Here is a 144,179-nt window from a genome sequence, read left to right as displayed (position 1 = left end):
TTTGGGAAAAGCTGGCTTGGAACCACAAAACAATGCCCAAACAGCAGCTAGCACGCTATATATAGCACGCTAGCTGTTCCGATCATGTCTCAAACTTCGTCGTCCAAAAGGAACCAGCTTCGTAAACTAATGCGCTTGATACGCCAGCAAGGTTAACACAAAAATGAAACCTAATGCACTGTGCGGCTATGCCTGCGCAGTCATCCCATTGAGCTGAAACAAAACTGACTCCCCCTCCTTGCGAACTGCGTGCCCCTTAGTCAAAAAGTGGCCCTTTCCAAAGAAAGCAGCAAGTATGCACCTTAATTCGTGCGTCCACAAAATCAAGCCACCTGCATTTCCATGGTTAAATCGCATGATCAACGTCTCGCACGCACGTAGAACCACGGGACTAGGCTAGGTACATCTCGCTTGGAATTTCCTAGGGTTAGCACCAAAACGTGGTCTGGCAACAGGGGCATGTTTTGGTGGCTTTTTAGTCGCTCCCCTCCGGCACAACCTAAATATAATCATTTCTTGCAAGACGTGAAGTTTTCGTCAAAATACTTGGTGAAGCATCCTTGTCAAGCCACGCTGCCAATGATGGCCCACAGCGTATACCCAAGTAACCATGGATATCCGCCGGCTGTCCGCTATAAATCCGAATGTCGAAAAATTCGGATATCCAGAGCGGACATAACACGGACATTGACGGGACGTACTAGGAAGGTCCACGTCCAGTGTGGCTGTTATGTGGATGTCCGAACAGGATTTCTACAGGACAGCCAGTTGTGAACGTCCAGTGGCTATCCATCAAAGGGCCCCAAAGCACCCAAATATGTTGAAATTAGTTGCGGTGTAGCAGTTGTCCCGGATGAAAATCTCACGCGAACTTCCAGCTGAAAAGAGACATTCCAGCTGGATTTTGAGCCGGAATTTGCTCTTCCAGTTGGAAAATTTCCATTGCCAGCTGTAAATAGCTGGAAATGGCAGTTTTCGGCTGGAAACAGTCTCCACCTTAGGTGGTTTTCCAGCTTTTCGAGCGGGAAGCGAAATCCAGCTGAGGCAGTTTTCTAGCTGGAAGTAGTTGTGGTAGTTGCTGCTGCTGGAAAGAAGAGGAAATAGGTTTTTCGAGCTGGAAATAGAACCCAGCTAAATTTACAACTTCTGGGGTTTCACTTGCTAAAACCGACATGATTATGAGACACACCTTAGTGGAGGGCTCCCGAAATTTCGAATACATGGGATTCCTTAACGCGCACTGACATCGCATAATACGCGGACCTCTAGCATTGCGCCTTCATCGAAATGTGACCGTCGCTGCCAGGATTGAACCCACGTCCTTCGGGTCAGGAGCCGAACACTGTAACCACCGTACCACTGCGGCTGCCCCATCAATTTTTTTCACTCAAGCTTTTGGGAAAACACCATGGAAACATATACAAAACGAGCACTTTTCAGCTTAATTAAAGTGGTTGGCTCCAGTGGGAGCGTTCACCTTGCACTTTGAAACCTTTGATGTTCTGCCGTTCTGCTGCAACATGTCATTTTTAATAGCCTTACTTATGTTTAGAAGGCTGAATTGTGCAGCAGCGCAGACATTTTGTCAACAAAACTGGCCAGGATTTCTTAAGCTTCGTTGTAGAGCGGCAAAGGGCAAAGAAACGTACGACGACATACAGCGCTATGTGTCGTCGTACGTTTCTTTCTTATGTCCATGTCTTTCGCCGCGCTACAACCGCAAACTGCCAACAAGTCACGTAGCCACCCCTTCTTGACAGTATTGTTCACCTCTTTTGTGGGAGAGCACAACAATCTAATACGTTTCTTATAATTTCGGCAATAATACGTTTGCAGAACACTAGTCAGCACAAAAAACACGACACTTCGATTGAGGCATTTAGTTTTGTGACCATCCGGCAGGTTAGTCATCGTGCAACGATATCACCTCTGCGTTTACGCTTCCAGACTGCGTGCGCGCTTGCTATACAAGGCGTTACCATATATAGCCACTTTATCAACGTTGTTACTTCACGCTTGCTCCACTCGATCATGAGTAGCCGCCCTAACATTTACGACACGGCCAGTGCGTCCATCTTTGTAGCCGCCATGTTTGTTGTTGCTGTTCATTGCATTTTTCACTCAGCGTTAGTTACGCACATATCATGCGTGAGCTCGTGTGCACTGCGACCTACATAAGCATAATTTAGTTAAACTTTTAATGTCTTAGAGTAATGCTGCAGTCATTTATAGGCGAAAGAGCAAATCTAAAGCATGATATAATTCGAAAACCGACGACCGCAGTTTCGTACAGCACACGTGATGCGTGTGTCATGGCTGTTGTGTTGGCCCGAGAGGTGCGCGTTTTTGTGTAGTGAATGAAGAATTGATTGTAGAGAAGGTTTTGTGTAGAAATCGCGTTAACCCAGTTGTATTTTGCGACAGTTCTACGTGTGGAAGGTATTACGTCTTAAGACTGTCAAGCGCTCCCTGTTGGTTTTCTGTTCTACGGGTCGTGGTGATTCTCCCGCTCTTCCCCATCCGCTTGTTCCACTTGAAGGTAACTATAAACTTTTCCCCTCATGTTTTAGCTGCAATTCTAAGCGTGCGTGCACGCATTCGTGCTGATACCGAAGGGTTTGCCTGTCAGCACGTGACAATGACTTGCTTGTTGTATGCCGTGTTTCTACGCGTGAAGTACGCAGTACGTGCGTTCCGTGTTGCCGGAGTCCCACTGGAAATGTTTGTGCCCTTGCTCATTGTTAGAGGAGTCGGTGTGGCATGCTGCACGCTAAAAGGCACAAGTGGCAATGACAAAGGACCCGTACTTAACTAGTACCTTGCGTACACGTTTTTTATCTTTTCGTGCTGTTTAACTAGCAGCTTGTTGTAGAGTTGTGCATCCAAATTTGTGCTCGTTCCATGTGTCCGCTCCGTATGTCCGTACCGATCGGCCATCTCGACCCATATTTTTTGTGTATGTGTGCGCTGTTTTCAGTTTCGTGACTGAAATCTGTACGACGTAATCGTGACATCAGCGCGTTCTTCTAGCTACTACAAATGCATGTTCGCAAATATGTCGTTGCCTCGATCCGCATGTCATTCAATGATCGGAAAACGGCCACCTCGTAGACAGGCAGTCAGAGCGCGCTGAGATTTAATTAACCGAACCTACAACCTTCGGGTAACACGTCCGCTGCTCTATCGATTGAGCTATAACGGTTGTCACTTTCCCATACGCTTTATTGGGTAGTTACGTGTGTGTAATCCTGGGAAGGCTGTAGTTTCGGCCCCTACCAGCGGCAAGTTGATTTTCCATCCACTGTAATTCCTTTCCATCTCTGTCATAATTATACTATACTACAGTTAAAACGTGCAAATAATGTCACCTGTATATTCCTTAGCTTCATTGTCCGTGGATTTCATTTAGGTTGTGTGAAATATCATCCTTGAATTGCTTGACAGGTATAGCGCATTCTCCTTAATGCTAACTGTGAAATCTGAAGGCCTTGCAAAGAGCAGAAACGAAGTGCAACAATGAACGCTGCTTTTTGTTTCAAATGGCACTGTAAACACAAACTTCCTGAAATGCTGCGGATTACTTCTGACGTGATGCAAATTTTTCTTATGCTGGGCTTTAAAAAGCAAAGAAAATAAAGAATTCCCAATAATCGACCTTTATTTATGTACACAATTTTGTGGAAGCTAGTGACAATGAATATATATAAATCCAATTGCTCGACTATGTAATGAATCGCCGATCATCTACCTTCGCTTATGTGCACGATTTGGTGGAAACCAGTCACACTGAATATACAGACCCGCTTGCTCAACTATCATTGGTGTTATAAAGGGGCTTGTTTCTGAGCTAGGTCGGTTCATTACTGTAGAAAAATTGGTATGGCGCAAAGAGGACGGGGATGAAGTCAAGACACGAACTGCCAAACAGGGGCACCAACTTCCAACTCTTTTTTAACAGAAACCACGCCGATTTATATAGGATGCCAAACAAGGTAATCTCATTACATAAATAGAAACATGGAGGAACTAACAACTCATCATGAGCCACTGAAAGAGTCGAGACGTGCGCCGGAAACTGCATTGACCTCAGCTGTAAAATCATGGCAGCACATATATGAACAAACACGTCCCTCACAGGATCAATCCGAGTATGAAGCAAAAGGGGCAGCGCACAACCTAAACTTGACATATCTACAGGCTACATCTTTTAAAAATATATATCTGATTGATCCTGTGAGGGATGTGTTTGTTCATATGTGCTGGCATGATTTTACAGCTCAGGTCAATGCAGTTCCCGGCGCATGTCTCGACTCTTTCAGTGGCTCATGATGAGTTGTTAGTTCCTCCATGTTTCTATTTATGTAATGAGATTACCTTGTTTGGCATCCTATATAAATCGGCGTGGTTTCTGTTAAAAAAGAGTTGGAAGTTGCCGCCCGTGTCATTTCGTCCCCATCCTCTTTGCGGCATACCAATTTTTGTCAAGTGGTGGTATAAAATCACCAGTGGACATAAAATTGCTTGACAAGAATGTTTCTAGGGGTAAATTGTGGGAGGCTATTTCTGACAGGCGACAGGTACACATGATGGTGAATGAAGCTGAAGTTAAAGAAAAGCTACACCTTAACACATTATAACAAACAAGATTTTTCATTTGATGGTTTAAACCAAAGTACGTATTAGCTAGAATTATGCTAGAGACTGCTTACTCTACACAATATAGCAAACAAGTGCTAGCTTTTTCATTGGATAGTTTAAACCGAATTACATGTTAGCTAGAATTATGCTGGAGACTCCTTACGAGTTACAGTTAAAAACTAACTTCACCGTGCAACGTACACTTAACCTATTGGCTGCTCAGTACTCTTTTATCTCGCCTGGCACTCACATCCATGCTCGTTTTTTAAAATTTTATTAAAGGCACGATGTTAATTTCTATATAACTAAAAATACCTACAGTTATAAAAACTAAATGGCTGCCATGACCAGGTGTGTCCCCCCGTCTGATTTTTCTGCATTTACGCCACTGTGGAGTTTATTAAATTGATTGCTTTTCCGTTTACTGCATGTAAATGTTCCTTTCAGATCTTGAAGCACAAGAAGACTGGTAGAAGAGGACATTCAGGGTGTGTTCTTGTAACAACTACTGCAGACGGCATTGCAATAAATTCCTTCAAGATTCAGCATCGCTATGATTTCAGTTTGTGCAGTTTACCGAACCAGTTTGCCCTGTGGCTGTACAAGGCTAGCCACCAAAAAAGCTGGCCAGCATCCATTCCATACCACATATATGAAGTTTAGAACTTTAATGTTTTATTTACAGCAAACATATGGTTCTTGTGAAAGACGTTCAAGCATCTATTGCGAGTGTGCACAAGACATCAAGCACCTTCGAACACACACACACACACATTCATTCGACATCCGTCTCAGGCAGCCGACACTGACGTTTAAAGGACCATCGGGGGATATATTATACATATAGATGATGTGTTATACATATATACGCATATATATACATCCCCTGATGGTCCTTTCAATGTCCATGTTGGCTGTCCGAGACGGATGTCGAGCGAACGTACAAATTTGTTACCTTTGTACATCCGATGTGTGTCCATCGGACGTACACTGTACGTCCGCGGATATCTGATGGATGTCCGGAATATCCGAAATGGACGTCCCGTCGTATGCCTACCGGATATCCGTGGTTACTTGGGTATGTTTAAACTCCGTGAGGTGTTTTGAAGCCACGTAGGTAAGTGAAGACTTATTCTCTTACTTTTTCTGTTGAAATTCGCGCTGCCTCGCTTGTGCTTACAACCCGTCGGTGTCTTTTTGTAGTGCATGAAATATAACATTGTACGCGGGGAGTCGCGTGAGCTGGCGTGAACTCAACATGAGGGCCTTTTTAATATATAGGTAATACTTTAAATAATGGCGCTTTATATTTGGTCGCTGCAAAAGAGCTGTTATTAATCGCGTGAGCGAGCATTCACTTTATTCGGGGCTGCGTTCGCTCCACGGCTATTGTGAACTACGACCAAGCAGAAGCCGCGTCTCGGAGTCAATGCTTTCCGCAGTAGCCGCATTCCGATGAAGCATTAAAACGTTATTGACCTATGGAATTTATTTATAGACCGCAGCTGGTCAAATTAGATTCTCAGTCCCGCTCCGTACGTCGTCTTCGTGACCCGGGTGACCCGTTCGACCGCATTGTTGATAAATTCTTTAAGGTTGCGAAGAGCATGTGTGTGCATACTATTCGAGATTCACGTTGCGGGGTGCAACATTGGAGAAAAGCGAACTGCGCGAGGCCAGGCTCTGAGCAGGACTGTTCGATTTGCGTTACAAATTCTCCGAGTGTGGATATCCACCGTAAGACTGCCGAAACCTTGCACTTATGTTTACGTTATTTTGTGGTACCCATTATTTAAAAAAAAGTATGCGGCCCGAGCTTGCATTAGTGCTTTTTTTAATTTTGCTATGCTGGCTGACTTGCTTTCATTCTGTACGTGCTCTTTCTCTTATTTCATGAAATCATTGCAAAAGAGCTTGCTGGAAGATTGGCCCGATTACCTGGCGTGGGTGTACACAAGATTTACTACAGCCCCTGTTCAAGCAGACCTGTTCAAGTTTCATTAATAAAATTACTGGGATCTCTAAAACAAGTTGTTGGCTCTTGTTTTGCTTTTTTTTGTTTTGACACCATATGTCAAGTTAAACAGGCCCTGAAAATTTGGAATAACTGCACCGTTGCCCCTTTCATCATTGCTGGTAATGTTTGAATAAGTTACCATCACAGAGAATCTAGAGGGATCAGGAAGTACATAAAAAAAGGGTAAGCCTCTCTTGTCGCTACTATAGTCAGAGAAATTTATCCATTATTTCAGTGCCAAGGCGAGTAGGGTCTTAGATACGACATAGGAGTCTCCATTCCACCTGGCTAGGTGATTAGAGTAGTACGAAATGTATCGTTCAGTAATATCTGATATCTCTGCAGATCTGCAATTGGAAGTTGTGACAACCGTACCTTCAGCAGGCACAGCAACAGCGTGACTAACATGGACGAAGACGTGAAGGGGACACACGGCACAGCGCTGAATTTCAGCTGGTTTTCTTGAAGAAAATGAGAACATGAAAAGAGCAGCTACAGGGGCTAGTTGGTTGTACATCTTGAGAGTAATCGCGCTTTTTTAACGTACAGGAACTGACTGAATACACCACAAACACAGAGTGCAGAACACAAAAGCCCGACGAACTATAAATTATTGCAACAAGAGCAGCTATAGGGGCTAGTTGGTTGTACATCCTGGGAGTCTTGGGAATACACCACAAACATCTGTGTTTGTGGTGTATTCAGTCAGTTCCTGTACAATAAATAAGCGCGATTATTCCCAAGATGTACAACCAACTAGCCCCTATAGACCAGAACACAGCGAATTCCATGCGCGTCGCCATATTTGCATCGCGCCTCGCGACATCTATCGTACACGCGACGAAACAACATGCGCGGGCTGCCACGCCAGCAGACGCTACACAGAGCAAACGCGAAACTCCCGAAACTCAGCCCGTCGGAGAGCGTGTTTCGCGTCTTTTCTAGCCTGGACATTTTCGCTGATTTTATTGGAACATCAAGAGCATCTTGCTCATGCAACTCTACAATGTATACAGTACGTGCTAAGTGAGCTGCGGAAGCAATCTCGTCAGATACGTACGCTGTGACATTTGTAAAAAAACGTTCTCGCTGTAGTACGTGCTAAGTGAGCTGCGGAAGCAATCTCGTCAGATACGTACGCTGTTACATTTGTAAAAAAACGTTCTCGCTGTAGTACGCGTGAATCGTGATTGCAGTGCAGCTCGCGAAAGAGTGAAGCGATGCCTGGTTGCCCCATATTACAAGTTGTGCACAAAGTTTTGTGAAAGCTCATCATTTCAGCATGTATCGCGTAATAATTAGAGTACGCTTTACGGGTAGTTTCGCGGAACGTAATTTTTCTTTCACGAGCGCTCTTACAATAATGCGTGTTGCTCACAAAAGTGTGCTATCAGAGAGTATAACCTGCATTATTGTTCAACGATCCCTTTTGGAAGCTACCTGCGCGATTTTATTCTTGTAACGATGGTGCTTTACAGGCGAAACTGTGCTACTCTTAGTTAAGCCGGTTAGCTACGCCTGCGACGTAAAGGACACTGGCACGAGTACTGTTTACTTACGTGCCAATATATGTATTATGTGCAGCTGGATGCTTCGTGTCCAAATAAATTTGGGGACATCAAACACTGAAATGAAAGCACGAAATACTGGCCAGCTGTTGAGGAGCACCGTACCATTTATTACCTTTTGAAGACGAGATCTTGAAGGTGTGGATGCCATCAAAAGCACTAAAGCTTAATACTACGTTGAAAGTGGCAAAGCATGCCGATTGCTTGTGCTTGAAAGCACTACCTTGCACTAGATTTTCGTCAAAGGAAACGCTCAAAGGTATGAAGTGCACCCCCACACAAAGCTCGCGCCTGCCTTCAACCCAGCTGCGTGTCACGCAAATTAGGTTCGCAAAATGAAATAGGTGGGCATCACACTGCAGAATACACGCTGTTAGTGTACTTACTCGCGCATTTTCACTCGGCTCCTAGTTTTTTTGCTTGAATCACAGTTATCCACTCGCGGCGAAGCTGAAAACACCGCACCGGCACTATTTCCGTGGCGCGTCGTAATCGTCGCAGAAAACGCTAATATCCTCCTGTTGCGCTGCTTGTTTTGGCACCCAAAGACGACGCAGTAGTGCCCAGACGAGCTCTTATACGCTGAAGCGGCGTGAACGAGTACTTTTTCGGACTTTAAAGCCTCAGAACTGCAGCTTGCCCTGTCTTGGTGCAGCCCGCGCGCGCCTTGGCAGCCCCGGTCAGCCCGGCGTCTGGGTGCGAGAGTATCCGCTCGGCTTGCCAGCAGCCTGGGAGGCCTGGGTGCGAGACAGGCGTGCTCTGGTGTATAGCTCTCTTATTGCAATAATTTCTAGCCAATCGGGCTTTTGTGTTGTGCGCTCTGTGTTTGTACTGTATTCAGTCAGTTCCTGTACGTTAAAAAAGCGCAATTACTCCCAATAAACCAAAAAAACACAAACCGAACACCTTGTGACCATCTCGCAGCAATTCTCCATGTAAAAAGCACCATTTTGTCTTTCCACTTGAACTGCCACTGCTGCAGATAAAAGCAATTCTCATTGCAATAGTAATGGAAATAGTGATTGTTTATTTCTTTTAATCTTGAGAGTCTCTTATGCACATAACTGTTGAAACAATACGTGGTTTCCACAACATATATCACTCATCCCAAACTAACACAGAAAACCAGAGCGGCATACTGTGAAATCTGAAGTGGCATCAAGTGCTGTTACTGAGTTTCTTTTGAGTATGCCTACCTCTTTACAGAACTGACTTTCCTTGTTAAAAGGAAACTTGTTGGGACCCTTTGCCATGTCCACAACATATTGCACTGTTGCCGTGATCACAAGACTCCCAAATGCACTGAGCAGAGTACCCCTTTGGTAAAAGCGAGTACAGCGAACAAAATTCAGAACACTGCAGGGCAAATGAAGTGCACTAAAAGATCAGCATGAGGTTCTGACACTTCCAGCTGGAGCAATGCAGTTTTAAATATGTTGCAAACTATGCAGGAAGGGTCAGTGTGTTGATAAAACACAGCACAATTCAGACAACTCATGCATCGTTCTTCACAACAAGTGTGCAACACTGTGACACTGGCGTAAACAAATAAGTAGGTGAATTCAGCAAGTGACTAGAAAAAATACACGACACTTCGGGTACTTTACTTATTGAAGAATGCACCAGAACATGCAAAAGCTGTCAGTATCACAAGGCCTCACACTCTCGCAGCCGACAAAGCCATTTGTTCCAGCACAACCAAGAGAACCAAAACGGCGTACAGTATGAATTGAAGTGACATACGGTGCAGTTAGCAAACATCTTTCCACTATGCATACGTCTTTTCAGTTCTTGAAAAAAGCTTGTTGGGAGCAGAAGCCATGCCCAGATCATATTTCACTGCTGGCTTGTAGGCCTAGTGGTTACGGTGCTCGGCTGCCGACTCGAAAGATGCGGGTTCCTGGCTGCAGAGGTGGCATTTCGAACGAGGCAAAGCGCTAGAAGCTTATGTACTACGCGATTTCAGTGCATGTTAAAGAACCCCAGCTGGTCTAATCTATCCAGAGCTCTGCGCTACGGCATCTCTCAGCCCGAGTCGCTTTGGCATAATAATTACCACGAACCAACCGACCAATGCTTCTTTGGCAACTTCAGTAGAGAGAACGTAACGCACAACAATACAAAGCAAACGAAATGCACTAAACAGTAAGCATGAGGCTCCGATGCTTCTCGGTTGGAGAAATTCTGTTCTAAATATCTTACAAACTATTCAGGAAGGGTCCGTGCATACAACCCGTGCATAGTTCGTCACAACGAGTGTGCAACACTGTGACAGCAATGAAAATAAATAACTTGGGGTATGCAGCAAGTGACTAGAATAAAAAATTAAAATGCAAATGCCACATTGACTGTTACTATGTGCAAGAAAACGCCACAGTCTTCTGTGATCTCTTAAGTAATAATTCAATTCTTTGCAAAACTCTTACTTTTGTGAGCCTTTGCTAACTGAAATAATACTCCCCAACTCTTCCACGCGTCAAAAGTCAAATGCAAACAGTAGTCAAAACTCAATGAAGCGCTATGTTTATGTGCAGGCACACTCTTGCAGTGTGCCTGCACAAGAATTTCAAGGTCATGAGGTTTCAATGAAATTAACATACAATAGTGGTTATTGAAGCTTAATGAATAAACTCATTTTCAGAATTTAGAACATTTGATTTCCAATTGGTTCAGTTGTGAGTACATAAGCAAAATCGTCTGTTGCTATATAAAATGTCAGATGATTTTTTTCACTTCATTCTCCTTTCTTATCAAGCTCGTAACTGTTTTGGTTTCTGACCCAGTACATTATTCTGATTGTCCATCGACTGTCTGCCCTACATGTAGCATGCCTAGTCCAGCTTCACTTAATTTTGGTTATTTTGAGTAATATGTCATTTACTTGTGTTTGTTCTCGGATCCATGAAGCTGGTATTCTAATAGTATTTGGGGTTTTACATGCCAAAACCATGATGATTATGAGGCACGCCGTAGTTGAAGGCTCTGCGAATTTCAACCACCACATGCATTGACATTGCACAGTACCTGGTCCTCTAGCATTCAGCCTCCATCGAAAAGCGTTGGCCACGGCTGGTTTCAAATCCGCGACGTTCGGTTCAGCAACGGAGCACTATAACCACTCTTCCACCGTGGCGGATGAAGCTGCTATTCTGTCCCTCTACACTGATCATTTTTCTCTCAACCCCCCCAAAATTCTTGTGGCAGAGCACCTGTTGGAAGGCACTTCACACCCACCAAAACATAGAATGGCTCGTTTAGGTATTACAGCAAGGATGCACAATGTGACACAGAAGAAGCATATGCACAAAAGAAAAATTTTGGCTGAGCTCATCTGGCGTCTAAACAAAAATTTTAACTTCAACATTTTACATGCCAAAACTGCTTTATTATGAGGAAACATCGTAGGGGGAGATATTTATTAATTGTGACTGCCTGGGGGTTTCTAACAGACACTGCAATGCAAGTAATGTCCATTTATGCATTTCGCCTTTGCTCCATCATAACTAGGGCTCCGTGTTTTCGGATAAATCTGAAAAAATCCGATAAACACTCTTGGGGGTAATCACGCTTTTTTAAAGTACAGGAACTGACTGAATACACCACTAAGAGAGCATCGAAATAATTGTCAGCTAATCACGCACCTGGCCAATCTAGCAACACATGTATCACGGTGCAAAAGTGCGCCGCTTTTGGAAAAAACCACAATTTTGTCACAGGTTCATGATAAAATGAAATGAGTAATAACGGAATCTTATATGATGACGCAGGCACACACCGACGATTGTATCAGCGCACCATCCAATAATATTTTCTCAAAAGAAATTCATTTTATAAAGACAACCTAACTTTTATCATGCGCATGCCCAGTGAGTTTTTGGATCTTGCCTCAGGTTTTTGCAGTGCCATCCTTTGTGTATATATGTGACGGAAACATCTGGAAATAAAACAGTTGTTAGTCTGCGCTCTGTGTTTGTGGTGTACTAAGTCAGTTTCTGTACGTTAAAAAAAGCACGATTACCCCCAGATGTACAACCAACCTCCCCCAATAGCTGATTTTATTACGATAAACACTCGCTGGTAAAATTACGATAAACACTCGCTGGTCGTTCGGCGTCTAGTTAATTGAGAGTAATTGTTCTAACTAGCCCAGCAATGAGTTCGGCTCAATTACACTGAGATCGTGAATATTTACGGTCGGTGTCAGCCTGTTTTCATTTTTATATTTTGCGTACTTTCCAGCAGTCACTTCGGCTACAAGAACTGATTTGCAGTATCTCTCAAAGGCATATATGAAGCAAGCATCCATTAAAAGCTTTGAAGTTTCGTCTATCAAGGCTTACGACGACAATTCCTACGCTTAATAATGATAGACACGCAACGAAAGCCACATCAGTGCCGATTAGCCGGGTGCCGCCGACGCGTTCAGCAGTTCTAGCGGCACGTTCTAGCGCGCGGCGCCGCGCGCCTTCAGTACCGAGCGACTGCAGCGCGGCCGCTGCGGTCGACGCGGAAGGCATCAGTTGGCGAGGCGCGTTCACGCCACCCGACAGTTCTATCCGCGATGCGCAGCGCCTATAGGGGCGCCACTGAAAGCCGCGTAGCGGTGGCCGTTGGAACCGCTCGCGGGTCGCGTAGCAGACGCCTCATTTGCGCGCGTGCGATTCGCCGGTTGTGCGCGTCCCAGATAGTTACTTTTGCGGCAACAGTGTGCGCAAAGGAGCCGCACTTTATAATAGTGGACATGTGTCCGATGTCACAGCTGTGTGGGACGACAATGTCCCCATACGCGACAAGTGTTTGTCACAGACAATCGACAACAAGCTTCTCCTACGAAGTGGAGCTCATCGCAAGTACACCGCTTTCTTTATAACGTCCCGATCACTAACGCCTGCATGCGTTGACGCGTGAACCAATGTTTTTTCTCGACACAGTAGCTTCGTTTACGTGCCATGTGCTGATATAGTAGATTTTGAGGGAGCGCTGTCGCACCGGCGTATAGATTTCACAGGGTCGGCCATGTGAAGGGTCAGCGTTGGTAAAACTTTGAAACCAGCACGATAAACTTGTGAAAAAATAAACGATGAGCTTGTCATCATCGGTGCAGAAGCACACAGCGAACATTCTGCACCGATGATCGCATTCCAGTGCCATCAATAGGTAGAATGCAGCCGATTTCGTACAGCACACGTGTGATTCCACGGCGCTTTTTTAAAGGAGCCGTCACCTGCCCTACATTCTCTCGCATTGCGCTTCGCGCCATTCGTTTTTCAAGTGAGCCAAGGTATCGCGTCTTATCAGTAATAACAACCTCATGTGAATTGTAGTGTCTACAATGCAGGCGAGGCGACCAAGTGTAAACGTAGTAGCGTTCGCTGAAAACGTAGCGACAAAAAAGAAGAAATAAAAACACGGTAATCGTTCTAACACTGCCGTAAACAAAGCGCGATAGCTTAGCTTCTACGTCGTACAGCCGCAATCCACCACCGCCGTCGCTTTCGCTCATGAAATAGCACCGGAAACCTGTAGATGTGCGTTCCTGGCGATTCTTTGTGTGTGTTTGAGCGGCCGACAACGCAGCAGGTATTTTTCGACATCGCTGAGGCCCGCCAGAATCGTTAAATCACGATGAACAACACATCCATCCGTGCACTCGCGTATAGACGCTCGCGGGAACACTGCTCGCCGGGCCCCGCGAGCGCTTCCGAGCCATGGCGGCAGATGGCGTCGTCGGCGCTTTGCGCATCACTCTCTACTCCCCCGTCTCGCGCGCGCAGTCGCCATCTTTTGGTGGGCAATAATCGCCACTCCAGCAAATTTCTTTTACCTCCTTGGCGTCATCTAAAAAATCAGCCTGCAAACGCTCCTTTCCGTGCACATTAAATTGCATAAATAGCTATTTTATTGTTTCATAAAATTAATAAAAAGAAATATAAAAGAATATCCACACGTTTTTAAATGGGGAAATGCTTCTTCATAATTGCTATGGCAAGTATTGTGAGCGTTGTAGAGCGCTAATTTTGGCACATCTTTAAAGTAATGTGATGGCAACTATCACAACATTCCAAGATGTCAGCGTTCCTGTGGAGTTGTGGCTCTATTTGTGGTTAGCGGTCTCGCGGCCCAGTTTGCTCTAGAATCAGTATATTAACCAAGGAGGTATAAAACTTGCTGGAGTCGAGGCCGCCTATACTTACCAATGGGCCGTAGTGAAGCCGCGCCGCGCGCGCGGCGGCCATCTTGCCATAGGCAAGAAGCGGGAGCTAAAGCGCGCCCGCCGCGCTGATCGCGTCTCTCCGCCGTGGTTTTTAACGGTTATGGCGAGCATTAAGGGAGAAGTTGTCAAGAATAAGAAGCCAAATGGCCGATAAGAACGCAGTCAGTTTTATTCTGATTCTTTTGGCATTTTCCCTGCAAGCATGCACACCGATGAAGGGTCTGTATCATTGGTTTTTAAATATAATCATCTTCGTAAGAGCACACCTCACTTCTCGGTACTCATTTTCCTGTTCATTTCATTCGTCATGTGACGGAGTCTTACGCATATGTGGAGTTTGGCCACTTTGTCCAAAGCTCCACACTAAAGGATATGCTCACCAAGAAGGATATGCTCATCAAGGCTAGAAAGCCATTTATTTTCTCAAGACAAGCTCATAACCCCCCAAAAAAAATAATTTGAGGTTTGCATGGACGTGCTTCAAATATGGGCATTCAGCTTGCAGTCGACACTATTTCAATAGATATTATAGCATTTCGATACTATTTTGTTGGATCGGCTCTCTCTTATCCTGTCAATGAATCAATTAAAAACGCCCAATTAAGTGCCAACCTAAGTCGTAAGTTTAAGCCAACGAGCATATATACACGCAGTCTGTCATCATGCATTCCAGCCCAAAATCCACATGTCTACCCACTTAGTCGCCCACAGTCCCAACATGTTTGCTCATTTGTCATCAACAATCAAAGTACAGCGGAGTTTTTGTGCTGCATTAATTGGGCTATCTTTTTCGAGACAGTGACTCATCTATGAAGGCAGCATTTCTTTTGATGGAATTCTCTGCTACAGTGCTCGATTAAACTTCGAATGTACATACTCATAAGCTGATGGAGAAAAGAAGTGCAGCGTTAACGCAAACGCCCGCAGCTCGGATGGATACGTGCCTTTCTGGTCTTTTCGTGCCCTGTGGAGGGGTTGTATGTTTGTGGAGAGACCGCCGTGAACCCCCCCCCCCCCCCTGCCCTGCTCAGACATGAGCTTTTGATCCTTGATCTCGTTTATTACCGCTTGAGGATCGAACCTAGCTCTCTTTGGTCAGCCTGCAATTTTTCTGCTGCAGAATTTTCATCTTGAACTGTTTATCTCCCCTTAGGAAACATGAAGCGTTTCTTCGTAATGCTGCCGTGTAGGTGATGCAACTGTCACATCTTCAACAACTTTTTTCAATTTGAACACATATAACGGCCGGAGTACTCCGGGGCCTCGGTTAGGTCGCTTTATTTGCAGCTGGAACGAGCATTGCACAGTTTAGACCTACTAGTTTTACTCGCTGCGCTGCATAAAGCAATACAAATAACAAAAGAAAAGGCACGAATGTAAGGAAAAACAGGTCCTCGTGTATTGCCCAAATGACGTTACTTAACCTCGTAGCTGCGAGCTACCCTTTTATTCGCAATGCCCACGAACTATAGGTGGCGCGCCGTGCTTTTCAAGATGGCGCCAGGAGGAGGGTCAACCCGTTTGTTAGCATAGGAACAGATAGGACGTGCGGACGTACGGCCCGTGCCACTTTCACCGGATGAAGTCATGAGCTGCGCTGAAATGGATATGAGACTAAAATACTTTCCCAAACCATGGAAAGTGCTAAGTACTCGCCACCTAATTATTTGCTGCGGTGTGAAAGGTTACATTTCAGCTCCGTAACCATGCATAACGATGCTTCGCCAAATCCTGTGCGTGCTACATAAAACTGCATGATTTCCGATTGACGTATGAGCTGAGCGGCACTCCGAGGTAGTACGTACCGAGCCTGCCTGACGGATTTGCGACAGTAGTAGGCCGCCAGCGAGTAGAGCCATCGCTGCTGCACGGGACCACCCGTTTAACGTGGTGATGGTTTGCAAACATAATACGCCGTCATTACTTGCGCAGTCAGGAACGCGGAGTTACGTCTTCAACGGAACACAAGCATTTAACATCCCATTCAGTAGCGCTTGTGTCATAGCCATGCTGAGACTCTAGCCGTGTGCAATTCACTTCACTCGCATGTTGCAGGTTCGATTAGCACGATCGCAACATGAATATCGAAAAGAATGCACACGTATGCTTTTCGCAACGTCGAAGAAGTTAGCCGAGAGGCGTGGATTGTGGCCGTGAATGCACGTTCCATTGCTCTAACCATTTCGCTTCGCTGGTCGAGCTCGAGCGTGTTGGTGGCATGCGACGCTCCATAATATCCACAATAATTGTGATACATGCAATGCACAAGAGGAACTATGGTTTTATTTTGATCTCGCTCAAGGATATTATACATTAAATACAGGGTGATTCCACGTAAGATCGAACAAACGATGGCTGGTCGACCTCTCAAATTTATTTCAAAATTTTATATATTATTGCCTGATGAGTGGAAAGAAGAGATCCGCAATTTGTTTTGCCGCCAAAAATTTTTTCGAACCACAGGAAATCAATAATGACGAAGAGGTGGAGTGGAGCGCTCATCCGCTCTGCTGTTTTGGCCAACTTTCGTTATGAATTGCACAAATATATTAAAGTTAGGTAGCTGAAATTTATTTACCTAAATATATGCATGTTTTTGCTTCTGCTCAGGTATTTTCAGTTTTTATGTGTAGTGTAGATGTTTTTATAAAAAAACCTCAAAAATGGCCCAATCGGCAAAATTTTCTTTACTTTGAAGGTCTTTATCTCAAAAAAGCCTTGTAGCACAGGTACAAAAATTCCGCATTACGTTTTTCGCATGCGTATCTACCAAACTGCCAAATCTTGTATTTATATAAGTTTTCAGTAAAGAGATATGATCGGGCTAAGTTCAAGAAAACACCGAACAATGAAAACTTCTGACGACAATTAAAAAAAACCCCCACTTTTTAAATTTCTTAAACTTTGTCCACTTATTCTCCTCCACATCAGCTTTCACAATCATTAAAAACATGTTGCATAATGTCGTTGCACTAATAGTTACGGCCCCTCCAATGAGACCCTTAGGCAAGGATGGGCAATTCCGACTTCTTGCCCAGCAAGTGTATAAAATGCAGGCAGGATTGAATTATTGAATTTCTTTTTAATAAAAGGTCAGCAGGTACCTAAAAAGGTGTCGCCGGCACTGAAGACGTTAATTTTGAAATTATTTGGTCACTGCAGCGGCCACGAGCGCGGAGCTACCGAGTAGGCGCGCGCGCACCCGAGATGTTCGTTGTAACACGTACGCGTTGCAGCGCGTCAACGCGTGACTTTTTGACGCGGCGCCGCGCCCTCTCCCTATGGGGAGAGAGGGCGCGCGGCTACACGAAGCTGCGCGCCCTCCCTCTCCATAGGGAGAGGGCGCAGCGCCGCGTCAAAAAGTCACGCGTTGACGCGCTGCAACGCGTACGTGTGTTCGGGCCTTAAGAGACGGCGCAGTGAGAGCTCGTTCTCGCGTCCTCAGACCTATTGAGTTCGAAACAGCAACACCTCTCGGGTGACTTGAACGCACGTGCACTGGAGCTTCGCTATTGGCCTCGAGGAGTTACGGAGTCGCCCTCTATCGGACGCGCCTAGATTGCGTGCTAGGCAGGATACCGCCGGCGCGCTCCCCATAGGTTTTTCTGTCGGCGCTCTACAAAAACACCTCGCGGAGGCCCTCCAGGGCATTTCTGTAAGTACTTTCGAAATGAACTGTGTTCTTTACTGTCAAAATAATCATTTTCGACGAACTAAAAGTACAAGATAGTCTACAGTCGCTGTCTGTTTGCAGAAAACTGAGCACCCGCTTCACGCTGTCTCCGCGTTGGAGACCCCTGAACCGGCTTCTTGCGTGAAAGGTAGTCACTCGCTGAGTGCAAACTATGTGAAATATCTCGTTAGAGTAGACTGCCTGTATAACCAAACGAAGCATAACTGAAAGAAGCCTCAAGCCAGCGATCGCACGGGTTCGCGACGACTGACGGTGCCTCTGCATGTCTGAGCGTCTGCATGTATGTTCGTGCTGATGGTTTCGCTTTTGCTACGAGCGCGTTTTGGCACCGCGCTGTGAACTTTAGGCCGCAAAATATGGGAATTTGTGAGTAAACAGACAACTACTGTTGCGCGGACGCTATCAGAGCAGTTCAAAAACAATTTCCTTACAACTGCGGCTTCGGTGCGCATGGCAACTTTGTGATCTGCCGTCCCGACGATTCAGTGTTTTTTTTTTTCTTTTTCGGTCTAAATTCGGGTACGTTTCAATGTCACTTGACAAGTTGTCTCGCACTGCGTATTGATCGGTCTTCTCAGCGGGCAGATGCCGCTGCTGCTGTTTCTTTATTCAGCGCATTCGTTTCGTTTGGTGCTCATACAAAACGTGAGCAAATGCGACGCCTTTTTTGAATGCTCCTTAATTATCGTTCCGTTCGCATTCGAGTGAACTTGCCGCTCTCTTTCATCAGCGAATTCATAGACCAAAGCTTCAGCACTTCGAGATTGCTGGTGGAAGGAGAACCAGTCCACGAGACCGAGCATGTAGTAGCATGCGACGCCTAGGAAAAGAAAGAAAATGCACTAACGTTTGCCGGACTTGTTCTGCACACGTCGGCTGTGAACTAGGACCCACATGAACTTGAAATAGCGGGGAATAAAATAGAAGGTATTGCAGCAACCAGCAGCCGCAAAACAGGATAGTAATTATTTGGCGTGTACCCCTGCAATTTTGGCAGCACTGTCGTGTCTAACGCCAACAGGGCGGCATCTTTCCCACGTAAATAAATGAGGCTCCGAGAAAATACATGGGGTTGGCCGGTGGGCCGATCATAGGTGGGCCGGTCACGGAGGCAATGCAAAATTTATGTAGCTTATGAAGCAATGCATGCCTAATCAAATGCGAAGGTTGCGCGTCGGTGTCCCGCGTCGGCGGCGTCAACACGAGTGATGCAAAAAATAATCGTCACGTTATGGTGTCACCATATGACGTAATCATGACGTCACAGATCGCCGAAATATGTAGCATCATTATGACGTCACATAATGTGACGTCACATGATGACGTATTCACACGTCATGGTCGCTTTTCATTGCCTCCGTGATCAGTCACGGACGCCGTGCAAAACCGCGTTAGGTGCAGAACGCTTTCGGAGGGGGGCGCGCGAGAATCAGTACATCGACTGACAAGTAGAAGATGGCTTTCGCCTTCTAATAATGTTTAACGAATGCATAAGGGACCCTGTGCGTTTTAATTCAACGTATCTAAACAATGACTTGCGCATCTGCAGCCGATTTTGTGGACGCTGAGCACGGGGCCAACGATCAAGAGGTCGCATTGGAGGGTTCTGCGATGGCATCGCACGTGGTAAAAGGTAGCGCTTTTACCATCATGTGGCAGATAAGCATCATTTGCCGGCGGGAAGCGCGCGCGAGCCATCGTCTCAGTGCGCGCTGTCTGCTACTCACCGAACATCGCAGGCCCGACGCAGTAACAAAAGTCTTTGTCGCGGAAGTGCTTGTTGCACACAAGACTCGTAGCGGTTGGCTACTTGCCGGTTCTTAGCTTTACAACCCATGCTTCACGCTGTTTCTTGTCCCGCGGTTACCAGTGCAGGCTGACACTGGGCTCCTTTGCGTAAGTGCGGCACTGCGGCACCGAGCGGCAGAGCCCCATGTTCGTCGCCTTCGGAGGCAGCCACTCTATTAGAATGGTTTCAATTGAGTAGGAAATGAGAGAAAACTTCCGAATTTGAACACACCGCAGCGCATGTGGGACTTGAAACTCGTTTTCAAAGCACGCGGCAGTGCGCCACAAGCAGCCGACGCGGCCGCTGAGACCACGTGATCCTGCCAAGCACGTCACGCCGACGGTGGCGCCGGCGTTTCCAGTGGTGGGCCTCGAGGCCAATTCTATCCGCCCTCTGTTCGCATCTCAGCTAGGCGCTGATAACACGGCGGAGATGGAAGCAAGATGAAAACTCTATAAGGGAGCTATGAGCGCTCGCTTCACGCACGCTGCTGCCACAGAAACTGCGCTGCGCCAGTTGCGATCAGTGGAAAGCATGAACGTGACGCTCCAGTGGCAAAGCAAAATATGGATTGTCAAAGGAAAGAAAAGCAAAACTATCGGTAACCGGATGCGCTTGTCTATATTAGATGTCGGCAGCAGACGGCGTGAACTGGCACGCGTTCGGTGCGCTGTTCACACTTCATTCGGCGCGGATAGTTCTTGTGCTTTGCTCTTACTCTACTCCTCCTGTGCGTCTCATGACGAGAAAGTATAGCTCTGAATGAGTCTACTGTGAAGACTACCTTTCGAAGCACAAGAAGCTTAAAGGGGTACTGACACAAAATTTCGCGGCCGAGATAGCCTGCTGGATCGATTTCCGTGTACGTGCGTGTACCATCTGCGAAATATCGACAGCGAATAAAGCCTGGAAGGTATTTTATATGAATATTGAAGTTCGCGTGCGCGAGACCCGAGGTGACCCCCCTACTTCCCCTACGTAACCGTTGTAGCCGGTACAACAAGTTGTGATGACGTCGTAGCCGCCATTTTTGTTTTGACGCGCTCGCCGCTGCGCTGTTGGTGTACCTCAAGGAAATCGTCGCCAACAGACGACGATGAGGAGGACGACGACAACGAGGACGATCATGGCGACGTCATCGCGCAGCACGTGCGGCAAGCGTGCGAATGCGAGGAGACGACGCGAACAGCGCGGAAGTGCGTCACACTTCTGTGTGCTGACGTGATCGAGCGCTGCAGCCGCTAGGTGGTGATAGTTGCACCCGGATGCTTGTCGTTTTTGAAACCGAAACTGACACTGGTCGGTAATGAGGAGCCTGTAATTAATTATCTGTCGCGCGCTGCAGCAAACGATGTGCCGTGTTATGACTAACAGGCCCCCAGCAACACATTGCAGCAAAAAAACGCGAGGCCAAAATTTTTGTGTCAGTACCCCTTTAAAGGAGTACTGACACGAATTTTAAAAAATTTCGGATTGTTGCTCTAAATAAAAATACTGGTGTCGAGAAACGTAAAACGACTATTGTGGTGCCTGGGAATGCATCCTATATATTTTAATTAGCGCCACCTTAAAAAGACGCTTTCGGTTTCGATATCGAGGGGGTGGCTTCTGAGTGTCGTTTCATAGCAGTGTGACGTCACGCAGATACAGAAATTCGCGACGTACTAGCGGGAAATCCGTCATCTGCTCGTGATGCAATAGACAACGATGAGTGAATTGTCGTCCAGTGACCCTGACAGTGATTTATACGATTTAGGCTGCATGCAGGACGCAGAACTCGCGAACTCGGAGGAACTGTCTTGACTTGTCGGGATAATGTCCTTGCAGTGTGGCTGGCTTGCAAACGCTCAGCGACGAAAACTTCAAAGTCAAATTAAAATATTTTATACGTGTTCTCCGACTCCAGTGTGTGGACAGCGTGGACACTGCATATCAACGAAGCAAAAAATGTCCCTTTTGCGATGTCTCAAAATCGTGTCAGTACTCCTTTAATTATTGCAAAGAAGCCAAAATTTCGCAGAGTTACCGACCTAGACATAAATGCTTTGAAGGAACGTTTAACGCCCGAAAGATCAGTGACTGTCAGTGAGACGGACTACTTGTGCTACGCGTGCTTTTGCTACCACTGCAATGAAAGATCTTCACGGAACGCACAGTTTAACGATGATATTCTTATGCCCCCTGAAAAAGAAATCGACGCAATTAACCAGATCACTGCGACTACCGGTGCACGTGCGTTCAAGTCACCCGAAAGGTGTTGCTGTGTCGAACTCAATCGATCTGAGGACGCGAGAACGAGCTCTCACTGCGCCGTCTCTTACAACGAGCATCTCGGGTGCGCGCGCGCCTACTCGGTAGCTCCGCGCTCGTGGCCGCTGCAGTGACCAAATAATTTCAAAATTAACGTCTTCAGTGCCGGCGACACCTTTTTAGGTACCTGCTGACCTTTTAATAAAAAGAAATTCAATCCTGCCTGCATTTTATACACTTGCTGGGCAAGAAGTCGGAATTGCCCATCCTTGCCTAAGGGTCTCATTGGAGGGGCCGTAACTATTAGTGCAACGACATTATGCAACATGTTTTTAATGATTGTGAAAGCTGATGTGGAGGAGAATAAGTGGACAAAGTTTAAGAAATTTAAAAAGTGGGGGTTTTTTTTAATTGTCGTCAGAAGTTTTCATTGTTCGGTGTTTTCTTGAACTTAGCCCGATCATATCTCTTTACTGAAAACTTATATAAATACAAGATTTGGCAGTTTGGTAGATACGCATGCGAAAAACGTAATGCGGAATTTTTGTACCTGTGCTACAAGGCTTTTTTGAGATAAAGACCTTCAAAGTAAAGAAAATTTTGCCGATTGGGCCATTTTTGAGGTTTTTTTATAAAAACATCTACACTACACATAAAAACTGAAAATACCTGAGCAGAAGCAAAAACATGCATATATTTAGGTAAATAAATTTCAGCTACCTAACTTTAATATATTTTGTGCAATTCATAACGAAAGTTGGCCAAAACAGCAGAGCGGATGAGCGCTCCACTCCACCTCTTCGTCATTGTTGATTTCCTGTGGTCCGAAAAAATTTTTGGCGGCAAAACAAATTGCGGATCTCTTCTTTCCACTCATCAGGCAATAATATATAAAATTTTGAAATAAATTTGAGAGGTCGACCAGCCATCGTTTGTTCGATCTTACGTGGACTCACCCTACAATCAAAGTGACTTACGAGCGTGAAAGAACATTAACGCACGAGGGGACGTGAAGTGCAACTCGCTCCTCGTGAGTTAGCAGTTGTGGTTCATCGTCGCTGTCACTCTCGGTGCTTTCACAGTCTTAAAAATCCTCGTCGTCAAGATGGTTTCCTTCAACATCACTGCTGAAAGCAATCTGAAGAATTTCTTCCGCCGAACGACTTCGACCACTCCGCGTCACCACGTTTACAATGTTTACAATTAGAGATACATCTGGACGCGAACATTTTGCTCTCAAACCCAACGTTTATAGAACCAGGTAAGTTGCAAAACTCCCCGCGTCAGCCAACCCGTCGCGCGGCGCCAGGGCAGCTTCCGGTTTGGTGGCGCTGGCGGCGCAACAAGCTTCCGCTAGCAGACGAAAACGCCTGTCTGCGTGGCAAGACGCTGGGACAGCTGTTGAGAAAGGGCTCTGTTGTTTACTTGCCGACTGTATATTATCGAGATTTTTCGTTGCGCTGCCGCTGCAACGCCAAACTGAGTAACATTTAGCAGCGGTAAGGCAAGGTCAGTAATGCTAGGGCTTTCCAGACTGCCCAAGATAACTGATGCTGGATAGCATAACATACGAGTCTGTCCATTACCCTATAAGAAATTAACTATATGACGCATTCCCGTAGCGTAATTCTTTAGCTAAAGTGGATGCTTGGGCGTGTTGGTACTTCCTTCTTTTCGTTTTGGACTGTGCAAGTATTGCACGGTGTTAACGAATAAATCTTTGTTGTAAGTCAGCGCTGTTGTTTGTGCATTCCTTTTTCTGGTTGTCCGTCTTTTTTGCGCTGTTTTTTTTTTCCCGATAATTCTTCACTTTATATTTTTTGAAGTGAGGCGTTTTCACTCTGTATCGCGGCTGTCGTTATTCGCAATCATTGAGCGGTAAAATCGCCGCACGCCACACTTTCAGTCCTGCTACGGAAAAAAAAAATCTATTATTTTACGTACGCACGCAATGCAGTGCAACGATTTTTGAGATATGGCATGTATAGTGTGATGCACACAAACGGCACGATTTATTTGCAGTCTCAAGCATTAAACCTTATCACAACAGCTCCAGTTAAGTGTAAAATATTATTTACAGCACGATTTTTAGAATCACTCAAATCAAGGCAAGTTCGGGAATATCGTTGGGACGCATCCTTCCACAAGGCTCCTTTCCGCTGGCGATTTCAGCCTTAATTCTTACCATAGACCATGTGAGTGAAAGTGTTCAGGATGTCTTCGTCGTGAAGGTGCATATCATGCACACATACGTGAGGTGTCGGTCAGTTTCTTATCCTCACGAGGAATGGCGCGATCCCACGCCACTCGCTGGTTCGTTTCATGTTTCACTTTTTGAGCGCCGAAAAGCGACGCGGACACCAAGCGCTGTGTCCGCGTTGCTTTTCGTCTTTGTTCAATTGTGCGCTCAAAAAGTGAAACATGAATTACCAACATGGCCAAGCATACGCTCTTTCGCTGGTCCGGATCACGCGGGGCACAAATAGGGTTATCAACCGTGGCGGACTTCGCGGGACTGTCCCGACTTTTCATACAGAGTCCTGAGCCGTCCCTGTCGGGACAGCTATATGTCCGGGATTTATTCGGGACCATCCAGTTAAAAATTTTTATGTGATGCAACGCACACCCGACAACGCACGTCACGCTCCAGAACACGATGTTCTGACGAATAGCACGCACGAAGCAATGTTGCGGTGGCTGGCGGTGGATTCGAAGGTCTTTAAATACTTTGGCTGAACTTCGGCATGAAGCGCGACAACTTTTACGTGTACACTCTCCAGCAAGAGGAAATGTTGCGAGCAGCACGTAGCCAGCTGAAGTACAACTTCAAGAGGACGAAACAATAAAGAAACAGTGGATTTTTCTGGAATATACCGCAATTGAGAAAACTGACTTCGCTGGCTCCCTATGTTAGTTTACCCCGCCTCCCTTCATTGAAGAGTTAGTGACCCTAGGCACAAAAGAAACGTCGTGGTGTCTCGGATTTCCTGTAACCGCTCGTACAGCCGGGAACACAACATGTCGGCATGGTGAAGACACGCAGCACATCCGAAGCACAATAGGGCGCGGAAAGCGTAAAACTGTTCAAGCAGAAAGCAGCCTCCACTGATACTAACGCGCCGCAACATTCACCGCTGGCTGGAGAGAGTGGAGTGAGTGAATCCTGTTGCGACAGCAGCGCCACATCTGTCGCTGATAGCGGCAGCGCCGCGCAACATCGCTCAGTTTTGCAACTGACCTGGTTCTATAAACGTTGCTCAAACCGGTCAACAAGCAAATCGCTTGCAGTGTGCTGCCACCTATCAACAAACGTACAAAAACAAGCGGCGCAGCGGTGGCTATGAAACCCAACACTACCTGGACGGCGTGGATGGAAAGCGTTCGCTCCACGAAAGGCGTCGAGCAGACGCGTCCTCGAATCAGGCCCCGGAAAGTCTCAAGTTCTAGCGATCGCCGCAGAGGGCGAAAAAATCGACCGCGGCGAGTTCCATCGATATGCGCGCAAAGTGGAGCTACTAAATCCTCTTTTAGCGGTCGGCTATCTTAGTTTGCAATTTCCCTGTTAGGGGCGCTAAACCACCCAAATTTTTAACTTTAAGAAATTGTTTTGCGCAAGCCAATGAATCATTCAAACATGTTATTTTGCTTTGGATAGCTAGAGAGTTACTTATGTTTAGACTTAATATGTATAGCTGCTTTTTAATTGAAGTGTCAACATTTTAAGACTTCAGTGATGACTAACTGGACCAAAATCCAATTTGTATCCATCTTTTCCGTGGCCGTTGGCGTTCAAATTGTTCGGCGGCAACGTAAATGCGGAAGCACCTTTCGCTTCAGTTCGCAGACGCCCTTTTATCTTTACAGCAATAGTAGCTGACTCAGTTTACCGGCGAATTAGGAATGCCGCAGCGATCGAGATCGAGGGGTACGTTTGACGCTTTCATGGAGGTCGATCTGTTGATTCCGCACCGTAAACAGGTAAGCCGGAGCGTCAGTTATGCTCTTGTTCAATGGTCCGTCGTCGTTTCTTTGACATAGTTTTTACATCAACTAATATATTGCTGTAATGACGAATACATAAACCACATATTGTTCAGTGTCAGCTTTGCATTGCCGTGTAACTTGCACACGCGACACGTCTGGTTTGTGATTTCGGTGTACTGTACCTAAAGGGATTGCGCGTGAGGCAATTTGAAGTGGCTATGCGTGCAGCGTTTCTAATAATCGAGCACAAGTTTTTTAAAAGAGATTTTATATCCGCGAGGGGGCGCGAACAGCGGTGATTATTGAACGTAATGGTAATCGCATTAGGTGAAAGAGAACGTTTAAGTGCTTTGGGGTTCTTCATGAATGATTAGATTGTGTTAAACATTTAGATTATTATCAGCAGTCCTTAAAGTCAAGGGGGCTTAAAGTTAATGCGGTCTCTGGGGGTCTCATACCCCTCCACCGATATTGAGATCTAAGACCCATCTCGCCAGAATGTAGGGGTGTGTGTGTGTTGGGACCGTCGAGATTGTTCAGAAACCCATCATTTTCCTTGGTTTCACGATTACTATAAAATCTAAATTTTGTAACGAATTTTGCCTGATGAGTATTTTGTACCTTCCACCCTGTAACGGCAGTGGTTTCGCGAATAATATTTCTTATGTCACAAGTGTCGAAGCTTCGTTTCGCTGCTTCCATAGATGGTAATTTTCATTGTTTACTTGATTGAAAGTGTGTATTTCATCTGATGGTGTTTTTTTTCTAAAGCGGATATAGAATTAATGTAATGATGTGTACTTTCAGAATACCAAGATTTCCCCGACTTCTCTCCAGAGCTCTCAGCATCAAGGCGTGAGACCAGTAAGTGGGAGCTTTTCCAAAAATAAAGCACAATGCCATTGCTCCTGCTTAAACTTATTATAGTGATATACAGCATTTTTTTCCAGTGCCCCATCAAAATCTCTCCACCAATACAAGAGCCAGCATCTCATGGGGCACAGGAGCCATTGCCAACAGCACCGACTACACAGAGTAGGTATTCTTCCTCTTATTAAGCAAGGTCAATGCAAGATTACATAGTAATTCCAGTAAGTGTGTCTTCATTCTACAAAACAAAAAGGAATTATTCCCACATGCGTCCCCAATATATAAATATTGGCACTACAACAGGTTAATGATACAGCTAATTACATTAAATAGATGCTCTCATTAAATAAATGCACTTTTGTTTTAACGTTTTACTATCTGCCACTGGGTGTGTGCCTACTTTTGGCCAGTCATATACGTGGCTGTGTGACAAAAAATACATTTTACCTGTGTTTATTTTGTTCTCACAACATGCAAAAATACCAAAATAGCCTTTTACACTAGCCTGACCTGGCATTTCAATTTGGGCATAGCTTGCAAATTTTGTAAAGGATGCACCCAAAATTCCAGGTAATAATACGTTGCATTAAAATACAAATGTACGTGTTTCTAGTGTACCAAACTTAGCAAACCATTTAACCAAAGTGTAAGTCTTAAAGCCTCCTGCTTCGACACAACATTAGTGATGTGGCTTTTTGATTTTCCAGGAACCCCAAGAGCCAGGACCAGGACCCGGAAAGTGCTCACTCCACGTTATATGAAGAGGCTTCAGCACTACTGCGACGAGAACTCCCACCTCCATCAAATTGTTGCAAGACTTAAAAAGTCCAAGAAACCAATTGCATCTCATGCGCAGCTTCTTCTTGAAGCAGGCAGGTACCTAAAGAAGGACTTTTTGGAAATTCTAAGAGTGCAAATGCATCTGCAACCACTGAACAAACATGGGAGACGATGGCCGATGCAACTTAGACAGTTTGCCCTCAGTCTTTACTTTACAAGCCCTGAGGCATATAAATATCTATCAAAGGTACTAAGTAGGGGTGTGTGAATAGTGAAAATTCATCTCGAATCGAATAGTGCCGCATAGTGGCTGAAAATATCGCATAGTATTGAAGCGTGCACTGTCAGTAACGGCAAGAGAAAGGAAAAATCAAGAAAGCTACGGCGTGGTGACAGGTTTGTTACGTGCTTGTTCGGGAGGTTTTTTTTTCTTTTTTTTTCCAAGTTTTATGGACGCGCAACCATGTTGATAGAAGAGCTGCCATTCCAGTTAGCCATGCCACTCTTAACCTCTTGGGCAACAGAGGGTGGTGGTATGGTAGCTAGTTTTTTTTCTGTATAATTGTACAATACGGCTCATCTGGCAACGGTCATGTTATTGTGCTCTATGGCCATGCTCTGGGCCCAAAAATCTTCAGGCGCCCTTTCACAGCAGCGTTTTGTTTGAGCACCGGAACGATGGGAGTTTCTGAACGAGTGGTGCAGTACGGCAGTGGCGAATGTGCAGCGTGGTCAAATTTTTACATGTGAAGCCAATCCTCAAGGGTTTCGCATGCCAAATTCGGGACGTTCTACGGCACTTGCGGCATACGCGACCGAACTATTCAAAAGTCCGTACCTTCGTTTCGGAAGTGAAGTTGAGAAGGGCTTGCCACTTTTCTCGTCTTTCTTTTTTTTTACGTGCTGAAATAACATAACCTCCTCTAAAGTAAACACGCGCTCATTTACGAACCAGGAAATCAGTGAAAGTTTTAACAAAGGCCTATTGGAACGACGTTAGCGTTAGTTTTAGCCACCCCACCTTCACCAAGTTGCACCATTGGCCTTTGTCGCGTTTTAGATATTCGTACTGTCGAATTATTCGAAAGTTTGAATACTAGCTATTCGAAAGTCGAATCGAATTATTCGATTAGTTAATTCAATTCGAATTCGAAACTCGAATATTCGCACACCCCTAGTACTGAGCCTTCCCACAGTAAAGTCCTGAAGGGCGTGGCTGTCGGCCGTAAAAATAAAGACAGGAGTTCTGCCTCAGATTCTCGAGTTATTCAAAGAAAAGGCAAAAAAAAAATTGGGAAATTCAAGACAGAGCTTGCTGCCTAATTTTTGACAAAATTTCATTAAAAAGAAATCTGCAGTATGACCCTAAGGAAGACATCATACATGGATATGTTGATAATGCCAGAGAAAGAACAAATGGCACAGCGCACACTGCAGCACTTGTGGTCTCTGGGATAGCGAAGAAATGGATACAGCGCCAGTAGCCTTTTTGAGAAGAGAGGGGACAGTTCGCGCAGGGCCCCTTTTAATGTCATTGAAAAAGCTAATCATTGAGCTAAAGGCATGTGGCCTCTTCGTCAAAGCATTGGTTTGTGACCAGGGTAGCAGCAATTGCGTTATTGCAAGGACACGGGTGTGAGCCCTGACAGGCCTTTCTTTATTGCTGATAAATAGATTTCCTTCATTTTTGACGTCCCCCACCTGTTGAAATGTATGAGGAATAATCTGAGGAAGCATGATATTCCTGTTGGTGATAATGTTGCTTTCTGGGGGCATATTAAGGTTTGTATGAATCAACACATCACCTGAAACTAAAATGCCTACCTAAACTCACTGAGGGCACATCTAGGAAAGTGCATTTCGTAACATGAAAGTAAAGTGGGTGCTCAGCAACAGTGTCTATCTAGCAATAGAAGCATTCATAGCATTTAATGTTCTCCACCAGAAGCCACAAGCACAGCTGAGTTCGTTGTTAAAATAGATCAGTTTGATTCATTAAACAGTTCTTGTGTAAAGATAGCTGAGAGAAAAATGAGGTATACAATTAATACTTCTACAGGGTACATTGAATTGTTGCATTCTTGGATTCAAAGGATTAAATCTTGGATATTCAAAGAACCTAGGCAACCAAGAACCATTAGGGCTGGCAGGTGATAATTAAAGCGGTTTGTATGCTGTGGGCAGATCTGCAGAAATCCTATAACTTCAAGTTTTTGCTCGCTCGTCGTCTGAATCAGGATCCCTTGGAGAACTTGTTTGGGATCATTCGGCAGCAGCATAGCTGTAACGAGACTGCAAACACATTTCAGTTCACTGCCGGTCTCAGGCATATCATTGTCGGGAAGCTCTTCAAGCTTTCAGATGGCAGCAACTGCCAAGCAGATAAGGCTGTTCTTCTAACTGAGCTAAAGAAATTAAGACTCGATCAAGAAAGTCCTACTGTGGCCGACACCTTCAGCTCAAACCTTTCAGACACCGAAGAACCAGCAGATGTACTTGAATCAAACATAGTTTGTTACGTGTCGGGATACCTAGTACAAGCATTTCTGAAAAAAGCGCCATGCTTACAGTGCAAGGATCTCTTGAAAGACAAAAGCCAAGATTTGTCTTCACCAAACCAAATCTCCATGATGTTCAAAGCAGTGGAGGTGCAGGACAAGACTGTAGGTAATTTAACAGTGCCCACAGAAGCAGCTTTCAATTTTGTCAGAAAATTGAAAGAAGCATTCTATGTTCAAATAGGTGCTGTAGCACACTTGAGAGGGGTGTCAGAGAAACTGCTTCGTATTATGATGGAAGTGACTAATGGCCCATTTTGCAGTGCTCACTGTCGCAAACTGTTTCTGCAATTGTTTGTACTAGGGGTGTGCGAATTGTGAAATTTCACCTCAAATCGAATCGAATAGTGGCCAAAAATATCGAATATCGAATAGTATACTTACACAAAATGTGTACCGCCAGTTACGGCAAGACAAAGGGCAAATCAGGGACGCTACGGCGTGCCGACAGTTTCATTACGCACTTGTTCGAGAGTGGCTTTTGTTTCAGTTTTTATGGGCGCGCAAGCATGTTGATAGAAGAGCCGCCATTCCAGTCAGCAGCGCCACTCCAAACCTCCTAAAGACTAACAGAGGGGGGGTACGGTGGCTAGTTTTTTCCCCATGGTCGCGCAATACGGCTCATCTGACAACGGTAATGTTGTGCTTCATCGCCAAGGGTGCTCCGTGCCCAAAAATCTTCTGGCGCCCGTTCACAGCAGCGTTTCAACTGCGTGCCGCAACGATGGAAGTGTCTGAACGAGTGGTTCGGTGTGGCAGTGGCGACTGCCCAGCGTGAACAAACTTTTACAAGCAAAGCCAATGACCGAGGGTTTCGCAGGTCAAAGTCGGGACGTTTTACGGCGCTTGCAGCATACGCGACCGAACTGCGCAAGAAGTCCGTGCCTTCGTTTTGGGAACGAAGTTGTGAAGGGCTTGACAGTATTCTCATGTGTTTTCCTACGTGCGGAAATGACAATCTCTTTTAAGATGAGTGTGCGCTCGCTTTTGAACCAGAATGTCAGTGAAAGTTTTAACGGAAGGCTTAGTGTAACGACGTTAGCATTAGTTTTTGCCACTCCACCCTGACCAAGTTGCACCATCGGCCTTTGTCACGCTTTAGATATTTGTCCTGTCGAATTATTCGAAACTTCGAATACTAGCTATTCGAAAGTCGAATCGAATTATTCAATTAGGTACTATTTGATTCGAATTCGACACTCGGATATTCGCACACCCCTAGTTTGTACATATTAGGATTCTTTGGTATTTGGAATTCAAAAACAGTGAATTAAGCCAGTCAAAGACTTGGAAGTCTGCTGCAAAAATTGACTTAGCAGTTCAAGACTATTGTTTTTGTGCTCATACACTGCTGTGTTATAATTGTTCTAAGCAAAAAGGATAAGCAATCCAAGGAGCTCATGACTTGTTTGTACAATTTTACTTGTTGTCCATGTGTTTACAAGCAATGTACTGATATTTCCTACAGTATTGTTGTGACCATGAAGCGTTTGTTATGTATCTGTGTTGTGAATTAAGCTGGTTACTTACAATGTGGGAACGCACAAAATGATTAGACCATGCCTATTAATTTCTGGGCACTTGCCGTGCTGTCAAGTGGGCTCTTTACCAAGAAAGGTTGGGATTTTCCCAGCCCACTTGCCTGCGGTCAGCTGCAAGCTGAAACAAATTTTGTGCTACTCCGAGCCATTACTTGCCTCTTTGGACACAACTTAGCCGATTGCCTCTGCAGAGAGAAACTAGACGTTAGGATAATTTTTCTTCCAGGGCGAATTTATTATAGGTTCGCTCCACCAGTTAAAATAGTTTGGATCCATAGAAATTTAATATATGAATTGTTTTTGGAGAATTACGTGCTGAAACCACGATGCGATTATGACGCGCATCATAGTGGGCACTCCGCATCAGTTTTGACCACCTGGGGCTCTTTAATGTGCACCTTAATCTAAGTACACGTGTTTTCGGTTTTCGCACCCCACCGAAATGCCCGTCACGGCGGCCGCATCCATTTTGTCGCCTAGTTTTCCTAGGCGATAAAACAAAACAAATGCGGCCGTCGTGGAGGGAATTCACACCCACGTCCTCGCATTTACCAGCGCGGCACATTACCTGCTGTGCTAAACTTGTCAAGAAACAAGCCAGTAGTAAGGAAAATACGGATTCGGGTGGTTTCACAATGTGAAGTCAAAAGGTCTAGAGAAGCGAGTTTTGCCAGCCACTGAGTTTTGCGCTGCAAGCTATCGTATTCTCTCCGCAAGGCTACCGGCCAGGTGATGTCCCAAAGAGGCTGCATAAAATTGGCACGAGGAAATAGGGAAATAATTATAGTGTAGACGAGCGTATACATACGTTTCGTAGCTCTTCTTGCTCGTGCGTTCGCGCTTTATGAGCCACTACTTCAAGATGTAACCGCGTTGTTTGCTTGTGTGAACGCTCAGTGGTGTACTTTGTCTTGTAATGATTTATGAATATGTAATAAAACATTATCAGGCTTACACATCGCCGGTGTTGTGTGCATTAATACCAGTTGAGGCATTGGCGTCTCCTGGCACCTTCGTAGCATTTCACACAGTTGGGGCACGGAATACACACGAAAGACAGTTCAGAAGATTCATTACGACATTCGCAGGGCTCGGTAAGTGAACAAAACGTGGCATATACATTTATTTCTTTTGTACGAGCACGGGCGACCGGAGCGCACTGCACAGCAACCAAAAACTACGGTCCCTAGAATATACTGGCTAGTCTGCCGTCTCCGCGCCGTCCCCATGCAAGGCCGCGTCCGCGCAACGGATGCTTGCGCAGGGGGCGCCGCGGTCCATCGGAGCGCCTGCACGGTGCATGTCGCGCAGGAGGAATCAGTGGAGTATCGCGCCTTGCCTTTTATTTTGCGCTCCCGCATGAACTCCACATTTTCGTTCTGTTCGTGTGGGCAGAGACTGGAACATCTTGAACCGACCAAACATTGCATTCAATGTCGTCTCGTGTCTGGACACTGGCGTGATGACACTAAGATCAGTGGTGGATCCAGACACTCATTTAATACACGAAGGAAAACCAAAGGGCCAAAAATTGGCTTTTATTTTTTTTCTTAAGAAGCTACTGTTATCACAAGACTGCCATCATTATATATATGCTGTTAAATTGTCCTTACGAAGGTACCAAACATTTCTAAGATCAGTTTTTAATAAGCAAACAATTCTGAGAGTAAGAACGTTACTTCTGATATATTTAGTGTGCTAAGTCTCGTAATCATAAAGGTTGGTTCTCGATGTGTTACGGAGACAATAAACGCAATGCAGTTCTCAGAATGGGTGAGTATATTAATTACAGACATTGTAATGTTGGAGATTTTTTTTAACCATAAGCTAAGTTCATGCAATTTCGCTCCAAGTGTTAGTGGATCTATTTAATGTCCTACAATATATATATATATATATATATATATATATATATATATATATATATATATATATATATATATATATATATATATATATATATATATATATATATATATATATATATATATATATATTGTTGGAGGGACACTTTAGGCTCTTTTTCGGTGGTCTAAAGCGTGTAAAAATAGTGTTTCTATTTTGATACTTTCATGAGGACATGTGTGCTCGCTACCCGCTTGCGAAAGGGAGACCTATACCGAAGAACAACCTAAACGTGAATAGCCGAAAGGCGAAAAGCAGCGCGAGTCTGTCATGTGTGTTCTCTGTTTTGGAAATGTAACCGATTTCGAATACCTTGTACTACGATGCGAGAGAACGGTCAGCTATCCCTATACCTCAAAAAAAAAAAAAAGCAAACGAAAGAAATAAGCACGCGATACATGTGCGGTGGGCGCTAGCAGTCGACAAACTGACATTGAACGACACATCTGGTTGAGTATTTCTTGTGCCGCGAATGAGTATTTCTTGTGCCGCGAATGTGTTCTTGCGCTGCGCTTCGAGCCTATTTCCCGCTCATTTCGGCATGCAACAGTGTCATTAAAGAACGAACCTATATATTTTCAGCGGAGGGGACAAAAATCAAATACAACGCACATTATGAAATCCAACACCCCTTTCATTTTATAATTTCGAACCTTGTGGCAAGGTACTCGTGGTAAAGATACCATATGTCTGTTCTTCGGCTGACACACATGGTTCTGATGTGCCAAGCTTCTGCTGCAAATGTCTCAGCCTGTTATTTGGAGGCGCAACTTATTTGTGGCGTCGTTGTATAGAGCTATATTATAGTGCCTAGAATATATAGTATATTCTATAGGCACTATAGCTATATAGTCCCCTGTCTGCCGCCTTCCTGGACCGCAGCAAGCTTGGACAAAAATAAAGCTTTGTCTATATATATATATATATATATATATATATATATATATATATATATATATATATATATATATATATATATGTGTGTGTGTGTGTGTGTGTGTGTGTGCAGTGGCGCGGAGACTGCACTAACGTCAGGCACAGACCACAGTGCATACGTGGAAAAAAAGCCACGATATGCTGACTTACTACATTGCTGATTATGTGGCGCGTAAGACACTAAAGAAGACACCAGTGCGAGACTTGTACAACATGTCTCACATCAGACAGAAAGACAGCTACAGGGAGTGATCAGGCCTCCCTATTCACAGCGCACTTTGATAACGGAGGCCTGATATACCCCTCCGGACCTCTCAAAGCAGCTATTGCAAAACTTGAAAATAGCTTTACCACTTATTTCAGCGTGAGTAAGCTAGCGCTTTCTTGAAAAAAACAGATTTGCCTCATCTGGGGTGTGAAGTACATGCAAATTTCATCACAAAAAGCCTCCATGAAGTTCTGCATTTTACTTAGATTCTGCTTCTTCACGAAATCACTGAACAGCGAAAGAGAAGTAAAGCGGCAAAGAATTAAGCTGCTAAAGACGAGAAGATGCAATTAAATGACGCTGACGAAACCCATGTCAAAGAACCAATTAAAGATTAACAATTCTGATGCTCTCAATTCCGGCTCGTGAAGTGATAAGCAGGACGGATGCACTGAGGGATGGTGGTTATCACTGGGAAACTTGTGTGACGCCAGACTTCGTGCTCTTCTGCAACTTTAACTAGCGCTAAGGTATTCCTTACTTATTTGTACCCAATGTCACGTTCTGTAATAAAAGCAAACACCGCAGGCGTTCGACGTGAAAAGGTAAGCAAACGCGAGAGCGCGGTTGTAAACGGCTCCGCCAGGCCACCCGTAAGCGAGAGTCGCGGGCGGGGCGTCTGCTCAAGGAACTCCGATTGCGCGCAGCGCCACCGCCACAGGCATTCCCGAGAGGACGCGGCGGAGAGGGACCGTACAAAAACGAGCGACGGCAGCCATATTGCATAAAACTCATTTCCGTTTCCTGTTGTACAACGGCATCTCTTGGTCGGCTACTTTAGTTCACAACGCCACCGCTACCCTTATTTCCGTTGCACTGTCAAAGGTACAGTTTCCCTTCTCTAAGTGTATGGGTGTTCTCTGCTCGAATGATTGAAACGTCGCTCGCACGATTCGTAACAGCGCTTTGCTGACAAAGGTTAGAGGTTCTATTTTAATGTGTCGCCAACTTGAGATCGCTCAGTTATACAAGAGCACATCGCGAGCCCGCGCGACTCATGCACTACAAGAAACACTGACCAATGCTATATGCAAGTAAAACAGGGTGAGCTTCAACTGAATATGTCAGACGATAACATTTAACTAACCTACGTGGCTACAGAAAGCCTCGCGAAGCTGATATAGTATGTGTACGCTCTGGGCTAGCATTGAAAGCTCGAGTTGCCACGTATTTTCACGAAAACTTCGCGTCTCGCAAGAACGAATCAGATTTCTCGTGTCACGGAGGGCCCGGTTTGTTCACTGATGCAGGGAACATGCAAAGTCGTAGCGTTCCTTTCTTGCCAACGCGTTAACACTGAGGCTAGCACAGCCGAACAAGGGAGCGACTGCGTAGTGCTGCCATTTTGTCGTCTACTAACCCTCCTCGAGAGGACGCTCCTGAATTCCGCTTGGCGGCGCGACAGTCTATGGGCATTGCGAATAACACAACAGGGCAACCGATAACGAAATCTAGGGAGTCGCCTATTTATATAATTTCAACGAATAGCAAACGGTGCGTCCTTTTCCTATTTGCGCTCCGCCCCAGTGCTACCAACAAGCACAAGAATGTTTATCACTGGGTTTTGCAAGTGTTTTACAAATGCGGCAAGCACAGTCGAACAACTACCGGGTCGCAGCCTAGTCCGGTCGAAACAATTCGGCGAGAAGTGCCTCGATGCCATGTGATCGCCGTCTTTTGGCTTCCAGACTTCCCGTCAAACAGCCTACCCAACGTGCTTCGAACATTTGGCTTCTTAAGAAACCGGTTAGGAAAAAAGAATGACCGTCAGATGTGAAATTAGAGACAGGTTGCGAGCTGTCAGCATGCGTTCCGGCATACAGAGAAGCTTTCATCGAGCTCGAAATGTTCTGCTTACAACTGAAACTTCACCCCAGAGTACCTTTTCGCTCGATTTATGTAGCCGTACGCAACGCACGATGTACCCAACAACGCCCGGACGCCACCACACCAGAGAACATCTGGAACATCTATGCGGCCGCTGCGACATGCGTTGCGGAAGGCGCGCCTTCTGCCTATGGCAATATGGCGGCGCGCGGCTTCAGCTGAGGGGCGTCTCCTCCACTAGCTCTAGGAAGGTACTAGGTACGGAATGGGTGACGTCATATATAACATGGCGTCGAGCACCGATCAGCTGTTCGTGTCTGATGACAATTACATACTCGTAGACATTTGCGCTAACCTAGTGAACAAAAAGTTTAACCGAGACCTAGAGAGTGTCATTCAGCGTGCCAGAGATGCGGGCGTCAAGAAGATGATTGTTCTGGGCACGTCTCTACACTCGACCAAGGAGGCCCTTCGGCTGACGCGAATGCATCCCGGGACGGTGTACTGCACAGCAGGTAAGGCTGCACTCCCGTGTGGCTTCGCTGTTTGATGCACATGCTCGGCGGCGCAGGCATCCACCCGCACGACGCCAAATCGTGGGACGACGACGAGACGCTCGAAGTCCTCCGGAGCGTCGCCTCCAATCCAGAGTGCGTCGCCATAGGCGAGTGCGGACTGGACTTCAGCAAGGACTTCTCCTCTCCGGAGTGCCAAATCCAAGTGCTCGAAAAACAGGCAGGCTTCTTTTATTATTATTATTATTATTATTATTATTATTATTATTATTATTATTATTATTATTATTACTAAGGCGAAAGCCTTAGATGCCTCATGAAACGCGAAGAGTGACCGGCGTCTCCAGTCGGCGGCGAACACGATTGATGCAAAAAAAAAAAAAAAATCACGTGATGACGTCATCATGACGCCACATATCGCCAAAATTTGTGACGTCATCGTGATGTAACGCCACATGCTGACGCCATCACATGCGTAGCTTGGGCAGAGGTGTGCTGATTACGGATTAAAAACGAAGAAAGCAGTCAGGGTACGTGTGTGCCTGTCCATTGCACGCCTACAAGCGGTCGCTTAACCCCAGTGGCGTAAATCATCGGAGGTCAGGGGGGTCCTGACCCCCCCTTGTGTTCAGGATGCGGGGACACGCCTTGCAAGTGTCCCCCCCCCCCCTTGATATTTGTCTTTCAAACGTCATATTTGAATTTCTGGACTGTTAAGGTTAGTGCACTCTCCGTGAAATCAACTTTGAAATCTGAAGCCCTTCCAATTAGCAGAAACGAAGTACAAAAGTGAACGTTGCTTTTCATTTCAAAAGACACTGCTGAGCATAAGCTTTCTGAAACACTGCGGGATACATCTGACGTGCCACAAATATTTATTATGCTGGGCTTTGAAATGCAAAGTAAATAGAAAGTCCCGATCATCCACCGTTATGTATATAGATGATTTTTTGGAAGCCATGCACAATGAAGTATAAATGCAATTGCTCGTCTATGATTGTGTTACTTTTTTAAAAAGATCACCTCGAACATAAAAATTCTGTACAAGAATGTTTCCAGAGGTAAATCATGCGAGGCTATTTCAACAGGTAGGCGCAATGGGAATGGAACTGAACGTAAAGAAAAGCTGTACCTTTACGTGTAATCGCAAGAAGTCCCAGGTGAAAGTTTTGCTACTGGTTCCTACTGGTCCCAGTTCAAGTGGTTTATTAGCCGATTCCCAGTTGGTGCTGGGACCAGTTGCTACTGGGACCAGTTGGCGCTGGGACCAGTTCTCGCTGACACTGCCAACCATGTCACACCCAATGGACATTCAATAAATATCAAGCATGCGATATCCATGCAATATTTATAGGGTGTCCATTTTGATGAGTGGACATTCATAGGCGGTCCACAGCAGTTCACGCATAACATATAATGATATGATACCAAATGACTTTTATTTTTGGTGTGGGGATGCAATAGCACATCTGTCCCAATCATCGTCAGGTTGGTGATGTGGGCTTCGATAGCCTGTAAGTACAAAAATGCATATATATATAATACATTTATTTAGCGTTAACAGCAGTGAAAACACAGTTAACATAAGTATTAAAACAGGTAAAAGTAGTGCACAATGAGTACCCTGTGAAGGAAAGCATGTTAACAGGGTAATCCGGACTTGGAAAAATTGTCTCAACAGCAGCAAGAGCGGCAATAACGCTTGCAGTTCCAGTAATGAGAGTCAGTAGTATGAGGTACTCCATTTATAAATGGCAACATGCATAAACACAGCAGCTGCATTTTATATATACTGCAGTAGCAAAAACAAATGAGGTGCTTGCAGCAGCAACTATTGGAACATATTTTGAGATGTGTAATGTGAAAAAATAGTGAGTGAAAATCAAAGCAATAGTCACTCAAAGCTCAATTCCAGCAAAAGTATAGTTTAACCAAAATCACATGGACGGCATCAATGCAGCCTTCAAAAAATACCTAATTTGGCAGTCTATGCGTGCAAAGCCGAGATGGCCTTTGACCCAGTCTGTCAACCACTTGCACAGTTTATGGTGTGCTTTAAGGCCAATTTAAGACCAACCATGTAACGATTACTAATATACATCTAAAACTACTCTACACACGTCGAAAGAATTCACCTTACGTATTCACCAGCGTTTGCTGCATAAGTGTTCACCCTGTTCATCGCGGTGGTACAATGGTTACAGTGCTAGATGCTGACCTGAACAGCGCGAGGTCGAACCGGGCCGCGACAATCGCATTTCTATGGAGGTGAAATGCTAGAGGCTCGTGTACTGTGCGATGTGAGAGCACGTCAAGGAACCCCGGCCAGTGGAAATGATCAGGAGCAATCCACTGCCACGTGCCTCATAGTCTGAGTCGCTTTGCGACGTGCAGCCGCACAAACAGCTACATTGGCGCATTTGAGCCATTATTACTAGCTGTATTACACAGCACTGAGGGTGCTTACACAAACCGGAATGCACTTGGCGCATAAATAACCATCGCATACATCAAATACGGGATAAGCATTATATTTGAAATGCAGAAGTTACTTACCTCCAAATGAAGAGAATCAGTGCTGAGGGAATCGTATCCCTCGACCGGCGCTGATGAATCCAAGACATCGCGCAGTACCGTAATAAAACCGCTCGAACATGATGGTCTTGTCGCGTAACACTTTTCACTGCTTAAACACACCAAAAGTAACTATTTCGCACAGATTCCTCTTGGAAACTCGCTGCATTCTGCGAACACACGGAACACGCACATGCAGTGATGGCACCAAGCCTAGGCACCATGTGCTGTACGAAACTGCGGCCGTAAAGTGTCATAATAATTTATACTGTGTAATTGGACAGTTGTCTGTGATGCTGTTAACTGTAAATAAAAACTACAATTTTTTTATTTAACATTCATATTCTAAAGTAGGTTATTTACCATTAGAGTCGGCAAACATCACAAATAAAAAGTACGAGACTATCGCTACTGAGATGCAATGAAACAGAGCGGCAATGTGGTGTTCTTCATGGCGGCGTCGTAGAAAATAGAGAGAGCAAGCTTGCAGAGTTCACTGTTTGCCGATCATGGCAGACAATGGCGAATGTTGAAAACAAAGGCTCTTTTTTACAGGGAAGTAACTTCCGTGCTTTAAAGGGGTACTGACACCTTTTTTCAAAGGCGAGTTTACTCTGCCATTCATATCTCCTCTATGCCGAGATGGCTCTGAGCAAGTGTGAAGCTCAGCAAATGCTGATAAGATATTTTAATTTGATATTAAAGTCAATTTTTCCATGGCGCACCTACTGACATCGACACTAGCTTGACGTCAGGCTACAGTACAAATTCTGGTGACTTCACGCAGCAGTTTGGCTTGTTGTGATGACGTTAGGTACCGAAACTTCCAAGATGGCCGCTTGTACGTCATCAAAACTTCCAAAATGGCTGCTCGTGCGTGGAAACGTCACTCCATATTGTGCGAGCACGTGACGAAAAGCTCATACCGTGTTCTGACGTCAGGGTACAGTAGGAACCGAAACTAGCTTTTAAAAACATACTGTAATTACTTTTTCAGGGCGCACTCGCGCTTAGCGCTACCTTTTCTAGGCACTTGAGGGCTTGACCTTTCATTTGGCGCAAAAAAACGACAACTGAAAATATTCGTGTCAGTACCCCTTTAAACACAAGTTATTTGTGCAACGGCTTAGTATGACCACACTGAGCAAGCACCTTGATGGACATCTGAAGTTGACGCCGTGCCGATCGGGCGCTATCTGCCACAAAGATTGAATCAATGTCTGTGTGTGTTTTCAGTGATATTTTGGAGTAATGATATCCCTTTTAAGTAGGCATGGTTTGTTTACGTGTTGCGATAGATTGCAATTAATACATTTTTGGTAATGTGCACCGGCTGTACTCGATCCTTTGGCTGCGGATAAAATTCTGCTCTCGCGTAGGTATATTTAATGTATGTAAGTGAAAGAATGTACACAAATATTTTATCAACACCCACTATTTGATATTTAAATGCAGATAGTTCACCTATATCTACTAAAGTGAAAATGCATGAGTGCGCACCGATCACTCAGTGCTGCACTTTCCCAAATAAGCATCTTCAACTGAAGCCAGCACAATCTCAATTCAAACCAGTAGCCTTGCAGTCCCAACTGGAACCAGTTCCTACTACAGGGACCAGTTCAAGACCAGTGGCCTCATATTGGAATCAGTTTGATCTCAGTTCAAGACCAGTAGCGTTCTACTAGAACCAGTACAGTACCAGTTGAAGACCAGTAACTCCCTGTTGGGACCAATTCAAACCAGTAGCCGACCAGTTGACTACCAACTGGGACCAGTTGAAACCAATAGAAACCAGTAGAAACCAGCAGAAACATTTTCACCTGGGGTGCTACAATCTTTATTTCATACTTTAACCCGAATGACATAGCTGGAAATATGCTAGAGCCTACCTATGTGTTATGATTAGAAACTAAAAAGTATTGAGTGCAGTTGAATTTGATGGAGCAAATGCTCAGACAGAGACGAAGAACACAGGACGCGGTGTCCACGTCTTTTGTTTTTCATCTCTGTCCGAGCATTTGCGCCATAAAATTAAACTTCAGCCATCTACCAAGTAGCCCGACAGCAAACGCCACTAAAAAGTATTGAGAGTTGCGCTAGTTGGTATGAAGGAAAGAAGATGACTCTTAAGGGCTCGTTTTCTTTGTTAGACACAATATTAATGAGAACTAACAGACAATAACGGCAAGGAAAGTATAGGGGGTGTTATCTGTAGTATTTAGAATATAAATGTGAAGAAAGTAAAGTGGACGAAAAGATAACTTGCTGCCGGCAGGGACCGAACCTGCGACCTTCGAATAACGCGTCCGATGCTCTACCACTGAGCTACGGCGGCGGTCATCCTCCCGTCCACTTTATGGGGTATATATATGCATTTAAACCTTGGAGTGTTAGCGCCAATCGCAGCCATGGCGGCGAGTGTGGAACACTCGCCGCCATGGCTGGTATGTTTGGTTGGTATGGTATGGTTGTGTGCTCTTACTCTGTCCCCAGTCACTTTTTGAAAAGTTTGCGCAAAAATCTTCGATAATGTTTAACCAACTAGCCCACTGCCAAGTTTTTCTTTGGTATGGTAGCATATTTGGGTACAGTACGAGGAACGACGAAGACGAAAAAGAACAGGAGGGACACCACGGACAAGCGCTGACTCGCAACTGAAAAGATTTATTTGAAGAACACATGAACGTAGAAGCAAACAACGTATCAACATTGCGCAGAATTGTTAAAAACGAATGGAAAAAATAACAAGTGTATCACCTAACGGCACACGTGCTGAGAAGATAGGCGAACTCCTTGTCCATAAGAGACAGCGCTGCCTCACTTACGCATGCGTCATCCATTTGGTTAATGTGGAAAGCCTCTATCACTTCTCTAGTTGTCTGGGAACTATGTTTTGACAATATTTTTCTAGATCTCTTCTATTCGCTTTCACAAGCCGAATTGCTATGCAGCGTGGGAGAAGCCGTAACTAACCACAATGATGAGTTCAAGTTTACACAAAGATGTGGTATGTCAGTGGAGTCTTTCCTTGAATTTTTAACTTTCTATCTGATCAATACATTTGTGAAGGGGAGGGATGCAGTGTTTATACAGAAAAGTGGAGTCTGTATAGGCTTGCAAGTAGCTCCTGCTCTGAGTGACATGTACTTAAGCCGCGTTAATAGAAAACTCCAAGGCCACCTTAAGGACTTAGCAGGGACTGTGTTTCGTTATGTCGATGATTATCTGGTGTTTTTTCCATGTAGTAATTATAACAGGAGGGCAAATGACATGTTGAAAGTTTTTAGAGAAGACTGGAATGGGCCTGAAGTTCATGCTTGAACTGATAAAGGAGTCCAATTTACAGTTCTTGGATTTGAACCTATCGTTTGAGGCTAGTCATGTTTGTTGACGCTACCTTTCGAGGTCTCAGAAACCAGTCTTTCCTTCTTCCTCGAATCATTCAAAGGTAATGAAAAATGGAATTGCTTACTCGGCCTTAACCCATATATGCCCAGTGTGCTACATATAGGACGCTTCTTTGATGCATTCTAACATCGCTATTTCTTTATCTGATGACTAGCGCCATCTACGGCACATCAAGCAGGTCTCATCTCATTCTCAGTGTGTGCAAGCCAAGACATTGCTTGCTTTTCATGCTGCCACGCGCCGACCGCTTTCTCCGGGGCTTTGTATGAAAGACATCATGGAGAGGAAGAAGTGTAATGTCGGTAAGCAAGTGACATTTTCAAGGCTTACCGCACCCGCACATGGCACCCCTAATGCCCAGTGTCCTATATGTAGGACGGCTTGAAAATCAATGTTGTGTTTACCTGGCAGTAAATAAAAAACTTGTGCTTTCTTTTGATGGTAGAAGTGCACTTTTTGTGAAAAAAATATATTTGCTTTTAATTGTTTCTGAGTTTAGGCATATATGGGTAAAGATCAGCTGTAACGAAGTCTTGTGCACACGGAATCGAGCACAGCTTTACAGCACACATTAAGAGGCTCGAAAGTGCAGGGTACCCTACACACGTTCTAGCTATGTGCACAGAAAAACTAATAAAATTGGTAAAAAGTCGGGATCTTTTGAATAGAAAAAAGTCCAAACAATCAGACTACAAATCAGTAGCCGTACTACCGTATGTACAGGCGTGAACATAAGTATACGGACCACAAGATCGCGTGGCAGAATGGATCAACGCTCCATCTACCAATGCGGTGCATGCTGTCGAGAGCACCACTGAAGTCGCGATGCGCATACGCGTCCTCTCATATCAGGTGGCCTCTCATGTCGCTTTGTCTGGCATGGTTATGGTGCTTGTAGAGAAAACGTCAACTGGGTGTCGCTTTCCTTGCTCCATCGCATCTTTGCCGTTGTTTTACGTAGCGGCTGCGACGGGGCCGGCTCGAGCGCCTGGTGTGAATCGCTTTTTACACTAGCTAATTAGCCTAACTAAGCATAGCTATCATCCTATAGTCTAATGAAGCCAAGCATATTTCATTAGGTTTTCTGATGACTCCGTGTGGCGTCACCAGAAAACACAGTGCTGCTTGCCTTTGCCGCGTTAAGCGAAGTTAAGCGTAGCTGAGCAAGTTAAGCCAAGTATAGCCGACACTAATTAAGCCTAGTTAAGCATGGTATGACCTAATAAAGCCAAGCATAAGCTTAATTAAGCTAATCCTAATCAAGCCTAGCCCAGTTTGCTGTTGCTATGTTAAGCTGGGATGAGTTGAGTAAAGGTAAGCGTAGCCAAATCTAATTAAGCATAGTTGAGCATGATATCTCCTAATTAATCTGAGCACAAATAAGTCTAAATAAGCCAGATCTGATGGTGGCTAATTAATCCAAGTCGAATTCTTCATCAGCCTAGCGAAGCCAAGCTTGCGCAGGTGCTAATTACCACTGAACGAGTCGATCATAAGTAGGCTCTATTAAACTTAATTGGGTCTATTTAAGACGAAGTCTAATCAGAACTGATAATTTTTTGACATCGAAGGAATTGCACTCGATAGAGGAGTTTCATGCGGGATAGTTATGCTAATTGCTCCTAATTCAGCCAATTAGGTAGAGCCATGCTTAGTATAGATAAATCTCGATAAGCATAGTTGAGTATGGTATTATATAATTATCTGAATATATTGATATCTAATTAAGCCAAACTTACTATTCTCAACTATTCTCAACTGCAATTATTAGATTTGTTTAATTACCATGGCTCTGTCTAATTAGCTTCATTAGGTGTATTTAGCCTAAGTCTTTCAAATAAAACAGGTGTCTTGGGTGTGTTTCGTTTGATCTCGAGCAACTTAATCAGACCTAAGTATAATTTGCCTTAATTGGTGCTAATTAGACTTTATTGAGCTTTATTAGGCTCGAATCAGTGGTAATTAGTATCTTCGTGGGCTTGGCTTCAGTAGCTTCACTGAACGTTTGACTGGGATTGTTATGGTGCAACCGGGATTATTTAGGTTTGGCCTCATTAAAAACCTCATTAAGAAACGTCAAGCTATGAAAGCCTCAAATGCAACAGACAAAATAGAGCTGGCGGAGCTTTCGAAGTTGATCAATAGGCGTAAAGTAGCCGACATAAGAAAGTATAATATGGAGAGAATTGAGCATGCTCTAAAGAACGGAAGAAGCCTCAAATCTACAAAGACAAAACTGTGCATAGGCAAAAATCAGATGTATGCATTAAGGGACAAGGATGGCAAGGTCACAACCAATATGGATAGAATAGTTGAGGTAGCGGAAGAGTTCTACAGAGATCTGTACAGCAGCCGAGACAGTCAGGATGATAACGTAAGAAGCAGTAATATCCCAGAGGAATCTGACATACCACCAGTATTAACAGGAGAAGTAAAGAAAGCCCTAAAGGGAATGCAAAGAGGCAAAACCGCTGGTGAGGATCAGGTAACATCAGACCTGTTGAAAGACGGTGGAGAGATTATGTTAGAGAAACTGGCCACCCTGTATACGAAGTGTCTCTCGACAGGGAGGATACCAGAATCTTGGAAGAATGCCAACATCATCTTGATCCATAAGAAAGGGGACGTCAAGGACCTGAAAAATTACAGGCCCATCAGCTTACTGTCCGTTGTCTACAAGCTATTTACAAAAGTAATTGCTAACAGAATTAATACGACATTAGAGTTCAATCAACCAAAGGATCAGGCAGGATTTCGTACAGGCTTCTCAACAATAGACCATATTCATACTATCAATCAGGTGATAGAGAAATGCGCGGAATACAACCAACCCCTATACATAGCCTTCATAGATTACGAGAAGGCATTTGATTCGGTGGAGACATCAGCAGTCATGCAAGCACTGCGGAATCAGGGCATCGACGAAGCCTATATAAACATAATCGAAGACATCTACAGCGCATCCACAGCCACTATAGTCCTTCATAAAGAAAGCGACAGAATCCCAATAAAGAAGGGCGTACGACAGGGAGACACGATCTCTCCAATGCTATTCACCGCGTGTTTACAGGAGGTTTTCAGGGCCCTAGATTGGGAAGAATTAGGGATAAGAGTTAATGGAGAGTATCTCAGTAACCTGCGATTCGCTGATGACATTGCATTGATGAGTAACGCGGGAGACGAATTACATCTCATGATTACTGAACTGGATACGGAAAGTAGAAGAGTAGGTCTGAAAATTAATATGCATAAAACTAAAGTAATGTGGAACAATCTTGGCAGAGAACAGCGCTTTGCGATAGGTGGCGAGACGCTGGAAGTTGTAAAGGAGTACGTCTACTTAGGACAGGTAGTAACCGCGGAGCCGAACCATGAGAGTGAAATAACTAGAAGAATAAGGATGGGATGGGGCTCATTCGGCAAGCATTATCAAATCATGAATGGTAGTCTACCACTATCTCTCAAGAGGAAGGTATATAACAGCTGCATCTTACCGGTACTTACCTACGGAGCAGAAACCTGGAGACTTACAAAGATGGTTCAACTTAAATTGAGGACGACGCAGCGAGCGATGGAAAGGAAAATGATAGGTGTAACCTTAAGAGACAGGAAGAGAGCAGAGTGGGTCAGGGAACAAACGGGGGTTAAGGATATCATAGTTGAAATTAAGAAGAAGAAATGGATATGGGCCGGCCACGTAGCACGTCGGCGGGATAACCGGTGGTCATTAAGGGTAACTGACTGGATTCCAAGAGAGGGCAAACGCGTGAGGGGAAGACAGAAAATTAGGTGGGTAGATGAGATTAAGAAGTTTGTAGGTATAACGTGGCAACAGAAAGCACAGGACCGGGTTGATTGGCGGAACATGGGAGAGGCCTTTGCCCTGCAGTGGGCGTGGACAGGCTGATGATGATGATGATGATAATTAGATATAAATATGCTCAGAATAATAAGGCGATACCATTCTCAACGGTGCCTAATCAGATTTAACTATTTGTACCTTGGACTCGTTTAATTAGATTTATTAGGCTAATTTGCATAATTATGCCTCACGAAACTCAACTATCTCGGGTGCGTTTCGTTCGATCTCACACTACTTAATAAATTCTTATTGGGTTTATTCTTAATTAGCAATAATTAGCTTAATTGAGCTTAAACTATGCTCGATTCAGTTAGGTCAGAAGTAATTAGCATCTTCCTGAGTTTGGCTTTTCCGGCTCATGGGGATTTCGACTTGGATTAATGGGCCACAGTTAGGTATGACTGATTTTGACTTAATTATGCTCGGCTTAATTATAAGGTACCATGCTCAACTAGCTTAATTAGATTTGGCTATACTTACCTTGACTCAACTCATCCAAGCTTAGCATAGCAACAGCAAGCTGGGCTAGGCTTGATTAGGATTAGTTAAGTTAAACTTACTTACGCTTGGCTTTACTAGGTGATACCGTGCTGAACTAGGCTTAATTAGGGTCAGCTATACTGGGCTTAACTTGCTCATCTATGCTTAACTTCGCTTAACGCGGCAAAGAAAAGCAGGGCTGAGTTTTCTGGGGACGCCACACGGCGTCATCAGAAATCCTAATTAAATATGCTTGGCTTCATTAGACTATAGGGTGCTAGCTATGCTTAGTTAGGCTAATTAGCCGGTGTAAAAAGCGATGCGTGCCAGGTGCTTGAGCCGGCCCCGTCACAGCCGCTACGTAAAACAACGGCAAAGATGTGATGGAGCAAGGAAAGCGACACCCAGTTGACGTTCTGTCTATGAGCAGCATAACACCTCAGACAAAGCGACATGAGAGGCCACCTGATATGACAGGACGCGCATGCGCACTGCAGCTTCAGTGGTGCTCTCCACAGCAGGTGCCGTGTCCGTAGGTGGCCCTTTGATCCATTCTGCCACGCGATCCTGTGGTCCGTATACTTATGCTCACGCCTGTACATAAACATGGTTTGAGCAATGTGGGCCACAGGTATGGGGTAAAATCAGTGTTCTTGGTTCCTGAGAAACTTTCGAGATTTTGCCCACTGGTTAGGAGGAAAATGAAGCGAAATGACAGTGACAGAAGTGACTGGGAATTGAGCATGTTTCCTCGTTTGTACCCTGCAAGCGCGGTATTGTGTATCAGATCCCTCTTACACATGGCCGGTCATATGTGGGCCAAAGCGGCCGATGCATTATTGTGCGCTAAAGAGAGCACAAAAATTCGCTGAAGAATTCTAACGCTTCGCATCTGGCATTGCATTGCAACACGTGTGGCTGCTCACCTGTTTTTGCCGATGCAGAAATATTGTCAGAGCATAGTTCTCAGACAACTAGAGAAGTGATAGAGGCTTTCCAGATGAACCAAATGGGTGTATGCATGCGTAAGTGAGGCATCGCTGTCTCTTATGGACAAGAAGTTTGCCTATCTTCTCAGCACGTGTGCAGTTAGGTGATACGCTATGTTATTTTTTCCATTCGTTTTTAACACTTCTGCGCAATGTTGATACGATGTTTGCTTCTACGTTCATGTGTTTTTCAAATAAATCTTTTCAGTTGCGAGTCAGCGCTCGTCCGTGGTGTCCCTTCTGTTCTTTTTCGTCTTCGTCGTTCCTCGCGCTGTACTCAAACGTGCTAACATATTAGAAACTTATTTAGCCATGCAACGTACACTTATACTATTGGCTGCTAAGTGCCGTTTTCCCTCACTCGGTGCCGAAGCTCATGCTCTTTTTTTTAATTTTGTACGGTAGCATAATTTCAATTTTGATATAATTAAATTTAAATATTTATAAAAAATATTACACCATCTCCCATTAAAGGGAACCATGTGGGGATGCGAAGCAGCGCGTTGGCCGACTTAAAGTTCCATTCATCACGGGCACTATAGCACGGTCACTGGGCACTGTAGCACTGGGCACTGTTCTGTTCATAACGGGCAATTCACTGTAGTTGCTGTTGCTGTTACTTGTCCCGAACTCTTGTTGGAGCACGCCACGCAGGTTCATCGCGCGTCTGCAGAATCTCGTTCCCCAACGCCATCCCGTGATTGCTGAGAGAGTGTAAGGGGGAGAGGCCACAGCGCCTCTTTACCCAGCCCCTTACACAGGCCCGAACGCGCTAGCGCGTGCCAGTGCATTCTGACTAGGATACAATGTGTTGGTTCATCACACGTTTTAAGTGCTCTGCACATATCATTATCAAGGTGGTCAAAGAACAAGAGGAAGAAGACTTCTCCTTGGCGCGAGCATGCACTGAATATGTTACATATGGCTATGGTAGGTGGTAGAAAGCAGACGGTCGCCAATGGACGGACACAGCCCCGAGCAAAAGCTGCTTCGCATCTAAAAAAGCATGGCCGCCATTGCAAGACGTGTCCCCCCCCTTGCGATTTTTCTGGATTTATGCCACTGCTTAACCCTGTTGATTTTAGAAACAATAGCAATTCTCATGTTGCTTTGCTGGCCTGCAACGCATAGAGCCATGATCCGAGGTATATTCTCTTCGGAAAACGGTCTGTCGTCTAGTTTGTTCAGCGTATTGCGTAGAATGTTGCGTTCGCCCACGGAGGCAGTGCAAAACGAGGTGAGGTGCCTCTGATCCTGGAGGTAGTGGAAAACCACATTAGGTGCAGAAAGCTTTTGGACAGTGGCAGGGTATGTTTAATGTGATTGACAGAGATGAAAAAAAATGGCTTTCGCCTTCCAGTTGTCTCAGGTGAGTGCATGAGTGCAAACCCTGTGAGTTTTTGTAACTGTGCGTGTCGATAAGTGACCGAGCAGAACGATCCGGTGCTCGAGTTTCTCCATAATAAATGCTGCTGAGACAACAGTTTTTGATGGATGCATTGGGAGATCACAGAGAATCCGCATTCTGGTACCGCGAGACTTCATTGATCTTGCGATGCAGAGACGACGGGCCATCTCAGTGCATGTGGTGGCGTGTTAAAAAAATGTTGGGAGCATATCAGGGCCAGCTCACATAGAGAGGGGCATATATAGCACGTAATTTTAGGTCATGAAATAGAAGATGCCATTTTAAAAGTGCAAAGACATGGGAAACATGTTTGTAGCACTGATAGTTGGGCGAGCTATTAAGGGTTCATGATTATGAAACGGTGCAACGAAAAGACACGAAACACTGACAATGAAGAAGGCACGACGACAAGCACCAGACTCTCAACTAATTTTTTGTGTGAAGCACTGGACAAACGCCGGACCCTCAACTAATCTGTGGTGTGAGCCACAGAACCCCAGCCACTGACTGTTCCACGGGGGTAGTGCACAACCTCCTCTTGTCGTGTGACTCTATTATGGCATATAGCCGTGCATTGCAAGGAGTGCGCTCCTCAAGTCAGCAAGGCTAACATCATCGCCAGGAATCATAACCAGACAACTCGTGAGAAAATTGAGGCTTTGTATATACATAATGACAAGAATTCGTGTATCAGCGTTCCATCCATGACCTTGCTGCAAAAAGAAATTTTGTATTTATATAGGCAACTTTGATATCTTTTTGTTTCCTTCATGTTTTTTATGCTGTGGGTTACCAAGGATGGGTACAAAAGTGTGTGTCGAAGTGAATAAAGATTAGTTCAGAGCCCACCGCTTGTCTTCATGTCTTCTTCATCGTCAGTGTTTCTTGTCTTTTCGTTGCACCGTTTCATAATAATGAAACATGTTTGTGACGGATTCTACAGACATATCTGTGGATGACACAGTGGTGATACTGGCAAAGGGAGAGCAGCCCTGTGAAGGCCCGCGCCTTGAAACGAAATGTCCATTGTTGCAATATTGCAGTCTGCAGTTAGGCTGACTAGCGAGTCAGCCTAACTGCCTCAAACAATGACAACTGGACATTTGTATAGTGCTCAACAATGATAATGTACGCCATCAACAGTACCGTACTGAACATGCCTGTTCTAGTCTACTCTTTGGTAGCCTATGTACCTTGACTCATATTTAGGAAAAGTGCGTAGCACTCTGCAGCACGGTTCAGGAAAACGCAGAGCGGTTTATTAATACTTCTATGCCATATCCGAACAATTTCTTCCTTCCCTTGAGCAGACTCCCCCCTAACATTTCATGTCCCAAGTTGTTGTGCGCCAGAAGAAGAAAAGTCTGCCACAGGTGGGCCCCACCTGCGGACAGGTGGCCATGGGCACTTGAAGAGGTGGTCAAACGCAGCTGTTGATAGTGGGTGCCGGCTTGATCCTTTCGATTGTGACTGTGTCTCACGCTGTTACGAATGGGGGTTGCGTGTCGTTGTAAGCCTGGAGGCTGGCGAGCCAATGTAGCCAAAGATCGGACTCTCGCTTAGGAGCAGTGCAAGGAGGCAAACGTTTAGCAAACAGTAGCAACGTTTATCGCAGGTACAGCAGGTTATAGCAGTACAGAGCCTGCCAGCACGACCGAGTCGGCTGGTGCAGCTGCTCTCACAACAGACTGGCACGGTCTTAAATAACGTATAAGTCCGTTGTCTCGTGTCCTCTCCACGTTGACCGATTGCAGGCGCTCTGGCACAACAGCGTGCAGGAGCTGACCCCTCTCCACGTTGCCTGAGGAATTCCACCTGCGCGGTCGGGGACTGACAGTTCATCATAGGCTGGCATAGATCCGTTGAAGACGGACCAGTTCTCTGGAACCGTAGCTAAATAGCGTTGGTGGGGGAGACAAGGTTTTGCCGAAACTCTGGCAGCTAGCCGATCTCCCCGGGGAAGAAGCGTTGCACGAGGGGCAGGACCCCTGGCACAACAGCACCCCTGCTGCAAGACAATGCATCCAGAGTTCGAACTGTCAAACGCAGCTCAGATGATAGGATGCTGGTTGACCGCTGTCAATTTAGGCCTTGCCACTCTTTCCACTTGTGGTGACATTTCAGCCGTGTGACTGTTCAGTGCAATGAACGAGTCCAACACAAAGCCAAACAACTGCGGCCTAAGCAAGTGCCCTCCAAATGCTGATGAAACTGCCAGACTAGCATAGAAGAACAAATCATTTCCTCAAAATTCGCTAAGCTAATAAAATGACCTCACGAGCAATGTATTTCAGGAAGAATATCAAAGTGTAGACGAACCTTTAGATAAGGGTCAGTATGTGACACTGCTAAAACCAATTAAAATTGCTTTGCGAGCGATTCTCAGATAGGGAAGACAGGGTACTGTCGAAGTTCTGAAGGTGACCTAATTTTGCCCCAAAACTACAAACACATTGCTAAGTGCTCCTAAATCGTGCACCTTGGTGCCACTTGCAGGCGTTCTGAACATTCGCCAAAATTAGCCTTTCGCTGAAACGCTCTGTAACTGCATTCAGCAGACGAGTACCACACCTAGAAAGGCCCTTACGGTTTGAACAAAATAATGAACCCAACATGAAAATCAAACTCGCGCGTATGACACAAAACAAAATGATGCGCATACACTGACGTGCATACTAACATAGACTGCCAAAACAAATAAGAAGGTATGTTAAACAGAGGCTTTTATCATTCAGCCTACATCTCCATCAAACAACCCAAAAGCTCTCTAATCGAGTGCTATGTGTTTGCTCACATTGCAAGCGAATGATAGCAATGTGGGTGCTATCTCCAAGCCAGCGGTGTCTTCATCCCAATCTGTGCATGCTTATCTTAGGGTTGGTTTGTAAGCTGTAAGTTACAGAGTAGAGTAGACCACAAAGAATACTGCTGTTTATGCCATCAAATAACTAGGGAAGTGGACAAGGGGTGCTGATTCATATTGTTACGGGGTCGTCACGTCGACGAAGGCAGCAGTCGCCGTGTGGAGACTGCACGTGGCAATATGGTATAACAACCACCCAACAGTGGGTTACAGTGGGTTACCAGAGATGTTTAATACTGTGGATACAGAGAGATTAATACAGTTGGTTACCAGAGATGTTTTGCCAAGCTGGGGTGAAGCGATATCGAAAATATCACGGTATGACGCCAACAAAAGGCGTAGTTCCTTGCTTTGAGAAGAGGAAAGGTCTGGGGCAGGCATGTCGTCGAGCGGGTCATCAAGTGTTGTGCTAGCAGCAGGGCTTCCTGAAGCCGGTTGTGGAATATCAATGGCCAGGGCCACAGGGTCGTGTGTGTCTAAAGGTGATATAGTGCCCAGCGTGATACCTTCAAGAAGCAGTTGTGCGCAACGTCCAAAGTTGAGTACAGGTATACATGCTCGGTTCACAGAAACAGTCACAAGTGAGTGAGACAGAGCCACACGTCGCGTCAGAAGGTCCAAGGAAGGGGTAATTAGGTAGCCGCCATCATGTACAGGAGGGTCTGGGGTAAATGAGACGTAAGTAGCTGCACCTGGACGCAAGCGAACCAACTGGACAGCAGAATGCGTTGGCGGGCTAGTTGGTGAGAATTCATATTGCTTTAGAGTATACGTTGTTGGGCTAGTTGGTTCATAATCTTCAAAATTGGCTAGCGCGAAAATCGACAAGGACTAAGAAGGAACACTGATGTACAGGACAGGCGCTACTCGCAACTAAACTTTATTCAGAAACGTCTTCCTACATATATACACAGCCGAGTGGCGCGCGCAGGCGCAATGCACATGACAGTCGACATGCTAATCAGGACCGGGATACCACAACATATCCGCATTATAACCAAGTGTCTAAGAACAGTCTTTCCTTACTGCGCAGAACAACAGAAGTGTCACTGATACATTCACGGTCTTTCTTTTTAATATGATAAGCCTCCATTAGTTCTCTGGCCAGCGCATTCCCACTTCTGCCCAGAATTCGAATGCTAGACAGCACTGGCTCACAGGCACAGGTCCTACAATGCGTAGGCAGATGAAAAGTCAAATTATTCTTAACAGAGCGCTCGTGTTCCCGTGCTCGATCGTTGACGCAACGACCAGTTTGTCCGATATAAACCTTGCCACAAGTGAGTGGGATTTCGTACACGACGCCTACGGCGCATGTGACGTAGGGCCGGACGTGCTTTTTTCCGCACGTCGGTTTTTTCAGTGGTCCCGAAATGCGAGGGCATAGCCCAGCCAGTTTATGCGGCGCTGAAAAAACTATAGGTACATTGTACCTATTTGCCACATTTTTTAAATTGTGTGCCACTTTGTGCACACATTTCGTCGTGTACGAAATCCCACTCACTTGTGGCAAGGTTTATATCGGACAAACTGGTCGTTGCGTCAACGATCGAGCACGGGAACACGAGCGCTCTGTTAAGAATAATTTGACTTTTCATCTGCCTACGCATTGTAGGACCTGTGCCTGTGAGCCAGTGCTGTCTAGCATTCGAATTCTGGGCAGAAGTGGGAATGCGCTGGCCAGAGAACTAATGGAGGCTTATCATATTAAAAAGAAAGACCGTGAATGTATCAGTGACACTTCTGTTTTTCTGCGCAGTAAGGAAAGACTGTTCTTAGACACTTGGTTATAATGCGGATATGTTGTGGTATCCCGGTCCTGATTAGCATGTCGACTGTCATGTGCATTGCGCCTGTGCGCGCCACTCGGCTGTGTATATATGTAGGAAGACGTTTCTGAATAAAGTTTAGTTGCGAGTAGCGCCTGTCCTGTACATCAGTGTTCCTTCTTAGTCCTTGTCGATTTTCGCGCTAGCCAATTTTGAACATATTGCTTTTTTAGCGCAAAAAGCGACACCACAAGAAAGCGCTGTGTTTCGTCTTTTTTCTTGTGGTGTCGTTGTTTGCGCTAAAAAAAGCAACTGCACAGCACATAAACGTGGTGGCGACATGATGGTGAGGTCAGGCATAGCAGGAAGCTCTAACTGTAAAAGACCAGAAGAACAGTCGATAAGGGCAGAATGTGTGCTCAGCAAGTCGTGGCCGACAATGAGGTCATGGGGGCACTCGTCCAGAACAGCAAAAAGAACTGAGGTCTTATGGTCATCAAAGCTCACACACGCAGTACACATTCCAAGAAGGCAAGGCGTACCGCCATCGGCTACATGAATAACAGGCGATGAAGCGGGCGTAAGGACCTTGCAGAGACGGCGAGAAAGGTGAGCGCTCATTACTGATAACTGGGCACCAGTGCCGACGAGCACCGAAACAGGCATGCCATCTACTTCTACGTCGAAAAGGTTTTCTTGCGTAGCCATAGTCAACAGAGGATTTCCGGGTCGGTAGGCCAATGCAGCATCACCTCTGAGCTGCACTGGTCACTTTTTCGAGGAGGGACGGCTAGGGTACGGCAAAGGTGAGCAACGGGGCAAAGGTGATCAAGAACGTCACTGGCTCTGCGGGGACGGCGAGCGGTTGTAACGTGGGGCTGAGGTTTAGGCGTTAAGGTTCGTAGGGTCTTCGCGGGTGTGAAAAGGTGAGGATTGAGTGTCCTCTGCATGGTACGTTGCACAAGGAGACGATGGCTGACGATAGTGACAATAGCAAGAAATGTGGCCGACCCCGTTGCAGTGTAAGCATATCGGCCTGTCATCTCGTGTGTGCCACTGGTTCGAATCACGGAACCTGGAATAGTTCGGTTGTGGGCGGTAGGATGGAACAGTGCTGACCGCGGGACGACTTAGGGCACATATGGGCTGGATACCTGCGTTCGCCAATTTCTCACGCACGATGGCCTGGATTAACGACACTGTCGGGCGGGTCTCCTCGTCAGAACGGACCTGCGGTGTGGATGGCGATGCTGCCTCGATCTCTCGCCGCACAATGCACTGGAAGTTTTCGTTACTGGGCGGCAGCTGGAGCTGGACATCTTCGCACGGCAGTGTTAGGGAGTCGAACAAATTGCTGCGTCACTCGATGAGTCTTCGCTTCTTCAAAGTGTTGGCACTCCTTGATGATGTCGTCGATGTTGGAGCAGTCTGTGTAGACTAGTAAGTGAAATGTGTCATTGGCGATGCCTTTAAGAATGTGGCTGACTTTGTCAGTTTCGGGCATTTGGCCGTCAACTTGCAGGCACAACGCTAAGACATCTTGGATGTACACCATGTACGGCTCTGTCGAGGTTTGTGCATGGTATGAAAGTTCTTTCTGGGCGGCTCGCTGTCGTGCAATAGGCTTTCTGAAAAAGTCTTTCATTTTTTGTTTGCATACATCCCAACTGGTCAGCTCCTCCTCATGCGTGTCAAACCTCACACTGGCCGTTCCCCTGAGGTAGTAACTGACATTTGCCAGCATCAAAGTGGGATCCCACCGGTTGGTCTTGCCGGCGCGCTTGTAGTCTGCCAGCCACTTTTTGACGTACATGTTATCAGTTTCGCAAAAGGTACCAGGGTCTCAGAGATGGGTCACAATAACATGGCTGGGTTCAGTTGTTGTAGCGTAACATGGCTGGGTTCAGTTGTCGTAGTTGTCATAGTTCCGTGGGGTGTTTCGGATATACCCAGCAACTCCACCAAAGATGTTTCGGGGAGACGACAGAAGAAGGCTGTATTTACAATGTTGACACAATCAAAGTGATCGGGGTAACAACCAAGATGGCGAAAAAGCAACGAGCCCGTCCTCCTCTTCTTTGTCCTTCAGGTAAGCGACACATAACAATATATAAACTCCATGACATGTGCAGCACACCACAAACAATGCAAATGCAGAACACACAATCGCAGCCTTCTATAAAGAAACCTGCTTTCTGCCTGCTAGAGTAAGACTGATGTCTCGCTAATACATGACAGTCCTCGGGTTTTGATGTGAAATGTCTGCAACAATTCATGAGCCATGGTTTCCTTGCTTTTTTCCAGAATCCGAATCTTATCCAGCCACGGTTCACATTTCTGTGAACTGCAGTGGGCCAGCAAATGTGCTCAATCTTTACCTTCAAAAGATAACTCGTGTGACTGCGCACGCTCATTAACGCATCTTCCTGTCTGGCCGACATATGTCTTGCTGCAAGTTAGTGGAATTTTCTATGCGACTCCTGTGGCACATTGTATACACGGCTTGACGTGCTTCTTGCTGAAACCACCTTTGCTGCTCCCTTCAGAGAGTATGGGTGATCACAGCTGAGACTGCTTGTTTGGCACAGAGAAAACGATTGGCCCCCGTGTCTGTTTGTAACCTTCTTGAGGTTGTGGGTGTATGTAAGGTACGACGTCTGGCCTTACTGTTCTCTGCATTTGCTTCACGCTTGTCCCGTGTTGGTTACTCTTGACGGTGATAAGAAGCGTACGGGGCAAACCAGCCAAGGACAATCGATCCAATTTGTTTTGGAAGCCCTTCTGCATAACGTGAGAGCATGACCTTACAAGAGCAGATTCTAGGCAGTATTTAGCTATGGCTCTTTCCACAGTCTTCAAATGCGCTCACTCATATGGCGGCAATTCCTTCGTAGTCTGAGGCGAGTAGTCGACAGGCAGGACTTCACTGCAAGGTAATGTTCACATCTAAAAATTCAACTTATTATGAACCGGTAACTCGTTAGTAAAAACTAATCCCTTCCCGAGATGCCAAAAGGCTGCTATAACATTGTTAACAGTGGGCTGATATGAAGCATTAATTAGTTGCTTTGACCCTTTGTGGGGCAGTGGGACTCGTATGTCCCACTTTTTTCTTTGCCATGTTCCGAATCTTTAGATCAAAACCACTGAATCGATTGCTTTCAGACTTTCAGTGCGACCACGTGGACGTTCTAGAAAGCGGTTTTGGTTGTTCTTTTCATGGTATTCGCAAGGTGCCAGCTATAAGTCGGCAAAAAAATTGGAGCTCACTCAAACTCACTCAAGAGATATATTTTGCTCTGAGGGCTCACTCAGACTTAGACTCACCAAAATTTTCCTCAACCGGACTCACTCTTACTCAAACTCACCAAAATATTACTCACCTGGACTCACTCAGGCTCAGACTCATGGTCCGATCTGAGCCTGAGTGAGTCTGAGTCGACTCATGAGTGAGTTTGCCGACCTGTGGTGCCAGCATACACCCGTGTTGCAAACGAACCGTTCCACTTGCACGCACTGTATTCTTTTTTCATCAGATTTTGTCCCGCTTCCCACCCGATTCAGCACGAGTGGTAAGCTTGAAAAGCTTATTTCGTACTCACGAGTTCCTAAATGTGCTATTATAGTGGTTTTATTCGTTCCTACCCACACAGTTTCCTCAAAAATTTGTGCAATACAAAGTTGACATCCATTTAGTGATATATTTTCCAAAGCGTAGCCAGTCTAACATTGTGTGCAGCTTTCGATGGAGGCGAAAATGTTTGAAGCCCGTGTACTTAGATTTAGGTGCACGTTAAAGAACCCCAGGTGGTCGAAATTTCCGGAGCCCTCCACTACGGCGTCTCTCATAATCATATCGTGGTTGTGGGACGTTAAACCCCAGATAATATTGTATTAACATTGTGTGCAGCTGATTGCAGTATCCAATTTTTATTCTGCTTCATGCAGGTAAGTCTCTTCCCGTGGAAGAAGCAGTTGAGCTTCCTCCACGGACAAAAATTAGACTACTGCAGGCATGCCCAGTACCCACATCTGCTGCTCGAGTGCTGTTAGCTAGTGGATGTACAATGGATATCTAGTTGCGTTTTTTTGTGATAAAGAGTAGGTGTTTGTAGGCTCCGTCCTTTGCGGTTTGTAGGGCAGCAGCAAGTTCACATACAAAAATAAAAGTACTTTTTTTTTTCTAAAACGACTGTCTTTCAGTGGTCAGTGGGACACACATGTCCCACTTTTTTAGATACACTCATAGGGCAGTGGGACACATGTCCCACTTTTTTCCTCGAAAACCGTTAACAATAGAGAGCTCAAATTTTGTACATATATAAGAAGCTGATAAAAACGACAATGCTGCCGTCAATAGGTGGCGTGCCTTGTTCATAACATTATGCCCCATAAAGGGTTAAAATAACAAAAAAAATCGCCCCGAAATCTAAAGACTTTCAATACCTTCCAGTCATTAAAATGTTCGTGCAAGGCACAGTCAACAGAAGATAAAAACAAGTTGCACAACTTGGGAGCGACACAGGAGCCTCTGCGAATGCCTTGTTTTTGGACACGAAGAGCCCCACTAAAACGTATGAAGGTGACTTTAAAGGGTCCCTTACCAGGCCACATAGTAAATTTCAGTTATGCACTGGAAGTTGTTACGTGCCCAATGGAGAGCATTCTGCCAAAAAAATGTTTCAAATTGCGTCCTTGCAAGTAGAGATAAAAGAATATTTCAAAGAATATTTTACAAGAATATTACAAAGCGGTGTGCAACCACAATGTGAGAAAGTGAGCCCTTGCCACTTGCCCCTTTCTAGCCTTTGCAAGCCCAAATCCTACCCTGTGTTCTCCCATACCTGCGCTGGAGGATCATGTGACACACACGCATCAGCACGTCACGCCACTTAACGATGTGTGGGCGAGACGTGCTTTCTCACTTTCTCTGGAGCTTATGCTGCACTGGAGTGCCTCGATGTCCTCCTCGCCTGCCGCATGGAGTGTTGGGAGAGGAGGATGTCAAAGCTCTCTTTGGTGTGCGGCGCAGCACCTCATCACCCCATCTTGGAGCGTGGTGCCTGTAACATTTGAGCTTTTTCAATGGCATGTAGCGATGTAACTCTTGGCAGACACGACCGTGTGTGCGCAATGTAAGCATTGTGTTTGTCAGCAGAAAAAAACCAGACCTAGTGACGTGCCCTTTAACATAAAACACGAGAAGAGACATAAATGTGTCTATGGTTATACCCATGGTATTCTGGAAGGCAACAACAACAACATTCTTGCCTGTGCACCTTCTGACACAGAAAAGCAATTCATTGTGTGGCACAATAAAACAAATCCTCAACATCAACAGAAAACAAGTACCCTATTTAGACTCTCCGTCTCTGGATAGCTCGTGACGCATGATGAATTATCAGTATGGAATGGGTCATTCTCAGCAACCGAAGCTGTAAGTTGCACTGAAGAAAGCATTCTTTAATTTCATACAAAGAGGAGTTTACGAGATGATGATGTTACGAGAAGATAACTTTTTCAGTGAAAACACATAAGCTGGAATGGTCATTGCAATCGGGCAAAAGTCTGTTGGCCTTTGCATTCCATAGATGATCCATTTTTGATGAAGAATTCTGAGCAAGTGATCGGTCATCTTCAACTTGTCTCGCAATACCTTAGTGGGCTTTCTCAGTTGACGCCAAAGATCTGTATTATACATTACGTTAGCAGCTAATGAGCTACTTTTATGCATTCAAGAATGCACTGAGGCTTATGATGAATTGAAATTCATAAATACCATTTGTGTATCGTTGCAAGGCTTTCTTCAGTTGCTTTCTTTCTAGTTGCGAGCCACATTTTTTGACTGGGGTGAAATTATTTTTTTCAAAAACAAGGAATTTGTATAGGTTCAGTATCACACCCATTCTTAGTGACCTGTATCTTGCTCGTGTAAACAAAAAATTTAAAAGCCAACTGGCCAGGTCAGATGTCAAAAAAAGTGTATTGGTATGTTGATGATTACCTTGTTTTCCTAGATACAACCATTATTGCTTATGTAAACATTTCGACAGAAGTCTGTCTGGCTGGGTGGAAGAATTAAGAAGTTAAAATACCTCCAGCCACAAATTCTTGGAGGAAACCTGACGTTTCGAGACCGGCTTGGTCTCTTCTTCAGGGGTGACTGTGCTGATCAGGGAGGCTTCGTCGCAGCTTGTTTTTGGCTCCGCCTTTCTCTTTCCTTCACGTTCCGGAGGCCGTGCACGTAGATAGGAGGCATTGTTCCGAGGGACCGGTTCACATTCGCAGGTGTGTTCTGGATGTGCCACGACTCGAGAAAGAGCCTCCTTCCCAGATTCCTTTCCGTTTCTATGATGGAAGCGCCCTCGAAGTCAATTTTGTGGTCGTGGCGAGAAGCACGACCACAAAATCGACATTCAGGTCACCAACTAACATAAATGGTCTATTCTTGTACTTGTCATAATTACACAATGCCGTGTCAATGAATGCCTTGATATTCCCACTCGACAAATTGGGTGCAAGGTACATGGTCATGATGATGCATCCATCAAAATCGATGGCAGCATATTCACCGTTGTGGCTTTGTGTTGTTAGTAGTAGTTTCAGATCTTGTGCCTTTTCTGTTTGTTTGACGTATACGGCCACACCACCTGCATGACGCTCTGCATCATCGATGCACACGACTGGAACGTATCGTTTGATATACGGTCTTTTGGCGTTCCACGTCTCGGTAAGATAGAGAACGTCCACCGCAGTAAGTATGGGGTCCCATTCCACATCGCCAGATGCGCAGTGCCTAGAATGTACTCAGCGGTACTCTGCGATATGGTTACAATGAAATAGAAGTGTGGTGGCGAGTGCTTTTCCGCAGCACCGCCACAGCAGGAAAGGCTGACGTACGTGCATGATTTTAAAAAAAGAGAGAAAAAAAAACCCGCCTCTGCTGTGGTGGCCACTTTTCGGGAGATTCGAGATAACATTCGTACAATCGGGAGATTAGGTCCAAATTCGGGAGTCTCCCGGACAATTCGAGAGAGCTGGCAGGTATGAATTACTGTACCTTTTCTCACAAGTGCACCATATGTACACTTGAAAAATCAAATCATGCATTTCCGCTTTGTTCTGTGTTTATCAGATTCTAAAGAAAGTTTATGCAAACAGGCGCTGCTGCCTCTGTGGCAGCAATGAAACTGCTGAAGCAAGTAGCACCAGATATCAGACTGAAGTCAATATTAATGCTTAGGAAACTACCAATTGATTCAGCCTCAGCAGCAACACGTTATGCTGTCACTATGCTTTCATTATTGCTGGCCTGCATAAATGTTTGTAAATTTTGAAGACACATCTCTGTGCTAATACCTGATTATAGCGAAGCCACAGAGTGCGAGGTGATGCGTCCTGAAGGTTCCTCCTGAACGTGTCAATGTCTAATGGTGACGCCTGAGGACAGGGATCATAGGATCTTTTTCTGTTGCATGAACCTGGCTTTCGGTTTGCCACCATGAATGTGATGTCGCTCAATGGCATCGATTTCTCCAGCTTCTTGGCTAGAAAGTGAAAAAATTATTTTAATTCCTGTTACAGTGTGTTGGTTTGTTCCTATTTACTCCTAACAAAAAAAAATTACCTCCAGGGGGCACAATCCAAGCACACGGCACACCAGTGCATGTCGTTTCAAGGGCAGCACTGCTGGCAGCAGTGAGCAGCAGCCCAACAACGTGCTGGCATGTTCCACTTAATCTGCAAAACACAAACATGCTATTAATTAGCAGTTCCTCTCAAGACACATTTGTGGCTCAATACATTCTTTGCAACTTTATTTACCCCATGCCCTATCTTGACAATGAGGCTACAGGCCAAGTATTTGATAAGGCAATGTTGAAAAAACAAGCAGCTTACTAAAACAATGGCTGCTAGTGCAAATACTTAAAATAAAATCAAAATCTACCACAGCCAAGTGGAAGAGAACCGCTACCGAAATGTCCAGTGGCATGCTGAGTCAGTAACCGCGCAAGTAGATCGCTGCCAACAAACGCTTATACATGATCAGCAAGTAAATGGAAAGCGAAAGTAAAAGCCTGTATATCCTGAAGCTCGCATACCCTGTTTTATAGGAACTTTATAACCGGAGCCAAACGTTCACTTTTCATCGCGATCGTGTCGGATTCGGATTTAATTTCATGAAGATCATGATCGGGTTTAACCACGATCAGCTGTGCACCGTGGGATATGGTGTCACACGGTGCACAGCAAAAAATTGCAAGAGGGTCTCGTTCCCAAACTTTTCACGTGCAGATGACACTTCAATATTGGACTTGCTATCATTTGAATTTGATTCTTTTTCGAGTTGCACTGCTGATATTGATTATTTGTGGAAGCGTTTCAAGGACCTTATTAATGAGTGTATTGAAAGATTTGTTCCACGCATTGTAACAAAATCGAAAGGAAAGAACCGCTGGATTTCTCGGGAAACGTTGCAGTTTCGAAGACGGCTCAGACGTTTAAAAAATCAGAGACGGTACTCTAAAGAAGTAGGTATCCTCTAGCAAAGAATTTCTGAACTTGCTTCTGAAGTGAAAGCAGATGTATTGTCTGACAAGGAACGCTATTATGGCCAACAACTTCCGAGTCTCATGTCTTCGCCTCCCGAGAGGTTCTGGAGTTTAACTTCGCCTAGAACTCAGAATACTGATGTTTTTGAAATTGGTGGTGTAGAAACTAGTGATTCCTCTGTCATTTCTAATGCTTTCAATGATCATTTTAAATCTGTTTTTACGAGGGATAACGGAGTCCTGGAAACATTTGATGTGGCAAGCCCACCCCTTTCGGATATTGTCATAAGTGAAGAGGGAGGTTTTAATTTGCTTTTGAAGCTTGATGTTAAAAAATCTTCAGGTCCTGATGGAGTACCGAATGAGTTCTTAAAACGCTATGCAGAATGGGTTTCAAACTACCTAACAATTCTCTTTTCTAAATCTCTGAAAAATGGTCAAGTTCCGGATGACTGGGTAACTGCTAAAGTCAAGCCCCTACATAAGAGTGGAAATCCCCATTCTGTTACTAACTATCGGCCAATCTCATTAATTTCAACTTCCTGTAAACTACTTGAGCATATAATACATAAGCATATTTCAGAATTCCTAGATAAGCACAATATTTTGTCAGGTTCACAACACGGATTCAGGAAAGGATTTTCTACTTGTACTCAGCTGGTAACTACAGTTCATGATTTCGCACTATCCATAATTTCCGGAAAACAGGTAGACGCAATTTTTATGGATTTTGCTAAAGCTTTCGATACGGTCTCTCACAATAAATTACTCTTCAAATTGGATTTAATTCTTAAAAATACTCAGCTTCTAAACTGGATATCGGGTTATCTTTCGAATCGAAAATAGTACGTCTTTTTCAATGATCATTGTTCTCGTACAGTACCGGTTGACTCTGGTGTCCCCCAAGGCTCCGTGCTCGGGCCCCTCCTCTTTTTGTTGTTTATAAATGATATATCACATGATATACCTGTAAAAGTCAAGTTATATGCTGATGACTGCATCCTATACTCGGAAGTAGAAAACCATGCAGACCAAATTCATTTAAATGATGCATTACAAAAGGTCATTCGTTGGTGTGATAAATGGCAGATGTCAGTTAATTTTAAAAAGACCGTTTTCATGAAAATTTCTCACAAACGTAACCCTCTTCATTTTGCATATTCAGCCACTAATGTTTTTTTGCAGGAGGTACAACACTACAAGTACCTTGGTCTTTGGATTTCGAATGACCTTAACTGGACGAGACATGTTAACACTGTAATGAGCTCATGCAATTACAAACTATTTTATCTTAGACGAGCTCTCAAGCTCTCCACTCCCGCCGTTCGCCTTATTGCATTTAAGACAATTGTTCAACCTACTTTAGATTATGCATCCGTAATTTGGTACCCTCACACTAGAAAAAATATCAGCGAAATGGAAAAAATTCAAAAGAAAGCTGTTAGATTTATTTATAACAGTTTCGGCCGTACTTCAATAACATGTTTGTTAGCAAAAGCCAACCTTCCAACACCTACACAAAGAAATAAAGTATTGAGATTGAAATTTTTCTTCCAGTTAGCTAAACGTTATTTTAAGTTAGACTTATTACATATAATCCATTTCTCCACAGGATATGCCACAAGGCAGAGGTATGCCTTCACAATAACCCCATTCTCCACCCGTAATAACACATTCAAGTATTCGTTTTTTCCTAGGACAATTACCGAATGGAATAATCTTAGTAACGAAGTTGTTTCCCTGTCATCGTTGAATCTTTTTGCTGCGCAGCTCCAGCAGTGAGTGTCTGAATTCTATTACACGTGCTCCTGCTGTTTATTTCAATCACTGTAAGGAATCTCCACGCGTGATCATCTTGAGTGTAGCACTGATTGTATTATACGCCCTTATGTCTGTTCATTGGAAACCACTGTGTTTCTTTTTTGCCTTGTTTCTTTTCTTTTCTTCTGAAAGCGTGTACATACCTTACCTGTTCTATATTTACTTGTTTGCCGATTTGTAAATTTAGCCAATGTATATCCACCCTGCCAAAACCCTGTGTTAGGGTTGCAGTATTCATAAATAAATAAATAAATAAATAAAACAGGCACTTTTGATCGCGCTCGGGCTGATCCAGATAACATTTCATGATCGCGATCAACAATGGTCAGTGCTACACGGTCCACACTAATCTTCATCGAGTTTGGCACAGACATTAATCATATCGCGACCTCAGAGTCCGTTAGTGACCGCGTAGCACCAGCTGATCCGGATAGGCCCTGATCTCAATCAAAGGAGGACGGGAGCTCGCGTGAAACGGGTTTAACTACTCGGATGCGGCAGTGAACGGCTGCATACATGCGCATCATGACGACAGATATGCGTGTGTCGGAAAAGTGAGTCCGCGAACTTCCAAGTGCAACTCCAGGAAAAATGTGTACTGGTGCTGACATATAGCGATGCGCTAATGCTACATTACACACACGTGGCGTTTAACATCCGAAGCGATTGCACGTGAACAAACAAGCTTACTTACCCGGCTGCGCAGAGACAGTGAGCACCCGTGACGGCTCCGGTGTCCTTGCTAAGTGCGGCGTGAACCAGGTAATAGCCTCCCTTCATCGATGGAAGGCAAATCGACCTCAAGACACCAACTTCACTGCGCGGTGACACTTCATTGTACATAATGTTCCTGACATACCCCTCTTCGTGGAAGCGGCGACCCTTGTTCAACTGGCGCTCGCATCTCATGCCCGATAACTGGAGATATTCGTTGACGCGCCGCTCTGTGAGCGCCGCGCCACGGATGTTCTTGACCCAGCCGTCGGTGAAAGCCACGTAGCCCCCAGGAACAATATGTTGCCCTGGTGAGGTCATGTTGTCACGCGCACTAACGCACTAACCTCCGTGCGGTAGGTAGGCGACGCGAAACCGGAGACGGCGATCCCCTACCAGAGCGTTTCGAGCGGTGTGTGGGAGATGGCAGCACAGGAAAATGCAAAAGGCGGATTAAAGAAAGCTTAGCTGGGGTTATTTGTAGCAAGCTGGCTTCTGGAAAGGGTACTCTTCAGTGGATCACAGTCATGTGTTTAATCAAATGATGGACCTTTTTCCAAACATGCAGTGCCGTACTTTCCCCTGGTGGCGAAGTCTGGTGAGAGGGTGCGCCGGCCAGAAAACGTCCATAGGCATGTGAAGGTGTCATGCAAAATTGTATTTTTTTCATACTTTTTTGCCTATCTTCTGCAGTGATTGGTTAGAAGACACTAACGTGCATACCGTTGACCCTTTGGCAAGCATTTCATGAGGATTTTAGTCTTGAGCCTGCAACAGGAGCACAAAAAAGGTGGCCAACAAGTCCACTATCTCGAATGTTAGGCCTTACTGCCAGGCAAACGCCAAATTAGGCAAAGTGATCAAACTCAGCGCACCGATCTCAGCCAAAGTAATTGAGCAGCCTAAATTTTCTTTACAAATAAGGCAGATGTCTATATTAAAAGAGTACTGACACAAAAGTTTTCGTCTGGCGTCTTTTTGCTGCACTATGTTGCAGGTCCCTACTATACTCCATTTAATACATCAGGTGCAACGCTGTGGAGGCTAGCAAGACTTCTTGCAGTAGATAGGTTAGCACAAAGAAATAGTTCAATGATTTCACCCACCGTAACGTGATTGGTTTGTCTTTTTTAGGTTAAGTAATAAACGTAGATACTTTGGGCCTTGGAAACAAACAAACCTAGTTATACGGTTGTCAGTACGTTGTTCTGGATCGATTAGCATTTTTTTCCTTTAGTTTCTTGGTGTTTGATTTGCAGCCCATCATGACACCTCATGCGCACACTCTTGCTCAGCTCGCATGAGCGTTTACAATGACGAAAGCCAAGCACGAAACGCGCAGACTTGCATATTTTGCTGACCGAACTTCTTGAATAGCTTCCGCAGCATTGCATCTGATGAACAAAATGGAGTATAGTCATATTACAGCACATCACTTGCTGCAGGGTGCGACGGGTAATTAATTACAGCCTGTTTATTACCGACCAGTCTCAATTACGGTTTGGGAAAGCCCAGTGAACGGCCAGCCGCCAGGTGCAACTAACACCATGTTGCGTGTGACGCACTTCCGTGCTGCCTGCATTGTCTGCTCGCATTCTTTCGCTGCCCCTTGTGCTGCGCGATGTCGTTGCCATCATCGTCACCTGGTGGCAATGACTTTCTGAAGATTCTGCACATTCGCTGTGGGTACAGACTCGAGAGCCGCCGCCGAATAGTAGTCTGCTGGCACGAACATGCCAAAGGGCAGTGGCGACTTTGATGTCATCATTCTAGCTGCGCCAGCTTGGAGTTCTGCCACAGTGGTGACGTCTCGGAAGTTGGGGGTTACCTTCAAGTCACCTTAGATTCTGTCAGCGTCAAGATGGGTGGCATATAGCGCTGGATAGTGCACGCAAATTTCATATAAATTACCTTCCAAGGTGTTGCACACACACTACACACTGCACTGCACACTAGTGCTTTTCTTTTTCTTTCTTTTTCTTTTTTTGAAACTATTGTTATCTGTTGTATTTGCTTCACTGTTGTTATTATTTTTGCCACATTCACATTGTACCCAACCCCTCTGTAACACCCTCTGGGTCTTGAGGGTACAATAATAAATAAATAAATAATCTATTGTGATTTGGTAGATGATATACGCATGTTTACGGGGATTGATGCCACAGGCTATCAGTCCGAAATTTTGTGTTCGTACCCCATTAATGTTGACGGACTTGAACCATAATATGTAGGCCTTATGCGAATTGTGTCATTTTTTTTAATGTCTGTGCATTTGCATGAAGGTAAGCATCACTTTCGAGGTTGGAGTACGGGCTGGCTGGGGAATGTTAGCAAAACACCGACTCCAACAAATTTCCAGTTTTTTCTTGATAAACTAGGCAAGTAACGACACCAAGTGCCACTCCAAAAATTTGGGACAATAACACAAGGACTTTTTGCAGTATTAGAGCACTAATGGAGCTACGGTAAGCACAAAATTTATCTTAAACAGAAAAATGGCTGTCCTGGCGAGACACTTTCAGTAACAAATTAAGAAACTGCTCTTGATGTCTCGAGCCTCAAAGCATGGTCATAGAACATTAGCATACGTTGGAAGAAATCACGAAGTTTGCACAGTTGCTGACATAAACAGCCAGAAAATGCTTTGTGATGCCGGCATCTGTCACGACAGCCATTCAAATACATGGTGGTAGCAGACAGTAGCAAACCTGGCATGCTTTGATCTGGGCTCTTCAGCCGGCCGTTGCTAGGGGGCCACGTGAGTTTGGAAAAAGGTCCACTGAAAATTTCGCTAGATACAACAAACCCCTGTATACGGCTTTCATAGACTACAAAAAGGAATTTGATTTAGTAGACATACGAGTAGCTTTAGGGCACTGCATCATCAAGGAGTGCATGAAACATATGTGAATACCTCAGCAAACGTCTGCAGATTCCACAGCTACCCTGCTTCTACACTAGAAAAGCAAGAAAATTATGAGCGAGGAAGAACTTGGGCAAGGAGATCCAACTCTCCTATGTTGTTCACTGCGCCCTTAAATTAAGTGTTTAGACTACTAAATTGGGAGGAAATAGGAATAACAATCGAATGAAAATGTTTGAGTAACTTACAGTTTACGTGTGACAGCGTGTTCTTCAGCAATGATAGCGGTTAATTGCATAAAAATATGGAAGAACGAAACCAACGAAGTGTTAAACTAGGGTTGAAGATAAGTATGCCAAAGAAAAATATAAGGCCAAGAGGCCCAGTGAAGGAATGAGAGTTTGCAATTGGCAACCAAACCCTAGAATCTACATGAGTATGATATCTAGGTCAAATACTAAAAGGGGAATCTGCTTAGCAAAAGGAAGTGCACTAGCGAGTAAAGATGAAATGGTGCGCATATGGGAGGCATTCTAAACTCATGGCCACAGGTCGGCAAGCTCACTCACGAGTCTCGACGCTATACAGTCGCCATAGTGAAAACTCCATGCGCCACCAAAGTTTACCAGACGGTCAAATGCATGCCTTATACTGAAAAGCAGCGATAGTGTACGGTATGTTGAAGCAGTACAAGATTGGGTGAACAAATTATTGTTTCTTGCTTCATGAATTACTCAGTTTATAGGAAATGGGCTGCCTCCAAATTTCTTGGATAGTGCATGTGATGGGTACACATTCTGTACTTTGATCTCAGTGTCAAACTTTGCAAGAGTATCACATATAACGTGGTAGCAAATGGGCCCGTAGTATTGCATATTTAGCAGCACCTTTTTTTCACACTGAGTATAGATTACTGTAAATGTGAAGACTTGCAAAGCAGTGGCAGGGAAAGGTACAGTAGTGCTGAAACAAAAAGTTACATATACCGCTCGCTTGTAGGGAGTGACATTGTGAAGGTTCTAAAATAGGAAACTGTGTGCTTTTGTCTCTTTATTAAACAAGACATGTCATCTAGTGGTCGCCTGGAGAATAGTTTCCGGGTCACTACTCTGGAATAAATAACGTTTGATGATGGGAGTAGGAGAATGAAAACATGTGCATAAGGACATTTTGGGCAGTGTTCTATGAAACATGCCATGGAATTGGTAAAGCATTTGAAACATTTGTTTTTAGCTCTATTCAGTGAACTTTGCCAACACATTAATGGGATGATGTGGGAACAGTCACTGTCCAGGAAAGAGGGTACAGCACTGTTTCCATTGGTGCAAGCAGTTTGTTTTTTGTGTGAAGATGAACCACAGACAAATAGCAAATAATAATATTTGTTCTACATAACAGACCTGGCACAGAACTGGGAGTTTTTAAAAGTATGTTTATTTTTTACAGAATAGTAAATGAGTGCACTCAGTAGATATAATCTGAGTTCATTAGAGTTGGCCAGTGTTTGCACATGTTAAAGATTTGAATGTGTACTAACTGCTATTTCCTTGATATTGCTGTGAGCCATGTAGCCAAAAAAGGCAAGTTTTGTGTGACACCCATGTTAAGAGTGATGCAGACAGTTAGGAGGTAGTGAGGAATTAAAATGTAAATTCAGCTTAGCAATTGTCTATAGTTTGAGCGGTGTCTTTGACGACTATGCACCGTTGGCACCAGGATAAATGGACAAAATTATTTATTTTTCAATGCAAAGCATAACAATTTCAAAGAAGCTAATTATACAGGGTTGACAGGAATTATTACTCACTTCCTATTGTTCCAACATTGCTACCATGACTTCCAGCACTTCCCAGCTGTCTGGTGTACTGCTGTTCCAAATGTCCCTATTGTATGCGCACACATCATTTGCAGTGTATTGTCTGTGCTGTCCTCTGGTACATCATTTCTGTTTACAAATGAGTGCTTTTAGGAACATGTGTAGGTATCCTCTGTCACATGTGTCAGCTGATCAACAGTGCGCGAGCAAGAGTAGCTCGATTATCGAAACTTGTTTATCGTGACAACCTTCACAAGAATGTTCACTTGCTGAGTTGTTGGATTCAGGCTAAGCCTTTTCTTATTTGCCAGCTGTTACTCAAATGAAGTGTATGTCGCTGCAACCTCTTCTGAAACATAAACCGAGTTTCCTTTTCAACGTGATACCGTAAATGGTGTTTTTCCAGGATACACAAGCCTAGCACAACTGCAAGTTGAGCTAGTTGGTCGGAATTCATCGTAAAAAGATTGGCACACAGGCCCGAACACAAGGATATTGAGCACAATATCGAGAACATGTTATATACAAGAATATCTAGCATAACAGCGTGGTTTAACTGTTTTTTTTTTTCAACAGTAGGGGTGTGCGAATATCAAATTTTTCGAATACGAATCGAATACGAATATCCACCTCCGAATATCGAATCGAATATCGAATATCAAAGGAAAAATGCCTCCACAGTAACGATGTTTATTTAACATGTACCTATTTGAAAAAAAAACAACATTAACAGCCTGACTGGCAACAAAACATACACTGCTATCTCCAGAACACAATGTCCAGGCTAGCACAATGCACATCACAACGCAAGCAAATATCACGACACAATGAAAGTAATGACTAGATGTTATCATGAAGAAATATGAGCAGTGATGCTACCAAGGACTTCTGATTTGGAGCAATTTTTGGAGCAGCAAAATTTCCGTTTTGGAGCACTTTGGAGCAGCAAAAATTTTCATATTGGAGCACTTTGGAGCAGATAATTTTGTGTGTGGGAGCACTCTAGAACAGAAAATTTTACATCCTGGAGTGCAATACAGAAGCATATTGCATTAACAATCAAGCCCCTGAATATTATTATGGGGCTCTTATGAACGCTACAAATGTCTCGATTCATTGCAAATCTCATGGAAAAAATCATCTCCAGAGAACTCCATACTTCACTCGCTAATGAAAAAATAAGGGCTCATGCAGTTGAGTATTCTGGATTGACCTCTTCAGCGATTACTTACGACACTAACAAATAAACGGAATGCCGGATCAATTAAATTACATTTTATGAAATAACACTCTAAGTACATCTATGTGGTTATCAGCAGACGTGGTAGACAAACGCTGTGATGTACAGCAGTGCCTCAATGCCAAAGAGCCACACTGTCCCTAATGCATTCCCCTAAGAAAACTCCAAGGCGAAAGCCAGGTTCTTTTTCTTCTCGATCGACGGGTAGATCCTCCCCTTCCCTCTCTGCAAGCTTTCTGCACCTCACCTGGTTTTGCGCTAGCTCCGTGATCGACACACCGATCACGGAAGCAGTGTAAAGCGACAATGTCATGTGATGACGTCATCACGTGACATCACGATATATGACGTCGTGATGACGCCATCATATGATGATTATTTTTTGCATCAATCGATTGACGCCGCCGACGGTCAATTTTCGTGTTTGATAAAGCCTCTAAGGCTTTCGCATTAATATTTCGTATTGAACGTTAACAGCCTGGCCGTTAACAACCTGGCCTTACATACGAAACTGTCCTCCACCATGTCACCTCTGTGCCATGCGCGAAACAGCCTCGCTTTCATCCACTTCACAGAGTGAAGTGGCTCCTCAATTTTTTTTTAATTTTTATTGTGATAGCAAATATATGGACACTCTCGGCGGATTTTTGCCGTTGCCATCGCCGTAATTTTCCGTATAAAGTCCAAATTAATAACATCACCACGCGCATTCTAGCCGCGGGTAAAAGCTCGCGAGCACTGGCGACGAACGCGGCTGAAGCGGCCGTCTGTCTCCGTCGCACGGAGAGCGCATGAGATAACATCTTCCCGCGTGCGGGCCTGCTGTCGATTGCTCACCAAACAGAGAGGAAATGCCCCGCCCGTCTTTCGTAAGGAGCACGAAGGGACGCTAGGGGAGCGGGGGGGGGGGGGGAGGGGACCGCATCGTTCGGAGGGCGCAGTCGCTTGCGCGCGCGCTATCTCGAGACATCAAGAGACGGTTCGTAAACTTGCTGTGCTCTCAACGCTTACTTCGCGTTTAGAGAACTCACAGCACGAAAACGGCCGCATAATATTGAAAATGTACGGTTACATGATCGCCAACAGCGCTGCACGTCGGAGATGCACCAGCAATAAATCATACGTATTGGAATACTCCTCGCAGGCAGATATCGTGCCTCCGTGTACTCACGATGTTTATCGCTCCTCTCGGCAACGTTTTTAGCTATACGAACGCAGCAGAAATGTGGAAGACGAGTTATTTTATGCATGATAATCGAATCGCATATTCGAATTTTTCGAATAATCGAAGTTAGCGAATATTCGAAAGTTTTCGAATACACGATTTTCGAATCGAATACGAATATTTCGAATGTAATATTCGACGAATATTCGAAACTTTCGAATATTCGCACACCCCTATTCAACAGTCATGTGTCTTGTCAATCTGTTGTCAAAATAGTAGATTGCGGCTCAGGCTTATCTTACTAACACCGTGTCTCAAAATATGCCGTGTCAGAAACAGCATCAAAACTGCTCTCAAAGGAGCAGTTCTGATGCTGTTTGTTTGTTAGTAGCGCCAGTCCTTTGTCTGCTCATCAATTTTTAGCGCTCATTCTTTCAGTGTTCATGGATTGCCAACTAGCCCAACAGTCTGTTCTGCTTATAAGAGCTCAAATCGTCAAACACGCATGTGTAGTGAGAAAGACGACGGGCAGCACTGTACGCAAGTACTGTGCAAGGGTCGCCCATCATAAATATTGTTGTATGACGCTTTGTTCTGCGGTGAGGGTTCCGTTTGGAACCCTGCCCGCCAGACTGCTGCCAAATCTGGCGGCTAAATGTGCCCCTGCAGTTTCAGCTTTCCCGTAAGGTTCCCGTGAAATCCGCTGTGCATTTCGCAGATGACTGTGCGATCCATTGACATCGGCCGTTTTAATTAACGGCCCCTGCGTGCTGTAGAAGACGGAGCCCTTTCTGGACTCGCGCGGAATTCACGCGCTCGGACTTGATTGTGTCTGAGAAGTAGGAAATCCACGCGCAACGACGCGTTTACCGGAAGGGAGCTTTCTTTCGATGCGTTCACTGTTCCGATCGCATCGCTCGACTGCCAATTAAGGAAATGAAGCCGTGTGCTTCAAAGTGGTAACAATTCATGTTGAACTTGCAGTTACGTTCCACACGATGCACGATTAACTCTTTCGTGACCTCGCCTATAGAACGTGGGTCACTGGTGACCCGAACGCGCCGAACGAGAATTTAAAAGTACGGGCGCTCCTATCAAGTAGTCGCACCATCTAGCACATTCTGTAAGTATTAATGCTTTGTTTCCTGCATAGTTATGGCGTATTCGGTTGGTCGCTCCGGTCCTCTGGCTTCTTCCCGAGCGGGTGCGATTTTTAACAGCGACTCAAAGATAGCTGTTCGCTTGGTTTGTTCGTGAAAATGACAGACGAAACGGTAGCGAGACCCTCTCATAAATGTTGTTCCTTCTAGAATTCTGTTGAAGTGATTTTTCTGTCGTTTCTGGCAGAATTGACTCTGAGGATGATGTCAAGTCATGGAAATATAATTCGGATGATAAAATACCGTAGAACGAGCCCGGATCAGTACCTGATGCTTTTTCGCACATCATTTTTTTTTACTACGATTGAAATGTCGGGAGGATGTTGGCACTAGAGTTACTGTATAAGGTAGCATATACAGTAACTCTAGTTGGCACTATTGTGTCTTTTACCTGTAGTGTCTCTGTACTGTAAACGTTTCGTGACGTAACCTCTATCCGGCCTTGACCTCAGAGTAGAGTAGTCCTATCCGGCCGTGACCTCAGAGTAGTGTTGCGTAGTGAAGCGATATCTGTCACAACGAAAATCGGCGTTTTGGGCATCTTTTAGGAGCTTGCTCGCCAAGCTTCTTATGCTCGCGCCTTGTCCGTGCCCGGCGTGTACGGCGTGTGCACTACTTCTCATTGGTCCCGCCAGGAGCGCAGCTGCGCTCTCTCCGGTGATTTCAAGAATGCTCATTAGATAGCGCGCCGCCGCTCAAGGCGGCACACACCACGGTAGGGTTAGTAGTAGGGTGGCTAGAATGGGGAGGTGTGAAAAGCGGCCGCGGAAACCAGTCCCCAAGTTGCACCGATGCCGCAAGGTGCGCTGTACGCAGGGGCGCGTGGCGTTGAGCAAACGACGTACAGCGCAGCCAGGCGCAGCCTTGCTAGCGTCCGACGAATATGGCTCGCGCTATTTTTTGCGTGCTACACTTTGCAGCGTTAATCGTCTTCTTTTTACCTCAGCTATTGCGCTAATAAAGCCTAGACTCCTTCTCCTCATTTGAAAAACAGGGTTCGTATGCATTATCACGGTGGCAGGCTGCATGCCGAGTAGCACTGCGTGTGCCAGAATAATATTGCTAGCGGTATTTCGCGCACGCCACTTATGAGCACCGAGTTTTTTTTTTTTTTTTTTCGCTTGCGTCCTGCCGTTTTATCAATTGCCATTATGTATCACTGCAACTTATTCAAGTCATATTTAGTGCTTATTCACATTGTTAAGGTATGTCTCTTTTTTTTTCAAGAAAAGTGAATTTTTACTTTCGGTGTTCTAACAATGTACAAACATACAGAATTGTGGTTCACATAAAATTACGCTTCTATTTGGTTCTGTTCGAAAGTTATGGTCCTTTTTTTGTGACCACTCAAATTGAAAATGACATGTTTGGAAAATTTAATTCTTGTTTTTCTCGAAACTTTATTTTCAGTAGGTTTTTGTTGCGAAAAATCTCAATGCTAAGCTATTGAACAGATCAATATTTTCCCATGAAACTTTCCATGCTTCTTGCTCAGACATTTACCTGCGCCTCTGCAATGAACTAGAATAATTGAAATGATGAATAACTTTTAATGTTATAATACTTCAACTGAAATGCAACCTTCTGAAACGATGCGCTTTTGATGGTTTTAAGCTTTAATATACCTAAAAATAATGATAGCGCAAGGATCCTAGCTCATCGCAAAGCCTACGCACACAGCAGGGGCGCAGCCAGAATTTCTTTTCGGGGGGGGGGGGGGGGGGTGTTCAACCATGTGCGTGCGTGCGTCCGTATGTGTGGGTGTATTATAGATATGCAAAATTGAAAATTTTCAGGGGGGGGGGTGGAACCCCCTAACCCCCTTCCCCTTGGCTACGCACCTGGTACAGAGCTATAATGCTGCGAAGCCATTTTCTAGCTTTGTATGGTTGGATTGGTAGTTATGACTATTGCCGTGATGGCCGTCTTATGCGTAATATTGGTAATTACATTATAATTACTTTCCGTTCTTTTACGCAACACAGTTGCAGAGCCCTTTTAAACTGTTCTCCCAAAGGCAAACACAAAACAATCAATTTTGGGTAAATCTAAGAAGATTTCTAAAAAGGTGCAAACATACCTAAAAAATTGCCTGCTCTCGCACTCGTACCCCGTACTATGCACTAGCTGAAAGATTTATTAGTTGAAAAGAAAACACATTCGTACACGAAGCAAGTTTATTTGAACTCGGCAGTAAAGAGCTATCTACAGGACACAGGTCTTAGCCCACTTGGTTTCTTTGGTTAACCCCCTTTAAAAATAAATGCACCTGAGTTAAGGAATAAAAGTGTGCAATATATCACGTTGTACGCGCTGTCGTTCACTTCAGACTACGCAATACCAACTAGCCCAACGTCGTTCACTTCTACGTGCCTTGCGTCGAAATGTGTCTCGCATTGTGCTGAGTTCTCTGTCAGCTGCCTTTCAGATCTTGCTATCACCCGACCTTACTTCTAAAATAACTCTTTCCGCGCCAGTACTCGGAACAAAGATGCCTTTTCTGTCGACGACCAGTACCCAGAGTTGCAGCCAGGAACGAAGCAACAACGTCCAGTTTTCTTCTTCTGTTTATAGGGCATTATCCTCAAACCTCAAAAATCCATGACCCTCGAACAATAAGCACCACTTGAACGATGAAAAATACGACGCCGCGTTGCCGAGTGCTATGCTTTCCTCCGGTAACATGCATGGATGGATGGATGGATGGATGCATGCTATGAGCGTCCCCTTTGTAACGGGGCGGTGACATGTCTGCCACCAGGCTCGAAGAAAAAAAAAAACTTCCTTGTTTCATGTTGGCCTAATACCTTATCTACATTGATTAAATCTATCTTATTATACCAAAAAAAATATAAATTCACGGTCTATCTCTCTGCCTCTTAAGGCAGAATGACCTTATTTTTCCCCCATTATTTATTTTCGTTCTTTATCTCTACTTTTCTGCCACCAATACTCTAACCGTCTCTTACTTATTTCTATCGCGGACGTGTTCAGCTTTCCATTGTTGTACCTAAAACCCAAGGCTTCATGTAGACTCGTGCCCACACGTATACCTGGGTGAATATCGCCACATTCAATCAGTACATGTTCCATCGTTTCCTTAGTTCCCCCGCAGCATGTACATTGTTCTTCTTCGTTACTGAATCTCGCTTTATAACTACGCGTTCTAAGGCAGCCCGACCTTGCTTCAAACAGTAAAGCGCTTCCCCTTGAATTATCATAAAACCTTTCCCTCCTTATTTCGTTTTTTCCCTTTCGGTAGTTACTCAGAGCCGGCTTCTTTTCCATCGCTGCCATCCAATAAGTCCTCTCCGCCTCTCTGACCTTCCGCTTAATGCTCCTTGTTGCCATATCGCCCGCACTGCTAGCCGTATATTTACTGGTTAGCCTCCTAGTTCTTTTTCTCCACTGCGTGTCAACGCTTTTTCTATACAAATACCTGAAAACCTTCTCTGCCCATCTACTCTTCTTCATTTTCCTCAGCCTCTCTTCGAATCTCATTTTGCTCTGAGCTTCCCTCACTTCAAAGCCTGTCCATCCCATATCACCCTTTACAGCCTCATTTGTCGTCTTCCCGTGAGCGCCCAACGCGAGGCGGCCCACCGTCCTTTGATTTGCATCCATTCCTGATTGTACCTCTGACTTCATGCACACCACTGAGTTCCCAAATGTAAGCCCCGGGACCATCACACCCTTCCACAGCCCTCGAAGCACCTCGTACCTATTGTACCTCCATAAAGCTCTGTGCTTCATAATTGCAGCATTCCTCTTTCCCTTTGCTACCGATGCTTTCTCTTGTACCTCCATATATCTATCCCCCTCATTTACCCATACACCGAGGTACTTGTACTCGCTTACCCTCGGTATTTTTTGGCCCTGTATAAAGACCGCATGGTCTTCGTGATCATTGAATACCATCAATCCACATTTTGTTGCACTAAATCCTAGTCCTAGAGCCTCACATTCCCTTCCGCATATATCTGCTAGTCGCTGTATATCATCTTGACTGTCCGCAAATAAGACAATATCATCAGCATAAAATAGACCTGGAAGCTTCTGCTCAACCATCACGCCGACCTGTTTGTGTGACAAATTAAATCCAATGTTGCTACCTTCTAGCGCTTTTTCCATCCTCACCATGTACAGCATGAATAACAGCGGGGACAAAGGACATCCCTGTCTCAGCCCCTTGCTAATTTCAACGCTGTCCTTGCTACTTATTCCTTCCCATTCTATACAAACTGTATTTTCTCGGTATATTTCCCTCAAAAGCTGTATACAGTCGTCACCTATGCCCACTTCTGTCAGTATATCCCACAAAATTTCCTGATTAACGTTGTCATACGTCCCGGTAATATCTAGATAAGCTACGTGTAAGGGCCTTTTTTCTATTTTCGATATTTCTATACACTGGGTAAGAACAAACAGATTATCGTCTAACCGCCTGTCGATTCGAAATCCATTCTGAAGTTCTCCCAAAATATCATTTTGTTCTACACACGCTTCTATTTTTAATTTTACTGCCTGCATCGCCAACCTGTATAGCACCGATGTAATGGTTAGCGGTCTATACGAGCGAATGTTATCCTTTTCTCCCCTGCCTTTATAGATTAAGCTCATTCTACTTTTTCGCCAACTGTCTGGTATTTCCCTCCCCTGTAAGCACTTTTCTACGGCTTTCAGCAGTGCTTCTTTAGTGTTATGTCCGAGTTCGTTAATGAGGCTGACGGGAACCCCATCTAAGCCCGGTGTAGTGCGCTTAGGAATTTTTCCTTCGGCTTTCTTCCAATTGAAATTCTCTAGTACTACATCTTCGTCGGTTGCACTCCTTTGCGTACTTTTACTCACTAGGGGAATCCCCTGGGCGACCTTTTTAAACGAATCGGCTGTTATCTTTCGGATGTGACCTAGCGCTTCATACCCTTCCAATTGATTTCTTCCTTCATCTACCATATGTTGTTGCATTGTGACAGACTTCCTATCCAGCGCTTTTAGGTGGCTCCAAAATATCCTAGGCGCGGCCTTCTTCTTTTCGCGAATCTCTGTCATCCAGCGTTCACTTTCACCTTTAATTTTTGCCTCGACTAATTTCTGCACAATGGATTTTTGCTCTAAATATATTTCCCATATTTGGTTGACTTCGTCCTGTGGCCGCTTCTCCTTTTTTGCTTGTCTGTGCTCCCGTGATACCTCACATCGCTTCTCGATCGCCTCCCGGATTTCTTTGTTCCACCAACTTTTTGGCTTTCTCTTTCCTTTCCAACAAATAGTTTTCTTCTCTTTTTCCATTTCTTTTGTGATTATATGTAGCAGCTCACTATACTTCCAGTCTCTACCTGGTAGTTCGTCTACTTTTTCCTCGACTCTTGCGGCTATATTTGTTATTTGTTTGTCATTTAGATACAAGCTGCCAAACTTTGATTCTATGTTCTTATTATCAGTTTTATATCCCATTTGTAATATTATGCGTTTATGATCACTACCCAAGCTGTTAATGCCTTCCTCGTCTATTCTCATCTCTCTAAGTTTGTCATATATTCCTTCTGTCATGAGACAATAATCAATGCTCGATTGCCTGTTTCCGACTTCCCACGTGATCTGCCCCTCACACTTAGGCCCCACGTTAACTATCTCAAGACTATGTTGCTCGCAGAGATCTAGCAATAACTTGCCATTGGTGTCTGAATATCCGTCAAGGTCATGGATGTGAGCGTTCATGTCCTCTAGAAGGATTATTTCGGCATCCTGACCAAATTCTTTAATATCGGTGCTTATGCACTTCACTATCTCCAGATTCTTTTCTCTGCAGTTATTCCCCGTCCACAAGTAAGCTACACCTAGCCACGTTTTCTTTCCACCTACTGTGCCCGAAACCCACATGTGCTCTGAACACGTTTGTTTCACTCTATCCAATTTTGTTCTGCTATGGATTAGCATTCCAACACTCCCACCTCTCCTTTCTGATGTGATCCTGTTACATCCTTCCCAAATATAATTGTCAATATGTGGTGGCTCTTCCAAGTCCCTAAGGTGTGTTTCTGTAACCGCATAAACACCTATCTGTTCCTTGCTTAACTGCTCCTCAATCTCTAACCATTTTGCCTTTTTTCTGCCACCCTGCATGTTTATGTAACTAATTGCAACATGCGCCTTCTCCCTTCTTTTACCTTTTCTCTGGTTTTTCGCTATACTGCCTGTCAAAGAGTCCCCCTGGTTATTTTCCTCATTACAAGCTACTCTGGGCACTGAAGGGCCCGCGTGCCCCCCAAAAAAGCTACTGTGCGTCCTGCCAGTCGCCAGCCCACCTCATGACCAAGCCTCTTATCGAAGTGAATTCTGTCTCTTGGGAAACCGCCCCACCTGTGCACCTCCCTGTTTATAACCACTACCTCGAAGCCCTTCTCTCGACTAATTCGCCATATCTCTTTGTTTGCGTCGACAACCGCTCTTTGCAAGTTGATATTCCTCACTGGTACTTCCGGTATTGTGCATACCACTATCTCCACCTGAGGGGAAATGGCGCGCATGTGATCGACCCCTTTGGCCAATGTGGTCGCTAGTTCGGCTGATTCTTCATTCAAGACGTCGTTTAGACCTCCCGCGATTATCACGAGGTTACGTCCATTAGCCTTAGTTGCGAGTTTTGCGCTAGCTTGTCTCATCACTGATCCCAGCCTATGTCCCGGGAACTTCCCTATTAAAACTCGTTTGTCGCCTCTCACGCTTTCTTTGACTGCTTCTTCGCATCTAACTAAATTCGAGTCCCCGGCGATTATCACGTGCTCCGACTCTTCTGCTGGACCGTCCCGCACCTGGCCACTGCCTCGGTTATTAGCGCGTGCCACTGCTGCTTTGTCCCCTCCCCTTCCCAAAACTACTTCGCGGAAGCTGGGTCCTGTGACCCTTGCACATGTCTTTTCCAAACCTGTTTCCCCCTTCGCGTCTACCACTGTGGGGGTCGATGCCCCGCTGTTCCCGCTGTCGCTTGCTTCCTTGTTCACCATGACTACCTTTGCTAACCCCTCCTCGGCTGACTTAAGCCTTTCCCCCATAGCCATCGTTTTTTCCCGCTCTGTCGCCAACGCAATCTCCAGCTCGGCGATTGTTACCATGAGCTCATTCTGGGCAGCCATCATTATTTCCATTTTCGCCTCTAACTCGCATTGCTTACACTTGGCGTCAGCTCCCTCTGTCTTCTCATCCGTACAAACCTCTATTTTCCATCCCATTCCGCACTCTGTACACTTTACGGTCTTTTTGACCATGGCTAGATCGTTCACACGGCGGATTAGATACACTTAAAGTCAAATGGTATCACAAAACTCCGCAAGTATGCTATACTTCAAAGCACATGTGTGCCTTTCAGCCACTTGGTGACCGAACAAAACAAAAAAAAAAAAAACCCATGGATGGATGAATGCTATGAGCGTCCCCTTTGTAACGGGGCGGTGACATGTCTGCCACCAGGCTCGAAGAAAAAAAAAAAGTTTCCTTGTTTTATGTTGGCCTAATACCTTATTTACATTGATTAAATCTATGTTATTAGCGCCCCTGGCGGCATCGGCGCGCAGAGGGACCCTCTCTGGCAAGGGAAACGCTCTGCGCTCAGCACACCTCCCCATTCTAAAGGCGCTGCGCCGTGCTCCCGACCACCACCATTCTAGCCACCCTAACCACGGGGAGAGGTTCTTTGCAGTACGTTCCACATGGGTCTCCTTTGCGCATGCGTGGCCACGCCTGGCAAGAATGGGTAGCGCGCGCTAGCAGGCGCCACACGGTGCACGCCGGGAGCGACTAAAAAGCCACCAAAACATGCCCACGTTGCCAGACCACGTTTTGGTGCTGTCCCTAGGAAATTCCAAGCGAGATGTACCTAGCCTAGTCTCGTGGCTCTACGTGCGTGCGAGACGTTGATCATGTGATTTAACCATGGAAATGCAGGTGGCTTGATTTTGTGGACGCACGAATTAAGGTGCATACTTGCTGCTTTCTTTGGAAAGGGCCACTTTTTGACTAAGGGGCACGCAGTTCGCAAGGAGGGGGAATCAGCCGCACAGTGCATAAGGTTTCATTTTGTGTTAACCTTGCTGGCGTATCAAGCGCATTAGTTTACGTAGCTGGTTCTTTTTGGACGACAACGTTTGAGACATGATCGGAACAGCTATAGCATGCTATATATTCATATGAGCTGCTGTTTGGGCCTTGTTTTGTGGTTCCAGAAAAGCCAGCTTTTCCCAAAAGGTGCCTTGGAAAAACGTTTAGCTCCAATATTTCGTGATAGTCACCGAATAATCAATATTATTGCTTGTTTTAAACACATGCTTGTGGCGATCGAGCCACCAAGCGAACGAGCGTCACACCGAAGCCGGCCTCCCTACTTGGAGCACAGTATGTGTGTACTTGGAGGCGGGAGCACAGTATGTACTAGGAGGCGCAGCGATGCAGATTGCTTATTTTCTCATCAGATCAGTGGAGTTCCCGGTGCCTACCGAACACATCGTGGTGATGGATCTAGGCCATACTCAACCGATATATGTCGCATATGCATGCATGGCTCACATCGCATGCGTGCGGTATCAAGCCGATATATGAAACACCATTGTGAATACCTTTTTTTTTTGCCTAGCTGTTCTTTATGAAATTTTTTTTTTCATTGCTGTGCTTTTCACATATCCTATCATCAGTGAAAAGGAGTAGCCGGTGCTTTACAGAAGCGCCAACATCTCCTAAATATCATATAATAAAAAAAGTATTTGTTTACGCCAGGAAAATCAATGCTTCTCACCACGTAATGCCTCGCTGAACCGACCAATGTGTAACGAATGCACACTGTCGGCTAAGTGTACATACAGTAAAACTCGCATACATCGGAATCAAAGGGCATCGCTAAATAGTTCGATATACCCGTAACTAAAAATGCATAAAATGCCTCTCTTAAGCTTAAATATAGTTGGTACATGTCTTGATGTATACTTAGTATGTGCAGCTCAATGAAACGAAAACAAGAGAAGACACAGTCTATGTCGTTTATGTGTCTTCTCCTGTCTTCGTTTCATTGTGCGGCACATACTCAGTATATATCAATAAATATTCATGCGTCTAGGACTGTCCCTCGAGACAATTGTTCGTTATAAAGCTGCTGTGAAGCCGTTAAAGCTTTCCCATTACTTATTTTTCATCAACTTGCTCGTGTGAAACGTGTACGTATCGGACCAGACAACACTTTGCGCCACTGAAGCAACCTGTCGATACTCTTTCCGGCAACTAATTGCAGCCACAGGTAGCAAGCTTCACAGCGTGGCATTTAGTTTTCGTCGCATTACACCCCTGTGGAGCGGTAAAACTTACAAAGCAATTATGTCATTGTGGAGCGCAAAGAAATCTGTGCTGCGCACGCCACCCATATTTTGACTCGTACCCTGCTTGTTCACGCCATACTTGCACTGCCCCTTGATTCAATGCACTATATATTTACATTGTATATCATTTTCAGACCCTGCGTGCATTAAAATGCACATTTGTTTTTTCCCGGTTTTCGAAATTCGCACCACTATTAGAGCCACCATTCTTGGTGCAATCGTATGCTCTATCATGTGGTGCCATCTGGTCAACAATACAGGAAGCATACTACAGTGGAAGGAAGCCCCGTTTTCCCGCTTTGAAACATGGCGTCATTCTCGTCTTCGACGTTCTGCTCACGGCGTCCAAGTAATTCACAAATTGCTCAATAATCATTGTGTCATATTTCTTAATTGTTGTTGAAATCTACTTAGGAAGAGTTTAGGGATAATTTCCACACGTCATGTAACCCTGAGGGCGAGTATTTTTGTTATCACAAGCCGTTTTCTTCAAATGTGCATTATAATGCACACTCGGTCTCAATGGGTACTTTTTCCTGCGTATGTTTGCCAACCTGATGCGGTTCGTTACTCTTTGGCATTAAGCTTTGGCGCTTGTTTTACCTAGGAATCAGTGATAAAGAAACGTGTTCTTGAGTCAATGACCAGCGACGACACCTCGGACCTAGAATTCTCATACGATGAGGCTGTCCCTTCCCTATTACCTGTTGCCGGAAGACAGGTGTGGTGCAGAATTTGACAATAGGCAGTTTTCGAATAGTGTACGCTAAGTTAGCGTTAGCGTTTGCGGCCCGCTATTTCCATCACTTAACGGTAGCCCGCAAGCGGAAACGTACGACGCATGCGCGTTGCGCGAAAATCCAACGCAAAGCTTTGCATACGCAACTTGAAAGCTCCCTAATGAGTCACCACAGAAGCTGCTGAAAGCCAAGGTTGGGCCCATGCCTGCTGAGCCAAGAACTGCGCAAGCAAGCCACATTTCAGAGCTTGGGAACTAGGGATCCTCCTCGAGGTGTCAAAACCCAGGATATTGCCACGCCCGCTTCTTCTTTTATTTTGATGTGTTCGAGTTTGAACAGCAAGGACGGTTATCAACGCTCGACGCTGGCCGCGAAGCAGTGTTCGAGAAGCTTCACGATTTTAGTAGATCGTTTTGTTAAGATTGCGCGCCGCACGCGAATGTTCCAGCTTTGTCGAGAGATAACGCCGCCACCAGCGATATTGCTGGAAAGTTCCATAGCGCCTGTATAAAAGCCGACGCGCTTGACCGCTTGTCAGTTGATCGACGGACGACGCCCTGTTCGCCGCTATATTTGTACAGCGTGTATTGCTGTAGTTCTAGTTCTCATTTTCCGGCCACAAGTTCGGCCAAATAAACAGTTTCATCCTGCAAACGCCGACTGCTGTCTTCATCGACGTCACGACCACGTGACATCTGGTGGAGGTGCTGCTTCGCTCATGTTCCGGTCGCCCCCGTCAGGCCGTGAACCCAGTCCGGGCCGCAACGAAGACATCGACGCCTACCCCGAACAGCGAGCAAGCCGCAGGACACAAGGACTACCTCCAGAATACCAGCCTTTACCCGACAAGACCAGGAAGACCCCGACCATGACCAACACAACAGCGACAATGACAGCAACCATGCCGCTTGCACCCGTGCTGCTACAGCGCCCAAAGGAACCACCGACCTTTCACGGATCATCTGCTGAAGACCCGGAAAGTTGGCTGGAGAAGTACGACCGCGTCGCCATTTTTAACGAATGGACCGATGAAGACAAGTTAAGACACGTCTACTTCGCCTTGGAGGACTCTGCCCGAACTTGGTTCGAGAACCAAGAGCGAAGCCTCACGACGTGGGACATTTTTCGCACAAGATTCCTTGCCACATTCACGAGTGTCGTCCGCAAGGAGAGGGCCGAAGCTCCGCTGGAAACCCGTGTGCAGCTTCCAAACGAGAACGTGGTGCTGTACGCGGAAGAGATGAGCAGACTGTTCCGACACGCCGACCCAGCCATGCCCGAGGACAAGAAAGTCCGCTTGCTCATGCGAGGGATAAAGCAAGAGCTCTTCGCTGGGCTAATGCGGAACCCACCGTCGACAGTCCAAGAGTTCGTCTCAGAGGCGACGACGATTGAGAAGACGTTGGAAATGCGCAACCGGCAGTATAATCGCCGATCGATTCAAGACAACCCTGTTGTTCATGCTGTCGGCTCCGACGACCTGCGCGAAACGATCCGAGCGATCGTGCGGGAAGAACTACGCAAGCTCTTACCCTCACCACAGCCTGAAGTTGCGTCGATCGCTGACATCGTCCGAGAGGAAATCCAGCAGTCTCTGGGCACCCCCGAGTCAGCGCAGCCGCAGCTGCAAGCAGTGACCTATGCTGCTGCAGCCCGACGCAACGCCCCCCCTCCTCGCCCAAGTCAAGACGCCGCGCCGCCTCAACAGTTCCGCCGCCAGGCACCACCGCCGCCGCCACCGACGTCACACCGCCCGCCAGCCGGCCAACGATACACGCCGAGGAAGACCGACGTTTGGCGCGCCCCCGACCACCGCCCACTCTGTTACCATTGCGGAGAAGCTGGCCACACTTACCGCCGCTGCCAGTACCGACAGATGGGACTGCGTGGATTCGCCATCGACGCGCCGCGTCCACAGCGAGGGGAAAGACCACGTGACATCGCCGACTACCTCGCGGGAACGCAATGGACGCCCCGACAACCTTCCCGTTCGCCGTCGCCAGGCCGCTACGTCTCTCCCCAACGCCGACCATACACTGGCCCAACTCGGGGCCGGTCACCTAGCCCGTATCCGGAAAACTAAGGGCAGCAACCGATGGAGGTGCGGTTGCTGTACGACGAAATACCGAAGATCCTCCGCCGCCGACGACAACGCCGCAACGACATCTAAAGAACACGCCGCAAGCCGAACGAAGCCCTGACGTCGAAACTTCACGGCCCGAAGAAGACCTGACGACACAACGACGAAGCAGCGGGACAAACCGACGTAGCCGTGATCCGACGCCGCGGCCAAATCGAAACGGTAGGCGACGAACGAGTGACCTCGACGTTCTCATCGACGGCCACAACGTCACCGCTCTCGTCGATACTGGAGCCGACTATTCCGTCATCAGTGGACCGTTCGCGAGGAAGCTGAAGAAAGTCAAGACCGCCTGGGAAGGCCCCGAAATCCGCACAGCGGGAGGTCACCTAGTAACGCCGGCAGGAATCTGCACAGCGAGGGTCTCCATCAACAACCGGATTTATCCCGCAAGCTTTGTAGTCCTTCAGCATTGCTCCCGAGATGTCATCCTTGGTATGGACTTCTTAGGCCTTCATGGTGCAGTCATCGACCTCAGATCGAAGTCGATAACACTATCTACAGAAAAAGCATTACCGCGGTACACGCCGCCAGGGAAGCATGCCTTGAATGTGCTGGAAGACCAAGTCACCATTCCCCCTCGCTCCAGCGTCATCATTTCCGTCGGCTCTCAGAAAGTAGCAGACCTGGAAGGCGTCATTGAAGGCGACCAGCACCAGTTGATTAACCGCGAGATTTGCGTCGCAAGAGGAATAGCAGAGTTGCGGGGAGGCAAAGCAACAGTGATGCTCACAAATTTTAGCAACGAGTATAAGCACGTAAACAAAGGCACGACAGTCGCCTACATCGAAGAAATCACGGCTACGTCGATGGCTTTCGCCATCGCCGATTCTTCCGAGCCAACACCGACGAACCAAGCTTCTCAACCAGTTTTCGACGTCAATCCTAGCCTTCCGAAGCATAAACAAGAACAGCTCAAAACCCTGCTCTTGAAATACAGGGACTGCTTTTCGTCATCGTCAAGAATCCGCCAGACCCCAGTCGCAAAACATCGCATCATAACAGAGGAAAATGCCAGGCCACTGCGGCAGAGCCCGTACAGAGTTTCAACGCGAGAACGCGAATCCATAAAGAAACAAGTCGACGAAATGCTACGCGACGACATCATCCAGCCGTCGAAGAGTCCATGGGCGTCACCCGTGGTGTTAGTGAAGAAGAAAGACGGAACCCTACGCTTCTGCGTCGATTATCGCCGCCTGAACAAAATCACGAAGAAGGACGTCTACCCTCTCCCACGGATAGACGACACCCTGGATCGACTCTACAACGCGAGGTACTTTTCGTCGATGGACCTCAAGACCGGCTATTGGCAAATCGAAGTCGACGAGAGAGACCGAGAGAAGACTGCCTTTATAACACCAGACGGCCTCTTCGAGTTCAAGGTTATGCCCTTTGGTCTTTGCTCGGCACCTGCGACGTTCCAGCGCGTTATGGACACCGTGCTGGCTGGACTGAAGTGGCAGACTTGCCTTGTGTACTTGGACGACGTCATTGTGTTTGCCTCAAGCTTCGACGAACACCTCCGGCGCCTTGACACTGTACTACAAGCAATCAAGACTTCTGGCCTCACCTTGAAGCCTGAAAAGTGCCGCTTTGCATACGAGGAGCTGCTGTTTTTGGGTCACGTGATCAGCAAGGGTGGTGTTCGCCCAGACCCGCGGAAAACAGCTGCCATCGCTGCCTTCCCGCCCCCCACCGACACGAAAGCCGTGCGCCGTTTTCTCGGCTTGTGCGCCTACTACAGGCGCTTTGTCAAGGAATTTTCACGAATCGCCGAACCGCTAACTCACCTCACGAAGACCGACGTGCCATTCAAGTGGGAAACGGCGCAAATCGAAGCATTTGAAGAACTGAAACGACGCCTTCAGATGCCTCCTATACTAGCACATTTCGACGAATACGCCGATACGGAAATCCACACCGACGCAAGCAGCGTAGGACTCGGCGCCGTCCTTGTGCAGAAGACTGACGGGCAGGAAAGGGTCATCAGTTATGCTAGCCGGTCGCTATCAAAGGCAGAAACGAACTATTCCACAACAGAAAAGGAGTGCCTAGCGATCATCTGGGCTGCATCCAAGTTTCGCCCCTACCTCTACGGCAGGCCCTTCAAAGTTGTGAGCGACCACCACGCATTGTGTTGGCTAGCTAACTTGAAGGACCCTTCAGGTCGCCTCGCACGGTGGAGCCTACGACTTCAAGAATTCGACATTACCGTCGTTTACAAGTCCGGAAGGAGACACTCCGACGCTGACTGCCTGTCTCGCGCCCCCGTCGACCCACCGCCGCAGGACGACAAGGAGGACGACTCCTTCTTGGGAATCATAAGTGCCGACGACTTCGCCGAACGACAGCGAACGGATCCAGAACTCAGGGGCCTTGTGGAATACCTCGAGGGCAGGACCACCGTTGTTCCGAAGGTATTCACGCGGGGACTGGCGTCATTTTTCTTGCGCAACGGTGTTCTCCTAAAGAAGAACTTCTCACCGCTTCGAGCCGATAGCCTTCTCGTGGTACCCTCGACATTGCGGCCAGAGGTCCTCCAGGCTCTGCACGACGACCCGACGGCTGGACACCTGGGTGTTTCTCGCACGCTAGCAAGAATACAGGAGAAGTACTACTGGCCGCGCCTTTCCGCCGACGTCACTCGTTACGTGAAGACCTGCCGGGACTGTCAGCGACGCAAGACACCGCCCACTAGGCCAGCCGGACTTCTGCAGCCTATCGAGCCACCTCGACGGCCGTTCCAGCAAATCGGGATGGACTTACTGGGTCCGTTCCCGACGTCCAATACCGGAAACAAATGGATCGTCGTAGCTACAGACTACCTCACCCGCTACGCCGAGACGAGGGCCCTGCCTAGAGGCAGTGCCGCCGAGGTAGCGAAGTTCTTCGTTGAGAACATCGTCCTGCGTCATGGCGCCCCAGAAGTTCTCATCACCGACAGAGGTACGGCGTTTACTGCTGACCTAACTCAGGCAATACTGAGATACAGCCAAACAAGCCACCGCCGGACCACAGCGTACCACCCACAGACAAATGGCCTGACCGAGCGGCTAAACAAGACCATCGCCGACATGTTGGCCATGTATGTCGACGTCGAACACAAGACGTGGGATGCCATCCTTCCGTATGTGACCTTCGCATACAACACGGCTGTCCAAGAAACGACGCAGATGACTCCGTACAAGTTGGTCTACGGAAGGAGCCCGGCGACGACGCTCGACGCCATGCTACCCAACGTCACCGACGAAGAAAACCTCGATGCCGCCGCTTACTTACAACGTGCCGAAGAAGCTCGACAGCTCGCCCGCCTGCGCATCAAGACCCAGCAGCACACCGACAGCCGTCGCTACAATCTTCGACGACGTTTCGCTGAATACCAGCCCGGCGACCGTGTTTGGGTCTGGACGCCGATACGCCGACGTGGGCTTAGCGAAAAACTCCTTCGGCGATACTTCGGGCCATACAAGGTTCTTCGACGCCTCGGCGCTCTTGACTACGAGGTGATCCCGGACGGCATTACGAACTCCCAGCGACGCCGCGCACGACCTGAAGTCGTCCATGTCGTGCGCCTTAAGCCGTTTTTTGCGCGTTAGCGAACCTGGGGACTCTATTTTTCTTCCTTTGTTATTGTAATTTATTTTTGTATGCACTTGTTTTTTTTTTTCTCTCTTCTATGTTCTTTCGCAAGCATCGGGACGATGCTTTTTCAGAGGGGGGCAATGCCACGCCCGCTTCTTCTTTTATTTTGATGTGTTCGAGTTTGAACAGCAAGGACGGTTATCAACGCTCGACGCTGGCCGCGAAGCAGTGTTTGAGAAGCTTCACGATTTTAGTAGATCGTTTTGTTAAGATTGCGCGCCGCACGCGAATGTTCCAGCTTTGTCGAGAGATAACGCCGCCACCAGCGATATTGCTGGAAAGTTCCATAGCGCCTGTATAAAAGCCGACGCGCTTGACCGCTTGTCAGTTGATCGACGGACGACGCCCTGTTCGCCGCTATATTTGTACAGCGTGTATTGCTGTAGTTCTAGTTCTCATTTTCCGGCCACAAGTTCGGCCAAATAAACAGTTTCATCCTGCAAACGCCGACTGCTGTCTTCATCGACGTCACGACCACGTGACAATATTCTCAGCGCAATAGGCGTGCGCACAGGGGGGGGGGGAGGGGTCGGCCGCTCCCCCTAGTCACCTAAGAGGGGGACACAAAATCTGCCCCATATGTTGACCCCCCTAGTCACGTAAGAGGGGGGAGGTGCGCAAAATCTGCCTCGTACACTGATTAGAAGGGGGGGGGGGGGCGCTGCGATGAACCTTCACGCCCCCTTATTCGGAACCCTGCGCAAGCCTATGCTCACCGCACAAAGTTCCGGTGCATCACGTGCAACATTGTTCTTCGCATCACATCCGCGCGAAACTTCTGCAGGCAGTTTCACAACAAATATGCGTGCTTTTCGCGAGCAAATGTAAAATTTCGTTGTAGGCGAGTGTCGTTCGTTTTCCGTGCATTGAGACCCAGTGTGCATTATAATGCACACACTGCTGTGCAAAAACTGCCGTACAGGCGCAATTCTTCTCTGGTTTAATACAGCATGTGTGTGCATTCCAAAAATGTGTTTTGATTTCACCTGTGTGGCCGCAAATTTGCTCAGGTCTCAGGAGGATATACGTGCTACAAGATGACAGATTCACTGTAGTCAGCTTTATGGCATTGCAGCTGTGTTATGCCACAAAGCATGTGCTGTGCATCGACGATTCGTTGTGCAGCTAAGCCCATCAGCAGGGAAATCATAACTGCCACATACGTCACCTGATGCTTTGCCTTCTTTAATTACAAAAAAGGCGCCCACGCAGTCTCCCGTCACCGTACGAGCACGCAAACGTCTAATAAATGCGCAAGTGAGGCTTCTTCAATTCTTCTACCTACCACGTAAACGAATTAGCAGCAACCCTCTACATTAGAGAACGGACCAAGCCATTTCTTAGAATAGTGTCATGGAGAAACTTAATTATGCCAACAGAAATTATTACAAGATACCAATGAATCAGGTGGCCTGAAGCGTGACCGCTACGGATGTCTACTTCAAACGCCAGCTGCTACATTTCAGGTCAAATAATAAATGTGTAGATGATGGATTTCTTAGCGCTGCATGCTGACAGTCTTAACAATCTGTATAAATTCAAGCGAACACTCGCGAGGTAACATAAAGCAGGGCATACACAGACATTTTAACGCAACGCACGCTCTCGAGTGCCTCAAGTTTCACCTCACTTGACGACCGTCGGACACATCAGATTCGAAGGGGATCGCGAAATAGTTCGATATATTCATTATTACAAATGGAAAATACGCCTGTAAGCTTTAATATTCACACGTCTCGGACAGTCTCATGAGATGACTGATTCCTTTAAGTCGCTTCGAAGCCGTAAATGTTTTATCAATAACCACTTTGCGGCAGCGAACCCTTCTCGGCCACGAAGGGCTAGAGCTTCACAGCGTGACGTTTAGTTTTCTTCGCATAACGCCACTGTGCAGCGGTGAAGCTTAACAAGGCAAATCCCTCATTCTGGAGCGCACCGAGTTGACAGCAGAGTCGATGACGTCGTAATTGAGGCTGCTGGTAGTCACTCAGTCACTTCTAAGCGAACACTCGCGAGGTAACACAACAAAGCATGACACAGATACACAAAATCTCTAAAGCAGACACGCCATCAAGTAAGTGCCTCTCCCTCGTTGCTCTCGTCAACTTGACTAGGGAATTTCTGGGTACACCAAGGCGCTAGTTTTGGTCGTCAGCACAAGGTAGCCAACATGAAGCATGCTTACACCGCTAACATTGGGCGATGTTTAGGTGGCTTTTTAGTCTCGTTCCGGCTATGAGTGAGGACTCAACTAAACATGTCGCTCTACAACAGCCGAACTCAAGCTTAGAAGAATATGGAAAAGAGACGAAGGCTCCCACGCGGGCATATTTGAAAGAAGTACACCTGGTCCTGATAGAATACATTATGCGATGCTCGCTCACTTGTCCCCGAAAGCAGTAGAGGCCCTGCTTCGTTTCTTTAACATAACTGGGAAACAGGTGAAATGCCAAATGAATGGATGAAAGTAATGATAGTTCCATTTCTGAAAGCCGGCCCACATTAGCGAGTAACTACAGACCGATTGCGCCCACAAGCTGCCTTGCAATATCATATCATAAATATTAGACTGGCATATGTCCTTGAAACAGAGAATTTGTTGGATAGCCATTAGAAAATGAAATACGCAGTGCGTTCTTACACGAACAACACTGCTTAGCTGTATTTTTCGACCTCGAAAAAGCATATGACACGACATGGAGATTCGGAATCTTGAGGGACTTGGCACACTTGGGGATTCGGGGCAAGATGCTAAGCTGTCTCTCTGGTTTCATGTCGAACCGAACATTTCAAGTACGCCTTGGCACGGTGCTATCACGTGTATTCATTCAAAAGAACGGTGTGCCTCAGGGCTGTGTTTTAAGCACAACGCTGTTTGTAGTCAAGATGAACTCTGTTAACAAGGTTGTACCTACCACACTAATGCACTCCACGTGGATGACCTTCAGGTTGCGTGCCCTGCATCGAATATGGCAACCTGTGAACGTCAAATTCAAATTACTTTAAACAAACTCAACAAATGGGCATCTGAAAACGGGTTTCGGTTTTCCTCGGTAAAAACTGTCGCTGTTGTTTTCTCTCAAAAGAGAGGCTACAACCGGACCCCATCCTGGAACTAAATGAAGCAGTATTGCCGGTGAAACAGGAACGCAAGTTTTTAGGCATCGTATTTGATAAAAAATTGAGCTTCCTTGCTCACATCAACTGCCTGAAAATTAAAACAAACAATGCGCTCAATGTTCTCAAAGTTCTGTCCCGCAAGCGTTGGGGCTCTGACCGTAAGTGCCTGCTGCAGATTTACCGCTCTCTGGTACGTAGTATATTGGACTACGGTAGCATAGTATATGGCTCTGCCAGACACTCCTACCTTGAACGACTAGATCCTGTCCATAATAAAGGGCTACGCTTAGCGACAGGTGCCTACAGAACTTCGCCAATTCTCAGCCTGTATGCCGAATGTAACGAGCCATCCCTAGAACAAAGAACGCAACTTATGTTTGCTCACGTTCTCAGAATTTATTCCCTGCCAAACCATATATGTCACAACATCATCACGCACTGCGACAAGCGCTTACACTATGCAAACAAACCAAATATCATCAAACCGCTGGTGCTCAGATTTGCAGAAAAAAGTCGTGAGTGCAAGGCCCCCACTGAAGCACTCGCTGTCATTCCAAGGTCATCCAGACTACCTCCGTGGAATGATTTCACGAAATTTGTCGATCTATCGCTGGCACATATAAAGAGACAAAATACACCACGTGAGCATATTCTACAGGAATTTCGCATGGTGCAGGAAACTTATAACAATTATAAAGAATTCTATACAGATGGTTCCAAAACAAATACTGCCACGTGCGTTTCTTATTATCACTTTTGCTGTATTCGGTTTTCGCCCACAAAGGCTGTCAGCAACGCTCAGCGCAAACCGCGCCTCATTTTTCGAGAAGCTTCGCGATTATTGTAGATCGTTTTGTTAAGATTTCGCGCAAGACGCGAACACTCGAGCTTATTCTAGAGTTTGCGCGAGAACCAGCGATAACACTGGAACATTCGACGGCACGTGTATAAATGCCGACGCGCTTTACCGCTTGTCAGTATCGACGGTCGACGCTCTGTTCGCCGCTGTCAGTGTATTGCTGTAGCTTGACTTTCAGTTTCCCGGCCACAAGTTCGGCCTAATAAAGAGTTTCATCTCGGACGGGCTGACTGCTGCCATCGTCGACGTCACGACCACGTCACATCTGGTGGAGGTGCTGTTCGTTCATGTTCCGGACGCCCCCGTCAAGCCGTGAACCCAGCCCACAGCGCGGAGAAGACATCGACGCCAACCACGACCAGCGAGCTAGCCGTAGGCAACAAGGTCTAGCACCGGAATACGGGCCTCTACCCGACAAGGCTCGGAAGACCAAGGCCAGGACCACGACTGCGGCAATGATGACAGCCACTGCGCCACCGCCGAGGATCGTGATGCAGCAGCCAAGGGAGCCGCCGATCTTTCGGGGATCATCATGTGAGGACCCAAAAACGTGGCTCGAGTCGTACCAGGGGACTGCGGCCTTTAACAACTGGGACCTCAGCAACAAGTTACGCTATGTGTATTTCGCTTTGGAAGACAGCGCCAGGACGTGGTTCGAGAACAGGGAGTCAACCCTGACAACGTGGGACATCTTCCGGACCAGCTTCCTCGCAGCGTTCACAAGCCTCGTGCGAAAAGAAAGGGCCGCCGCTCTACTGGAGACACGGGTCCAGCTCCCGAACGAAAAAGTTACAATCTTCGCGGAAGAAATGACCAGACTCTTCCGCCACACCGACCCTAACATTACCGAGGAGAGGGTCCGTTTCCTCATGCGAGGAATAAGGCAAGAGCTCTTCGCTGGGCTCACCCACCCAAGACAGTCCAGCAATTTGTCTCCGAGGCCACAAGAATCGAGAGCACGTTGAAAATGCGCACCCGGCAATACAATCGCCGCTTGAAACAAGACAGCGCAGCGGTTCAAGCTATCGGCTCCGACGATCTGCGGGAGACCATAAAGGCCGTAGTGCGCGAACTTCGCCGAATGTTCCCGTCGTGCCAGCCTGGAGCTGCCTCAATCCAGACATCGTCCGAGAGGAAATCCAGCAGTCGCTGGGCATCCCCGAGTCAGCACAGCCGCAGCTGCAAGCAATGAGCTACGCTGCTGCAGCCCGATGCAACGCCCCCGCTCCTCGTCCACGTCAAGACGCCGCGCCGCCGCAGCAGTTCGGCCGCCAGACGCCGCCGCCGCCGCCACCTCCATAAAGTCCCTTGATCTAGAAAGTAGCGACACTCTCCTCCGCGCGCGCGTTTTCCTCCTCAATTCTCCTCGGATTTCTCCCCTCCCCTGGCCGGCGCGCTGCGCACGGCACGCTGAACCCTCCACTGGCTCGCCGCAGCCGCATTAAAATCACTGCGCGCGCTTGTTTAATCGGCCCCTTGAAGCGTCAAATGAGAACCTGTTTCTTAAGCAATAGTCATGACGAAAGTGGGCTTCCGATAGAACAAAGTGACAAATATATTTTTAAAGACGCTTCGGTATATACAAATAAGCGCTTCGAAAAAAAATGAGTATATCAACTGGCGGCTGAGCGGTTTACCTTCCCGTCGCCGCCTGGGCTGTCCTTAACACGGTGTATTAACGCATATAATGTAACCAGCATAAAGTATAGGCGAGAATTTTTTTCGTAATTGTGGTCTTGATGAGCTAAAAGAAGGCACCCAAGAAGGAATGTGGTGGTTTACTTAAATTGGGCCAAATGAGTGAGCGCGAAGCCTTTTTGTGTCAATGCCGCTGTCAGACACGCACGCACGCACACGATGCATGCACGCAGGCACACACACACGCCTATACACACGTGATAAAGACACGCACATATACACACACGGACATGCATACACACGCGATACAGACACGCACACACATAGATACACAAGATCATACGCACGGGATACAGGCAGGCACGCTCATACACATGCAATATAGATACGCACATACATACACACGCGCGTACACACGTGTTATAGACACACGTGCGTGGACATGCGAACAGACACGCACGCACTTACATACACATGCGCATACACACGTGACATAGACACGCACGCACATACATACATATACACGCGCATATAGACGCGATACAGACACGCACATACATACATACACACGCGATACAGACACGCACGCTCATACATACATACACACGCGATACAGACACGCACGCTCATACATATATACACACGCGATATAGACGCGCACGCACATACATACACACGTGATACAGACACGCACGCACATACATACACACGCGGTACAGACACGCACGCTCATACATACATACACACGCGATACAGACACGCACGCACATACATACACACGCGATACAGGCACGCACGCTCATACCTACATACACACGCGATACAGGCACGCACGCTCTTACCTACATACACACGCGATACAGACACGCACGCTCATACATACATACACACGCGATACAGACACGCACGCACATACATACACACGCGATACAGACGCGCACGCAGATATACACACGCGATACAGACACGCACGCACACACATACACACGCGATGCAGACACGCACGCGCATAAATACACACGCGATACTGAGACGCAGGCACATACATACACACGCGATACAGACACACACGCACATACACAGCGATACAGAAACGCACGCGCATGCACAAGTGATACAGAGTATGCAGACACGCACGCGCAGGCGCACGCATACACATACGTGCGTACACGCACAAACACCGCGAATACACAAACGCACGCACATGCAATCACACGTTAACACGTGCGCACACGCACATACAAACGCAGGCGCACATATGCGCACATACAAACACGCATACACCTGCACACACCCGTACACACACGCTTGGAGGGTTGACGCCTGGAGGGTTCATGGCGGGCGTGAGCAGCTGAAAGCGCGCGAAGTTTGCTTGCGCTCGCTTCTCGTGACGTCAGGGTCACCTGACTGGGAGCTATCGCGCGTCGCAGCCATTCAGCGTTGCGGATGCGCCGGCTCCGCGAAAGAGAGGGTGAAAAAAGAGGAGGTTGACGGCGCGGCGAGAATGAGCCGGCGTGGATAAAGGAGCGTCGCTACTTTCCAACATCAAGGGGCTTTACACCTCCAACGTCCTACCGTCCTCCTCTCGCCCAGCGCTATGCCCCGCGCTACGCGCCAAGGAAGACCGACGTTTGGCGCACCCCTGACAACCGCCCGCTATGCTACCACTGCGGGGAGGCCGGTCACACGTACCGCCGATGCCAGTACCGACAGATGGGGCTGCGCGGATTCGCCGTGAACGCGCCGCACCCGCAGCCAGGCGAGCGGCCTCGCGACATCGACGACAACCTCACCGGAACACAGTGGCAAGAACGACGACCTTCTCGCTCGCCGTCGCCCGGCCGCTACATGTCACCGCACCGCCGCCAGTACATTATCCCAAACTGGGGCCGGTCGCCTAGCCCGTATCCGGAAAACTAAGGGCAGCAACCGATGGAGGTGCGGTTCCTGTACGACGAACTACCGAAGATCCTCCGCCGCCGACGACGACGCCGCGACGAAACCTTCAGAACACAACGCGAACCAGACAGACCCCTGACGACGAAATCTCGGGGACCGAAGAAGACCCGACGACGCAACATGGAAGCCGCGGAACAAACCGACGCAGCCGTGACCCGACGCTACGACCCAACCGCAACGCAAGACGACGAACTAGCGACCTCAACGTTCTCATCGACGGCCACAACGTCACCGCTCTCGTCGACACTGGGGCCGACTATTCCGTCGTCAGTGGGCCATTCGCCACCAAGCTGAAGAAAGTAAAGACCGCTTGGAGTGGACCCGAAATCCGGACAGCCGGAGGCCACCTGATGACGCCGATTGGTGTCTGCACGGCGAGAGTCACCATCAATAGCCGGACTTATCCTGCGACCTTTGTAATCCTACAAAACTGCTCCAGGGATGTGATACTTGGAATGGACTTCCTGAGTGACCACGTCGTCGTCATCGACCTGAGCTCTGAGTCGAATACACTAACCTCAGACAAAGCGCTCCCGCCCCACGCGACGTCCGGGAACCATGCATTGAATGCAGTGATTCCACTCCTGCGCCAACTGCGCCAAAGTGCGCCAAATTGTATTTACTGCGCCATCCTGATAATATCGACGAAAATTGCGCCAAACTGCGCCAAAGTCTCGGGTTTGGGGGCGTCTATCACCGGCAATCGCACGGCCGGCGCGTCAGAACATGTGCAGCTTGATCTCTAGGCTGCCAAAGGCGCAACCATGGACCAAGAATTATTCCGCTGAATAAACAGCGCTCGCGCGTGCGTCCCGAATAAGCCACGATGCCATGCACGGTGCCGACGCAGCTTCTGTTCTGCTAGTCGGCTCGACAGCAAAACGCGCTCTCCGCAGAGGCTCGTGACGTCTAGGCCTCTCGGTAGCGAAAAAGTGCGACGGCGATTCATCGGCGGACGTCGTCTGTTCTAGAAACGCTGCTGATAGCTCGTTTCAAGCGTCGCACGGCACGTAAGGAAAGCAATGTTCAGTAATAGCTACATGTGTGCTGTTAAAATGTCTGTCACTTCTGTTTCCGGACATCGCGGAATGAAATCTGGGATCGCTAGCAGTATATATATATGGAACAATATCGAATTTTCCGTGCTTCGCGTTTATGGAAGAGCACGCGAACGGTGGAAACGCGTTCACACTTTCCCTCAGATATGCTTTATCCATGGATCTTCATTCGGAAGAGCTTTTTCGTAATTGCTTATACGAGCACGTCCGAGTTTAATCACTCTGCGGTAAATACCCCCTAAAAGGCCCTGCCCTTTCGAGCTCACGTGCTAGGGTTCCAATTCGAATTTTTTGCTTGCTCTGTGAAAATGTCATCTCATTAATAAAAGCATATATCTTGGTCGGAGCAGCCGCAAATACGCAGCTGTCAGTAGCGGGCCCGTCGCTGACGGCCCACAGTGAAGCGGCTACCCCATGTTACACGTCCGCCCCTCGCTTCCGGGGGTCAATAGCTGACGGGTAAAAAAAACTCAGTTTCGCTTAAGGGCGAAGCAATGAATGCGCGATACCAACAAATTGTATGGTGGAGGACAGTTTGGTATGTAAGGCCAGGTTGTTAACGTTCAATACGCAATATGCTTTATCAAACACGAAAATTGACCGTCGGCGGCGTCAATCGATTGATGCAAAAAATAATCATGTGATGGCGTCATCATCATGTCATAGATCGTCAAAACTTGTGACGTCATCATGGCGTCATCTATCGTGATGTCACGTGATGACGCCATCACGTCATCGTCGCTTTACGCTGCTTCCGTAATCGGTGCGCCGATCATGGAGCTAGCGCAAAACCAGGTGAGGTGCAGAAAGCTTGCAGAGGAGGAGGGGGAGGATCAACCCGTCGATCGAGAAGAAAAAGAACCTGGCTTTCGCCTTCGGGTTGTCTTAGGGGAATTCATTAGGGACAGTGTGGCTCTTTGGCATTGAGGCACTGCTGTACATCACGGCGTTTGTCTACAATGTCTGCTGATAACCACATAGATGTATTTAGAGTGTTATTTCATAAAGTGCAATTTTATTGATCTGGTATTCTGTTTATTTGCTAGTGTCGAAAATAATCGCCGAAGAGGTTAATTCAGAACACTCAACTGCATGAGCCCTTATTTTTTCATTAGCGAGTAAAGTATGGAGTTCTCCGGAGATGATTTTTTCCATGAGATTTGCAATGAATCGAAATATTTCTAGCCTTCATAAGAGCCCCATAGTAGTATTCCGGTGCTTGAATGTTATTGCAATATGCTTCTGTAGTGCACTCCAAGATGTAAAATTCGCTGCTCCAGAGTGCTCCCAGATGCAAAATGATCTGCTCCAAAGTGCTCCAAGATGAAAATTTTGCTGCTCCAAAGTGCTCTAAAACGGAAATTTTGCTGTTCCAAAAATTGCTCTAAATCAGAAGTCCTCGGTAGCATCACTGCTTTTGGATCCGATCTAACGTAGCTGAACAAAACGCTGGTTTAAGGGAACATGGCCGCTCCAGGAACCGAAGCAGTTTTCGTTTTGTGAATAAACGCGAAGTAGGCGTTCGGAGCACAGCAAGTTTACGAGCCGTCTCCTGATGCCTCGAGATAGCTTGCGCCAGCGACTGAGCCCTTCGAGCGATGCATTTCGCCCCAAGCCTCCCCTGGCGTCCCTTCATGTTCCTTACGAAAGACGGGCGTTTCCTGTCTGCTTCGACGGCAGGCCTCCCGAGCGAGGTGATGTTATCGCATGCACCCTCCGAGCAACGGAAATGGGCCGGCTCGTTTGATCTCTGCTTCGGCCACGTTCGTAGCCCCGCTCGCACGCTCTTACCCGCGGTAGAACGTACAATGCGCGGGGGGATCTTATCAATTTGGACCATACGGGAGGGATGTGACGGCGACGGCAGAAACCCGTCGAGACTGTCCATATAATTGCTATTGCAATAATAATCACTGAAGAGGTTAATCCAGAACACTCAACTGCATGAGCCATTATTTTTGCATTATCGAGTGAAGTATGGAGTTCTCCTGAGATGATTTTTTTCCATGAGATTTTCAGTGAATCGATATATTTGTAGCTCTTTAGAAGAGCCCCATAATAATTATTTAGGTGCTTGAATGTTAGTGAAATTTGCTTCTCTAGTGCACTCCAAGATGTAAAATTAGGTGCTCCAGAGTGCTCCCGGATGCAAAATAATCTGCTCCAAAGTGCTCCTAGATGGAAATTTTTGCTGCTGCAAAAAAAGAAATTTTGCTCCTCCAAAAATTGCTCCCAATCAGAAGTCCTCGGTAGCATCACTGTGAATGTGATAGAAGAGCAGGTGACTATTCCGCCGTGCTCCTGCGTCATTATTTCCGTCGGCACTGGAAAACCTGCGAACCTTGAAGGCGTCTTCGAGGGCGATCAGCACCTACTGCTGAACCGTCAAACTTGTGTCGCAATAGGTACAGCCGAGTTGCGTGACTGTAAAGCAAAGGTAGTGCTGACAAACTTCAGTCACGAATATAGGCACCTCAACATTGGTACGATGGTCGCCTACATCGACGAATGTGTGGCGGCCAGCAATGCTTTCGCCCTCTTCAATGCTGCCGAACCTGCTTCGACGAATCGAGGTCCCGAACCAGATTTCGACGTCAACCCGAGCCTTCCGAAGTTCAAGCAAAACCAGCTCAAAACCCTGCTCCTGCAATACAAGGACTGCTTTTCATCGTCGTCCAGACTTCGGCAGACACCGGTCGCAAGACACCGCATCATAACAGAAGAAAGTACCAGGCCACTTCGTCAGAGCCCGTACAGAGTTCCGACGCGAGAACGTGAGGCCATAAAGAAACAAGTCGGCGAAATGCTACACGACGGCATCATCCAGCCTTCAAAGAGTCCGTGGGTGTCACCCGTGGTGTTAGTGAAGAAGGATGGGACCCTACGTTTCTGCGTCGATTATCGTCGCCTGAACAAAATCACAAAAAAGGATGTGTACCCTCTCCCACGTATAGACGACGCCCTAGATCGACTCCACAACGCGAAGTACTTTTCTTCGATGGACCTCAATACCGGCTACTGGCAAATCGAAGTCGACGAGAGGGACCGAGAAAAGACTGCCTTCATAACACCGGACGGCCTGTTCGAGTTCAAGGTCATGCCTTTCGGTCATTGCTCGGCACCTGCGACGTTTCAGCGCGTCATGGACACCGTACTGGCCGGATTGAAGTGGCAGACGTGCCTTGTGTATTTGGACGACGCCGTTGTGTTTTCCTCGAACTTCCACGAACACCTCCAGAGACTTCAAACCGTACTTCAAGCAATCAAGAACTCCGGGCTCACCCTGAAGCCAGAAATGTGCCGCTTCGCGTACCAGGAGCTCTTGTTTTTGGGTCCCGTGATCAGCAAGACTGGAGTGCTCCCAGACCCGCAGAAGACAGCTGCCATCGCCGCTTTCCCGCCACCCACCGACAAGAAGGCCGTGCGCCGATTTCTCGGCTTGTGCGCCTATTACAGACGCCTTGTCAAAGACTTTTCACGGATAGCCAAGCCACTAACGCAGCTCACGAAGACCGACGTCGAATTCAGGTGGCAAACAGCGCAAATCGAAGCATTTCATGAACTGAAACGACGCCTGCAGACGCCTCCGATACTTGCGCATTTCGACGAATACGCCGATACGGAGATTCACACCGATGCAAGCAGCGTAGGACTCGGCGCCGTCCTTGTGCAGCGGACGGATGGACTGGAAAGGGTTATCAGTTATGCTAGCCGGTCGCTGTCTAAGGCAGAGGCCAACTATTCCACAACAGAAAAGGAGTGCCTCGCCATCATCTGGGCTACGTCAAAATTTCGCCCCTACCTCTACGGCAGGCCCTTCAAAGTTGTGAGCGACCATCACGCCTTGTGTTGGCTAGCTATCTTGAAGGACCCTTCAGGTCGCCTTGCACGGTGGAGCCTAAGACTTCAAGAATTTGACATTACCGTCGTGTACAAGTCCGGAAGGAAACACTCCGACGCCGACTGCTTGTCTCGTGCCCCCGTCGACCCACCACCGCCCGACAACCAGGATGATAGCTTCTTGGGAGCCATAAGTGCCGACGACTTTGCCGAACGACAGCGAGCCGACCCGGAACTGAAGGGTCTAGTGGAATACCTGGAGGGCAGGACCATCGTTGCACAGCCACTACATAAAAAAAAAACAGGTGGCCGTGATGGTTGTCCCACGAGTATTCAGGCGAGGATTGGCGTCATTTTCCTTGAAAAACAGCGTCCTCGTAAAGAAGAACTTCTCACCGGCCCGAACTAGCTACCTTATCGTTGTACATTCGGGACTGCGACCAGAAATTATGCATGCCCTGCACGACGACCCGACGGCTGGACACCTCGAACTTTCTCGCACGCTCGCACGAGTGCAGGAAAATTACTACTGGCCGCGCCATCCCGCCGACGTTACTCGCTACGTAAGGACGTGCCGAGACTGTCAGCGACGGAAGACACCGCCCACAAAACCAGCAGGCTTCCTTCAGCCGATCGAGCCTCCTCGGCGACCATTCCAGCAGATCGGGATGGACCTCCTGGGGCCGTTCCCAACGTCGACTTGCAGAAATAAATGGATCGTCGTGGCTACCGACTACCTCACCCGCTACGCCGAAACAAAAGCCCTGCCCAAAGGCAGTGCCGCTGAGGTAGCCAAGTTCTTCGTTGAGAGCATCGTCCTTCGACACGGCGCCCCAGAGGTTCTCATCACCGACAGAGGTACGGCGTTTACGGCTGACCTAACTCAGGCCACCTTGGAATACAGCCACACAAGCCACCGCCGGACCACCGCGTACCACCCACAGACCAACGGCCTCACCGAGCGTCTAAATAAGACCATCGCCGACATGCTGGCCATGTACGTCGATGTCGAACACAAGATGTGGGACGCCATCCTTACGTACGTGACCTTCGCGTACAACACGGCTGTACAAGAAACTACGCAGATGACGCCATACAAGTTGGTCTACGGACGGAGCCCGGCAACGACGCTCGACGCCATGTTACCAAACGTGACCGACTAGGAAAACATCGACGTGACCACCTACCTACAGCGCGCCGAAGAAGCACGACAGCTCGCCCGCCTAGGGATCAAGAACCAGCAGACGAATGACAGCCGTCGCTACAACCTTGGACGACGCCACATGGAATACCAACCCGGTGACCGTGCGTGGGTATGGACGCCAATGCGCCGACGGGGACTTAGAAGCTTCTTCGACGATACTTCGGGCCATACAGGGTACTTCGACGCCTCGGCGCACTCGACTATGAGGTTGTCCCTGACGGCATTACGAACTCTCAGCGGCGCCGTGCGCGACCTGAAGTCGTCCATGTCGTGCGCCTCAAGCCATATTACGCGTGTTAGTGAATCTGAGGACTGTACTTTTACTTTAATATTGTACTTTCTTGCTTGTGCTTATTTTTATTGTACTTGGTTGTGCTTGTTTATTGTACTTTCTGGCTTTATTGTTGTTATTGTTGCATGCATTGGGACCCCCCCGTTCTTCTTTAAGCATCGGGACGATGTTTTTTCAGAGGGGGGCGTTGCTACGTGCGTTTCTTATTATCACTTTTGCTGTATTCGGTTTTTCGGCCACAAAGACTGTCAGCAACGCTCAGCGCAAACCGCGCCTCATTGTTCGAGAAGCTTCACGATTATTGTAGATCGTTTTGTTAAGATTTCGCACAAGACGCGAACACTCGACCGTATTCTAGAGTTTGCGCGACAACCAGCGATAACGCTGGTATATTCGACGGCACGTGTATAAATGCCGACGCGCTTTACCGCTTGTCACTTGATCGACGGTCGACGCTCTGTTCGTCGCTATCAGTGTATTGCTGTAGCTTGACTTTCAGTTTCCCGGCCACAAGTTCGGCCTAATAACGAGTTTCATCTCGGACGTGCTGACTGCTGCCTTTGTCGATGTCACGACCACGTGACAGTACGTATGTCGGAAGTAGCGTTGTGCAACGTACGTGGGAGCGCACAATTAGACTGCCGCAGTTTGTCTCGGTCTAGACAGCTGAATGTTATGCGTTGTGGATGGCACTTCAAAAGCATATAAATGGCGGATACAAAAAAGCAGTAATATACAGACTCTCTAAGTGCTTTGAAGGCTTTGAATCCGCGGTCTCAGTATGAGCCCATTATTGGCAATATTTTAAATATACTTTCACACGTAAGTAAAGGTCAGTCTATACGTTTCTGCTGGGTCCCTAGCCACGTCGGGATCCCAGGAAATGAAAGGGCGGATCAGCATGCACCAGCAGCACACCATCTCAATGTTTCTAACATAAATGTACCTCTAACAGATGGAATTAAAGTGCTTCGTCGATCATTAACACTCAAATGGCAAAGCGAGTGGGAATCAAATATAAACAACAAATTCCAACTCATCAAGCCTCTTCTTGGCGAATGGAAAACATGCTACCATCAAAAACGGTTCATCGAAGTTGTCCTATGTCGACTTCGTATAGGTCACACGCATATTACACATAACTATATCTTTTGGCAGATAAGGACCCACCAAAATGCGACAAATGTCATGAACAATTAACAGTATTACACATCTTAACAACATGTCCAGATATGGAAACTCAAAGACAAAAACACTTCCAGCTGCTTTACAGGTTACACATGCCACGGCATCCAACGTTACTTTTAGGCAGAGTGTCGGAACGGAACGAAAACCGAAAACGAAAAACGAAAAAAAAAAAACGATATTTTTGACCGGAACGAAAACGTAACCGAAACTTTATTTATTATTTCGTTCCGGATTGAAACCGACATTTTTTCAACCGTTTTTCGGTTCCCGAGAAAACTTCGCAATCCGGAACAACTGAGCTCACGCAATGTGAGCATATCTCAGAGTACAGTATTGGCGCGTACCTCAGGCAGCAATTCCAGAGCAAAAAATACGTTGAAATTGCGAAAAACGAAAACAGTGGAAACCAGACATGTTTATATTAACGCAAGTGGACTTTTGCGCGCCTGTCACGCAGGCTAAAGTCGAGAGGGCATTGTCGGCGCTGAAGTTTGTTACAGCGAAAGCTGTTATGAGATCACAACAGCCGATTTTGGTGCCATCGCTGTCCGCTGCCGCCGGTGTCCGTGACCGCTATCGCGTGATATTAGCAAAAATTAAATTACAAATTTCTAGGATCGGATGGGATTTTAACCCGCGCCCTCTGCGTGGCAGTCAGGTCTTCCACCACAGTGCCACGCTGGAGCTTGTAACTCCTTCGCAAAAATACTCTATAGAGGCGTCATGTCGGGCAAGGAATCGTGTTAACATATGTAATATAGCGTGGCAGCAGAGTAAGATAACCAGCCATCATCCAATGCTAACAGCTCAAAGAATGCGTAGTTTAATGCTTCCCACCAATATTGCGGAGTTGCCCCACCAGAATTGGAATGACTCCGGAATCATTCCATATTTTCGCGACCCCGCGGAATAGAATGAGGACACCGCTTGGAGGCATGGAATGGGAATGTTATTAAACGCCTTTTGCGTGGAATGGAATGGGAATGGAATTACGTCTTTTTCCGAAAATAGAGCACGTTTTCGTCTACGTGCTGTTTTCAAACTTCAAACATTAGTAAGTCAGATCCTCGAATTTAACAATTAAGCGGTACTTTTAAAATGGCTTGGCTGATCATAAGCACGGTACATTTATAAGCAACGCGCCTTCTACAGACCGAGGTATACGTTAGTGTACAAACAAATGCATTATCCCAGCAGATACTGAAGGGAGAAACAAACTACCCCTGCGCGTTGATTCCCATTGATACTCCCACACGAATGTGGCGAATACTCTATGCACAGCCTGATCTTTATCTCACGAGCAGTTTAGTACCTGACACACGTAAATAACCTTTGCGACAAGGAAGACACTGCATGCCTGCGCACAGGCGAACACAGAAAGTTCTCCTCACCCCATCCATGCTTGCGGCGCGCGCTTGACAAGCGTCAGTGCTGACGAGCAGTGCGGCCCAGTGTTCCGTATTCGATGCAAAGGCACAAGGTGCCCGAGCGGCGCACTGTTACAACTAATACCAGCAGATCTAGAGTGTTTTGTTCCCCATTACCCAAATCTTGGTTTTCTCAATATTCGCCACCGCTCCAGACGCGGGGCAAACTCTGCTTAGACTTCTTGATTACTACTTAAGTCAGCATGAAAATACGCTATGTCTTAATTTTAGAATTAATACATTTCAGCTTAAACAATATTAAAACACCACCATTCGTTCAAACGTGCTGACCATGCAAGTACTATAGGTAGCGGGAGAACTGCCCCTATGGTAATTAGTAGGGTGGTTGTACTGCACGAGATATGTCACCAACCTACTTTCCCTGGACCTTGGTAACATTTTGCGTACCTGTGCAGTTCTTAATGCATCTGATGACGTCAGCTTTATGGGGCGTTCATTCTTAACTCGATAAAACTATCAAGACGTTTTTTCTACGTTGAGAAATTACAGGAATGGAATGGAACTGCCCGGCCATTCCCAGAGTGCGAATGGTCCAACTTTTTTTTCATTCCGAGGAATTGAAAGGAATGGAAATGCGGCAGATTATAATTCCCCGGAATGGAATTGGAATGGAGGCGCCCATTCCGCAACACTGCTTCCCACCCACTGCAAAGTGCTCAGCCATAATTCATCATCATCAGCCACAGCACAAAGTGCACATAATGCCTTACAGATGTGTAGCGGGTACCACGATTCTCCGAAGAATGGCGAAAAATGGCGTTGTTGGAACTTCGCTACCTCAAAAAAATTACGATGATTTATGGCGTAGTGGGTACCTTGCATGTGCACTTGTATTAGTTGCCCCAAGAGACTCTATAGACCCTTTTGCTGTTTACAAACAAAGCTGCTGGACGACTTCCGGTTTTGTGCGCCGGAGTAGCCGAGTAGCGTTGACGAGGAACAGAAGCCTTGGCGAGTAACCGGCACATTTTCAACACTTTTCTCCCTGTGTCTGGCCAAATATTTTATATAAATATTTTCCTAAGCTGCACACACAACATTATAAGAGTTAGTCCTTCACTTCAAGCGCCTTCTTTTTACCTGAAAGCGGAAAAAGAGTCTTTCCTTACTCTGGCACAACTTCAAAAGCACGCTTTTTGCTTCGGCGTTAGAGAGTGATAATTGAAGTGACCGGAAGTTTCTTGGGTGCAACACCTGCTGCTGCTATCGCAATCTTGAAACCGTCCGAAAAGGCAAATAAAGTCCGCTCTTCCAGCTTTCGCTGTGACTGTGCTGCGTGTTCCGCGCAGGCCTGGCGATCTTTTTGTCAGAACAGCGGTCTCGCACATCAGAGAGTACGCTCAATGACGTGCTGCTTGAGATCGTGCTCATTTCCTTGACACAAAGCACTGAGCCCACTAAAAAAATTCGTATTTGTGTTTTGAGAAAATATATACTATGACTTTGCGGCTTCTCTGGATCAAAATAAAGTTTGCATCATCATCATCATCATGACTTTGAAATTAATACTAGCTGGTTTGTGCTAGTTGGTAGAAATTCGTGATATAGTTAATTCCGCTCCTTTGAAGAACGTGTTTTACCATTGTCCCACTTTCTTAAGGGGAGGCAAGTAACTACATCACAAATCCAATGTTTTCTTATGATTGCCTTAACTTCAAATTTTTGCATAAAAAAAAACGTTACGAACCGTTACGGAACATTTTTTTTCGTTCCGGAACTGAAACAGAATAGAACTTTTTGCGGTGGAACGGAACTAAAACTGAAACGAAAATCATTTCGTTCCGACACCCTGCTTTTAGGTGAAGAACCTTTAATACCGCTAGTTAATCTCATGAGCTTCTTAGATGAAAGGGACTTATTAAGCAAGCTTTAAACACCACACTCTACGCCACATATAGCAGGAAGCTCTATAAACTTTTGCAACCTGTAGCACGGCCTCTTCGAAGAGGCTGTTGCTGCAGCGGCCATTTTAAAATAAAGCACTTGCCTCCTGGTCCTTGGAAACAAGGACACGGGCAAGGCAGCAGTGCTATGTACATATCTCTACGGTTTTAGTATCATATCGCGCAGAATACGTACCCATTGACCACCCCGCGTAGCATGCTCACAATTTTAAAGGGGTCATGAAGCACCCCTTGGGCTTATTGAAAAAACACATCCTGTGGAAAGCTGACTCGGCTATGAACTGCTCTGCCAAATATTACAGTCGTGCGCGCCGCGTAAAGGCCACAAGCGGAGCGCGAAGTTGCCGTTTCCTCGGGCGCCCTCCTTTCAAACAGAGGCCGGTTCTCGCTCTCGTCGGTGGGCGGGGCGTCTGCCCGTTGACGTCGCGGATCTGCCTGTTTACGTCGCAAGAGACATAGCATGCTTATTGGCCAATAGCCGACATAAATCAAGAGCGGTGTTTGGATCAGATGCGCTTGTTCCCGTTGAAACTGTGTATAATAGTTGTATTTAAATAAACAGGCTGAAATATGGAAAAACTTCGTTGCGGGTTTTCGGAAAGATGACTCACTTCCGGTAGAAGCCAACTGTAGTCTGCTGAAATCGGTGCGCCCGCGCACATTCGAGCGTAACTTAAATTTGGCCGCACGACCTTTTCGGTATCGCAGTTTCTTGTGCCTCGCTTGTTTCGATTAGTCTTGTACGTCATAACTGGCCTCAAACCTTACAAAACTTGTGTGTCGTTGAGTTCTAACGACACGGATCTTGTGCTGACTTGATCAGTGCGTGCACAGATTGAGTTGCAAGCAGGTTCTTAACAGACCGGAGAGCGGCCCCTCGTGAACCATGTGGTTTGGATTATAGCTGAGGGTTTTAACACTATTATTTTGTTGACAGAGAATGCACACGATCCTTTGACCTATGGATAATACACTTCACGTCTAAGATATCCCGAAGATGGATTCAGCGGTAAGGTCGACATAATACAACCTGAATTCCACTGTCAACTCAATGAGAGTACCTTTGCTTCCAGTCGTCCTCAAAGAACAACCATCGGCCTGCGTTTAAGCTACATAACTTGTGGGGCGTCATGCAGGCCGAAGTGAACACCTTCGACTCCGAATTCTTCGGTTCGTCGTGTCGTACCGTTATAAAAATGATAAAACGTGTGCCCTCTTGAGTGCTTCTCCATATATCGACAATGCTTCGCTCGCCCGAAATTCGTGGATACCAGCGTGACAAAGGTATCTTCAGTTGGCCGAACGTATCTGAATCTTAAGGTTCAGATTCTGGGTAGAAGCGGGGACACCACGGCTCGAGAGTTGTTGGAGGCATATCATATCAAAGCACGAGGTTCCATGTGTATCAGTGACACTTCATTGTCTCTTTCGCAGGCAGAGCGCAAGTTCATAGATCACAGGTTGTGATTAGGGTGGTATACGCTCGCTGTGTGCCTAGTTGGCTGCGCATGTCTGTGCCTAAATATTTGGTTGCACTGTCTCTTGAATAAACAGTCGAAAGTTTGCGCTCCCCTGGACCCCTCCCCTCGTTATTTCCTCGCGCAAAAACAGCCATACTTTGTGGCTTGTACTTGGAAATAGTGGCTGATAACTTGACAAATTGGATCCTAGGACTTAATATGCCATGAGGCTGAATAAAATTTGACCACACACTTATAGAGACTGTAAAGCAGTCAGGACTTAAATTCATAGTAAAAGGAAGCGGAAAACAAAACCACAACACACGTAGAAATGAAGGGCACAGGACGACGCAGTACTAGCAACTTAAGTTAACACGTGCTTGGCTTTTTTAGACATATTTTTACTCTTTCTGCGACTGCGTGATTCTTTAATTTTGTATTTTTTTCATACTGTGTGTGTATATCTTTCTGCGGTTTGCATTAAACTTCAGTTGCTAGTAGCGCGTCATCCTGTGCCTTTCATTCTCATTTCTCCGTGCTGTGGGGTTTTTTTCCGCACTTTCTCTAACTATGAATACACATCAACTCGCCCAACTGTCCATTTTAGGATAAAGTTTGCTGAATAAAGCCGGTTCCACTAAGTGTCATTTTGAACAATGCGAAATTTTCAAATCCACATGCTACTGGAAAGGTTGCACGCAGTATTATGCATAACACTCTGAATCAATCCCAGTATTTGCCCAAATTCTGTAAGAAATGTTCGAGGTAGTGTAGAATGAGGCACAGTGGAGTGTTCCCACAATACACTGTCTCGTACACAAGCAGTGGGCGAGCAGCTCTTGCTGCTTTGCCAGAAATGTGTTCCTGAAAATGATACAAAAAAGTTCATTAAGCTTTCTGTGTCCATAAAAATGAATTTCTCGTCAAGGACTCACACTTCACTATACTTAATGCCATAGGTCGGCAAACTCACTCATGAGTCGACTCACTCAAACTCAGGTGAAGCCGTGAGTCTGAGTCCGGCTGAGTAATATGTTGTTGAGTTTGAGTTTGAGTGAGCTGGCTGAGAAAAAGTTTAGTGAGTCCGAGTCTGAGTGAGTCCGGTTGAGGAAAAAATTGGTGAGTCTGAGTCCGAGTGAGCCCTAAGCGCAAAATATATTTCTTGAGTGGGTCCGAGTGAGCTCCACCTTTTGTTGCCGACTTATGGTCCTATCTACTCATCTTCAGCAATACTATCAGCCTTATATCGGCTTACGTCTATACTCAAGTCTATTCACACATTTCTCGGCACACTAGCATTCATGCGCCACCTCAATATTTATTGATCAGAGCCGTGAGTTAGAGGAAGGGTTGTCATGAACTCCCCCCGCAAACTCTTTCATGGGAATTTCTTGAAAAAGAAATATCTTTTGCGAGTCGCGCCTTTCATAGAAATGTCCTTACTGGATCGATATATGATAGTGATGATATATGATATATGATGATAACTCGTATTTGAAGGTACAAGATCAAAAGGTGTATCGTAGAGCACTGATTACGTGAGATATTGGTGTTAAAGAGGATTGACACTATGATTGAAAAAGCTAATTTTACGCCAACGGACTCATGAGTCGACCCTACCAGGCTATAGCTGCCAGACATCAATATACATTGTGCAAACTCTTTTATATCAATGTACACTAAGCATTCAGTTACTTCTGTAAGGGCACGCTTTACATTCCTATGACGGAGGGATCAACCATGTTTTTTTCATTGCACTTTTCACTCGACGCAATGTGCAGAATGACACCTACTGCTGCCCGAGCGACGATAAGGACGCGCGAACAGAGGAAACATAAGTATTACTTACCATTTGTGTTCCTAATGGTACCGCGAACGCAGCGTGCCCATCATCTGCTTGGTAATACACACAGCGGCAGGCTCGCTTGGGTCGCCGTGTCATTCTTACAACATATCGCACTCGCAGTTAGGCATATCGTCAAAACAACGCATTTCACGCCGAGCGGCGAGAGCAGGCACAAAAAGCGCAGACAAGTCGACACAGCAGGGCAGTTCAGAAGCGGCGTTCACAAGGCCAAGGTAATACCATGACGGCTTCGCTTCGGCATCCCGCACTCTGTTGGGGCCAATGGCGTAGCCAGACTTTTCTTTTTTTTTTGGGGGGGGGGGGGGTGTCTGGCATGTCAATATATTGTTACGGATGTGATGGGTTTATTTACAATGCGAAGTAGAAGCTGGAGAAAAACACAAGAGACGGTCGCAAACCGCCGGTCAGCAATCCCCCGTGCCAGTCCCTCTTCTTCCTCCTTCTTTCAGCGCCGCGTTACATTTCCCTCCGGGCAAGACGAAGCTCACCGAGCGAGTCAGAGTGATCGGTTGTTGTAGGGCTTCAATCGTGCAATATGCACAACCTGCGTGTGGCGCGAACGGCGGTTCTCAGCTGTTACTTTCGCGACGACGTAAGTGACGTCACTCAAGCACTGGGTAATGACAAAGGGACCAGAGTACTTGGAAAGGAGCTTCTGGCAGAGTCCCTTCTTTCGAATAGGCGTCCATAGCCAGACAAAATCACCTTTGGCGAAGGTGACTGGCAGGTGTCTTGCGTCGTAACGGTCTTTAGCACGAGCATGGGAGGAGAGAGTTCTAAGTCGCGCAAGTCGACGCGCCTCTTCGGCGCGACACAAAGTCTGCGCAACACTGGCATTCTCGTTTGTCGAGAAAGGAAGTATGGTGTCGAGAAAGGTTTGAGGATGACGAGCATAGAGAAGGAAAAAAGGCGTATATCCTGTGACCTCGTGTTTTGCGGTATTAAAGGCGTATGTAACGAAAGGTAGTACAGCATCCCAGTTCTTATGGTCCGCTGAGACATACATTGAGAGCATATTGATGATGGTACGATTGGTGCGCTCTGTTAAGCCGTTGGTCTGTGGATGATAAGGTGAGGAATGCCGATAGTGACACCCACAGAGCCGTAACAACTCTTCAACAACATCAGCGGTGAACTGCCGGCCACGATCACTGATCACCACACGAGGGGCTCCGTGACGGAGGATAATGGAGTGCAGCAGAAACCACGACACATCTGATGAGGTGGCTGAAGCAACTGCCATCGTTTCAGTATACCGCGTTAGGTAATCTACGCACACGATAATCCAGCGGCGGCCGGTGGCAGACTTAGGGAAGGGGCCGAGTAAGTCTATGCCGACTTTCTCAAAAGGTGAAGTCGGTGGTTTAACAGGTTGCAGTGTGCCTGCCGGATGAGTAGTAGGTTGTTTGTGGCGCTGGCAGACATCACAACTCGCGACGTAGTGCTTGGTCGTCTTCCACAGTCGAGGCCAGTAGAAACGTTGTCGGATACGGTGAAGTGTCCGGGCAAATCCAAGGTGCCCAGACGTAATGTCGTCATGCATTGCGCGGAAGACCGCAAGGCGCAGACATTCGGGGACGACGAGTAGCAGTGGGGCGCCATCGCTGGAGTAATTCTTGCGATATAGAAGGCCATCATGAACTACAAATGGCGTTGCGCGTTCAGAGCTGCGGGTCGCATCGATAATTTGTCTCACTGAAGGGTCGCGCTGTTGCTCGTGACCGAAGGCGTCCAAACTAGGGAAGTTGGAGGAAATCGCAACGAGGTAGTTGTCGAAATCGTCGTCAGCAGTGTCCACATTCTGAGATGGAAGACGAGATAAGCAGTCGGCGTCTGCGTGGCAGCGACCACTCTTGTAAGCAACAGAAAAGTTGTACTCTTGAAGGCGCAATGCCCAACGAGCTAATCGACCAGCTGGGTCGCGTAGTCCGACAAGCCAACACAGTGAATGGTGATCTGTGACGATCTTGAAATGTCGGCCGTACAAATAAGGTCTGAATTTTTGGACGGCGAAAACAACCGCGAGGCATTCAAGTTCCGTTACTGTATAATTGCTCTCAGCCTTCGTCAAAGTACGACTTGCGTACGCAACGACGTGTTGACGTCCGTCATGAAGCTGAACGAGCACAGCGCCAACGCCGACACCACTAGCATCTGTGTGCAGTTCCGTGGGTGCCTCCGGGTCGAAATGACGTAAAAGTGGCCCGGAAGTGAGCACAAACTTCAGCTGCTCGAAGGCAGTCTCACATTGAACGGTCCACTGGTATGGGGTATCCTTCCGGAGCAAGTTTGTCAGTGGATGAGCAAGCTGGGCGAAGTCCTTAATAAACCTGCGAAAATAAGAACACAGGCCCAGGAAGCTACGAAGATCCTTCACCGTCGTCGGCTGCTTAAAGTTGCGGACTGCAGTAATCTTGTCGGGATCTGGTCGTATGCCGTCCTTGTCGACGAGATATCCGAGAACCAGGGCTTGGCGCTCACCAAAATGGCACTTCTTTGCGTTTAAAATGAGCCCAGCTTGTTTGACGCAATCCAAAACAACGCTGAGCCGCTGATTGTGCTCGTGGAATGTCCGTCCGAATATAATCACATCATCCAGATAACACATACAAGTCTCCCATTTGAGACCGCGAAGGATGGAATCCATAAATCTCTCGAAGGTTGCTGGGGCATTACATAAGCCGAACGGCATAACGTTAAATTCAAATAACCCATCGGGCGTAACGAAAGCAGTCTTCTCTCTGTCAGACGGATGCATTGGTATCTGCCAGTACCCAGACCTTATGTCGACCGATGAAAAGTAGGCGGCGGAGTGCAGGCAATCAACAGCATCGTCGATGCGTGGTAGAGGGTACACATCTTTCTTTGTGACGGCGTTAAGGCGGCGGTAGTCAACACAAAACCTCCACGAGTTGTCTTTCTTTTTCACGAGTATAACAGGAGCTGCCCAGGGGCTGCATGACTCCTGAATAACGCCCTTCTGCAGCATGTCGTTGACCTGTTCGGCGATCACTTTCCTTTCCGAAGGGGATACGCGATAGGGTTTCTGGCGTATCGGCGTAGCATCTCCCGTGTTGATTCGGTGGTGCATACGGGATTTCGGCAACGTGAGACAACGCTCGTCTTGAGCAAAATCAAAGACTGCCACATAGCGTGCAAGGACTTCTTCGAGAACATGCTGCTCGGAAGAAGGCAGTGACTTGTTAATCATGCGTCGCAATTCGGCCGAGTAGTTGGGCGTTGTCCGACTGATGCCTGAGGACTCTGCAACCGTTCTGATGTCAATTGCGGTCTGCTCTTCAAATGTTGCCAGTTTAAGTCCGGCTGGGAGAGCAACAGGCTCTGGGGAGGCGTTGACCGTCCACAAAAAAGCATGTCCGTCGATGGCTCGAATGACACACCGCGGAACCAAGACATTCTTCTTAATAGCGTTGGTGCGATCAGGCTCTACAAGTCCGGTGCAGGGTCCCAACTGGGCGCGAGAAGAGCATACGGGAACAAACACTGCTGTCCGACCAGGGATCGACACATCTTTAGAAATTGAAAGCACGTCAGCTGGGTGAGTCGGAAAGTCATCAATGGCGGCAGTTGGCAAAGTGCTTTGTAGAAGAATTTCTCCGGTTCCACAGTCAAGCGTTGCACCGCATTCACGAAGGAAGTCTATACCTAAAATGACGTCATGAGTTGCGTGAGCTAACACAGTGAATTCGGCTCTGAAACTTTGTCCTCCAGTAGAAAGAAGAACGGAACAAATACCGACAGGGCGCAACATTTCACCTCCAACTCCACGAAAAGTTTCTTGGCGGTCCCACGCGAACATTACTTTATGGCCTAAAAAACAATCTTTGAAACGAAGGCTCATTACCGAAATAACAGCACCAGTGTCTACAAGGGCGATAGTATTTACACCGTCTATACGCACACTCACTTTGTTCTTTAGCATCACAACAGCAGGAGGAATTGGCGAATATGACCGTCCCGCGACCGCACCTCCATCGGTCGCATCAGCTAGTTTCCCAGCTGAGGCGGGGAAGGCGACCGACGACGCGGCGACGGCGAGCGGCGTGATCGTGTCGGAGGCGGCGTAAGGCTTCGCTCGGAGGCGGGGGACTCGTTGCGGAATCTGCTATGCCACTGCTGTCGTAGAGGGTGAATGACAGGTGTAGAGGTCGAGGTTTCGTGCGCACGAGCAGGGTACGTCGAAAAGCGCGGTGCTCGCGGCTGGCGGCGGCAGAAGCGCGAAATGTGCCCTCGGAGGCCGCATGCGTAGCAAACAGGTAGTTCCCGGCTTACATTAGTGGGAGCAGAGGTACGCGAAGTTGGGTAGTGCTCGGCAGAAGCACGTCGTGACGCCTGGTAGTAATCTTCAGGAATACGCCTTGTTGGTGCTGACTGGTATTCTGCAGCAACCCGCCGGGATGGTGATGGACGGCGGCGACTGTGATCTGCAGGTAGAGACTGGAGGCTCGTGTTGAAATATGCCTCTTCACTGCGCGGTCTGCACTCGACGCGACGCTCTCGCATCCAGTATGATGGTGGTTCGGGGCAATCGTCGAACGAGCATTGGTAGTGGGCATCCGCCGCTTGAAGCCGTCCTAGCTCCTCTCGAACTACCCGACGGATGATCAAGGGAATGTCTTCGCAGGAGGCGACGTCCATACTTGCAACGCTGGGAACGTTGTCCAAGCGCCCGAACTTGGGTATAATTCTTCGGGTATTCAGAGCCTCGAATGCGCGACACTGCTGCCTAAATTCGGAAGGAGTGCTCAGGTTTTCCTTCGTGATCAGGAAATTGTACACGTCTTCGGCGATGCCTTTTAACAAATGTCCAACTTTGTCTTCGTCAGGCATGTTCGCGTTTACAATCCCGCAAAGCTTCAATACCTCTTCGATATATGTCGTGCACGTCTCGCCGGGCAACTGAGCTCTACGCGAGAGCGTTTGCTCAGCTTTCTTTTTCTTCGAGCTCGTGTCCCCAAAGCAGGTCTTCAATTCCTGGACAAAGATTTCCCAAGTGGTGAGCACGTGTTCGTGATTCTCGAACCAAAGCAGAGCGGTGCCAGCGAGAAAAAATGCTACGTTCACGAGTTTCGCCGGCGTACTCCACTCGTGATAGCGGCTCACTCTTTCGTAGTGTTTCAGCCAATCATCCACGTCTTCATCTGTTTTACCTGAGAATATGCGTGGTTCAGGCGCCCAGCAGTTAGGTTGTCTTGGTCTGCGGCCAGCTTGTTCCAAGGCCGTGGCACTGGTTGATGCAGCGGCGTTGCCCGTCGGCGTGCCTGCTTCGGCGTCGGTCATGTTGGTGATTTCCGGGGGTAGACCGGCTAGACGTCTGCTTCTTCGAAAGTCTTTGCGAGTGGGTTGTCCAGGGCGTCGGATTACCCAGCACCTCTCCACCAAAGCTGTTACGGATGTGATGGGTTTATTTACAATGCGAAGTAGAAGCTGGAGAAAAACACAAGAGACGGTCGCAAACCGCCGGTCAGCAATCCCCCGTGCCAGTCCCTCTTCTTCCTCCTTCTTTCAGCGCCGCGTTACAATACACACACACACACACACACACACACACACACACACACACACACACACACACACACACACACACACACACATGTGTGTGTGTGTGTGTGTGTGTGTGTGTGTGTGTGTGTGTGTGTGTGTGTGTTTACTTTCCTTTGTCACATTTTCAATATGTACTGCTACTCCGCTATTTATGCTATCACCATACAAAATACTGCGCATGTCTGAATATCTGTCTGTTAACAGTGAATGCCTCTGTGTAAAAATTTGTTAGCAGTGAATATGCACAATGGGGGCGCCCCCTGCCATGTCATTATTTAAGACGTACGCATTACAATCATATGCATGTGTGCTCTGACGAAGGCCGGTCCCCGGCCGCAACGTTGGCAATAAAGCATCGTTTTTCGTTCATTCGTCCACTTCACATGAGCATATATATATATAATGTGTGTGTGTGTGTGTGTGTGTGTGCGTGCGTGCTCGTAAAAGCTCGAATCGCAATTTGTTAACAGTTCAAACATATATGCTTCACAGTGGCTATAATTATAACCGAAGTTCAAAAGAAAACAAAAGCGGCCATATGTATGACCATACGCCGGTGGTACTTCCCGAGAGCCAAGGCGTCGAGCAGCCCCGCAGAGTGCTGGCGAGTCTTGCGTCGGTTGGGATTGCAGAGGAGTTTTTTCCCGGGAGTCTAGTTTTGCCACTTATGCAGGTGGCATTCTCGGTATACACTGACAATAAATGAGCGGAGATTGACCAGTGTCACATGCGTCCTTGCAAACTTCCGGCTGGGGGCCGCAGTTGTCGTTGCAAGCCGATGGTTTAAGACGAATGAACCACGATTGCGGGAGTTTTCTTTTGCCACACTTTCGATTTCGAGCCAACGTCGTCGCGTCGTTTAGGTCGAACAAATGCCCTGTGCAGGGGTGTGCAGGGGTGCTGTTGCGACTTGGGTAACGTGGCTAGCGTGGACACGAGGGGGCGTTGTGCCCGGAGCAGTTAGCAGGACAAATTGATGGAAGCAAATACTTTATGTACAAGTATTTAGATCGTTCAATCTCAGTGAACAGACACCTGTGCTCTTCGGTGCGCCGGATTAAATAACATGGGTGGGTTCCACCCTCTCTTTCTCCTCTCAATGCGGTGGCCAGGATTCCACGAATCCGGCAGCACTGGTAGGCATGGTCGGCAAACTCACTCATGAGTCGACTCACTCAGGCTCATTCAGACTCAGATCGGGCCTTGAGTCTGAGTCTGAGTGAGTCCAGGTGAGTAATATTTTGGTGAGTCTGAGTCCGAGTGAGTCACGCTGAAGAAAATTTGAGTGAGTCTGAGTCCTAGTGAGTCCGGTTGAGGAAAATATTGGTGAGTCTGAGCCCGAGTGAGCCCTATGCGCAAAGTATATTTTTTGAGTGAGTCTGAGTGAGCTCCACCTGTTATTGCCGACCTATGGTCCTATTTTCAGCGTTACTGTCAGGCTTATGGAGGCTTAAGTTTGTACTCAAGTCTGTTCATAATGTCAACGCACTAGCATTCATGTGCCATCTCAATATTTTTTGATTAGATGTGTGAGTTGGGGTGGAGGGGCTGCCATCATTACCCCCCCCCCCCTTATGAAAACGTGAGACAAGTTCAAAAAGAAAGTCTAATGACTTTTGACATATCAATCATTTGACGCTCTAATGTCATTCAAAACATATTGGCCACCGTCATTCTGATGCGTAACAACATTCTGTTTTGGACATATATGTAAGTGCACCATGAATACGAACCATGCATAAGAACAGTCCCTAATTTTCACCACAACAATAACGAACTGTTTTTCTGTACGTCACCCATTGTCCACAGTTCAAATTCTTCTCCGCGCCCCAAAATCCTTCGCGACGCCGTGCGGGTAATCCCCACTCTCCCCCGTTAATTTCTACTGGACAAATGGGCAACACGGGCCCCTGAGCGAATGTTCGCAGTGTCACTTGATCATATCTGTTCATATTTGCATATGCGATCGACTCATGCTTTTTAAAAATAAGGAAATGCTTACTTCTATATATACGGCAGGTAATATAATAAACCTTGCTGCGGTCGTCAGCAATTCTTCGATCGCCGGTGCATGGGCGATATATGTAAAATATTTACGCATTCTACTGAAACACGATATTTGTGTGCATTGCAACACAAATTGTTTATTCCGTGTAGTCTCTGAAAGACGAACTTGTCTATTGTGATAAACTGATTTTACGGTGGCAATTAAGGCTATTTAACTTCTTTGTTGTGATGCGCGTTTTGACATTAGGAACGGCAAATGAAGGTCTGAACACTTCAGTCACCAGAAATTAAAATGCACATGGTCATTTGACTCTCTGATTTATACTTAATGTTAAACGACATTAGGCTTTGCATGTCTAATGTCTGTCTAGTGACTCATTAGGAGCGCACTTAGTCGACATTAGACACTCAAGACTCATTTTACGCAAATTTACTCCACTACGGGAAGTTCATGATAGAAATATCTTGTGTGAGTCGCATTTTTAATAAAAATGTCATTACTGGATAGAAACCACTGAGAAATCGTACTTGAAGGTACAAGATCAAATGACGCGTCGTAGAGCGCCGATTATGTGAGTTATTGCCGTTAAAGAGCCTTGACACTGTGATTGAAAAAGCTAATTTGACGCTAACGGACTCATGAGTCGACTCACTCAGGCTCACTCAGACTCAGGTCAAGCCGTGAGTCTGAGTCTGAGCGAGTCCGGCTGAGTAATGTGCTGGTGAGTTTGAGTCCGAGTGTTTCCGGCTGAGAAAAAGTTTAGTGAGTCTGAGTCCGAGTCAGTCCTGTTGAGGAAAATTCTGGTGAGTCCGAGTTCAAGTGAGCCCTAAGCGCAAAATATATTTCTTGAGTAAGCTCGAGTAAGCTCCAATTTTTTGCCGATCTATGCTGGTAGGTGCATAATGAAAAGCCCACCCCCACCTCAAAAGTCAATGTCCAGTTGACGACGTAGCGCTTAGAGGTTCAAGACTGACACCTCGAATGACCCTTCTTGAGGAATTGGTGGCTCGTTGACCGCACTTGACGGGATAAGGCCAGACTGGTAAGAGGATGCACGGCGTCGGAGAGGCGACACCACAGGTGCACGGAGTTCTACTCTTTCTCCCTTCCATCCCACTCAGAAATGTTGTTCTCAGTCGCTGAGAAGCGTGGGAGAATGGCGACTGGCGTCGGCGGTCGGGAACGCCAGGGCAATGACACAACAAAGCATAGGTGGCGAAACGTTTATGTCATTTTGTTTAAAATTGTTTTGTTAAATCGGAGTAAACCTTTTACAATCATGAATTCGCCCGTCTTTTGGAACATTTTTGCGTCTAAAGAGATGTATGCATCCTGCGTCTGCGATTTTCTGATGGAAAAGCAGCGATGTCCTCGTTCCCAGCCCGCGCGGCACACGGTCATTTCATTGCTTTATAGCCCTGACACGAGGGTACTCTACAGTCATTTACGTAAGGGGACATCTTCCGGAAAGGCGTTCATGTGCAGTGACACACGAGAAATGAGTATCTCGATCCCTCCCGGCAATGTTCCTTTTCCGGAAAGCAGATCCCGCATCGACTTTTTGAACATAGTGTTCTTGGCTCTCGCACACAACGTGCATAACTCAACAATGCAGCCTTTAAACGAAGGCTCCGTGGGTGCCGCCTAATCCCCTCTGTGATGTAATTATGCCTGACCCCCCGAAAATGCACGCCCGAGGCAGTTACGTCACCCTTTGTGCCCCTGCATCAAGTTGCTAGCTTCGACATGTGGAATTCCGGCAGTGTCATTTTATTTGTAAATAGTATGGTGCATTGTAGTTTGCACAGTGGGCGCCGTCAACAAAAGCCCCAACTCCAACAGCTTGGTTTTTTTTTAATGTTTTCTCTCCTGCTGGTTTAACGAGCAGCGCCTTTTTTTCTTTTCTCTCACTTTCCTTTTTTTAGTGGCGTTCATTTGAGAAACCGCACCTAATCCCGGAGGCCACGAACCACCTAAGGAACTTAGTGCGGTGCCGTGTGCTATCGGCGCAACTTTTCTGCAAGTTGTCCTTCAGAGCAACGAAATTTTTTTGCCCGCGCGTAAGGTGTATTAAGTGTCCCCGCTGTCCGTACAGGGGCAAGAGAATGAAACATTCCTGGCCAGCTGTCAAAGATTACCACCTTTTTGGGCCCTCCGCCAGAGAACACCCATACACTTAGAGAAAGGAAACTGTACCTTTGACAGTGCAACGGAAATAAGGGTAGCGGTGGCGTTATGAACTAAAGTAGCCGACCAAGAGATGCCGTTGTACAACAGGAAACGGAAATGAGTTTTGTGCAATATGGCTGCCGTTTCTCGTTTTTGGTTGCTGTGCACTGCGCTCCGGTCGCCGGTGCTCGTACAAAAGAAATAAATGTATACGCCGCGTTTTGTTCACTTACCGAGGCCTGCGAGTGTCGTAATGAATCTTCCGAACTGTCTTTCGTGTGTATTCCGTGCCCCAACTGTGTGAAATGCTACGAAGGTGCCAGGAGACGCCAATGCCTCAACTGGCATTAACGCACACAACACTGGCGAGGTGTAAGCTTGATAATGTTTTATTACATATTCATAAATCATTACAAGACAAAATACACGACTGAGCGTTCACACAAGCAAACAACGCGGTTACATCGTGAAGTAGTGGCTCATAAAGCGCGAACGCACGAGCAAGAAGACCTGAGCTACGAAACATATGTATACGCTCGTGTACACTATAATAATTTCCCTATTTCCTCGTGCCACTTTTATGCAGCCTCTTTGGGACATCACCTAGCCGGTAGCTTTGCGGAGAGAATACGATAGCTTGCAGCGCAAAACTCACTGGCTGCCTTCTCTCGACCTGTTGTGTTGCTTGACAAGCGCTGGTAAATGCGAGGACGTGGGTGTGAATTCCCTCCACGACGGCCGCATTTGTTTTGTTTTATCGCCTAGGAAAACTAGGCGACAAAACGGATGCGGCCGCCATGACGGGCATTTCGGTGGGGTGCGAAAACTGAAAACACGTGTACTAAGATTAGGGTGCAGCGAAAACTGAAAACACGTGTACTCAGATTAGGTTGCACATTAAAGAGCCCCAGGTGGTCAAAACTGATGCGGAGTACCCACTATGATGCGCGTCATAATCACATCGTGGTTTCAGCTCGTAATTCTCCAAAAACAATGAATATATTAAATTTCTATGGATTCAAAACTATTTTAACTGGTGGAGCGAACCTATAATAAACTCGCCCTGGATGAAAAATTATGATGACTGCCAGTTGGGCGTGTTGGTATAGGTTCATGATGAAACAAGCGCAAAATGTACGAAGACTCAGAAAGGACACAAAGCGCTCCGTCCTGTGTCCTTTCTGAGTCTTCGTACATTTTGCGCTTGTTTCATCTTGAAAAACTATCCTAACGTCTAGTTCCTCTCTGCAGAGGCAATCGGCTAAGTTGTGTCGAAAGAGGCAAGTAATGGCTCGGAGTAGCACAAAATTTGTTTCAGCTTGCAGCTGACCGCAGACAAGTGGGCTGGGAAAATTCCAACCTTTCTTGGTAAAGAGCCCACTTGACAGCACGGCAAGTGCCCAGAAATAATAGGTATGGTCTAATCATTCTGTGCGTTCCCACATTGTAAGTAACCACATGCTTAATTCACAACACAGATACATAACAAACACTTCGTGGTCACAACAATACTGTAGGAAATATCAGTACATTGCTTATAAACACATGGACAACAAGTAAAGTTGTACAACCAAGTCATGAGTTCCTTGGATTGCTTATCCTTTTTGCTTAGATGAATTATAACACAGCAGTATATGAGCACACGAAGAATAGTCTTGAACTGCTAAGTCAATTTCTGCAGCAGACTTCCAAGTCTTTGCCTGGCCTAATTCTCTGTTTTTGTATTCCAAATACCAAAGAATCCTAATATGTAGAAACATTTGCAGAAACAATTTGCGACAGTGAGCACTGCAACATCGGCCTCCATTTCACCTCCATCATAATACGAAGCAGTTTCTCTGACACCCCTCTCAAGTGTGCTACAGCACCTATTTGAACAGATAATGCTTTTTCCAATTTGCTGACAAAATTGAAAGCTGCTTCTGTGGGCACTGTTAAATTGCCTAGAGTCTTGTCCTGCACCTCCACTGCCTTGAACATCATGGAGATTTGGTTTAGTGAAGACAAATCTTGGCTTTTGTCTTTCAAGAGATACTTGCACTGTGAGCATGGTGCTTTTTTCAGAAATACTTGTGCTAGTTATCTTGACACGTAACAAACTATGTTTGATTCAAGTACATCAGGTGGTTCTTCGGTGCCTTCGGTGTCTGAAAGGTTTGAGCTGAAGGTGTCGGCCACAGTAGGACTTTCTTGATCGAGTCTTAATTTCTTTAGCTCAGTTAGAAGAACAGCCTTATCTGCTTCACAGTTCCTATCTGAAAGCTTGAACAGCTTCTTCACAATGATATGCCTGAGACCGGCAGTGAACTGAAATATGTTTGGAGTCTCGTTACAGCCGTGCTGCTGCCGAATGATCCCAAACAAGTTCTCCAAGGGATCCTGATTCAGACGACGAGCGAGCAAAAATTTGAAGTTATAGGATTCCTGCAGATCTGCCCACAGCATACAAACCGCTTTGTCACCTGCCTGCCCTAAATGGTTCTTGGTTGCGTAGGTGCTTTGAATTTCCTAGATTTAACCATTCAATGCAAGAATTCAATGTGCCCTGTAGAAGTATTAATTTCATACCTCATTTTTCTCTCAGTTACCTATACACAAGAACTGTTCAATGAATCAAACTGGTCTATTTTCTCAACACTCAGCCGTGCTTGTGGCTTCTGGTGGTAGAACATTAAATGCTATGAATGCTTCTATTGCTAGATAGACACTGTTGCTGAGCGCCTGAGAGGCCCACTTTACTTTCATATTACCAAATTCACTTTCATAGCGTGCCCTCAGTGAGTTTGGGTAGGTATTTTGGTTTCAGGTGATGTGCTGATTCATACAAAGTCTTAATATGCCCCCAGGAAGCAACCTTATCACCAATAGGAATATCATGCTTCCTCAGATTATTCCTCATACATTTCAACAGGTGGGGGACGTCAAAAATGAAGGAAATCTTCTCTTTATCAGTAATTAAGAAAGGCCTGTCAACGGTCACACCCAGTGTCCTTGCAATAACGCAATTGCTGCTACCCTGATCACAAACCAATGCTTTGACGAAGAGGACACATGTCTTTAGCTCAATGATTAGCTTTTTCAATTACATTAAAAAGGACCGTGTACAAACTGTCCCCTCTCCTGTCAAAAAGGCTACTGAGTGTATCCATTTCTTCGCTATCCCAGAGACCAACACAAGTGCTGCAGTGTTCGCTGTGGCATTTGTTCTTTCTCTGGCATTATCAACATATCCATGTGTGATGTCTTCCTTAGGGTCATAACTGCAGATTTCTTTTTAAAGAAATCTTGTCAAAAATCAGGAAGCAAGCTCTGTCTTGAGTTTCCCAATTTTTCTTGCCTTTTCTTTGAATAACTCGAGAATCTGAGGCAGAACTCCTGTCTTTAAATTTACGGCCGACAACCACGTCCTTCAGGACTTTGCTGTGGGAAGGCTTAGTACTAGGGGTGTGCGAATATTCGAATTCCAATCGAATACTACCTAATTGAATAATTCGACAGTACGAATATCTAAAACGCGACAAAGGCCAATGGTGCAACTTGGTGAAGGTGGGGTGGCTAAAACTAACTCTAACGTCATTACAATAGGCCTTTTGTTAAAACTTTCACCAATTTCCTGGTTCGAAAATGAGCGCATGTTTACTTTAGAGGAGATTATGTTATTTCAGCACGTAAAAAAAAGACAGGAAAATTGGCAAGCCCTTCTCAACTTCGCTTCCGGACTTCTTGCATAGTTCGGTCGCATATGCCGCAAGGGCCGTAAAAGATCCCGACTTTGGCCTGCGAAACCCTTGATGATTAGTTTCAGATGTGAAAATTTGTTCACGCTGCGCAGTCGCCACTGCCACACTGACCACTCGTTCAGAGACTCCGTTCTATCATAAACTCCCATCATTTCGGCGTACAACCAAAACGCTGCTGTGAACGCGCGCCCGAAGATTTTCGGGCCCAGAGCACCCATGGCGATGGAGCACAATAACGTGACCATTGTGAGATGAGCCGTATTGTACGGCCATGGGGGAAAAGAAAGCTCTCTACTGTGCCACCCTCTCTTACCCTTTAGGAAGTTAAAACTGTCGCTGCTGACTAGAATAGTGGCTCTTCTATCAACATGGTTGCACGCCCATAAAATCGGGGAAAAAAAAGACTCCCGAACAAGCGCGTAAGCTGTCACCACGCCGTAACTTCCTTGATCTTTCTTTTGTCTTGCCGTAACTGGTGGTGCACGCTTCGGTACTATTCGATATTCGATATTTGCGGCCACTATTCGGCACTATTCGATTAGAATTTGATTGGAGATGAAATTTCACTATTCGCACACCCCTACCTAGTACCTTTGATAGATATTTATATGCCTCAGGGCTTGTAAAGTAAAGACTGAGGGCAAACTGTCTAAGTAGCATCGGCCATCGTCTCCCATCTTTTTTCAGTGGTTGCAGATGCATTTGCACTCTTAGAATTTCCAAAAAGTCCTTCTTTAGGTACCTGCCTGCTTCAAGAAGAAGCTGCGCATGAGATGCAATTGGTCTCTTGGGCTTTTTAAGTCTTGCAACAATTTGATGGAGGTGGGAGTTCTCGTCAGAGTAGCGCTGAAGCCTCTTCATAGAACGTGGAGTGAGCACCTTCCGGGTCCTGGTCCTGGCTTTTGGGGTTCCTGGAAAATCAAAAAGCCACATCACTAATGTTAAGTCAAAGCAAGAGACTTTAAAACTTACACTTTGGTTAGATGGTTTGCTAAGTTTGGTACACTAGAAACACGTACATTTGTATTTTAATGCAACGTATTATTACCTGGAATTTTGTGTCCATACTTTACAAAATTTGCAAGCTATGCCCAACTTGGAACTACCAGGTCAGGCTAGTGTAAAAGGCTAATTTGGTGTTTTTGCGTGTTATGACAACAAAACAAACACAGGCAAAATGCATTTTTTGTCACACAGCCACGTATATGACTGGCCAAATGTAGGCACACACCCAGTGGCAGATAGTAGAACGTTAAAACAAAAGTGCATTTATTTAATGAAAGCATCTATTTAATGTAATGAGCTGTATCATTAACCAGTTGTAGTGCCAATATTTATATACTGGGGACGCATGTGGGAATATTTCCTTTTTGTTGTGTAGAATGAAGACACACTTACTGGAATTATCTAATCTTGTATTAATCTTGCTTTAATAAGAGGAAGAATACCTATTCTGTGTAGTTGGTGCTGTTGGCAATGGCTCCTGTGCCCCCTGAGATGCTGGCTCTTGTATTGGTGGAGAGATATTGAGGGGCAATGGAAAAGATTGCTGTATATCACTATATAAATTTAAGCAGGAGCAATGGCATTGTGCTTTATTTTTGGAAAGCTCCCACTTACTGGTCTCACGCCTTGATGCTGACAGCTCTGGAGATAAGTTGGGGATACCTTGGTATTCTTAAAGTACACATCATTACATTAATTCTATATCTGCTTTAGAAAAAAACACATCAGATGAAATACACACTGTCAATCAAGTAAACAGTGAAACTTACCATCTATGGAAGCAGCGAAACGATGCTTCGACACTTGTAACATAAGAAATACTATTCGCGAAACCACTGCCGTTACAGGGTGGAAGGTACAAAATACTCATCAGGCAAAATTCGTTACAAAATTTAGATTTTATAGTAATCGTGAAACAAAGGAAAACGATAAGAGTTTCTGAACAATCTCGACGGTCCCAACACCACACACACCCCTACATTCTGGCGAGATGGGTCTCAGATCTCAGTATCGGTGGAGAGGTATGAGACCCCCAGAGACCGCATTACCTTTAAGCCCCCTTGACTTTAAGCGCTGCTGATATTAATCTAAATGTTTAACACAGTCTAATCATTCATGGAGAACCCCAAAGCACTTAAAAGTTCTTTCACCTAATGCGATTACCATTACGTTCAATAATCACCGCTGTTCACGCCCCTCGTGGATATAAAATCTATTTTAAAAAACTTGCGCTCGATTATTCGAAGAAACGCTGCACGCATAGCCACTTCAAATTGCCTAGGCGTCCTATTGCAAATCATGCGCAATCCCTTTACGTAGAGTACACCGAAATCACAAACCAGACGTGTCGCGTGTGCAAATTACACAGCAATGCAAAGTCAAAGCTGACACTGAATAATATGTGGTTTATGTATTCGTCATGACAGCAATATATTAGTTGATGTAAAAACTATGTCAAAGAAACGACGGCAGACCATTTAACAAGATCATAACTGACGCGCCGGTTTACCTGTTTACGGTGCGGAATCAACAGATCGACTCTATGAAAGCGTCAAACGTACGTACCCCTCGATCTCGATCGCTGCGGCATTCCTAAATTCGCCGGTAAACTGAGTCAGCTACTGTTGCTGTAAAGATAAAAGGGCGTCTGCCTAACTGAAGCGAAAGGTGCTTCCGCATTTACGTTGCCGCCGAACAATTTGAACGTCAACGGCCACGGAAAAGATCGATACAAATTGGATTTTGGTCCAGTTAGTCATCACTGAAGTCTTAAAACATTCACGCTTAAATTAAAAAGCAGCTATACTAATTAGGTCTAAATGTAATTCACTGTCTAGTTGTCCAAAGCAAAATAACGTGTTTGAATAATTCATTTACTTGCGCAAAACAATAAAGTGGAAAATTTAGATGGTTCAGCGCCCCTAGCAGGGAAAATGCAAACTAAGATAGCCGACTGCTAAAAGAGGAGTTAGTAGCTCCACTCTGCGCGCATATCGATGGAACTCGCCACGGTCGATTTTTTCGCCCTCTGCGGCTATCGCTAGAACTTCAGACTTTCCGGGGCCTGCCTCCGCTAGCTTGGTATGATCCTTTCATGTTCAAGACGTCCCCGACGCAACGGTGTATTCACAATAGAGAGTTTTAGTTTAGCACGCGCAACGGCCTTGCGCACGCAACGGGTGAGGGAGCAAGACTGCGCATGCGCTGAACATAAGAGAGATGCGTGCGTTTGCGCGCGCAAGAGATGCGCACGCTAGATCTCGGCGCTTACGTTGCGCCCGCTACGGCCGTTGCGTACCTTACGGGCGCTTCTCTCGCGAGATCTCGACCGGTCGAGACAAGCAAAGTGGCTGCGTCCGACAGCAGCACAAGCGGCACGGCGGTCATGGCAGCGAATAAATCCCGCGTCCATTTCGGAATTGCCCTCGATTTGGAGCTCCTTGCCTACGGGAGTAGCTTGAATCCGTTCGCGGACCCAGTGCAGTGGACAGTGATCGCTGCAAAGATGCAGGAGATATTCGATGTCGTCGAGACTGCAGTCGCCCTTCAATAGCCACCGCTCTCGGTTTGTGAGCATCAGATCGCCTACACTCTAAGAAAAGATCGAGTAAAAAGGGCGTCTTTTTGTCTCACAACAATAATTGTCATCTGGCTTGCTTGCGTTTCCTTTCTTGAAAACTCGGCGCTGGCCACTTTCCTACCAAGAACGCTATGTCACGCTGATAGCGCGCATGTCGTTCGTGACCAGAAAGTGCCGGGCGCGCGGCGTTAGTGCAAGGAAAGGAAGGCAAAATAAATGACGATTATTGTTGTGGGACAAAAAGACGCCCTTTTTACTCGATCTTTTCTTAGAGTGTATCCCTTCCAATGAAAGAGGGGCCAAAAGGCGCTGATTCGAAAGGATGCTGGAAGGCATTTTTCCTCCCTCGCTGCTGCTCGCCTCGTAGAAGTCGTACCAATCGTCACCGTTCACCACAGATCACTTCAACAAAATTTGCACCATCCTAAAATCTTGCCTTGCAACTATGATCGGCTATTGTAGTTTATTTCTTAGCCACTAGATGGCGCAGAAAAAAGCAGCCTCTATAGAGCGTTGACAGAACGGCCCTAAAGAAAACACTATGGTAGCGTACCTAACGTCTTGAAGACTTTCCTTGATTCCATCACGTTGAAGGCGCAAATCACCTAGCTTCGAGGCAAACGACAACTGAGAACACGTCCGCGATAGAAATAAGTAAGAGACGGTTAGAGTATTGGTGGCAGAAAAGTAGAGATAAAGAACAAAAATAAATAATGGGGGAAAAATAAGGTCATTCTGCCTTAAGAGGCAGAGAGATGGACCGTGAATTTATATTTTTTGGTATAATAACATAGATTCAATCAATGTAGATAAGGTATTAGGCCAACATGAAACAAGGAAGCCTTTTTTTTTTTTTTTTTCTTCGAGCCTGGTGGCAGACATGTCACCGCCCCGTTTTAAAGGGGACGCTCATAGCATCCATCCATCCATCCATCCATCCATCCATCCAGACGAAGCTGCTGACGCCTAGACGCAGTCCACGTTTCGGTTGTTGCGTACGGTAAACTAAAAATGTAGGAGACAGCCTCAACTCTAACGCACGCAGCGCGCAGGCCGTTGCGTACGTACAGGTTTGCGCGCGCTAAACAATACTGTCTGTATAGCTTAATCCCGAGCTTCGGGCTGTCTGCTATCCCACGCCTAAATCACTGCCTATACGCGGACGATATTACCCTCTGGACTGCTGGAGGCAGTGATGGCGAAATTGAAGAGACCCTGCAAGAAGCAATCAACGCGGTGGTCGAGTATGTCGAGCCACGTGGACTTTCATGTTCGTCGAGCAAGTCCGAATTACTAATCATACGCCCCGCAACGCATCGTCGAACGAGTCAGGAGAGCACGCATCCCATCATGCTCGAAGTCAAAGGACATCCCATACCGTGCGTGCCTAGCCTGCGAGTCTTGGGGCTCCGCATACAACAGAACCGTAAGAACACAGAGACTATCGAATGCCTCAAGACCCACGCTACTCAAATAGGAAGGCTCATCGCCCGCATCGCCAACAAGCACATGGGAATGAAAGAGGACAACCTTTTACGGTTGGTGCAAGCCTTTATTATCAGCCGCATCGTGTACGTCGCGCCCTTCCTATGCCTCTCCAACGCCGAGAAACACAAGATTAACATTATTATCAAGAAAGCATACAAGCAAGCCCTGCACGTCCCTCAATCTACGGAGAATCAAAAGCTCATGGAATTAGGCCTACATAACACAATTGAGGAGTTAATTGAGGCTCAGCGCATGTCACACTACGAGCGGCTCTCGCAAACACAGACCGGGCGGCACATCCTCCGTACCCTTGACATTGAATACGTTACGCAGACCGGACCCAAGGTCCCATTGTCCAAGGACATCCGAGAAACGTTCCTGATTCCCCCCATCCCTCGCAATATGCACCCCGTCTACAACGCAGAACGGCGCGCCGACCGTGCTAAACATCTCAGCAAGAGTTACAAGGGGGCCGCGCATGTAGCTTACGTCGACGCAGCAGAGTACCCGCAACAACCGGCCATGGCGCTCGCTGTCGTCACGGGACAGAATCATGTAACTACCACCACCAGCTCCCTACTCACCACACAACCCGAAGAGGGCGAAGAAGCTGCCATCGCTTTAGCCTACGCGACGACTACCGCCTCTTGCATTGTTAGTGACAGCAAGACAGCTATCCGCAACTTCACCAAGGGCCTCATTTCACCGCAAGCGAACCGCATACTTGCAAGCACATCCCCATCTCGTCGCCGCCAAGTTCATTGAATCTGGGCTCCGGGCCATTCGGGCCTTGCCGGGAACGAAGCCGCTCACGACGCTGCCCGAGAAATCGTCCACCGGGCGCGTCACCCGTCATCAGAGCAGCTACCCTCCCGACGAGCCGAGCAGGCTGAGGACGAAGAACTCGAATCCTGGTGCGGCCACGCGAAAGAAAGAATGGTCACGTATGGTGAAATTGTCATGCATTACCGTAGGGCAAGATTGAAGTACCCACCCCCTGACAAGTCGCTAAATAAGCAACAGTCGACAACATGGCGATTATTACAGACGCGAACATTCCCTACACCCACGCTGTACAGTCGCATATACCCGGACGTTTACACACCACAGTGCAAAGCTTGCGGGATGGCTCGCGCCAACCTCGACCACATTATCTGGGCATGTCCCGCAGCGACACACACCACCAAACACAGCAAGAACCCTACACTTAAGATTACCACGCCCGAGCAGTGGGAGGCTATGCTGCTCAGCGCGTGCCCGGATGACCAACTCTGGGCAGTCCGGCTGGCCGAAGACGCCGCCAAGACCCAAGGTCTGGCCGCCGCCTGAGGAAGGGGGGCTCCGGTAGGGCTAGTCTCCCGGCCCCCGCCTCCCTTGACCCCAGCAAGGACAAAATAAAGTTATGTCTCTCTCTCTCTCGGGCTAGTCAACAATGGTTACTCCTTCGCAGTAGCACGGCTCAGCGTGGGAGAGCAGAGCCCGTTAATCAGCGCGTCGCTGCGTCTCAAACTGACAATCCATGGCACTACGCCTCTGTTTGCAGGGCATTTCTGGCGGTCATACCCTGCGCAGCCAGTTACAGGGCCGCCATGGGCGCAGCGTGAACAGCCAGTCAAATCAGCACTGTTCGTACCAAAATGTCTTTTCGACCGTGGAAAGCAATTCTAGAAAAATCCAGGATGACTTCCGGCGCAGGTGGCTGTTTTGGTCGGCGGTACACGACAGTACGAACAAATTTCGGGGGGGGGGGGGCTGTAGCCCGGTCAGCCACCCTCTGGCTACGCCACTGGTTGGGGCCAGCCTACGGTGGTCTCTGCTGGCATTTCGGAACTGCTCTCGTTCGAAAGGATCTCGGCAGCTCGAAGGCTGACAACTGACATTATCGATGAAATCCACACAGTGCCGAACAGCGGCAAGGCAAGCACACAACCCCTCCCTAAATGTGCCTGGTTATCCAGCTTTTTCCTATCTTAAATTAAACCTCCGAACCTGATATCGGCAGAAAAGCAGCCTCTATAGAGCGTTGACAGAACGGCCCTAAAGAAAACACTATGGTAGCGTACCTAACGTCTTGAAGACTTTCCTTGATTCCATCACGTTGAAGGCGCAAATCACCTAGCTTCGAGGCAAACGACAACTGAGAATATCGGAAAAACACAAATAACAAACGAAATACCTTTCTCGGTGTCTGCCCTCGGCAGACCAAGCCTAAAAGTTTACTGTGCGGATATATTAGCCAGAAAAAAAAAGAACAAAAGAAAAATTCACACGCCTTGTAGGAATCGGTGTCATGCTAAGCAATCAGCGAGTAGTTGTCTGTGCTGCATTTTTTGGCTTTGAGCCAAGCGTTACGATGTGAATCGACGTGTTTTTGTAGGCGTAGTGGTTGTGTGCACTAGAGCACTGCACGGGCCGGGTTTTACGGTCCGGGCCCGGCCCGGGCCCGCTTTATGAAGCCCGAGCCCAGCCCGGGCCCGCGCGTACATGACCGAACCGAGCCCGGCCCGGGCCCGGGCGTACTTGACCGTACCCAGCCTGAGCCCGGCCCGGGCCCGGGCGCTCATAACTAAACTAATCCAGCGCGCGCTTGTTCATGACCAGGCCCGACCCGGGCCCGCTAGAGGATATTAGTTGTTGTTGATTATTAATGATGCCGTGCGCTTTGTAGCGGGCGATCGGACGGAAAATCCGGTGTGTACATCCATCGAAATGTTGCTTTGCCCGCGGTGGTAGCTCAGCGGTTAAGCTGTTTCGCTGTTAAGTCCTAGGACGCGGGTGCGATTCCCGCGGCCGCGGCGGCCGCAATTTGATGGGGGCGAAATGCAAGAACACCCGTGTATATACTTATCTTTAGGCGCACGTTAAAGAACTCGAGGTGGTCGAAATTGATCCGGTGCCAACGGCGTGCCTCGTAATCATATCGTGGTTTTGGCACGTAATACCAAGGAATATAAATGAAATGTACCGTATGTGTCAACCTCGAATAAAAGACCGAAATCTTTATTCCTCCCATGGGAACAACCGTGATCTGGCCCATTGTTAGTGCTGTGAATAATATATATATATATATATATATATATATATATATATATATATATATATATATATATATATATATATATATACGTGATCTGGCGTGTTTATAAGGAAACCCACCACGATGTACTTGTTACTTTGACAAAGTCTGGTCCAGCAGGCGAAACGTTAGTGAAAATATACAGTGTCAATCTATATCTATACTGGTAAAAAAATAGCACTTCAACTGTTTTTCTATTTTTATTGCTAAGCTTTACTAAGAGCCAGCTCTTCGCACGTGTCACTTCAGCTTGGCACAGTATACCTTATACCTTTCTTGTGCTGCTTTCATTTAAATGGCTGAGAAAAAAGGTTCGTTAACCCTGCACCGAAAGCGGGCGGAAATGTATTTTTTGTTATTTACGCATAACGTTCGCGTGTGCTCGAAGGCCCGACTTACGCCTTTTAATGAGCGGGTCCGAGTCCGGCCCGGCCCGCAGCCTCAAGTCCGGGCCCGGCCCAGGCCCGCGGCTTCAAGCCCGGGCCCGCACCTTCAAGCCCGAACCCAGCCCGGGCCCGCCGGAAAACGATTCGGACGGCCCGGCCCGGGCGCGTGCAGTGTTCTAGTGTGCACATCGTGGCCTTACCAGGCACGTCGACTACACTAGAGTTTTAAGGGTAACTTATGGTCTAACGTAATGCGAGCACTCACTTTAGAGCACAGACGTGAGCATTATCGAAACGAAGTGCAATTTACGGTGCGATGATGTGAATAGCATACGTAAGTTTCGTTAGCGCATTCCTCCGGAATAGACCAACGCTTAAATATAGGTTGCTCAATCATAGGAATACAGATCTAATGTTTATTAGACTTCTATGAAAGCGGAGCCAACACTCAAACCACAATTTACGTTAACCCGGCATGACGCATCTATCGTAGGAGTACATATGTAATATTTATTGTTTTGTTATGAAATCAGATAACCAGCACTGCAACCACAATTGAACATGAATGTAAGCAATGTTCTCGTTGAATGAAGTCAACTGATCGTCATTAGTCAAGCAGTTTCGTGGGACGGCTATGGTTCAATGGTTGGCGCCTTTGTGCCATCATAAACATTTTTTTCCCCTCTCGTAGGTACACGTGGCGCGCTTCATTTGAAATTGTTTGCATGTGACAGTGACGGAAGTGCTGCTCCAGTTGCTCCAAATTGCTCCAAAAGAGAAATGCTGCTCCATGCTGCTCCAAACTGTAATTTTTGTTAGTAACTGCTCCGGACCGGCTCCGAAATGGCGCTGGTAAACTGAAAACAATGAACTTTAAACACATGATCATCCAGCGAGCCTAAATGAAACAAAAAACAAGCTGTCTACTATCGTTCTATACCCGCGAACAACTTTTCTTGGCAATGAAAAGAAGGCTGCAGAGCCAAACTACGCGTGTGCTACCACTGAAGAATATAGTCCCACAATTGCGTCCGTGTTTTCTGTGTGAGAATTAAAAACAACATTACTGTATTTTCTACGGGACACTGTTTGAAAAGAGGCGCAGCACGCACCAAGGAGATATAAAATTTATATTTGTTTTAATTTACGCAGTGTCACTTCATGTTTTTGCACGTTTGAAAACGTCGCACCTTTTACGTGCACTTCACACTCAAATTAGCGTCTTCGTCTTCAGGTGAGCGCTTGCCACCCTCTAGCTTTTCCAATGACTCGCCAAAGGAGCTTGTGACGAATTTCGCTAACAAATGGCTGTCTAAGCAAATTAAGCAAATAGTATGCAATGTTATTCGACCACGGCCGCTCGAATAATCGAACAGCCGTCACAGGAGATACGGAAGGTTCACAAACTGAAACTAAATTCAAAACGCGTGCCAAAACGGACTACTTCGTGGAGCAGTACATGTGCAGTAGCTCCGCCCCCGTAGCCTTTCCTTCATTGCCAAGAAAAGTCCGCGAGTGTAGTATGTATAGTATGCATAGTATGCTAGAATGGAGTTTCTATACTAGCTTCATACTAGCATATCGACAATGCCACAAGTAGTGGCATTGTTGATATACCTATATCCGATTTAGCTGTATATTTTTACCTGACAGGGATACTATTTTGGTAAAATATATGTGAAATTAGTTCGATATCTTACTGATTACTAACTGCTGGTGGGACGCTTGTGATGTGTGACTGATCACATTTATCACTTTGTCAGCTCTGGCCTCATTTTTGCCACAAGAAATGGCAAGGCTGTTTTGCAACCTATGTGCACTTAGTTTCTTGTTGTTTCTTTTTTTGTTTTAAATGCTGGCTATTCTGGTGAAATGAAAATATCATATTGCTTTGCTCTATTACCGATTATAAACTGCTGTACGTGATTGTGGTTTCTTTTATGATTTGGGACTTAGCTTTATCGGTTTTATATCATTTCTGCCACAAGTACCCAAAAATGTAAGTATATAGCTCATCTTACCTAATGTTCAGTGACCACTCATCTGCCTGATTATTTGTTTGTTGCAATTAGCAGTGATAATTGTATATGCAATATGATTAATAATAAGTATTATTACTTATGAGATGCTTAAATAATGCTTTAAACTCCAGGAGTTGTTTGGAATATTTTACCATCTGCTCCAAAAATGGCAATAGCTGCTCCAAACTAGCAATTTTTCTGCTCCAGAATGTGCTCCAAAACAAAATATCGCTTCCATCATTGCATGTATGTAAAAATTTATTGCTCCTATATTTATGACGTTGGAGGCCTAAAACGTTGTTTTGCCTGCCTATTTTTGGCCCCTAAAACGCGCCTTTTCTAATGCCTGAAGATCCGGCCTCTAGTTATGAGATCACGAGAGCCGACTTTGATGGCGTAGTTGTCCGTTGCCGCCTGTGTCCGTAATCGCTATCGCGCAAAATGAGAAGAAAAAGACCAATGATTGAGCGGGATTTGAACCCTGGCCCTTTGCGTGGCAGGCGAATAGGTAAGACACCTGCATGCCACGCAAACGGCCCGGGTTTGATCTTCAATGGGACCGAAGATTTTTATTGTTTATTTTATTTGCATCTTTATCGATTTTTCGGTCACGGACGATTTTTCGCTCACAAACGACGCCGTTACCGACACCGACGGCGGAATTTCTGCGAAACGAGCTCTCTAACGCTATCGCGTTAAAATGCGAATTGCGTAACGAGTGGGTGGTTTAAAGCTTCCCACCCATTACAAAGGGCTCAGCCATATTTCCTTGTCATCAGCCACAGCATCAACAATGTGTATATAATGCCTTAGAGAAGCGTAGTGGGTACGTAGCTTTTCTTATAGCAATTAACGAGGCAAAGTTAGAATGCAAGCAAAGAACTTTAGCAGAGCGATGAATTGAGCTAGTCATGATTTCTTCTTGCGCTTCGTATTATGAGACAGGGACTACACAACATGTCTTGTAGTCCCTGTCTAGTCCCCGTCTCATAATAGGAAGCTCAAGAAGAAATCATAACGCACAGATAACACAGGCTTCCAAGAGTGAGGGTGACGTGGCATACCCTCTCTCCTGACGCAACATTTGATCCGCCCGCAATTGTTTCGTTTCCTTCATTCTGCTTCGTCAAGGCGTGCAATTGACGTAGCGTTTCAGCCAATGGCAATTTAGGTGCGGTCTCACTGGGACAGATGCTGCATTTTCGCGCGAGCTATTTCATGCTTTCGCATCTGTAATTCACACACCGCAGTTGCTATTGCGTTGTGCTGCAGCGGCGGCTTCAATCCTGTGTGGGCCGAATGCAATATCTGTTTTGTGCTTGTTCAATGACGCAAGGAGGTCAAAGTTGATAAGACACCCCACGTGGGGTGTGCTTCATAATTATATCGTTATTTCGAAGTTGTGTAATGAGTGTCATTACTTATCATTATAATGGTTTCCTTATGTAGCTTACAAAACATACGTGCATTCCCAGCCGGATTGTATCAAGAGCATCAACTGTGTGCAGATGGCGCTGGCGTGTGAGCTCAACAAGCCACTGGTGCTTCGTGAGCGGGCAGCATTCGATGCCATGATGGATTTGCTGGCCCGGAGCCAGGTTCCAGCGCACGTTGTCCTGCACTGCTTTGCGGGTAGCAGCGACCAGGCAGCGGCGTACCTAGCACGAGGCTGCTACTTGGGCGTGGGTGGCCAGCTGTGGAAGGAGCCAACGGTCCTGCGAAGCGTGCCGCCGGAGCGGATTTTGCTTGAGAGCGATAGCCCCTTCTTATGGCCCAACACTCGTGCCCTGCCGTCCGAGTGGCGCACAGCACTGCAACCCCGTGCAGTGCGGCTGCTCGAGCGCTACTGCTCCTTTCAGCGGAATGAGCCCTGCTGCCTTCCTGCGGTGCTTGAGCTGACCGCAGCTGTGCTTGGGATTGGACCCCAGGACTTGGCTCTGCGAACCACATACACTGCACTCAGCATCTTTGGCCTTGACTAAAAAGGGCATTTTATAATTGGGTCATCTGTTTGTATATGTCGCGACGGGCATACTGTGCTGGGGGCTAAGTGCGAAATCACTGGCTAAATAACTTTAGATGTATGCAATCAAAATTACTTCCAAGTCCATTACTACGGCGTGCATCATAATCGGATCAGGGTTTTCGGGCATAAAACCCGGAAGCTTAGTTTCTTCACTATGTTCAGATTCATGTTGTCTACATTAGTACTGTTTCTGGAAAAAAAAGACGGATTACCCCTGATGACGTCCCCATTTGTGCTGAAGCTTAGCACAATGCTCTCGCGGTGTTGTTGGTGCGTATTCTTCACCACTTTAGTGCCAAAAGATAGCGCAAGAAAGGAGACAGGACTCAGTGGTGTACCTTCAACTGGGATATTTGTCTCGCACACTGAGCGTACTTTGAAGCATGCATGTCGCTTGCGAGTCTTCCAGGGAGGTTTGTAGTACACTTTACGACAATGCTTGTCGCCTGGACTTCGTTTAGTGAGACACTACGCAGCAAGGGGCGAATGTCTGCACACTCGGCCAGTGAATGTAGTGACATCCACGGATGTGTTTGTGACTGGCCAGATATCTTGTTGGTATCCACGGACATTAATATAATAATAATTCTTGGGGTTTAACGTCCCAAAACCACGATATGATTATGAGGGACGCCGTAGTGGAGGGCTTCGGAAATTTAGACCACCAGGGGTTCTTTAACGTGCACCTAAATCTAAGTACGCCTCAAGCATTTTCGCCTCCATCGAAAATGTGGCCGCCGCGGCCGGGATTCGATCCCGCGATCTTCGCTTCCGCTGTCGAGCACCATGACTACTACTCCACCGTGGCGGGTCGGTATCCACGGACACGTCTGGTTGTTGTGGTACGACGCCCACATGGTTGGCGAAGTCCGTTGACAGGTCTGCTTCCTGGAATAGTAGTTCAAAAGGAGCCGTCAGCTTTACGTCCCCAAGCGAAGATGATCTTGGGGTTTGCGTCCCGGACCGCCGTTGTTATGGAGAGTGGTTGCATTCGCGTGCGCAAGCAATCGTGAGCTTGTAGGCCGCTTCTCCGAGTGTCGCGGATTGAAAGTAGCACCGGCCTGTGACGGCGACTGTCTTCATTGTACAAGATATTGGTAACGCGAAAAATGAACGCGAAGGAAGTGTCGCCTCGCTTGTCCTTCGTTCATTTTTCGCGCTGTCAATGTCTTGTGCAGTGGACTACCAACTATACTCCAAACCTTCACGCTAATAGGCTACGGTCTTGTGCCAGATACCGACGCACTGCACGGCATGCAAATCAGAACCACTGAAACTGCCTGCGGCCATTGTCAGTGGTTGAGACGCAGTCAGTGACGCTTTCTGTGGGAGGTCTGCAGGAGATGTGTCGAGGCTGTGTCCCTCTATGGTGGACTTGTGGGCGGACTTGCCGCAGGCACTCGGAATCGGGCGAAAAGCAAAAATCCGGGCTGAATTCCATTCAGGCTACGATTGTGCAGACCATGAATCTCCCAAAAACATCCCAGAAAGATTTCAGTGGGATATATTATACCTTCCTGAAAGAAGGCCACTGCACAAAGAAACATCCCAGTAACTGTTCAAACAAATGGAACTCGAGGACGTCCGCATGAGGTTTCTCTTTAATTTCTTGGCTCCTGTTCAGAATTACAACATATGCAGCTTTTCTGGACACCAGCGGTCTAGTTCGCGTGAACGACACCACGTGGCGTATCGACCTTAAAGAATTCAAAAGTCCCGCCAAGACGTATGCAGTGACGCGGCACTAAATAAAAGAAAATCAAAAGAAACGGTACACACGCCCCGAGACTGTCGCTTCACCTCAGTGCGCGGAAAAGAGCGCTGTGTGTCGGCGTTATCTCGACGGCGACGACTGGCAATGAATCAGCAGTTTTTCTAGACGCACCGTACCAAATGTCTGGCCGTTATGTACGCACCCGCGATGCATCAAGAGAATCGTGTTTTTTTATTTGTTTGTTTGTTTAGTTTCTTGCGCTGCCGTACCGGTGAGCTTTTGGAGCAGCATGCTGCTTTCCGAGTTTCTTTTTGAGCTAGCGGGAACCATTATGTTTGGGTACGAACAGGATATTGTGGTTGCATAATAACCGAATTTCCTTTGGTGTACCACTTAGGTGTTGCTCGTTTGCTCCTTGCGTTACCTGAAATTAAAACTGGATAAGTTTGAGAACGCTAGGAATGACAGTAAAAAAAACGAAGTTAAAGATAGTGTTTTCATTTAGTTCTCATCGAAATGTGGCTGCCACCGCGAGCTTGGCGCCGTCGAAGCGGGTGTGCAAACATGATACCGTCGTTGAAAGATGATCTTGTACACCGGAGAATACGCACTTGGTTAGTTTCTTTGTTGGGAATGAACGTATAGTAGAACACATACGACCGACGCGTTGTGCAATAACTTCTAGATCTGCCGTCTATACCGCGAAAAAAGGCACCTATCTAACCTATTGCATTTCTTCTTTTTCTTTCTTTCTTTCTCTTTTTTTTTCCACAGTCGACTGACTCATATGCTGGGGGTGATTGTCTTGAATCCTGTTGGCGCAGGTACACCAACAGGTTACTCTAATGGCCTGGAAGCTCTCGTGAAGCTCTCCATTCATGTGCTGTACGCGCAGTCTCTTTCAACTTTGCACTTCAGCAAGCACAAAGTCGATCATGAACCACCTACTGGCCCAATCGTCCACTTTGATCAGCACAAAGAGTTTCAGAAAAGCGAATTTTGGTGTTTTTGCGTTGACAACAATGATTGTCAATGCAACATAATATAGTAACTATTCGTACAATCTCTGAAAACCACTTTATTCTATATCACTCCTAATGTAGAATACAAAATGCATTTGACTTGCTCACCAACGGCCGGGTCACAAGACACAGTAGAGAAAAGCGAACCCTCACAGCAGAGAAAAGCAAAGACATCGCTTGCTGAAGGCATTGATATCCGATCAACATCTATCAGATCTGAACAACATTTCTGATGTGAACAACATTTTGCAGCCTGAAACTAGGAAGGAACCTTCACAAGAATGTGTCCAGCACCACTACGAATTCGCGTTCCATACCCAGACAAACGACCTCACCGAGCGAACTAATCCGAGAGCCCAGGGAAGACTCGCCCTATATAATGCAGTAGAGCAGAAAGGAGAGGACGATTGGGACGTCGACTTTCCGGCAGCTGGCATTGCAGTTAATACATCGCTGCAGACGTCTACATTGGTGTGAGGCCGTACATAGACCTGTATGAAATGCTGCCCAAGTTGAAAGCGATTCTCAGTCTAGATACCCCTGTTAGCGTCACATTTATGTACACGTTAAAGAACCCCACGTGGTTAAAAATTTCCGAAGCCCTCCACTACGGCGTCCCTGAAAATTATGCCGTGATTTTGGGACGTTAAACACCAAGAATTATTATTGCTCTTAGCGCCACACGGTGTGACAGCCGCAGCGCGTGACAGCCGTAACAGTCTGCCAGAAGATCAGAGTTGCGGCGATGAAAAAAGCCACACAAGCGCAAAAAAAAAACGAACAGGCGCTCCTATGACTCCTGCCGCCTACTTGCCCCGGCGTACAACATCGCTGACGTGTTGTGGGTGCGAAAGGGAGGCAGCTGACCGGGCAGGAAGCTACTTGTGAAGTTCGAGGGTGCCACTCCTCTGTCATTAGATATGTGGTTCTTCGTCAGTTGTCACTCTCTCTTTCTTCGCTCTCGCTGCGCTCACACACACACACACACACACACACACACACACACACACACACACACACACACACACACACACACACACACACACACACACACACACACACACACACACACACACACACACACACACACACACACACACACACACACACACACACACACACACACACACACACACACACACACACACACACACACACACACACACACACACACACACACACACACACACACACACACACACACACACACACACACATATATATATACTTGCTAGCGAGTTCAGTTGAAGTTATGCCTGTCCGTGTCTTTCTCGCCATTCGTTAAAAAATATTTGCGCATTTGTGCAAGTAGTAGTAAAGTACGGCGGACCCTTCCTAGCACAATCACCGCGCACCTAGGATGTCATATCTGGCGCGTAGCATTTTGGATCCAAGCTCTGGACAAGGCCGGCGGAAAGGAAATAACTTCGCAGTGCACGTAGAAAAGTGTGCGCCATTCGAACTTCACTACGCACGCACACACACTATATTATTTGCAACAGATATAAGCCAGGCAAGTAGGAGAGGAAGACGTGAGTTGGTGCAGTCTGCCGAAGCCATCATTACCCAACCATCAACCTCTCCTGTAAATAACCATACTTAAACTTTAACCCTAACCGAACAGTTTTCTGGTGGCAATGCTGGGTAGTACAACCAAGATGACGCAGCCGCTAACGCTAAGTGTAAGCCGAAGCCGACGCCTCGTTCGACTGCCTTCAACACTACCGGAGATCCCGATGTCCAACAACGGTGACCCACAGTAATCTTCGACTCCTCCGTCACGGACAACCGGCGCCTGGATACGTCAGATGTAGCCATGGCCTTTCTCAAGAAAACCCGGTGAGAACGTGGAGGAATGGCTCACCCACTACAAGCGTGTGAGCAATTGGAACAGCTGCAATCCCACGGCTCAGCTAGAGTATGTCTCTCTCTTGCTCACAGACACTGCGCTGTTGTGGTTCGAAAACCGCGAAGAATGACTAATGACCTGATATCCCTTCGCTTCTGAAATCATAGAGTGCTTGGGAGATTCGAGCACGAAAAGAAAGCGGGCAGAGCATACATTGCTTCAGCGTGCTCAAATGCAAGATAAGACCTGTACTACGGACATAGAGGTGATCCTCAAGTTGTGCAAGTCGGTGAGTCATCAAATGTCTGAAGAGGACAAAGTTGGGCACCTTCTGACGTCATCAAGCATTGCCGCACATTTGCGACCTTGAAGCTACGCCGTATTACGCCAGGGTTCGGCCGGTTAGCTAACGTGGCAATTGTTGCAAGCGTCGAAGACAGCTACAGTTTCCAGTTTGAACTTACCGCAACAGTACGGCAAATTGTCCGCATAGAACTCGAACGACAACAAATCAGCGAACGCCGAACAGCTCGGTTGCGATTATAGCGCCCACAACCGACCTCATGAACCTGCATCCGCTGTATCCTCGCTGTCGGCCATGTCCGGCGTTCAGACTCTCGAGTCGATGAGCAGCGACAGCACCGACGTTCCTTTCCCGATGACATGACGCACGCCCAACGCGCTCGTAGGGATACGACCACGAATTGACTCGTACCTGTCGCATTATATATATATATATATATATATATATATATATATATATATATATATATATAATATATATATATATATATATATATATATGTGTGTGTGTGTGAACACCTGTGTTTGACATTCGGGTTTCAAGACACCCATTCGAATGGCACTATAGGTAACTTTTTGATATGCTCCGAAATGCAGTTATACATGCGGCTATCGTAATCTGAAGCAGAGCTGGTGGTAAGAGTCTCATTTTATAGGGAAGTTTTTTTAATGTTACGCCATCATTGCAGAAACCAGTTTAAGCACGAAAATGAAAATTTGAAAATTGTACACCAGTTTTCCTTGCGTAAATTCTCCAATTTACTGTTTATATGTCAAGTAATCATAATGGAATGGTGTTGAATTATGGAACAAAAAGAGGAAGATGGTGAAAAAATGCTTCCATTTGGTACAATAATTGCAAGGATGCTCCTTCACGCAATGATCGATGCGCACATTTGCAACGGACACCGGCCATTGAAATAACGTCAGCGTAACTTTTCTATGCCAGAGTGGTACTACATGGACAGCACGTTCGAGAAGCCTTGCTTGGCCCGAAACACCTTCCGATGCCGTAGAAAAATACTATGCCCTAGCCTGACAACTAATGGACCGTAAGACAACAGATATCCTACCTTGACGTTCTATCTGTGGAAAATCCTTCATTCAAAACGGTGCAAAAGCGTGATTATTTGCTTGCAATAAAACAGGAAAATTTGGTTCTCGAAGAAATCTGTTAGGCGCTCGATCTAAGTTTCAAATGCCTTAGGCATATAGGAAGACGGGAAACGCTCAGTTTTTGAGAAGCTGGAAATCAAATAAACTGCACCATGTCCTTTAGTATGAACAACTATACAGACACTGAAAGGCATGGAGGTTAAACGCAATTGGAAAAGGCCTTGACAGTTTGAGAAAAAACCCTATGCTCATTATTCTTGTCGGTAAAACACCCCCTCCATCAAACTTTTGGGAGGGCAGCTAGGGGGTGTGTCCCTGCGGCATACCCCCTTGATACGTGCCTGGGCTCTGGAC

At 46.6% G+C, this 144,179-nt stretch overlaps 1 protein-coding gene across 1 annotated transcript; it reads left to right on the top strand.

Annotated features, from left to right (window-relative positions):
• The first annotated feature begins 37,105 nt into the window (after positions 1 to 37,105).
• LOC119394525 (3'-5' ssDNA/RNA exonuclease TatD) lies at positions 37,106 to 137,781 on the top strand. Its single transcript, XM_037661851.2, has 3 exons — positions 37,106 to 37,354; positions 37,411 to 37,574; positions 137,304 to 137,781. The coding sequence occupies exons 1-3, from the start codon at positions 37,126 to 37,128 to the stop codon at positions 137,775 to 137,777; spliced, it is 867 nt and encodes a 288-aa protein (XP_037517779.2). The 5' UTR covers positions 37,106 to 37,125; the 3' UTR covers positions 137,778 to 137,781.
• Positions 137,782 to 144,179: the final 6,398 nt, after the last annotated feature.

The sequence above is a fragment of the Rhipicephalus sanguineus genome, chromosome 5 (assembly GCF_013339695.2).
Source record: "Rhipicephalus sanguineus isolate Rsan-2018 chromosome 5, BIME_Rsan_1.4, whole genome shotgun sequence".
Classification (NCBI taxonomy): Eukaryota; Metazoa; Arthropoda; class Arachnida; order Ixodida; family Ixodidae; genus Rhipicephalus; species Rhipicephalus sanguineus.
The sequence above is the reverse complement of the archived record's forward strand: the minus strand, read 5'-3'. Positions and strand labels throughout refer to the sequence as shown.

Bases quoted from the DNA above. Each gene is read 5' to 3' on its own strand.
- LOC119394525 (XM_037661851.2), top strand. From the start codon at position 37,126: ATGGCGTCGAGCACCGATCAGCTGTTCGTGTCTGATGACAATTACATA. The intron at 37,355-37,410 runs GTAAGGCTGCAC...TCGGCGGCGCAG, and splicing joins GACGGTGTACTGCACAGCAG to GCATCCACCCGCACGACGCC. The intron at 37,575-137,303 runs GCAGGCTTCTTT...AACTGTGTGCAG, and splicing joins TCCAAGTGCTCGAAAAACAG to ATGGCGCTGGCGTGTGAGCT.